Source organism: Bos taurus, chromosome 6, assembly GCF_002263795.3.
Source record: "Bos taurus isolate L1 Dominette 01449 registration number 42190680 breed Hereford chromosome 6, ARS-UCD2.0, whole genome shotgun sequence".
In the NCBI taxonomy this organism is placed as follows: Eukaryota; Metazoa; Chordata; class Mammalia; order Artiodactyla; family Bovidae; genus Bos; species Bos taurus.
The window spans coordinates 117,626,341-117,766,633 of NC_037333.1; the positions used below are offsets into that span (position 1 = coordinate 117,626,341).

The 140,293-nt window shown below is 52.2% G+C and overlaps 7 protein-coding genes and 1 non-coding gene across 22 annotated transcripts in view; 5 read left to right on the forward strand and 3 right to left on the reverse strand.

Annotated features, from left to right (window-relative positions):
* Positions 1-13,507: 13,507 nt before the first annotated feature.
* SLC49A3 (solute carrier family 49 member 3) lies at positions 13,508-22,032 on the forward strand. Of its 3 annotated transcripts, XM_024993772.2 has the most exons (10): positions 13,508-13,666; positions 16,350-16,508; positions 16,691-16,904; positions 17,048-17,124; positions 18,554-18,691; positions 18,811-18,927; positions 19,509-19,661; positions 19,929-20,086; positions 20,245-20,354; positions 20,836-22,032. In XM_024993772.2, the coding sequence occupies exons 1-10, from the start codon at positions 13,529-13,531 to the stop codon at positions 21,015-21,017; spliced, it is 1,446 nt and encodes a 481-aa protein (XP_024849540.1). In that variant the 5' UTR covers positions 13,508-13,528; the 3' UTR covers positions 21,018-22,032. The 3 variants fall into 3 exon arrangements, 2 of the variants coding, with proteins under 2 accessions (XP_024849540.1, XP_024849538.1); XM_024993770.1 differs by lacking the exon at positions 13,508-13,666 and having other exon boundaries at positions 13,928-16,508; XR_003035255.2 differs by lacking the exons at positions 13,508-13,666; positions 19,929-20,086; positions 20,245-20,354; positions 20,836-22,032 and having other exon boundaries at positions 13,928-16,508; positions 18,811-19,067; positions 19,509-19,592.
* On the forward strand, positions 18,055-18,108 carry MIR11993 (microRNA mir-11993). Its single transcript, NR_162303.1, has one exon. It is a non-coding gene; the product is annotated as a microRNA mir-11993 (primary transcript).
* MYL5 (myosin light chain 5) lies at positions 21,694-25,358 on the reverse strand. Of its 7 annotated transcripts, none has more exons than XM_059887880.1 (5): positions 24,149-24,294; positions 23,218-23,320; positions 22,751-22,829; positions 22,256-22,301; positions 21,694-21,930 (listed from the first exon to the last, which is right to left on the reverse strand). In XM_059887880.1, the coding sequence occupies exons 3-5, from the start codon at positions 22,789-22,791 to the stop codon at positions 21,694-21,696; spliced, it is 324 nt and encodes a 107-aa protein (XP_059743863.1). In that variant the 5' UTR covers positions 22,792-22,829; positions 23,218-23,320; positions 24,149-24,294. The 7 variants fall into 7 exon arrangements, 4 of the variants coding, with proteins under 4 accessions (XP_059743863.1, XP_015327215.2, XP_059743861.1 ...); XM_015471729.2 differs by having other exon boundaries at positions 22,256-22,304; XR_009495021.1 differs by lacking the exon at positions 22,256-22,301 and having other exon boundaries at positions 21,781-22,080.
* On the forward strand, positions 24,457-25,993 carry ATP5ME (ATP synthase membrane subunit e). Its single transcript, NM_176639.2, is given in 4 exon segments — positions 24,457-24,519; positions 24,916-24,970; positions 25,357-25,455; positions 25,915-25,993. Coding segments are annotated over 4 exon segments (216 nt in total). The 5' UTR covers positions 24,457-24,483; the 3' UTR covers positions 25,941-25,993.
* A 1,538-nt stretch (positions 25,994-27,531) lies between these two features.
* Positions 27,532-59,452, reverse strand: PDE6B (phosphodiesterase 6B). 2 transcript variants are annotated; one of them, NM_174418.1, is given in 22 exon segments: positions 27,532-27,980; positions 28,754-28,901; positions 29,997-30,080; positions 31,388-31,462; positions 31,781-31,844; positions 32,621-32,728; positions 32,964-33,064; positions 33,455-33,542; positions 33,658-33,767; positions 33,952-34,059; positions 35,076-35,222; positions 35,662-35,727; positions 36,046-36,189; positions 36,297-36,443; positions 37,164-37,211; positions 37,353-37,419; positions 38,188-38,252; positions 39,102-39,176; positions 39,264-39,404; positions 56,429-56,518; positions 56,757-56,909; positions 58,937-59,452. In NM_174418.1, coding segments are annotated over 22 exon segments (2,559 nt in total). In that variant the 5' UTR covers positions 59,405-59,452; the 3' UTR covers positions 27,532-27,918.
* An 11,641-nt stretch (positions 59,453-71,093) lies between these two features.
* On the forward strand, positions 71,094-71,717 carry LOC615694 (beclin-1-like). The gene has a single exon (XM_059887892.1). The coding sequence runs from the start codon at positions 71,336-71,338 to the stop codon at positions 71,663-71,665; it is 330 nt and encodes a 109-aa protein (XP_059743875.1). The 5' UTR covers positions 71,094-71,335; the 3' UTR covers positions 71,666-71,717.
* Positions 71,718-79,505: 7,788 nt separating this feature from the next.
* TMEM271 (transmembrane protein 271) lies at positions 79,506-84,909 on the forward strand. The gene has a single exon (XM_059887849.1). It carries the CDS (start codon positions 80,967-80,969, stop codon positions 82,101-82,103), a length of 1,137 nt encoding a protein of 378 aa, XP_059743832.1. The 5' UTR covers positions 79,506-80,966; the 3' UTR covers positions 82,104-84,909.
* Positions 84,910-105,009: 20,100 nt separating this feature from the next.
* PIGG (phosphatidylinositol glycan anchor biosynthesis class G) overlaps positions 105,010-140,293 on the reverse strand; it is a 40,465-nt gene continuing 5,181 nt past the window's right edge. Inside the window, exons 3-13 of one of the 6 annotated variants that reach the window (XM_024993158.2) lie at positions 137,304-137,513; positions 135,915-136,103; positions 134,602-134,743; positions 127,247-127,459; positions 119,178-119,395; positions 118,745-119,026; positions 117,076-117,533; positions 114,806-114,997; positions 111,000-111,309; positions 108,556-108,719; positions 105,010-105,549 (exon numbers count right to left, since the gene is read on the reverse strand). In XM_024993158.2, coding sequence (XP_024848926.1) covers positions 105,336-105,549; positions 108,556-108,719; positions 111,000-111,309; positions 114,806-114,997; positions 117,076-117,533; positions 118,745-119,026; positions 119,178-119,395; positions 127,247-127,459; positions 134,602-134,743; positions 135,915-136,103; positions 137,304-137,513 — 2,592 coding nt within the window. In that variant the 3' untranslated portion in view covers positions 105,010-105,335. Of the gene's footprint in view, positions 105,550-108,555; positions 108,720-110,999; positions 111,310-114,805; positions 114,998-116,968; positions 117,534-118,726; positions 119,027-119,177; positions 119,396-127,246; positions 127,460-131,983; positions 132,324-134,601; positions 134,744-135,914; positions 136,104-137,303; positions 137,514-140,293 lie in introns of those variants that run through there. The other 5 variants (XM_024993160.2, XM_024993157.2, XM_024993163.2 and 2 more) reach the window with 5 other exon arrangements.

A 140,293-nucleotide genomic window follows, 5' to 3' on the forward strand; every position in this document is an offset into this window, starting at 1 on the left:
GGCTTCCCTGTCCTCCACCATCTGGAGTTCACTCAAACTCATGTCCGTTGAGTTGACGATTCCAACCAACCATCTCTTCCTCTGTTGTCCCCTTCTCCTGCCCTCAATCTTTTCCAGCATCAGGGTCTTTGCCAATGAGTCAGTTCTTTGCATCAGGTGGCCATAGTATTGGAGCTTTGGCTTCAGCATCAGTCCTTCCAATAAGTACTCAGGGTTGATTTCCTTTAGGATGGGCTGGTTGGATCTCCTTACAGTCCAAGAGATCTTAAGAGTCTTCTCAGCACTACAGTTCAAAAGCATCAATTCTTTGGCACTCAGCTTTCTTTATGGTCCAGCTCTTACATCTATACATGACTACTGGAAAAAAATAGCTTTGACTAGACGGCCCTTTGTCAGCAGAGTGATGTCGCTGCTCTTTAATACGCTGTCTAGGTTGGTCATTGCTTTCCTTCCAAGAAGCAAGCATCCTTTAGTTTTGTGGCTGCAATCACCATCCACAGTCATTTTTGGAGCCAAAGAAAATATCTATCACTGTCTCCACTTTTCCTGCATCTATTTGCCATGAAGCAACGGGACCAGATGCCATGATCTTCGTTCTTTGAATGTTGAGCTGTAAGTCAGCGTTTTCACTCTCCTCTCTCACCCTCATCAAGAGGCTCTTTAGTTCCTCCTCACTTTCTGCCATTAGGGTGGTATCATCTGTATATCTGAAGTTGTTGACATTTCTCCTGGCAATCTGGATTCCAGTTTGTGATTCATCCAGCCTGGGGTATTTTGCATGATGTACCCTGAATGTAACTTAAATAAGCAGGGTGACAATATACAGCCTTGTCATACTTCCTTTCCGATTTTGAACCAGTCAGTTGTTACAAGTCTGGTTATAACTGTTGCTTCTTGACCTGAATACACGTTTCTCAGAAGGCAGGTAAGGTGGTCTGGTACTCTTATCTCTTTAAAGAATTTTCTACAGTTTGTTGTGATCCACACAGTCAAAAGCTTTAGCACAATCAATGAAGCAGAAATAGATGTTTTTCTGGAATTCCCTTGCTTTCTCTGTGACCCAACAAATGTTGGCAATTTGATTTCTGGTTCCTCTGCCTTTTCTAAATCCAGCTTGTATATCTGGAAGTTCTTGATTCAAGTACTGCTGAAGCCTAGCTTGAGAGATTTGGGGTATAACCTTGCTAGCATGTGAAATAAGCACAATTGGGCAGTAGTTTGAGCATCTTTGGCATTGACCTTCTTTGGGATTGTAATGAAAACTGACCTTTTCCAGTCCTGTGGCCACTGCTGAGTTCTGAAACTTTGTTGACATACTGAATGCAGCACTTTAACAGCATCATCTTTTAGAATTTGAAACAACTCAGCCAGAATTTCATTGCATCCTCTAGCTTTACTTGTAGTAATGCTTGCTAAGGCTCACTTGTCTTCGTATTCCAGGATGTCTGGCTCTAGACGAGTGACCACAGCATTGTGGTTATCCAGGTCATTGAGACTTTGCTTGTACAGTTTCTTCGTATTCCAGGATGTCTGGCTCTAGACGAGTGACCACAGCATTGTGGTCATCCAGGCCATTGAGACTTGGCTTGTGCAGTTTCTTCGTATTACAGGATGTCTGGCTCTAGACGAGTGACCACAGCATTGTGGTCATCCAGGTCATTGAGACTTGGCTTGTGCGGTTCTTCTGAGCACTCTTGCCACCTCGTCTTAATCTTTGCTGCTTCTCTTAGGCCCTTACCATTTCTGCCCTTTACTGTGCCCATCCTTGCTTGGAATGTTCCCTTGATATCTCCAATTTCCTTGAATAGCTCTCTAGTCTTTCCCATTCTATTATTTTCCTCTCTTTCTTTGCATTGTTCATTTAAGAAGGTCTTCTTATGTCTCCTTGCTGTTTTCTGGAACTCTGCATTCAGTTGGGTGTATCTTTCCCTTTCCCCCTTACCTTTCACTTCTCTTCTTTCCTCAACTATTTGTCAAACCTCCTAAGACAACCACTTTGTCTTCTTGCCTTCTTTCTCTTTGCGATGGTTTTGTTCACTGCCTCCTGTACAATGTTAACAAACCTCCATCCATAGTTCTTCCAGCACTTTGTCTGCTAGATCTAATCCCTTGGATCTATTCATCACCTCCACCATATAATCATAAGGGATTTGATTTAGGTCATACCTGAATGGCCTAGTGGTTCTCCCTACTTTCTTCAATTTAAGTCTGAGTTTTGCAATAAGGAGTTCATGATCTGAGCCACAGTCAGCTCCAGGTCTTGTTTCTGCTGACTGTATAGAGCCTCTCCAACTTCAGCTGCAAAAAATATAATATAATCAGTCTGATTTCAGCGTTGACCATCTGGTGACGTCTGTATGAGGCTTGTCTCTTGTGTTGTTGGAAGGTGTTTGCTGTGACCAGTGCGTTCTCTTGACAAAACTCTGTTAACCTTTGCCCTACTTTGTTTTGTACTCCAAGGATAAACTTGCCTGTTACTCCATGTATCTCTTGACTTCCTACTATTTGCATTCCAATCCCCTGTGATGAAAAGGACATCTTTTTTTGGTGTTAATTCTAGAAGGTGTTGTAGAGCTTCATAGAAGTGGTCAACTTCAGCTTCTTCGGCATTAGTGATTGGAGTGTAGACTTGGATTACTGTAATGTTGAATGGTTTGCCTTGGAAATGAATTGAGATCATTCTGTCATTTTTGATGTTGTACCAACTACTGCATTTCAGATTCTTTTGTTTACTATGAAGTGAAGAAGAACTAAAGAGCCTCTTCATGAAAGTGAAAGAAGAGAGTGAAAAAGTTGGCTTAAAGCTCAACATTCAGAAAACTAAGATCATGGCATCCGGTCCCATCACTTAATGGCAAATAGATGGGGAAACAGTGGAAACAGTGGCTGACTTTATTTTTCTGGCCTCCAAAATCACTGCAGATGGTGACTGCAGCCATGAAATTAAAAAATGCTTACTCCTTGGAAGGAAAGTTATGACCAACCTAGACAGCATATTAAAAAGCAGAGACATTACTTTGCCAACACAGGTCCGTCTAGTGAAGGCTATGGTTTTTCTAGTGGTCATGTATGGATGTGAGAGTTGGACTGTGAAGAAGGCTGAGCACCGAAGAATTGATGCTTTTGAACTGTGGTGTTGGAGAAGACTCTTGAGCGTCCCTTGGACTGCAAGGAGATCCAACCAGTCCATTCTGAAGGAGATCAGCCCTGGGATTTCTTTCGAAGGAATGATGCTAAAGCTGAAATTCCAGTACTTTGGCCACCTGATGCGAAGAGTTGACTCATTGGAAAAGACCCTGATGCTGGGAGGGATTGGGGGCAGGAGGAGAAGGGGACGACAGAGGATGAAACAGTTGGATAGCATCACCAACTCAATGGACATGATTTTGGGTAAACTCTGGGAGTTGGTGAGGGACAGGGAGGCCTGGCGTGCTGCAGTTCATGGGGTCACAAAGAGTCAGACATGACTGAGCGACTGAACTGAACTGAACTGTTGACTATGAGGGCTACTCCATTTCTTCTAAGGGATACTTGCCCACAGTAGTAGATATAATGGTCATCTGAATTAAATTAGCCTGTTCCCATCAGTTTTAGTTAACTGATTCCTAAGATGTCGGTGTTCACTTTGGCCTTTTCCTGGTTGACCCCGTCCAATTGACCTTATTTGATGGGCCTAACGTTCCAGGTTCCTATGCAATATTGTTCTTTACAGCACTGGACTGTCCTTTCACCACCAGACACATACACAGCTGAGCCTCATTTCCACTTTGGCCCAGCTTCTTCATTCTTTCTGAAGCTATTGGTGGTTGCCCTCCGCTCTTCTCCAGTAGCGTACTGGACAGCCTTCTGCCCTGGGCTGGTCATCTTCTCGTGTCGTATCCTTTTGCCTTTTCATGCGCTTCTTGGGTTTCTTGCGGCAAGAATACTGGGGCAATCCGTCATTCCCTCCTCCAGGGGACCGTGTTTTGTCAGAACTCTCCACCATGACCCGTCCGTCTCCGGTGGCCCTAGACAACATGGCTCAGAGCTTCATTCAGTTACACAAGCCCCCTCACCACGACAAGGCTGTGATCCATGACAGGAGAATTGACATGGGGATTATATCTCAATACAGCTGTTATTTTAAAAAAGAGGATTACAAAAGAAAGTACTAAATACTTAGAACTGATAGAAATTAAAGTGCTACATATTTATCTCCATGGTAAAAATATTAAATTAGATAACATGCCACAAATACGCACACAGATTTACATAAATGACCATCTCACACGATACACAAAACAGTTATATATCCATGTCAGAAACACATATGAAAGGTTAGATACCCTGTCCCACCATATGTATAAAAAATGAGATCTTTATTTCATGTGAGTGTGTGTTAGTCACTCAGTCATGTCCGACTCTTTGCGACCCCATGGACTGTAGCCTGCCAGGCTCCTCTGACCATGGGCTTGCCCAGGCAAGAATTCTAGAGTGGGTTGCCAGTTCGTTCTCCATCTTTATTTCATATCATATACAAAATATTAAATATTCAATTACAGCACACACTCAAAAAGATACCATTTCCAATGTATCAGAAAATTTGATAACTGTCTCATCCCATACACAAAACATCATGCCATACAATGGACAGAAATATGAGTATGAATTTCAGTCATATAGAGAAAAAAGTTAGACATCCACCTCACACTTTAAGCAAATAAATTAGTCACTCACACACACACATACACACCCCCCATACTTTTCCAACTCAGAACACCATGCTAAAATATTCATCACGCTATATCCACAGTAAGAAAATTAGATATCCATCTATAAGTATTAAAAAAAAAATAGATCCTAGCAGCTCTCCATGAAAATCTCATGTTTCTGTTTCTGTGTGGTCCAGGCACTCCGAGCAAGGCCATTTACAGCCAAGTCAGGAAGGTCCATCTCAGAGACATTCCAGGGTAGACAGGAATGTCCCCTCCAGGGGAAGATCTGCTTACATTCCAGAGTAAATGAACATTTCTCTCTGTCTGGAAGGCAGGATGGGAGGTCCCCAAGCCATCCCATGTGAGATTAGTCTTCCTAATTTCAAGGTCCTTCTGAAACACACACCTCTGCATGCCGGTGGGGAGGAGCTGGAGGAGCTGGTCTGGGCGTTACCACTGCTGCGAGGAAATAACACTCTTGACCTCTGACCCGGGTGTTGCTCCCAGAGATGGGAGACCTTGCTGGGCCACCTGTTAGCTGCAGGGAGAGCTGTCCCAGACCCTTCACCGTTGCTGATCTACCTGTTCATTTTACATCGAAGAATGAGATGCCCATTTTTCCCATTCAGGCAGAAAAATTAAGTGACCCTTTTACGTACTATATACACACAAAAGACAAAACCCGTCTCACATCTTGCATACCTTAGTAGCCGCTATCCATGCAGCCTTACATAACACAGCATGCACACACACTGGATACCATCTCAGACCAGACGCACGGAATAGATGGACATCGGCCACGCGTGGCATCACTTACCTACTTCCCTCTCTCCCTCTTCCTCTGCCCACTCCAACACGATACGACCTCACACCATGCATACACAAAATGTTTCCCATCTTGTACAGACACACACAAAAGTGAGAAAACCAGCTCTTATTTCTTCAACAGGCTGAATGTTTCTGAGAAGCACAGGTAGGGGGCCCCAGGGTCCTCTGTGGGAAGGGCTGGCAAGCTGGGTCCCAGATACTTTTGCCAGGACTTTGGGGTGTATGTGACCCTGTGCTGACCTCCCCCAGCTACACTGGAGAGAGACGGGGGTAGATGGGGGGTGGCCCCTTAGGGCTTCTTTCTGGGCAGTCAGAGCCTTTCTGCATTTAAGTAAATAAGCCCATGTTCCAGGGCAGTTTTGTAAAAAGTTCTCAGCAGACAGACCCCTGCTCGGCCTCCCACATGGAAGTCACTGTCCTTTTGAAGAGCTGGAGAATCCGGATTCTGATTTGCTTACTCAGTCCCTGCCAGGGTGGTATGTAGGTGTGTGGTATTAGGGTGTGTGTGCAGCCGGGGCTCAGATTCCAGGAGAGGGGGTGCTGTGCTTCAGGACCAGATGGTCTGGCGGGTGCTGCCCCATTGGTGAGCTTGTGGACCCCCTTGGAGAACCTGCCAGGCAGGCTAGGGCCTGGAGACGCAGGGGCTGCCGGTGGGGGACACAGGGAGAAAATGCACCGCCCCCTCAGGGTTCTCAGTCCCAGCCGCCTGCTGGCCCCATCCCCTCCAGGGCTTTGGGTGTGGACAGACTGGTTCTCGCCCTCATATAGCTGGCAGTCTCCTGAGGGGAGAAGGTAAGAACCAAGTAAATGCCCAACAAACAAGATGGGGAGCTCATCGAGTGACATGAGGCCTCTGCCCTGACTGATTACACGGCCTCTGCTCCAGGCTGGCAGAGACCCCCTTCAGTTGCCTAATTATGAGCAAGAGACAGTTTAAGAAAGACACGCTGGCCTGGAGAAGCCTCAGTGAATGGCTGTGTGGGATGCTGATAGGAGTCTGTCTTTGATTCAGAAAAAAAGAAATGGAAACTCAGTTTTGGTCATAATCCTGTGTGTTGAATGTTATTTTAAATAAGCATTTCTACGTAATTTTCAGAAGCAGCATGCAGGGTTGGGTTTGTGTGGAGATCAAAGGATGTGTGTTTCCAAGATGTGATGGCTCCAGCCCTGTGCACTGGGATTCCACGCACAGAGAGCCACGCGTTTGCATGCTGGTGCAGCGTGAGTCAAACCTGAACAGTGGAAGTGCTTACCCTAAGAAACTTGTCCAGAATTTAAACAAACTCTCTCATTAAATGTGAGTAGAAAAAGTCATTGTTTCCAAATGAATGTACTTTCCACATTATGGAAGTTTTAAAAGCTAAGCTGCTTATTTTGAGGTAATTATAGGTTCAGATGCAGTTGTGAGAAATAACACCAAGATTCCCGTACACTTTGCCCGGTTCCCCCAGTCTAACTCCTTGCAAAACACGATGTCCACAGTTACAGCCATGACACAGACATGCATGCAGTCTGCGATCTTTGCCTCCAGTCTCACTCGCGTTCACTATAAGTGTGTGCCTGACATGAGCGTATCCAGCCACAGCCAAGACGCACGTGTCCTTTTGTGTCTTCTGTCCATGTTCTAACTGCACTTTTTTTTCTGTTGAGTTTTGAAGCCTCTTTATATATTCTAGATACCAGTCCTTTGTTGGGTGCATGGCTTGCAAATATTTTCTCTCTATGTCTACAGAAATACCTTGGATGGGAATTGCATTAAGCCTACAGATCACTCTGAAAATATTTGACATATTTACTATGCTGAGTCCTCTGATCCACGAACATAGTATATGCTCCGTTTTTCCAGGACTTCACTGGTTTATTTCCTCACCGTTGCATCATGTGTTTAGTGCACAGATTCTCTGTACACTCTGCCAAGCTTACACCCAAGTATCTACTTTTCTTTGATGTAACTGCGGTGAGCAGCGGCTGCGTGGTGCTGGAGCAGCGAGCGGCTGAGAGGAGATACCCCACATCCAAGGTCAGGAGCAGTGGCTGTGAGGAGCTACCCCACGTCCAAGGTCAGGAGCGGCAGCTGTGAGGAGATACCCCACGTCCAAGGTCAGGAGAGGCGGCTGTGAGGAGATACCCCATGTCCAAGTTCAGGAACAGCGGCTGCACTGTGCTGGAGGACCCGTGAGGAGATACCCCATGTCCAAGGTAAGAGACACCCCAGTAAGACAGTAGGCGCTGAGAGAGAGCATCAGAGGGCAGACAGACTGAAACCACAATCACAGAGAACTAGCCAATCTGATCACAAGGACCACAGCCTTGTCTAACTCAATGAAACTAAGCCATGTGTGTAGGGCCACCCAAGACAGACTGGTCATGGAGAGTTCTGACAAAGCGTGGTCCACTGGAGAAGGCAATGGCAAACCACTTCAGCATTCTTGCCTTGAGAACCCCATGAACAATATGAAAAGGCAAAAATATAGGACACTGAGACATGACCTCCCCAGGTTGGTAGGTGCCCAATATGCTACTGGAGATCAGTGGAGAAGTAACCCCAGAAAGAATGAAGGGATGGAGCCAAAGCAAAAACAACACCCAGTTGTGGATGAGACTGGTGATAGAAGCAAGGTCCGATGCTGTAAAGAGCACTATTGTGTAGGAACCTGGAATGTTAGGTCCATGAATCAAGGACCTAACATCAAGGAATCTTAGGTCCAGCGAACTAAAATGGACTGGAATGGGTGAATTTATCTCAGATGACCATTACATATACTACTCTGGGCAAGAATCCCTCAGAAGAAATGAAGTAACCATCATAGTCAACAAAAGAATCTGAAATGCAGTACTTGGATGCAATCTCATAAACGACAGAATGATCTCTGTTCGGTTCCAAGGCAAACCATTCAATATCACAGTAATCCAAGTCTATACCCCAACCAGTAATGCTGAAGAAGCTGAAGTTGAACGGTTCTACAAAGACCTACAAGACCTTTTAGAACTAACACCCAAAAAAGATGTGCTTTTCATTATAGGGGACTGGAACGCAAAAGTAGGAAGTCAAGAAACACCTGGAGTAACAGGCAAATTTGGCCTTAGAGTACAGAATGAATAGGGCAAAGGCTAACAGAGTGTCACCAACAGAATGCACTGGTCATAGCAAACACCCTCTTCAAACAACACAAGAGAAGACTCTACACGTGGACATCACCAGATGGTCAACACCGAAATCAGATTGATTATATTCTTTGCAGCCAAAGATGGAGAAGCTCTATACAGTCAGCAAAAACAAGACCAGGAGCTGACTGGCTGGCTCAGATAATGAACTCCTTATTACCAAATTCAGATTTATATTGAAGAAAGGGGGAAAACCACTAGACCATTCAGGTATGACCTATATCAAATCCTTTATGATTATACAGTGGAAGTGAGAAATAGACTTAAGGGGCTAGATCTGATAGAGTGCCTGAGGAACTATGGACAGAGGTTCGTGACGTTGTACAGGAGGCAGGGATCAAGACCATCCCCAAGGAAAAGAAATGCAAAAAAGCAAAATGGCTGTCTGAGGAGGCCTTGCTGTGAAAAGAAGAGAAGCTAAAAGCAAAGGAGAAAAGGAATGATATACCAATTTGAATGCAGAGTTCCAAAGAATAGCAGGGAGAGATAAAAAAGCCTTCCTCAGTGATCAGTACAAAGAAATAGAGGAAAATAATAGAATGGGAAAGACTAGAGATCTCTTCAAGAAAATTAGAAATACCAAGGGAACATATCATGCAAAGATGGGCTCAATAAAGGACAGAAATGGTATGGATCTAACAGAAGCAGAAGATATTAAGAAGAGGTGGCAAGAATACACAGAAGAACTGTAAAAACATATCTTCATGACCCAGATAACCATGATGGTGTGATCGCTCACCTAGAGCCAGACATCCTGGAATATGAAGTCAAGTGGGCCTTAGGAAGCATCACTATGAACAAAGCTAGTGGGGGTGATGGAATTCCAGTTGAGGTATTTCAATTTCTAAAAGATGATGCTGTGAAAGTGCTGCACTCAATATGCCAGCAAATTTGGAACACTCGGCAGTGGCCATGGGACTGGAAAAGGTCAGTTTTCATTTTAATCCCAAAGAAAGGCAATGCCAAAAAATGCTCAAACTACCACACAATTGCACTTATCTCACACGCTAGTAAAGTAATGCTCAATATTCTCCAAGCCAGGCTTCAGCAATACATGAACCGTGAACTTCCTGATGTTCAAGCTGGTTTTAGAAAATGCAGAGGAACCAGAGATCAAATTGCCAACATCTGCTGGATCATCGAAAAAACAAGAGTTCCAGAAAAACATCTATTTCTGCTTTATTGACTATGCCAAAGCCTTTGACTGTGTGGATCACAATAAACTGTGGAAAATTCTTCAAAGATGGGAATACCAGACTACCTGACCTGCCTCTTGAGAAGCATATATGCAGGTCAGGAAGCAACAGTTAGAACTGGACATGGAACAACAGACTGGTTCCAAATAGGAAAAGGAGTTTGTCAAGGCTGCATATTGTCACCCTGTTTATTTAACTTATATGCAGAGTACATCATGCAAAATGCTGGGCTGGATGAAGCACAAGCTGGAATCAAGATTGCTGGGAGAAATATCAATAACTTAGATATGAAGATGATACCACCCTTATGGCAGAAAGTTAAGAAGAACTAAAGAGCCTCCTGATGAAAATGAAAGAGGGGAGTGAAAAGGTTGGTTTAAAGCCCCACATTCAGAAAACTAAGATCGTGGCATCCAGTCCCATCACTTCATGGTAAATAGATGGGGAAACAGTGGAAACAGTGGCTGACTTTTATATTTTTGGGGCTCCAAAATCACTGGAGATGGTGACTGCAGCCATGAAATTAAGAGACACTTAATCCTTGGAAGGAAAGTTATGACCAACCTAGATAGCATATTAAAAAGCAGAGACATTACTTTGCCAGCAAAGGTCTGTCTAGTCAAGGCTATGGTTTTTGCAGTGGTCACGTATGGATGTGAGAGTTGAACCGTAAAGAAGGCTGAGTGCTGAAAAACTGAAGCTTTCAAACTGTGGTGTTGGAGGAGATCTTGAGAGCCCCTTGGACTTCAAGGAGATCCAACCAGTCCATCCTAAAGGTGATCAGCCAGAGTGTTGATTGGAAGGACTGATGTGGAAGCGGAAACTCCAATACTTTGGCCACCTGATTCGATGAGCTGACTTACTGGAAAAGACTCTGATGCTGGGAAAGTTGAGGGCAGGTGGAGAAGGGGATGACAGAGGATGAGATGGTTGGATGGCATCATGGACTCAACGGACACAAGTTTGAGCAAACTCCGGGAGTGGTGATAGACAGGGAGGCCTGGCGTGCTGCAGTCCATGGTGTCGCAAAGAGCTGGACACGATCGAACGACTAAATTGAACTGATGTAACTGTAAAGCATGTGTCTTCAATTTTGGTTTCCACATGTTTAAAGTTGATGTATAGAAAGGTGATTGATGATTCTGTGCTGCCTACTCCACCAGAGCCCTCTGGAGAGGGAGGAGAGCCCTGCGGCAGTGCAGGGGGTCGAGAGGAGGCGAGGAGGGAGAGCACAAGCCAGCCTCCTGCCTGCAGGGGCCCTCAGGAGGAGGACTGCAGGGAGTCAGGAGAGGTGTGGCCCTCAGGGGAGGAAGGAAGCTGGACAGGAGACTGCCCGCCCACAGGAGAGCTCTTGTGGGAGAGAGGAGGTGGCCCTTCTCTCTTTCCGGCCTTCAGTTCAGTTCAGTTGCTCAGTTGTGTCTGACTCTTTGCGACCCCATGGGTTGTAGCACGCCAGGCCTCCCTGTCCATCACCAACTGCCGGAGTTTGCTCAAACTCATGTCCATTGAGTGGGTGATGCCATCCAACCATCTCATCCTCTGTTGTCCCCTTCTCCTCCTGCCTCCAATCTTTCCCAGCATCAGGGTCTTTTCAAATGAGTCAGCTCTTCACATCAGTTGGCCAAAGTATTAGCACTTCAGCTTCAGCACCAGTCCTTCTAATGATTATTCAGGGCTGATTTCCTTTAAGATTGACTTGTTTTCTCTCTTTGCAGTCCAAGGGACTCTCAAGAGTCTCCTCCAACACCACAGTTCAAAAGCTTCAATTTTTCAGCACTCAGCCTTCTTTATGGTCGAACTCTCACATCCATACATGGACTACTGGAAAAACCATAGCTTTGACTATACAGGCATTTGTCAGCAAAGTGATGACTCTGCTGTCTAGGTTGGTCATAGCTTTTCTTCCAAGGAGCAATTGTCTTTAAATTTCATGGCAGTCACCATCTGTAGTGATTTTGGAGTCCAAGAAAATAACATCTGTCACTGTTTCCATTGTTTCACCATGTATTCGTCATGAAGTAAGGGGACTGGATGCCATGATCTTAGTTTCTTGAGGGTTGAGTTTTAAGCCAGATTTTCACTCTCCTCTTTCACTTTCATCAAGAGGCTCTTTAGCTCTTCACTTTCTCCCATTAGGGTGGTGTCATCTGCGTATCTGAGGTTATTGATATTTCTCCCAGCAATCTTGATTCCAGCTTGTGTTTCATCTAGCCTGGCATTTTATATGATGTACTCTGCATAGAAGTTAAATAAGCAGGGTGACCATATACAGCCTTGACATAGCCCTTTCCCAATTTTGAACAATCAGTTGTTCCATGTCCAGTTTGATCTGAATACATGTTTCTCAGAAGGCAGGTAGTGTGGTGTGGTATTCCCATCTCTTTAAGAATTTTCTACAGTTTGTTTTTCTACAGTTTGATCCACACAGTCAACGGCTTTAGCACATTCAATGAAGCAGAAGTAGATGTTTTCCTGGAATTCCCTTGCTTTTTCTATGATCCAACAGATGTTGGCAATTTGATCTCTGGTTTCTCTACCTTTTCTAAATCCAGCTTGAACATCTGGAAGTTCATGGTTCACATACTGTTGAAGCCTGTGTTGAAGGATTTTGAGCATTACCTTGCTAGCATGTGAAATGAGTGCAATTGTTCAGTACTTTCAACATTCTTTGGCATTGCCTTTCTTTGGGATGGAATGAAAACTGACTTTTTCCAGTCCTGTGTCCACTGTTGAGTTTTCCAAATTTGCTGGCATACTGAGTGCAGCACTTTAACAGCATCATCTTTTAGGATTTGAAGTAGCTCAGCTGGAATTCCATTACCTCCACTAGCTTTGTTCATAGTAATGCTTCCTAAGGCGCACTTGACTTCACACTCCAGGATGTCTGGCTCTTAGGTGAGTGATCACACCATTATGTATATACAGATCATTAAGACATTTTCAATAGTTCCTCTGTGTATATCTGCCACTTCTCTGCATCTGCTAGGTTCTTAGCGTTTTTGCCCTTTATTTGCCCTTCTTTGCTTGAATTGTTCCCTTGGGATCCCTGTGTTCAAGCCCACAGAAATCTATATCTCGTGTTTTCTCAGCTGCAAACTGCAGATTCCCAGGTAGGGGGCGGTCACCTGCTCCTCCCTGGCCCACGGTCCCGTGCTCTGGCACAGCCCTTTTCCTGGGCATGAGGACAGGCTAGTCTCCACCTCCCCCTCTGCCCGTCCTCCCTCAGTCCTGCTTCTCTGCAGGGCAGACTCGAGTGGAGTCAAGAGCATCTAGTGCAGTCTAGAGCATTGATTGGAGGCGCTTTGCAAACTGACTCCAGCCTTCTCCTCGAGGTTGGCCTCCAGCCTACAGCTGTTACTTGTTTGGACCTCAGGAAATAGGTGGGTGGGGGTGGCGGAGGGGTTATTTCCACACCCCTTTCAGGAAGTGCGGCCTTTCCGCGAGGCAGTGGCTTCCTGGAGCCGCTCCTGACCCACGTGCGTGAGCGCATCCATCGCAGGGCCTCGCGAGGGCATTTTGGTCCCCTTTCAGCCTCACCAGTGGTAACCCCTGCCTGTGGGGCGGGTTCTGACCCGACCCCACCTCCGAGGGCGGTCCTGGCCCATCAGCGCGGCTCCAAAAGTCGGCGGCCCGGGTGCAGCGGCAATGGCGGGGCCGGCGGGAGACTGGCCAGAGGCCGGCGCGGCGACCTCGGTCCGGAGCGCGCTGGGGGGCTACCGCGCCTACGCCCGCCGGTGGGTCTTCCTGCTGGTGATCAGCCTGCTCAGCTGCTCCAACGCCACGGTAGGGGCTGGGCCGGGGCCGGGCCGGCGGGGCAGGGCTGCAGGACAGGCCGGGACCTTGCCGAGCCCGGCCCGTCGACGTCCGGTGCGCGCCGAGCGCCGCTTCCCGTTGGAGAATCGGCCGCTGAGAACTCGCTCGGCCAGTCCCGGGACGCAGCCCTCCAGTTTCGCGACGGCGGAACCGCGGGGGAGGGCCGCCCGCGAGCTCAGCGCAGGCCGGGGGCGGAGAGCCCCTTCCTTGGCGGAGGCTGCGCAGGTAGAGCGGGTGTCCTGTCTGTCCTCGGGGGCCTGAGACCCGCGGTGGTTTCGACAGGATGCCGCTCCTGCCTCCGAAAGGGTCACTGTCCACGGCCACGGAGGGATCCTCCCGCAGTCTCCCTTCTCTGCCAAGTGCGCACCCACTGCAGCCTGGGCACCTGCTCTGCCCCCCTACCTGCCTCTCTTCCCTGGGCCCTGACCCCCCTCCCACGGTTTATGGCTCACTTCCAAGGTCCCTCACCAGAGGTCTTTCTTGCCTGCCCACTCAGTCCCTTTCTTCACAGCCACCCCGCTGGGGTCAGCAGAGACCCTTCAGCTGTTCTAGAACTGACCCCACTGCTGGCAGGGACAGTGCTCATCATCACAGCCCCTGAGACCAGAGAAGCCCCCGCGAGAACCAGGTCTGCCGGTTCCAGGGCCCCAACTCTCCCAACCTGCTGCTCCCCGAGACTCGCCCCTTGAGGGCCGAGGCCCTCTGCCGGCCCAGCACGTGCCACGGCTCAGCCAGCAGACCTTTTTCTGCTCCTCCAGCCCCGGGCTGTGCCATCCTGCGTGCCCTGGACTGCATGCTCTTCCCAACCTGAGGCTAGTGGCTGCCTGTCGAGCGGTCAGGCTGCAGAGCTATGGGGCCCCTGGGTCTCCTCCTGTAGGCTGCTTGAAAGAACACCGTTCAGCCTCACACTGGACCTCAGGGAGTTGGGCAGTGAGGGGTGGCCACAATCATGAAATGCAAAATGGCCGGGGGGTGGGGAGTGGGGCCTGAAGCTCAGGGAAGCCCCGAGTGGCAGAGGTCAGATGTAGAGACTGTGACAAGGCGGGGCTGGCAGGTGAGGGCAGCCCTGAAAGGTACCACCTCGGAGAGGTTCTTGGGCGACAGCCCGTCTTGGACGTCACTGCAACCTGTTCGGGACCTCTTTCCTCCTCCTTGCGGGCCAGCCCTGTGCTGGGACAAGTGCCATGCCCAGCCTGGGACTTCAGAGATGGTTTCTCTGCAGCAGTCGGTGGTCTGCCTCTGAACACCGTGAAGCCAGGATGGGTTTGGGTGCAGTGGTTTGAGAGTGCAGAACGGGGGTCTCTCTCAGCCCCCTCCAGCTGCTTCAGTGTCTGGGGGTGGATGTTGGAGGCCGAGGCTGTGCTTCCGCACTTGTCTCGTCCGCAAGTCGTCATGGAGCAGACAGGAATCACACCAGGACTTGTCATGGTTCCCACGGGGGTCGCGGCAGGGAGCTCGGGTCAAGAGGTGCACCCTCGCTTACTCCTCCTGTGGCCAAGTGTGCAGGGCCCTCAGTCCTGGGCGGGGTGGGCAGCATGAAGGGCACGTGGGTGGCGGTTGCAATGAGGCCTCAGTGGCCCTGGAGTGGTCTGGGTGAGGGACAGCGTGGGGGACAGCCACCTACATTTTCAAAGGATGCACAGGGCCTCCCGGCAGGCTGGGAACACATGGAGGAAGTCCGCGTCCTGGGCACACAGTTCCCCCCACGTTGCTGTGTGTGTTTCAGACCTGTCTCCACCCTGCTGGCCACAGGTTCTGGGGGGGACCGAGGGGCGAGGCTGGTAAAGGTGGGCTGCGCTCAGAAGGCATAGCAGCCAGAGCCAGGCTTTCTCGCCGCTGGATCAGCTGGGCAGGAAGCAGGTGGTGGCAGCAAGCTCTTTCTGAACCTAGAAGCTCTGTCCTGAGAAAAGGGAAGAAAAGGCAGCTGTTGCCCAAGGTCGCTGTCATGTGGGGCTCTGTGGTCAGAGCTCTGTTCGGGTTAGGAAGGCTGGATCCTGCGGCCTCTGCCTTGGGGGCAGGGTGTGAGGCCTGGGTGAGCTGTGCCCTCTCAGAGGTGGAGTCCGTGGGCTTTGATTTGTGACACCTTCATTTCTGCACCAGGCCAGGACGCCTCCCCACTCCCTCCTACAGTAAGCCCTGGTGCACCGGCGTGTCCTCCATGGGCACCGAGTGTCCACGGAGTGGCCCCCACAATGTGCTCCTCGGCCTGTCCCATCCGGGCAAACTACACGCCCACGTGACAGGGAGCCGGGGGACCCTCTCCCACCCCCCGGCACTCCGGCTTTGGCCAGCACCCAGTCTAGGCTCCCCCCACCCCGGCATGGTGGCCATCTCTCTTCTGCCGTCAGCCCCAGGCCTTCTCTTCAGAGGGTCAGTCCTGGAGGCCTCGCTGTCCTGCAGGGTCCAGCCAGGTTGTCCGCCTCTGTCTGCCCCGGGAACATGCCTGCAAGGATGGTTCCGGTCCTCTGCCCCAACATGCTGTCTGAGCTCCCAGCTGGTGCCTCCTCTCTGGCCTGACCAAGTGAAGACCCCAGCCCTGACGGGACCCCTGGACCCTTTCTCTCCCTCAGACCAGCCAGCCGTGCCCAGGGCAGCCAGCAGCCGCAGTGTCTGCGGTGCCTGCCCCGGGCTGATGCCAGCCTGTGTCTCGCAGCTGTGGCTCAGCTTCGCGCCCGTGGCTGACACGATCGCCCGGCACTTCCTCCTCTCCACCGAGCAGATCAACTGGCTGTCGCTGGTCTACCTCGTGGTGTCCATCCCGTTCGGTATGGTGGCCATCTGGGTTCTGGACTCCGTTGGACTCCGCAGGGCGGTGAGTCAGACCACACACCAGGGCCTGCTCTGGGACAGGCGGGTCCCCAAGCATGGGATCGAGAGCCACCCCCTCCTCCCAAGATCCGAGTCCTCAGGCAGAGCCACTGGGTGGTGAGTGGAGGCTGGGGCGGTGGGGGGCATCCCAGCTGCTGGGCAGCTCTTATGACCCCACCCTTGCAGACCACCCTCGGCGCGTTCCTGAACTTCTGGGGGAGCATGATCCGCTCCATGCCCTGCATGGCCGTTGACATCCAGGACCCGTTTGTCTTCCTCCTGGGTGGGCAGACCTTCTGCGCCCTGGCCCAGACCCTGGTCATCTTCTCTCCAGCCAAGCTGGCCGCCTTGTGGTTCCCTGAGCACCAGCGAGCCACAGCCAACATGATCGGCACCATGTGTGAGTCTCAGTGAGGCCGGCGTCTCTGGTTCAGCGTGTGGCTGGGCGCTTCTGTGCACTCCCCGCTCTGGGGGCCGAGGGCTCCTCCGTGGATGGGGGCCCAGCCTACCTTCCTGAGCTGACGCACATCCCTGTCCATCTAGCAAATGCCCTGGGTATTCTGGTGGCCAACCTGCTGTCTCCCGCTCTGGTGAAGACGGAGGAGGACATCCCCTTGATGGTGAGGGAGCTCACAGGTGCACGCATGTGTGCACCTCTGCGTATGACGTAGGCTGTGTGTTTGCATGTGTGTGTGTGCATGTTCCTGGGCTGTGTGCGCTAGTGCATGTGTGCGGGGTGGTGGGCTCGTGCACCCACGCTGCCCGTGTGAGTGTGCACTTGCATCTTCTGTGGACACGGCTGAGTGCACCCCGTGTACATGGGGCTTCCTCTGTTGCAAGTACTGGGCACCTTCCGAGCGTCAGGCACAACCCCAGGCTGCTGGGTGTTTTCCTTGGAGGGGGGAGAGCACCAGGGCGGCAAGAGGCTGGCTGCAGGAGGATGAGGCATTGCGAGGGTGGGGAGGAGGACGTGGGACCAGAGAGAAAGGCGCTGAGGTGGAGGCGAGACTGAGGGGTGCGGCTGCAGCCAGAAGTGTGTGTCTGCTGAGCAAGGGGAGGGCAGAGGGAAGCGTCAATCCAGGTGGCATGCGGTTGGCTTGATGTGATGGACACCCTGGGGGGATGTGAAGGGAGAGTGATTCCATCTGGTCCAGAACAGCTCAGGGAACGAAAGGTGTGCCTGGAGTGTCCAGGGAGAGAGCCTGGGCTGTGATTCAGCTGGGGAGTGGGGTGCACTGAGGAGTGAGGGGCTTCTAGCTGGGGGATGGTTGGGGTCACTCACAGAGGTGGGAGAGGGGGTCCAGGTGACAGTTGGATAGAGCGCCCAGAGATGGTCGAGCTGAGGCCATCACTGTCGGAGTCACCCTTGGGTGAAATTTTCAAAGCCAGGTTTCTGAATGCAGCAAAGCAGAGGAGGCCCCGAACGGGCCCTGGGCTTGCTGGCGTCCACCTGGAACGACAGGCGAGGCGGGCAGTGAAGAGGCAGCAGCTCGTCTGGAGCCTAGGGAGCAGGCTTGAAGTGCCTGTGTGTGTGCGCGTGCATCCACGGGGACCTGTGCGTGTACACTCATGCCCACGTGCATGAGTGTGCATCCACGGGGACCTGTGTACGTGCATTCACGCCCGTGTGCATGCATCCACGGGGACCTGTGTGTGCGTGCACTCACGCCCATGTGCACGTGCGTGCATCCAAGGCCACCTGTGTGAGTGCAATCACGCCCGTGTGCATGTGTTTGCATACACAGGGACCTGTGCACGTGCACTCAACGCCTGTGTGCATGTATCCACGGGGACCTGTGTGAGTGCAATCACGCCCGTGTGCGTGTATCCACGGGGACCTGTGCGAGTGCAATCACGCCCGTGTGCGTGTATCCACGGGGACCTGTGTGAGTGCAATCACGCCAGTGTGCGTGTATCCATGGGGACCTGTGTGAGTGCAATCACGCTCGTGTGCGTGTATCCACGGGGACCTGTACGAGTGCAGTCATGCCCGGGTGCGTGCATCCATGGGGACCTGTGTGCGTGTACTCATGCACACTCTCCCCACAGCTAGGCACCTACATCCTCCCTGCTGGCCTCACGTTCCTGTTGGCCATTGCATGCCTCTGGGAGAGTGTGCCCCCCACCCCGCCCTCTGTGGGGGCTGCCCAGTCCACCTCGCTGTCGTTCCTAGCTGGGCTGAAGCTGGTTAGTGCTGCGCGTGCTGTGGGCCCGGGGGGTGGGGGCGAAGAGGGGGAGGGGCAGGCCACCCCTGGAGCCTCCGCCTGTGCTGCGAGGCTCTGGACTGAGCGGCCCCTCCCCTTTAGCTCACGAGGAACAAGGCCTACATGGTCCTGGCTGTGTGCTTTGGGGGCGGCATTGGCATCTTCTCCAACTTCTCAGCCCTCCTGGAGCAGGTCCTCTGCGTGAACGGCTACTCCAGCGTGAGTGCTGGCCCCGACCTGGGGGCCCCCCACCCGGACACAGCCTTGGGGGCCTGTTGACCTGCTGGTGGCTGTGGAGTGGCCCACGAACTTCCCAAGTGCTGTCTCCACACCTCCTGTTAGGGTGCTCCTGAGATGCTGTGAGTCTGGGTCTGCAGACGGTGGGTGGCAGCCATGGGCTGGGGTGCTGGCAGAGCCCGCCTGCTCCCACAGCCCTCCGCCAGCCCTGTGGGTCTGTCTGGTATCAGACTCACAGCATCTTGGCTGTGCCCGCTGTGGTCTGGCTTCAGCACTGGGCATGGGGTTCAAGCCCCGAGTGTTCCCAGTTTCTCAGAGGTGACAGGCGTCGAGGGCGTCTGCAGAAGCCAGGCCCTTTCTCTAGGACTTGTCCAGTTCCTGGGTGGAGGTGAGACAAGGCCGTGGCACACCCAGGGAGGACACCTCCCGTCCCCGAGCCTCCCACATGGTCCTCCTTGGGCCTCGGGTGCTGCTCGGTGACCCTGCCGTGGGTTCCCTGGTGGTGGGGTACACCTGGGAACAGATGGGTTCAGATAATGGACAAGGTGCCCCCTACCCTCCAGGAATTTGCGGGCCTCTGCGGGGCTCTCTTCATTGTGTTTGGAGTCTTGGGGGCAGTGGCTCTGGGCCTGTACGTGGACAGGACCAAGCACTTCACCGAGGCCATCAAGATCGGCCTCTGTCTGACGTCTCTGGCCTGCGTGGCCTTTGCTGTGGTAAGAGTCCTCTTGAGCTGAGACCACCTTGCAGAGGGTGAGAGTGGGGTGCCCCAGGGGTGGGGCAGCTGGCAGGTTGGCCATAACAGACACCCAGACCCACTCAGATCCAGGTGCCCCCACCGGGGTGTCCCTGGAGTGGTGTGGGCGCTGTGGCCTCTCCAGCCCTGGCACTGCCCTGCCCCCGACAGGGCTCGGCAGGGCCTGGGGTTCAGGCTGGGGCACTCCTGACTCCTGCGCTGCCGGTCTGTGCGGCTTGCTGTCCAGGTGTCTCAGCTGCAGGGACAGACCATCGTGCTGGCCGCCATCTGCTCGCTGCTGGGGTTCTTTGGCTTCTCGGTGGCGCCCGTTGCCATGGAGCTGGCGGTCGAGTGCTCCTTCCCCGTGGGTGAGGGCGCAGCCGCGGGCCTGGTCTTTGTGCTGGGGTGAGTGCCCATTCCCATGGCTTTCCAGGGACCCAGGGACCCTCCCCTTGCCCCCACCCCCAGGACACACCATGGACGACCTGAATGCCTACTGCGTGCTGCCCTTGGGGTCCCTGGGGCAGCACTGGGGTAGGGCTGAGGGCTTCGTGGCTGTGTAGGCAGGCCGAGGGCGTTCTCATCATGGTGCTGCTGACTTCCCTGACCGTGCGCCACGCGGAGCCGTCTGTCTCCACCTGCCAGGATGGCCAGGGCCCGCTGGACTGGAAGGGTGAGGCCCAGGCCAGGAGGCTGACCCCACCCAGCCCTGGAGTCTCCCTTCCACTGGCCTCTTTCTCTTGGCAACCTCCACTGTCCTGGCGGGTGGGTGCAGGGCGCCCACTGAGGGGTGAGGTGGGTTGGGGCGGACCGAGGGCAGCAGGCAGAACCTGGAGCGCAGCCTGGTGGGAGCAGCCCTCACGGGAGCCCACCTGTGACCCCACATGAGCGGTTTTGAAGTGAGATCACAGACAGGAGAGACACAGTAAGAGACGCAGAGAAAGACAGAGATGGAGACAGAAAGCCAGAGAGACAGGAGTGCGGTCATGCTGCACGCCCACGTCCTCAGACCTGGTGGGTGACCCTGGGGCTCACGGCCCCTGGGTCTGCAAACCTGCCTCTTGGGGCCAGGCGGGGATCTGTGCCCAAGGCTGCTCTGGGGTCCGTTGCACCTGGGCGAGTGCCTCAGGCAGCGCTGGGCCGTCTCTCCCTAGTGCCCATGCTGCTGATGGCCGGCCTCTGCGTCCTCTTCAGCTGCCTCTTTGTGCTCCTCTTCCACACACCGTACCGGCGCCTGCAGGCTGAGGCCGACGCCAGCCCCTCCATTCAGGAGGATGAACGCCCAGCAACCGCAGCAGCCCTGGGCCACGCGCCCTACCTGGCAGCCACGCCCTGAGGCTCCACCGTAGCACCCTGGACCCCAGCAGCCCCTTCCTGGAACTGGTGCTCCTGGCCCTGGCTCCTTCCTCCTGGGAGCCCTCCAAGACATCTCAGGGGCCCTGTAGAGGGCCAGAGGCTGGAGAGCAGTTGGCATGAGAAAAAGAGGACCTGGGGATGTGAAGGGGAGGCAGGGACGTGGGCTCTGGTCCCTTTGGCTGGACCTGTTACGACTGAGGCTGGGACAATGTTGGCATCCTGGGGGGACCCAGGGTTGTGGCAGGGGGCCCCAGGGGATTCTCTGTGGCCATAGCAAGAAGAGCTGCTGCTGTGCAGACAAGAGGCCACTGACCAGGGGTACCCCAGTGGCCACACCAGGCCCAGGGTGGCTACTGCAGGGGCTGGCCTGGCACTGGGGGGGCCAGGGCGAGGGGGAACTGAGTGGGTGTGGGACTCCGAAGGCCCCAGCGTGGCTGAGTGTGGGGTGGACAGGTGTGAGGAAGGCCCTCCTTGAAGGAGCCTGTGCTGGAGCCACCCGTGTCCACCTCTGCTGACCACTGAATGACCAGCCCTCCAGCCTGGTGCCGGCACAGATGGGCAGAGCAGGTGGGGCCAGGCTGGGCAGGAGGTGGAGGGTGGGCCGCAGGCAGACGCTGCTACTCCCTGAAGACCCTCCTGCCCCCAGGGGGTTACCCCTACCCCAGACCTTCTCCACCCCATGGACACTCCCACCCCCAGGAGGACACCTCCGCCCAACAGAGACACTGTTTGTGGGCAGGAAGGTTTGTGGGTTCACATTTATTCAACTGGCCACAGCCCCGTGGGGTGGGGTGCCTCTCGCTCCTCTTCCCAGGGGCGAACATGTGGCCCAGCGCCTTGTAGCCCAGGCTGCCTACAGTACCGCTGGTGGAGAACTGGAACATCTGGTCGACCTGCAAGTTTGGTGCGGGGGGTGTCAGGCCCAGGACGGCATGGAGGGAGTGGAGGGTCCCCAAGGCTGCAGCCAGCAGATGAATTACAGGAACTGGACTCCAGGCTCTGTCTTGTTTGTGTGTGGGGGTGGAAGGAAGCTGGGGGAGACCCTGCAGGGAAAGGGGTGGGGCTGGGGCTGGCGTCCCCCTTCCTGGACACTGGGCGTCCCACCCTCCTGATGCTGCAGCTACTAGGGGCTGAGGCACATCCCCCCGGAGCCCCGAGGGCCATGCTTGGGCCTCACAGAGGGCCTTGGGGAATGACGTAGGGCGCCAGGGGCCAAACCTCTTCAGCAGTCATGTTGTCGGCCTGGGATGCGAGCTGCCGCCTGCTGCTGAGGACAGCAGGGAGGGGCCAGGTTAGGCTGTTCTGGGGAAGGACTGGCCCTGAGCTGGAGCGCTGGCCCCAGAGGAGCCCTCTGATGGGTTCTCATGGGGGCAGGTCTGCCCCCTTCAATCCCACCTGCTCACAGGGCAGGTACCTCTTGGGAGCCTGTCCCTGGGTGAGTCCTGGGCACTAGGGGGGACTGCAGGGAGCCATCCCTGACTCCCACATCCCTGGGGCACCTGTTCATGAGGCTGAAGTAGCCCCTAGAAGGGCTAAAAACCCAGTGATGGTCTGAATGGCAGTGACTCCGGGCCCCACGAGGGTATGGGTGATCGTGCCCTGGGTTTCCCTGAGGGACTCAGGATCCTGGGCAGGCTGATCAAGACCTGAAAGCTGGGGCAGGTGGGGGTGGGCCTGGCTTCCTCCCGCCCTGGTGCCCATGGTCATGCTCACTAGTCCTTGTTGGCGCTGCCCTTGCCATCGGGGTCCAGCATCTTCAATGCGCTGAGGACAGTCTCCTCGGGGTCCGTGCCTGCCCACAGGAAGCCTCGAGCCTTGGGCGTCTCAGGTGCTAGTCCTGCCCCTCACCACCCAGGGCTCCACATCCTTGCCCACTTGATGCTCTCAGTGGCCTTCCCACTCTGAGCGCCTGAGAGACCCTCAGCTCCCACCCCAGGGTACTGTTCTTGGAGTCCCCTTGGTCCTGCCAGGCCCAGAGGTGAGCGATTTCTCAGTGAGGGACAGAGGCCCTACCAGCCGGTGGAGAGGTGGGCCTGGGCTGGGGGCCGTTCCCGGAATGCCAGGTCCTAGAGACTTTCAAGAGGTCTGCAAATTTGGGTTTTATGTGAGATATGCAGACATTAGGTGTCGAGTAAGTGCACACAGAGTGCTGGCAGGCCTGCAGCTGGCCTGGTGCTCACCCTCAGCTGCTCCCCAACACGTTCAGGAACACGGTGAAGTCGATGGGCCCCGAGGCCTCCTTGAACGTGGCATCCAGCTCGTCATCCTTGACTTTGATCTTGCCTGTTGCGGGAATGGGGGGTGGGGGTGGGGGTGTCATGGGGCAGGAGTATCAGCTGCCCTGGTGGCCTTGTGGTTGGTACAGGCACCCCGGGGCTGCCCCGCTCCGTCATTCTCCAGGTGTCCCCAACCCCCGTTGCCATGGGAACTGTGTGTAAGCACAGCAGGTTAAGTTGGGTGACTGGCCACCACTGCCCACCTCTGTGCAGCCTCTCTGCACACCTGGGCTGGGTGAGCTGTGTCTTCCCTTGCGCTGACCACAGAGCTGGGGGACAGAATACCCCACCAGCGTGACCCCTGCTTCTCATTTCCTCCCAGAAACGAGGGTGAGGGCCTCTCTGACGTGGACCTTGAAACGTGGGGCTGCAAGGTCCTGAGGGCTGGAGTCAGGATACCGAGGGAGCAGACTCTGCTAGGCCGGCCTTCTCGGGAGGACCTGTGCCCCTTTCTGCCGGGGAGGCTCCAGGGGTGAGGAAACCCTAGCTCTGCCGGGGGCTGGGAATGGGGCCGGTGGTGGGCAGAGGGGCACCCACGGCCGTGCCGCCCCAGGAAGGGGTTCGGGCCACACGGTAGACCTGGCCTGTGAGTCCAGAGGGGCCGGACATGGCCATCCCCTCCGCTGGGAGCCAGCCTGCACTCAGGCTACACTTTGTACCCGGACCCCGGATTCCCTGCCCAAGCCTCGGGCCCCTTCCCGGGCCGTCCCGGGGGCTGGTCTGGGGGGACCGCGGCCCGGACAGGCCTGGATGTGGCTGCGGCCGCACTGGAGCCGCGGGCGGGGCGGGACAGGTAGGAGGGAGCTCGGTTTTTCACTTTGTACAGTGGACTCACAGTTTTCAAATATTTGTACCCGAGGTGTGCGGGCCTCGATTTGTGCTCAACCTGGTTCGCAGGAGGGTCGCACCTGCTGCAGGGAACGCGAACTCGCTGCCCGGCCACTGCCCATGCGGAAGCCGCCGCGCGCCGCGCCTGATGACGTCACCCGGGCGTGCGCGCGGGCCATTTGCCCTCCAGCCGCCAGGGGTCGGCACTCGGCGCCCTCGCCCTGTGGGCGGCGCATGCGCACGCCCGGCCGCGCCTCTGCGTCTGCGTCTCCGCGGTGTTCAGGGCCTTGCGGCATCCTCTTCGGTCCGAATTGTGCTTCCGGCGCGAGGGTCACGGACAGTATGGTTCCGCCGGTGCAGGTCTCTCCGCTCATCAAGGTGAACCAGGCTTCGCAGCCGCCGCCGCTGATCCGCTCTGCGTGGGCAAAGCGCGTGAGCGCCTTGGCGGGGCTTAAGGCCCCGGCCCGGCGCCCCCGACTCTCAGCACCCCCTGCCCTGACCCGGAGGCTGCGACCCCCCATCGGGCCGCGACGCCGCGGGTGTGACCCCCGCTCCCCCTACCCGGCTCCGCGCCCCGGACCCCGTCCCCCTACCCCGCTCCGCGACCCGGACCCCGACCCTGTGGGCTGAGACCCCCCCCGCCCAATCGGGCCCCGACGCCGCGGGCGTGACCTCCACCCCGTCCCCTCTCTCAGTGTCCCGGACCCCGACCCTGTGGGCTGAGACCCCCCAGGGGCGGTCCCCCCTGCCGCCCCTGACCGCTTTTCCCCACAGCTCGGCCGTTACTCCGCCCTGTTCCTCGGCATGGCCTACGGCGCCAAGCGCTACAGTGAGTGTCCGCGGGCGTCTGCGGCCCCCCGGCCGGGGCGGGAGAGGGGCGGCGTGGGAGGCCCCTGACCTGAGACCCGAAAGGGCCGGACCCCCGCGCGCGGCCGGTTGGAGGTTGGCCGGGCAGCACCTTGCAGCAGAGGACTGAGTGCGGGGCGGCTGGGTGCCTGGGGTGGCCGCGGGCGTCCTGTAGCTGCCCTCCGGGTCGGGCTCTCCGTTAGGAGGTGGGTATCAGGCCTTTACCTACATCCAGGTAAAGGAGAGTGGGAATCGGGCGCCCCTGGCACTCAGTGTACCTGAGGATGGCTTTGCCTGTGAACTGAATTCCCTTTAGAGCTTCAGTGGAAGCGTTCACTGGACGCCCCGCCCCCGCCTTCCCTTTGACAGATTACCTGAAACCTCGGGCAGAAGAGGAGAGGAGGCTTGCAGCCGAGGAGAAGAAGAAGCGGGATGAGCAGAAGCGCATCGAGCGGGAGCTGGCGGAAGGTGGTCATGCGTTTGGCTCTCCTAGATTTTCCCCCGCCCCGCGGGGTTTTCAGAAACAGCTGCTGCTTCATACGGAGCAGCAAGTGGAGAGGAAAGGCTGCCTTCTCCATTTCCACTGGCCCCTGGGCCATCCTCTGCTGAGTGGGGTAGGGGTGGGGAAGGAGAGCCGTTGTTGGGGGCGGGTGCTAACCTGCCTTTAGTGAGGCTCGGCCCCTGGACCTTAGAGGTGAACTGTCTCAGCCTTAGAGGCCACACCACCGGAGCCAGGCTCCATCCTCCCTGACTGCGGCGACAGGTCCCAGTGAGGACCCGCAGGTCAAGGAAGGCTGAGGATATGGTGGAAACAGCATAGCCAGGCTCCATGAGATGAGACGCTGGATGGTTTAACCCCCAAAATCTAAGGTGGCCCTTTGGGGTGGTGGGCCTGTGTAATGGTGTGTTTTCCTTCTAACTTTCCAGCCCAAGAGGATACCATATTGAAGTGAGCCTGCCCTTCTCCTGAGCAGTGTGGCTGAATAAAGTTTTCTGTGCTCTGTGAGTCTCTGACTTTCCTTTATTGTCCCCAGTAGTTTGGTTTCTGGACTCAGACTCAGCTGTATGCCAGTCTTCTCAGATTATGTGCAGTGTGAGTGGAGAGGGATTCCAGAAAAACTAATCAATGATTCAGTGATGGGTGCATAAACACGGTGGAACACAGAGAAACTTGATCGTTTGCTCTGGGGGCTGGGGGTGGGAATGAGGTCGGGAGCCCCTAAGGATGCAGTTTGCAACAGAGGCGCAGCTCGCCCAAGCATCATGGGTGCTGCTGAGCTTCTCCGCTCATCCCTGGCTCAGACCCTTGGACGAGTAGGAAAAGGGGCAGGCTTCGCCACGTGGGAGGAGTGGGGGTGTCCTGATGCCCTTCGAGGTGGAACTTGGATTTCTCTTCTCCTTTTGCACATCCTCCTCCTGACCCCAGGTAGGGGATGTGGCCTCCTAAGGACTTTGCTGGGGTGCAGCTAGCTCTTCACTGGGCTTGGGCCTTTGTGCCTGAGAGGGCAGCAGACTCTGCCCCTGCCGGCTGTGCCTCTTCAAGCCCAGTGCGTGCGTGCCAAGTTGCTCCAGTCGTGTCCAACTCTGTGACACTAGGGACTGCAGCCTGCCAGGCTCCTCTGTCCATGGGATTCTCCAGGAAAAGAACACCAGGGTGGGTTGCTGTGCCCTCCCCCAAGGATCTTCCCGACCCCGGGAATGAACCCTTGTCTCTTAGACCTTCTGTGTTGGCAGGAGAGTTCTTTACCACTGACGCCACTTGGAAAGCCCACAAATGTTATGTATATAATAAGTGCGCGTGAGGCTTGGTGTCAAAAGTCGCTATTCCAGTTTTGTGCCTGGAGTGGACTTCCTAGGCTTCGAGCCCCAGTTCATTTGTTTTCCCTGTTTTCAGTAAAGGTGAGGCTGGAGTGCACACCCCCTAGGAGATCCTGAGGTTGGTGGGTGGCTGGCACTGGGTCTCTCTGGGAACTGGGGGGGACCCCAGTCCCATGCTCTTGTCCCCAGGTGTCATTGTGAGCTGAAGGTTGTGTGGGGCCTGTGGGTCCCCTGCACACTGCTGCCGGGAGCGCTGGGAGAACGCGGCATCTGAACCAGCCTTCACCCACGTGACCTTGCAGCACAGTTCGTGGCTGTAGCCAAGGGGAGTTTCCAGTGTCTGGAAACAATTGCTTTGAAGCTAACATTGCAAGTTAAAGTCCTTTATTTCTATCAGATATTTAGCACCCATTTCAAGTGTGAGCTGTGTTTTCTGTCTGGGTCTGACTTGGCTTTTCTTCCCGGCTGAGAACCATTTGGTTCTTGGAGGCGTGTGGTTGCTTCCATGAAGGAAACCTCAGGGGTGCAGGTGGACTTGGGCAGGCCACAGGTGCGGGTCCCCTCAGCAAGGTTCAGACCAGGTCCCGGCAGCATTTATTAACACATTATTTCTGCACAGATCACTGAGCTCTCATCACTGGTCTCACAACCTGGACCTTTCTGGCAGGATTTCTGGTTGGTCACAAATGAATGTCCTCTGCCACATAAAAAAGAGCAGCATGTTTTCTTTTGATTTTATTCTAAATTTCTATTCACATATTTGTTCCTAAACCAGATGAGAACTGGCATCCATGTATCCATTTCTCCACCTGTATACACATAAACACATGTGCAGTTGTGAACATATTCACCCAGTGCTCTCGGACACACAGCTCACAGATCTCCTGGTGGTGTGATTATGTATCCAAAAGTTGGATGAGGGTAAGGTAGGCTACACTGTTCAGATCATTCGTCATTGGCTTTAGTTCATAAAAACACAAGCCTTAAAAAAGTTCAAAGTATCCAAAATGGTCTTCAGTCATTTTCTCAGGCTCCCTAACCTCTTGTACCAGTGGTTAGAGGCGGGGTCCCAGGGTGGGGGTGGGGTGTGGGGCAGGGGGCCCGCGGACCGCCTCAGAGGATGCGGCAGGTAGAAGACCGGGGTGCCGGGCCGCCGTTGCAGATTTCTGTGCCCACTGCAAGAGAAGACAAGACGGTGAGCGAGGACCGTGAGTGGCCCAGCGCCTCCATCCTCCCTGCAGGGGGAAGGGCAGGGCAGGGGCTGGTCTGCCTAAGCCGATTAGCCCGGCTGATCCTAATTTAGTTCTGGTGACGCTCCAGCAGTGGCCTCGCAGCTGGCTGGTTTCTGTTGGTTCTCTCCCCTGCGGACGTTTCAGAGAATGGTGATGACAGCTGCAGAGCACAAGCAAGGCTCGAGGACTCTGATGTGGGGGCACCGGCTGGTGCCAATGGAGCCGTGCTCCCACAGTGCTGGGGGTGGGGTGGGGAACAAGCTCTGCGCCCGGGGCGGGAGCACCATGCGTGCTGACCCCTAGCTTGCTTCTTAGGTTCCATGGGTCTGCTGTTTCAGCTCTGAGGCTGGCATGGGAGCGTAGGTAGAGTTTATGAACTACTTAAGAGGGAACCGCTGATTGATGATGGGAACAGAGTTCCTGAGTTGGCTTTCCTCCCCTTTATAAAGGTGACGTCCCTCCAGAATCCCTTGACTCGGACCCCGAGCAGGCCCTTTCAGACTGGGCTCATCAGCCACCCTGAGTCAACCAGCCTGTTCCTAGGGGATGGGCCTCCCTCTGGAAGGGTGGCCGTCTGTGCAGCCCGGAGTCCAGGCACCCTGACCACAGGGCCACCCGAAGCCTGCCAGGGCCAGATGAGTGTCGCCTCACACCCGCCCCCTGCAGGCCAGGGCCAGGCTGCGTGGCCTTGGTTGAGGCTGGAGTGGAGCCCAGACCTTTCTTGGCCGTCGTCTCTTTCTTCTGGTCCTCCTCCAGGGCCTTCACCTTGGCTTCGTACTCATCGGCCAAGGCCTTCCACTCCTTCCTGTTGTTCTGCAGCCGGTCAAACATGGGCAGGATCTCCTCGTGGAAGCGGGAGAACTCCTGGAAAGGAAACAGAAGTCAGACCACATCCCTAGTGGCTCCTGGGTGGGCTGGGCCAGAGGTGGGGTGGTTAGAGATGCCACATCCCCAGCAAAGACCTAAAAAGGGAGAAGGCCTTGTGGTTTGTGTCCTTGAAGTTGGAACAGGAGCTACGGGGTGAGGTCCTGAAGAACAGAAAACATCCAAGCAGAAAGGACATTCCCTAGCAAGGGGGCTGAGAAGGCTGGGCAGATGTGCGGGTCCTGGGGCTCCTTCACCCTCATGCAGACATCGCATGTCACACAGAGCACATGCTCACACATGCACACGTGTGGACACACAAGCTGTGCGGGTAGATGGAGGCGGGGAAGGCACAGGGGGGCAGTGCCTGGTGGGCCCCGGCAGTGAACCTGAGGACCAGCACGTGCGTCCTGGTCCCGCCTTCCTCCCAGCACTGACTCCAGCCCCTGGTGGAGGCAGAAAAGGGAGCTGGTGCTTCAGTAAAGGGAAGCACAAGGCCTTGGGGGCTGAGGTGGGGAGTGGGACAACGTGGTCAGAACCCAACACCCTTCTTGGAGTATGGGGCTACCCCTGAGACTGCAGCCAACAGTCATGGCGGCTGACCTTTGGGAAGGCTCTGCCCCCACCCCTGGCCAGTCCCCAGAGCCGAGGTCCAGCGCCTGTGCCAGGTCCTTGGCTCGCATCCCACTGCCCCCGGCTCTGCTCAGCTGTTTGCGGGGCCGGGCGCACCCAGCTGGAGGCTGGACCACCCCCATCTTCCCAGAGCTCAGACCCTGAATGGATGCACCGCACATACCCTGCAGTCGGTGCCTTGACAACACTGTGCAGGCTCTGCATGGGGGTGCCTTTAGATGGGGTTCGGGAAGGGATGTTTGGGGTGTGACATCAGGGTGTGCAGGAGGACGTTCTGGGAGGGAGAGATTGGGGTGGGAAATTTCATGATCCTTCTGAGGAACTGACAGGGAGGGGACCCCCTTGGGGTGAGGCTGACGGTTTTGAGCTTCAGTGCGGATTTGAGCGGGAAGGAGCCCCACAGCAGCCCCCGTCTCACCCTTCCCCTGCAAACCCAGCCAGGCCCTGGGCTGCCCTACTCACCTTGTACACAAACGTGCACACGAAGTCGATGAAGCCGACCTGTAGCTTGGGGAGCTCAGCTGCCTTGTTCCGGTCCATCATTGGCTTAAGGGGGAGCAGGGACACCGTGAGGCCTCCGACACCTCCCTGAGCCTCAGGACTCAGCTCCACCCCAACGTGATGAGCCTGTCCATGTAGGGCTCACCTTGGAAGGGAAACCCAGGAGCCCCCACTCCCCTCCAAGACACTGTGCCATTCTGGGGAGCTGCCCTAGGTGGTGCTGGGCCCCTGCCGCGCCAGCCCTGGTGTGGCGCTTGGAGCCAAGTTCCTCCAGCTCCCCCATGAGCTATCCATGGTCCTGACCCGAGACCTGGCCCCCAGCTCCTAAGGGGCAAAGCCCAGATACTCTGAAGGAGCTGATTTAGTGTCCAGCCTCTGGACTATCCCTCTGAGCTGCCTCCTGGCAGTCTCTTCCTCAAAGCTGCCCGTTGTCTGGAGCTCAGCGTGCTGGAGTGAGTCATGCAGGACCCTAGCGGTCTAGCCCAGGGAGACAGGCTGCCTGTCCTCCCATCAAGATGCCGGGTTGGTCAGGGCACCCTTTCCTGCAGTCTGCACCTGGCCCCCGGTCTTCGCAGCCCCATGCTCAGAGAGCTCGTCAGAGGCTGGAGTTGGCCTGTGAGACCAAACCTCCCTCCGTCTCTTCTGGTCATTGTTGGGCAGTGCTCGTGTCCTTATCCCCATGCAGGTACCAGTTCGGTCTAGCAACAGATTCCTGACCCCCACACTGCTGACCCAAAGATCCTGGCATCCTGTGGGCCTGTGGGCAGATGGAGCTCCAGGTACACCAAGACTGCCTCCCTCTCTCACCTCCACTCCTGTGAGGCCTGGTGACTGTGGGCATGGGTCCAAGCCCCCGTGTCCTTCCAGTAGTGGGCAGTCCTGCTCTGCATACCACCCCAGCCCTGCTGCACACTCCCCACCTCGGCTACTCTCTCCACGGCCACAGCCATGTCCAGGTGAGCCCTGGACTCTGGCCACCACTCCCCCTCCCAGCACTCTTCCCATGGGCTAGGCCTGCCACACCCTGAGCCTCCCTGGAGCAGCTCGCAGCCACACAGGGGCTCACCCCAGAGCTGCCTGGGCCCACGGGGGCTTTCGGCCAGGAGCTGCAGCCTGGCTCTGCAGCTTTGGCAACAGCTTTCTGCCTCTGCGGGGGATCACATCTTTACCCAATCCTTGTATTTCCACAACTTTACCCAGATCCAGGCTCACGTCACATGACCCCACAAAGTGAGAGTTAGGCCCCAGGATTCCAGAACCCCTGGGGGTCCCCAGTCTGGGCCCAGCCCCAAGGGCCCTGGGAGCTCCCAAGGGCCGGGACAGGTGTGGAGGATACTGGAGGCGACACTCACGATGGGCTGCTGATCCAGAACCGTCCTCTCCAAGTCCCCTTGCTCCCAGAACTCAGCTGCCACCAGCAGAGCAACCTGAAAGGCGCACAGAAGGCAAGCACCGGTGGGCTCAGCGCTTGCTCAGATACTGTCCTGAGATCCTGCCAGGACGGCTGGGGCCCTCAGCCTTCTGTGTCCCAGACTCTGGTGGCCCAACTACTGAGGCTACACTGCTGTGGTGCCCAGGAGCGCAGCAGCCTCCTCTAGGGTGGCGGCTCTGGCTGGGCCCCAGAGCTGGGCAGCTGCCTTCGCCTCACCTTGCAGACAAGTGGGGCTGTTTCCCTCCCCCAGGCCCCACTTAGATGCAACCCCATGGGGACTGGCAAGACGTCTGGGGACCCACATGACTCTGACCTTGCTCTGGACTTCCCAGGGCTTGGTGATGGCAGACAGGTCACATGCCGTCATCATCATGGCCCTGCGGGCAGATGGAGCTCCAGGTGCGCCCAGCCTGGCCTCCCTCCCTGCCCCACCCTGCAAGGCCTGGTGTCCCTGGGGGCACAGAGCCACGCGCCAGCGTCTGCAGTAGTGGGCGCCCCACTCTGTGCACCACTCCAGCCCTCCCCTGTCACCCCAGGCTGCCAGGGATGAGTCAGCAAGCGTTTCCTGGGGGCTCATGATTTACACATAGCTCCTCATTGGGCCCGGAGAAGGCGAAGGCACCCCACTCCAGTACTCTTGCCTGGAAAATCCCATGGACGGAGGAGCCTGGTGGGCTGCAGTCCATGGGGTCACTAAGAGTTGGACACCGCTGAGCAACTTCACTTTTCACTTTCATGCATTGGAGAAGGAAATGGCAACCCACTCCAGTACTCTTGCCTGGAGAATCCCAGGGACGGGGGAGCCTGGTGGGCTGCCGTCTAGGGGGTCGCTCAGAGTCAGACACGACTGAAGCGACTTAGCAGCAGCAGCGGCGGCCACATTGGGCCACTGGGACAGGCCTGGGCCCGGACTAGTTCTGAATCTCCACTTTGCAGATGAAAGAGTGGAGGCTCATAACATGAGCAAATTATTTAACGGTGGACTCGGGCTGTCTGGTCCCAAATCCTGCAGCCTCCCCCGAAAGGAGAGCCGCTGGGGTGGGAGCATGGGTGCTGTCCGGAAGTGAGCTGCCCTGCTCTGGGCTCCCAGTCCCGCCCGCGGAGCTTTGCAGGAGGCGCTGCAATCGAGGGGCGGAGCCGCGCGCCTGCTCACATGACGATCTCCTTCCTCGTGGTCTCCAAGGACAGGTACTCCACCCAGCTCTTCCTGTCCTCGTAGTTCTTGGACTCATCCACAATCTTCTGGAACATTGTCCTTTTTCTGAACCCGAAGGACAAAGGGAGGGAGTCGACCCCTCCCCCCCACCCCCGCAGGACCCCGGCAACGTGTCCTCCTTGGTCTGAGCCCCACCCACCCTCCCAGAGAGGATCCGAGGCCAGAGTCCAGGCCTGGGGCGCCGGAGCGGGGCACGTCTGTCTGGGGCCCCAGGTACCCCTCTACCGGCTCCTTCCCAGCAGGGCCCTGGGGCGCCAGCGGGGCGGTGGGTGGCACCCACTTGAAGTAGAGCGCCAGGTCTGTGGCGATGATGGCGATGTCCATGAGGTGGATCACGTGCTCGTGCTGCCGCCGGTTCAGGTTCTGGTAGATGTTCAGGGTCTGCGGGAGTGCGGGGGGTGCTCCTGTCACAGCCGCGCCCCCTTCTGTGCCTGTCCCCGACTCCCTCCTGGAGGCCGTCCATTTGTCCCTCCCCATGTTGCTGGCCATCTTCTACCCAAGGGTCATGGGCCCCAGACACCGGTGGCCCCGTATTGCACTGGGGGGCATCTAACGCCCACCTTCCCTCAACACCCGGAATATGAGCCCCCGCCCTCAGGGGGCATTTCCAAACGGGAAACACCAGGGGTGCCATCACCCCCATCGCTTCAAAGCCTGCCTCCCTTCTCCAGCCCAGAGCGATGTGGTGTGGTTGCTGGCTGTGGAGGTTCAGGGGAGTGGGCGCAGGTCAGCAGGCCAGGGCCTACGGGAGAGTGAGGGGAGGACACGGACCTCCTCGGAGAGCAGGAACTTCCCGAACTCCAGGTGGTGTCGCTCCAAAATCGAGGAGCCGTGGAGCTTGGCTAAAGGGTTCTGGGACCTGTCACAGAGGTTTGGCTAAGAACAAGCAGCGGGCAGAGGCCCCAGGGCAGCCTGTGTGCCCAGCACCCCAGGGAAGGGGTGGCACCCTCAGAGGGCCCAGGACCCGCGCCTACTTCATCTGGTAGAGGTTGTTGGTGCCCCGATGGTCAATGTCATGGCACAGGCCGGCGGTCACCATGGCAAAGGCCTCCAGGTCCGTGTAGTAGCTCTTCAGCTTGCCTGTCTGCAGAGACAGGTGCCCAGATTCTTGCCCTGCCTGGCCCCCGGGGAGCTCAGTGGAGCCCGCCACCCCTCCCCAGCTTGGGTGCCTGCCACCCGCTTCCGGGCCCTTGAAGGCTGCACCTCCAGGCTCCTCCCAGCCCCGTCAAACAGGGTGCCCTCTCCCCACGCGTGCCCCGGCCACGCACCATGAGCAGCGTGAACATGGTCTGGGCCACGTTGAAGCCGTGGCGCCAGTTGTGGTAGGTGATTCTCCTGTAGCCCTTGCTCACGGAGAACAGGAACCGCACCAGGACCTGCGGGAGGTGAGACACGGGGTCCAGGCACCGCAGTGCCCGGTCCCAGCGACGCATTTCCAGCTGACGGCAGTGTGAAAGGCCCACGTCCCTGCCCGTCCCACGGCCCTCCTGTCCACTGGCCTCCAGCTGCCTTCCTGGGTGGCACCTCGGGGTGGACGAGGGGTGGAAGGGGTGTGGACTGGAGGCATGGAAGAGGGGCGGGCAGGGGGCCGGCGGGGGGTGGAGGAAGGGCGCGTGGGGGGCGGGCTGGGGGTGTGCGGACAACGGTGGACCCAGGGCCAATGAAGGGGGGACGAGGGGCGGATGTGGGTGGGCGAGGAGTGGACGGAAGCGGACGCCGGGCGGACGCCGGGGGCAGGGAGCCGGAGGAGCGGAGCTGAGGCCGAGAACACTTCCAACGTCCACAGGATGCCTGGGGCCTCCATCCTGTTGCCAAACCTCAGGTCGGGAAAGGACCCCAGGCGAGGGGCCTGGGATACTTTAGAAGAAAATGTCCATTTCAGCCGTGGGCGTCTGAGTGGGGCAGGATGTGTGGGCACCGGGGCACACAGTGGTGGAGAAAGAGGTGGTTGGTTGCTGAAGGCCCAGAGGCTTAGGGGCAGCAGGAGGGTGAGCCTTCTCCGGACGGGCAGTTGGGTTTGGGTGATAGAACCCGGGCCCAACCACCGCGTCCACAGCCGTTTTTAGGGCCAGAAGTTATCTGGGATCCCTGCATTCTCTTAGTGTTTTCTATAATGTGTTTATGTGTGTTTTCCCTTAGTTTTTACCCCTGCTGCTGCCCCGTGATGTGTGTGATCAGACTGCCTGCAGCCCCGTGGTATCACGCTCTCCGTCCGTCCGTCTGTCCAGCCACGTAGGCTCCACACACTTGCCGAGTGTGTTTTGCCAGCCCACACTGTCCATTCTGTGCGGACATGGCTTGCCCCCAGACTTCCTGCGGGAACTGGGATCCGGATCATCTCTCTGTGACCTCCTGGGAAAGCTGGGACCCTGGATCACAAATGAGCCCTCACCTCCTGGGGGATCTGGAACTTTCGAACCACACCCAGCTCATAGTACATCTGGATACCGCATTTGACCAGCTCCAGTTCCGTGCACTCCAGGTCCGAGAAGTGGAACTCATAGATGTCGAACTTGGCGGGCCCGGGCAGCACTTCCTTCTGTGGGAGGGACGGTGGGGCTGAGGGGCAGGCCCGCCGGAGCCCCGCCTGCTCCTCAGCTTCTCTCAGGGATCCTCTGTCCAGCCTCAGACACGCCAGGTGTCTCTTAACTTTGGCTGCAGCCTGAGGTGCTCTCAGCCCCTCCTGGTTCAACCCTTTCCTCTCCCCTTCTCCCGCCAGTGGCCCAGCAGCAAGAATTTGCCCGCTGGGCAAGTGAAGTTGTGAGGGAAATACAGATACACACATGCGTGGGCACACGCAGATATCGGCAAGGACCTGTGAATACACAGGCAGGTGGAAGGATACACGGACGCAAGCGATCACAGGGATGGGCGGGCGTATTCAGCACAGACACCGCAGGACCTCCCTCTGCCACCTGGGGTGGCACCTCCCCTCGCTCAGGGCTCCTTGGGCCCCCGGGGCGGGGCCAGACTCTGACCAGGATTTTCCCCAGCTCGTCCTCCTCGCAGTCGGCAGGCTCCTTCCCGAGGCGTTCTCTGGTTGGCTGGGAGAGAAGACGTGCTATGAGACGGTGATGGCGTCAACTGCACCTTTCGTGGCTGTGGGACTGAGTGATCCCTCGGGGAGCCCCAGCCGGAGCCTCTGGCCTCAGAAACGGTGGCGGCGGCCTCGGGCCGGCTCTTGTTCCCTCCACACCAGTCCAAGCTCTCTGCCTGGACGGTGATGGTGGAGCCCTCACACAGCACGACCAGAGGGGCTGGGGTCCCTGCTAGGGGCCTGCGGCCGGGCAGGGAGCCCCGGGCGGTGTGGTGTGTGCAGGTCTAGGCCACACCCCTGCTCCCCGTGGGAGAGCCGGACGCACCAGGATCAGCTGGATTTCCTCTCTGTCACATCTCACGTGGTACAGGACCATGTCTTGGGCGATGTCCTTGCGGTTCTCCAGCTTGTTCATCTTGTCGTAGGTGTCAGTGTTCAGCACCGACCAGCCCAGGAACTGTGTGAGAGACTGCAGGCGCACGTCACCCCCATGGGCGCCCTCGGGGCCAGCTCCCAGGCCTGGGTCCCACACCCCCCGGGGTCGTCTCCGGAACCCCGCCTGTGACAGGTGTTTACCTCCATCAGGACTTCATCCTGCTCATCGAAGGGCTTCCCGTCCTTCCTGTTGTAAAATGTCGCGACCCCCACGATCTCCTTCTTGTTGACGATGGGCATGGAGAGGACGTTCTTGACGATCCACCCAGAGTCGTCCAGAGGCCCCTCCTGGCGGGAGAGTTGTTCAGAGCTGACCGCTGCCCTGGGTCTGACCCTGGCCTGGGCCTGCTTGTCACCCAGGGAGCGTGAACCTCGCTTCTTCTGCCCTCAAAGGGCAGAGGCTGGGTCCCTGCTCCCATCTGGCGGCCCACCATGCCCGCGAGCCAGCGGTGACCTCTTCCTGGAAGAGGGAAGACGTCCGCCAAGGTGCCTCACCGTGCGAGCGCTGCAGTCACATCGGTTCCCGCTCTTGGAGGCCGCCCCCACCCCGCCTGTCCCTGCGCTCGACTGAATGCTCTGCTGCTAAGTTCCCAATAATTGCCAAACAAGGGGCCTGGCATTCCCCCGGGCCCCACAGACGGTGTGGTGAGTCCCCGCTCACATTCCACTCATGGTTGGCCAGTGAAATATGGACCCTGGCCAGTTCCTGGAGGGGGCCCTGAAAGATAAAGCGCAGTTCCACCCGTCCACGTGACCTGGGCCTCCTTTGGAAAAGAGCCCACCCCGGTAGTGCGTCCCCAGAGGGAGCAGACGTGAACCCTCGCCGGGTGCAGCCGCAACCACCCAAGCAGCAGACCTGTGTGCACGGAACATGCTGTGCTGCCCTTAGCCTGTGAGGTCTGAGGTTGTTTCTTAAGCAGCAAAAACGAATTCAGTCCATCATTTCTGAACCACAACATTTTTTTTCCTAAAGTACAGTACACATTCCATTAATGAATAGACAGATACCTGAAAATTGAACATTTCGTCGGCAGGGGCATTCATAATATTACAGATCTGAAAAAGGATCAGAAACACAATTTCACTTGAAGCGGCCAAATATAGAGTATGATTCTAAAATAGACTGTCCAGTCTGATGAGCTTCTACGTAGGCAAAGCTGGGGCACTTAGGCCTCTGGGAAGGGCTGGGGGACTCACAAAACCGCTTTCTGCCACGTAGGTTGGAAGGCCGCTGGCAAGGGCCCAGTGGTCAGCCGGGGGTGAGCTGTAGGGAGAGAAGCAAAGGGCGGTGGGCAGGCGCTCGGGTGTGTGTGCGCTGATTCCCTTCCCCGGGCTCTGGGTGGGTGTGGGAAGCTGGCAAAGAAGGGGAGGGCAGGCCAGGGCTGGGTCTGGGGACACCTGAGCTGTGTCGTGCCTCCTTCTCTGCCCGTGAAGAGGCCCCCTCTTCCTGGGAGCCACAGGCTTCCCCCAGGCAGGCCTGGCTCTGGGTCCTGCTTGCTGCATGGGCCCCGCGGGTGGGGTCCTGATGGGCTCTGGGGCTCGTACAGCTGTGCGGCTGTGGGGCTGGAAGTGGCCAGCTGCCGCCCCCTCTCTCCAGGCTGCCCTCAGCTCTGTTGGTTCTGCTGCCCGCTGGGCTGGTCCCTCCAGTCCCACCGCCTGCACCGCCCCCCGCACCCCCCGCCCCCGGCTGTGCAGTGTCAGGCCTCCCTGGAGACTCCGCCTGCGGGCTGGCCGGGTGAACCAAGATGAGACCCTAAGGGCCTCAAAGGCCAGTCGCTGATGAGAGGGCCACCCGGACAGCTCTGCTGAGCCTTGAGTCCACATCAGTGTTCGTGGGACGTCAGGCCTCCTCGTGACCCCATGCATTTCCTCCCAGACCATTGAGTCAGTCTCTGTCCTGCCTCACCCCGCGGCACAGGGAGCGTCAAAGGGTGTGGGGGCGAGCCAGGGGCTGCGGACTCTGCCGTGACGGGCCCTCAGCCCCGTCCAGCCCGGGCCCTCGGGTAACACTTCTCAGAACCCTGACACTTACGGGATGACCTTGATGTCTTCCTTGCCGTGGAGGATGTAGTCTATGACTTTGTAGAAGAGGATTTCCTGAGAAGCAGACCGCAGAAGGCATGAGGGGCTCCCCGATGGGAACCCCACCACACACACCACACCCACACACATGACACACCACATAAGCCCACATAACGACACGCAGGCACACGCGTGGACTGTGCACATGTGTGGACCATCACTGACTGTCCTGGGACACACGTTTGTCTTCCCTCCAGCCACGTCCCCCACACACAGACTGGCCCGTATCTGTCACACAAGTGCGTGCAGCTGAGCCAGGCCTGTGTGTCCATCTTTCACAAACACACACACACACACCTGTCTCTCTCATATAACTGGGACAAGTTGTGGTCACAGCCGGCCTCTGTGCAGAGATTCCCACATGTACTTGGCTCACAGAACCCTTGGAGTCCCTGAGACAGCCCGTTGCCACCCCACTTGACAAGAGGGGAGATTGGGTCAAGGCTCTGACGTGTGACCCCGGTTGGATGCACAACGTGTGGCTGAGGTATCTGCACACGTCCCTACCCGACTCGCACCCCTACGTGGCCCCGCTCGGGCAGATGTTAGAGCGATTTAAGACGAGGGCAGCAGGTCTGCTCAGCCAGAGCAGATGTTGCTCAGTAAACCAGGCTGACAGCCCTCTTGAGGACCAGGCCTGGCCCTTGGCCCCAGAGCACTGCAAGGGGCTGGCGCTGGGGAGACGTCCTCAGGGGCCTGCCCTCTGGAGCGGTCAGAGGGCCAGGCAGCCCTCCACCCTGTCCTCGCCTCGCCACAGCCTCCCGAGCCTTCCCTCCCACCCGGGTCAGCTGGGGCGACCCCTCCCCATGGTGGAGCTGGGCCAGGAAGCCGGGTGCAGGGCAGGCCTGTCACCCTGCGACTTACTCGGCCGTCAGGTGTGCGGGGGCCCGAGTACGCCTGGGCCTCTCCCATCAGCACGGGCCACACATCAAAGAATTCCTGGAAGAGAAGAGAAGGGAGCGGGGCACCAGCTCAGCGGCAGAGCAGGACGAGGCGGCCAGGGGCCTGTGGGCGCCAGGGCCTCACCTTCTCCTTGGTCATGTCCAGGAGGCCCACCGAGTACCGGTCACAGTTCAGATAGGCCCGTACAGTGTAGAAGGCCTTGTGAAACTGCCTCTCGATGTCTGTCAGCTCCTCAAACACCTTGTTGGCCGACCACAGCAGCACCTGGGGGGTGACACACCACTGCGTCCGTGGCCACACACCCCCGTCTGCACAGCAGCACCCGAGTGAGGTCTGCCACACCCGAGACACACACTTTCACACACGCACATGGAGCCCGGGACGCGGACAGGGGCGCCTCTCCTGGCGTCTCTGCAGGGTGCCAGCGCCCGAGATTTGATCCAGCATGTGGCCCTCGGCTCCCTGCCTCAGGGTCCCCGGAAGCTTCCTGGCAGGTAAGTTCTCCAGGCTTTGGCCACATCCCCGCCACTCACTCCTCGGTGTTGGCCTCAGGCTGTGGTGGTGAGTGAATGAAAATTTAGATCAATTGCCATGAGCTTGAAAGGCAGAGCTCTGACCAGCCAGCCTTCCATAACTAGCCTGTGAGAAGCTGGGGCTTGAGGACACGAATTTGTTGTTTTCGGGACGTCAGGCACTTTTGTGGTCTCTGCAAAGCAAGTTGAGAGCGAGAATGCACTGACACGCTCTAGGAGGGCCTAGCCAGACCCTGCCCGGGACATCAGCCCCCAACCAGGCCGGCTGCTGTGCAGGGTCAGCCTCCTGCCCCCCGCCCCCCACCCCCACCCCCGACCTCTTCAGCAGCGCCCCGGGCCGGACCCTCTAGGCCCCACCCCTTCACACACACTCACCGCCTCCCCGCCTTCTGATCTGTAAGGAGGGCGGCCTGGTGCCCGGTCCCTCCTCCTCCACCACAAGGAGCCAGCCTCCTTGCCTGGCTCCCTTCCTGCCAGTTTGTGAGCATGTGTGACAATGTGTGCATCTGAGAGTGAGTGTGTGCACGTCAGTCACCTGTGCCTCTACCCCAGAGGCCTTCTGAGCTCTTTGGTACCAGTCCTGGTGAGAGCAGAACCCATGTCACAAATGTTGAGGGGTGGGTGGTCGGGTGCCCAGGTATGTCATGGACAGCTGAGCTTGGGGGTGGGGGTGTCTGGGCTGCAAGCCTAATTTTTGAGCCATCTGAGTACTTCAGTCCCAAAACCTGTCCTCTAGGAGAGGGATGGAGTGAGGAGGAAAGGGCGCGGGCATCACAGTGCAGCCTCTAGGGGAGACCTCACTCCAACTCCACCTTGCCCCTCCAGTGCCACAGCTGGACCAAGGGCCAGTCCCCACACTGGATGCTGCTCTGAAGCAGGCTTTCTTGGCCCCAAGGAAATGGGTGCTCAGCGGATCAGGCAGCGTGTCCACAGTGGTTTGAAGCCAGGTGTGAGGCCCACCCCAGGCCTCTACCTTCCCCTTCTTCCTTTTTCTCTCTGACTTGAGTCTGGGGTACCGTCTGATGGGATGAAGGCATCTTAGGGGTTACCGGTAGCCACTGCCATACCAGGTTTTAGAGCGTTCCAGCCCCCAGCCAACACCCCGATCCCCCAGCCAGAAGGTCCTCAGCCCCCAGCCAACACCCTGATCCCTTCTGGAACTGCCCCACTGACTGCTGAGTGTTCTAGAACTTCATCTAAATGGATTCACGCAGTGCCTGTCCCACGCCCGCCCCCCTCTGCCTGTCCCACATCTGTCTGGGGGGGCTCTTCCCAGACCAGTCTGCCCTCCTGCCTCTGTGGGCCCTTGGACTGCTTGTCTCGACTGCTGCAAACTGTGCTGTCTTGGTGGTGCCCCTGGAGCCCCTTCTCTGTCTGAGTGACCAGGAGCCTGTGGTTGGCAGGAGCTGCAGTGTAGCCCTTCACAGATTCATCAGGGGCGCTCCTCTTTAATGTTCCAAGATGAAATCTGGGAGGGGCCACTTGGTGACCCTGGAAGTGAGGGGCATCCAGCTGCATCTGGGGACAGATAATGCAGAGGCCTGTGCTGCCCCTGGGGTGGGGAGGCTGGCCTGTGAGGCCTAAGCTCATGCTCATACTATGGGGGGGATATCAGGCCGCTGGGAGGGCAGGGGGCAGATGGGAAAGGTGACCCAGAGGCCCTGGGCAGCTTGAGCTCCCAAGGCCCTTATTTAGGGGCAAGTTCTTCAATCTTAAAGAATTTTGAGAATCACTTGTTAAACACAGCCATTATTCAAGTTAAATAATGTTAACTTAAAAATTAAGAAAATTAGGGAATTCCCTAGCTGCTCACTGGTTGGGACTCTGTACTGTCAGTGCTGAGGGTTTGGGTTTGATCCCTGATCAGGGAACTAAGATCCCACAGGCCACATGGCCAAAGAATGGAAAGAAAAAAAAAGAAATTACATTAAGGCAAAAATAATAAATATGCAAATACATGTTTCCCCGTTTCACTACAGGTGACTGTTATCCGTATGCTTATGGCTTCTGACAGTGGAAAGAAGGGTCACCCTATGATACTTCTCCCAGCCATGTGTCCAGCAACATCAGAGTGGGAGCTGCAGGGACAGGAATCAGCCTGCACTGCCCAGGGGGGGCGAGCCCGCCCCACCTTGCTGCTCCCACTCACATGTCCTGACTTCCAAACACTTCCGCATGTTCACAGATCAGGAATACGAGTAGCTTTGAGCCTGGGTGCTCTTTATGTAGCCTTGTGAGTTGGGCACCTCTCACCTCATCCTGGGAGCGGCAGTGCACGTGCTCTGTTTTTATACCAGCCAACGGGTTGTGGACAAAGCATGGTCTGGGCAGCGTGGAGCCAAAGTTCTGTACCCCTGGGGCCTCTCGTCCAGCTGGTGCTGCAACATGGGCCGTGGGAACCGAAGCTACAGCTGGCCAGTCAGCCTCACGCAGCAGATCTGAAATTCCCACATCCCAGGGCCAAGTCTATGGTTTCTTTGTTGTTTCTCTTGCCTCTGACTAAAGTGGCCAAGACACCTTCAAAAAGGGGTTGATGGGAGCCCCTGAGGCAGAGTCCATGGGAAGAATGACCAGGGCTGATCGACAGTGATTCTTGACCAGGGAGGGGGCCTAGGACCCTGGAGGATTGCTAAGATCTGTGCGAGGGAGGGGCAGGCCCTGTGCAGAGAAGCGCTTTAATTTGCAATTGGGGCTCCCCTACAGCGTGAGGAAGAAGTGGGCACCAGACTGAATCGCAGGCAATGTGGGAGCCAGGCTTTGTTCATTTCAGTCTTTTCTTTTCAAAGAGAGCTGTGAGGTAGAGCTGTGAAGTAATTAGAGTTCTTTAAAATGCTGTTCAGAGTGTAAGGTCTCAGAGGTGGCTTTCTACTGGGGTTAGGCGACATCTGAGTGGAAATCAAAGTATTTAATTGAGACATGAACACCCATTGTTGGAAGTCCCCTTTATAATTCTCACATCTGTACATGAATGTGGTCTGAAGAGCTGGAAACATCGGGTCTCTGGATGGTCGTGTTTCCTAAGTGTCAGGGATTCATTTGCTGGAATGATATTTATTGCCTGCCTTAGGACTGGTATAACTGGATGATAGAACAGACAAAAATCCTTGACTCTTAGATTCATTTTCTAATGCGGGGAGTGTAGGCTAGAACATAAACAAACAAAGCAACCAGATGGCTTGTCACGGGGAAATGAGCAAATGCAGGGGGTCCAGCAGGTGGAGGTCGACGGAGTGGGGAGATGCAGGGCTAGAGTGAGGAGGTGCTCAGGTCAGGGGCGACCTGTCTACAAAGGAGCCATGGGATGTGTGGGGCAGTGTTCTTGGCAGAGGGACCAGCAAGTCCATAAGCCCTTGAGAGGAGCATGGCTGGGGCAGGATGGTGGAGTATGGAGAGGTGGGCAGGGGCTGCAGGAGAGGCCCTGAGGGCCCCCCCAGTGATAGGACCTAAGTTTTCAAAGTGTGGCTCTGACTGAGTTGAGTTGGGGTGGCTAATGAGAGAGGCAGAAGGAGAGGGACCCTGAGACAGTATGCAGGAAGAGGAGCTGAAAAGTGAGGGTATCCAAAGCAAGGGCTAGGGGCTCAGAACATGACAGGCAGAAAATTAGAAACTTGGCTTCTCCAGAGATCCAACTTCCCTGGAAGGAACACAGCCCCTGGGTGAGATCTGCTGGGGGAAGGTATGTGTGGTGGGGCAGAGTCAGAAGATGCTCCCAGGCTTGCCTCCCACACCCACACCTGGGCTGTGTGGGGTGGGTTTGAATCTTGGCCTGAGGCCACTGCTTGAAGCTGCAGATAAGAATCTGGGGAAATGTCCTCACAGCAGTTAGGTTAAGGGGCCTGGTTGAGAGGAAGCTGAGAGAAAGGCAGCCTCAAAGCCAGGGTAGGATGAAAGCCACTCAGAACCCCTCCCAGGGGGATGGCCAGGCCTCACCAAGGGCAGAGGAGCATGCGGTGAGCATATGGGAAGAAATAAGGGCTGGAATTTAATGAAATACTTGAATACTACCATCCAGGAGGTTCAACACACACCAGATAGGATGAATTCAAAGACACCCAGACTATAATCAAGCTGTTGAAAGATGGAGAGACTCTTGAAAACAATGAGAGAAGAGAATCATCACACACAGGGGATCCTCACTAAGTGTATCAGCAGATTTCTCATCTGCTCTCATTTCAGCACAGAATCTGCTGAAACTTTGGGGACTAGAAGGCAGTGACCTGGTGTATGGTGGTTTAGTTGCTAAGTCATGTCCGACTCTTGCAACCCCATGGACTGTAGCCTGCCAGTCTCCTCTGTCCACGGGATTCTCCAGGCAACTCCACTCCACTGGAGTGGGTTGCCATTTCCTTCTCCAGGGGATCTTCCCGTCCCAGAAATCGAGCCTGGGTCTCCTGCATTGCAGGCAGATTATTTACTGATTGAGCTAGTCTTCCCAATCCAGGCATCAAACCCAGCTCTCCCATGTTGCAGGAGGATTCTTTACCAACTGGGCCACCAGGGAAGCCCAGTCTGGTGTATTCAAAGTGCTAAAATTAAAAAAACCAAAAACCTGTCAATTAAGAATCTTGTATCTGGGAAAACTGCCCTTTAAGAGTGAGGGAGGAATTAAGACATCTCCAGAAAAACAAAAGTTGAGGGAATAAATGACCACTACAATTTCGCAGCAAGAAATGCCCTCCAGGTAAAATGAAAGGACCTCAGAACTAGAATTATTATAACAATGAAAACTAAAATATTGCTGAAATAAATTAGAGAAGACACAAATAGTTAGAAAGACATTCTTTGCTCATGAAATAGAAGACCCAATGTTGTTACCATGTCAGTACTACCCAAAGTAACCTACAAGTTCAATTAATCCCTATCAAAATCTCAATGGTGCTTTTGCAGAAGTATAAAAACACATTCTGGAGTTATATAGCAGCTCAAGGGATCGTGAATAGTTAAAACAATCTTGAGAACAACTAAAGCTGGAGGACTCATATTACCTGATTTGAAAACATAGTACAAACCTACGTTAATCAAAACATGATACTGGCATAAAGACAGCCATATAGACCAATGGAAAGCTTACAGAGTCCAAAAATAAACCCTGGCATATATTATTTTGACAAAAAAATCCAAGACCATTCAATGGGGAAAGAGTTCAGTTCAGTTCAGTTCAGTCACTCAGTTGTGTCTGACTCTTTGCAACCCCATGAACTGCAGCACGCCAGGCCTCCCTGTCCATCACCAACTCCCGGAGTTCACTCAAACTCATGTCCATCGAGTCGGTGATGCCATCCAGCCATCTCATCCTCTGTCATCCCCTTTTCCTCCTGCCCCCAATCCCTCCCAGCATCAGAGTCTTTTCCAATGAGTCAACTCTTCGCATGAGGTGGCCAAAGTACTGGAGTTTCAGCTTTAGCATCATTCCTTCCAAAGAACACCCAGGGCTGATCTCCTTCAGAATGGACTGGTTGGATCTTCTTGCGAAAGAGTAGTCTTTTCAACAAATGGTGCCAGGAAAACTGGATATCCATAAGCAAAATGATGAAGTTGGACCCTTACCTCACATCATAAGCAAAAATAAACTCAAAATGGATCAAGACCTAAAAGTAAGATCTAAAACTATGAACTTAGAAGAAAATACAGAAAAAAAGCTTCCTGATATTGGATTTGGCAATGATTGCTTCAATTCAGTCACTCATTCGTGTCCAACTCTTTGCGACCGCATGAACCACAGCACGCCAGGCCTCCCTGTCCATCACCAACTCCCAGAGTCCACCCAAACCCATGTCCATTGAGTCGGTGATGCCATTGAACCATTTCATCCTCTGTCATCCCCTTCTCCTCCTGCCCTCAATCTTTCCCAGCATCAGGGTCTTTTCAAATGAGTCAACTCTTCACATTTGGTGGCCAAAGTATTGGGGTTTCAGCTTCAACATCAGTCCTTCCAATGAACACCCAGGACTGATCTCCTTTAGGGTGGACTGGTTGGATCTCCTTGCAGTCCAAGGGACTCTCAAGAGTCTTCTTGCTTATAACTGATTGCTTAGACATAACATTATGACTGACAACAAAAGAAAAAATAGGCAAACTGGACTTCCTGAAAATTAAAAACTTTTGTGCATTGAAAGACACCATTAACAGAGTCAAAAGGGAGGGAGAAAATATCTCCACAGCAGGAGAAAATATTTGCAAATCACACATCTGGTAAGAGATTAATACAAAGATTATGTAGAGAACTACTAAAATTCAACAACAAAAACAAACAGCCAGATTAAAAAATGGGCAAAGAACCTGAATAGACATTTCTCCAAAGAAGAAATACAAATGGCCAATAAACATGAAAAGATGATCAATATCAGTAATCATTAGTTAGTTCAGTCGCTCAGTCTTCTCCGACTCTTTGCGACCCCATGAACTGCAGCACGCCAGGCCTCCCTGTCCATCACCAACTCCTAGAGTTCATTCAGACTCACGTCCATCGAGTCGGTGATGCCATCCAGCCATCTCATCCTCTGCTGTCCCCTTCTCCTCCTGCCCCCAATCCCTCCCAGCATCAGAGTCTTTTCCAATGAGTCAACTCTTCGCTTGAGGTGGCCAAAGTACTGGAGTTTCAGCTTTAGCATCATTCCTTCCAAAGAAATCCCAGGGCTGATCTCCTTCAGAATGGACTGGTTGGATCTCCTTGCAGTCCAAGGGACACTCAAGAGTCTTCTCCAACACCACAGTTCAAAAGCATCAATTCTTTGGTGCTCAGCTTTCTTCACAGTCCAACTCTCACATCCATACATGACTACTGGAAAAACCATAGCCTTGACTAGACGGACCTTTGTTGGCAAAGTAATGTCTCTGCTTTTGAATATGCTGTCTAGGTTGGTCATAACTTTCCTTCCAAGGAGTAAGCATCTTTTAATTTCATGGCTGCAGTCACCATCTCCAGTGATTTTGGAGTCCCCCAAAAATAAAGTCAGCCACTGTTTCCACTGTTTCCCCATCTATTTCCCATGAAGTGATGGGACCAGATGCCATGATCTTCGTTTTCTGATTGTTGAACTTTAAGCCAACTTTTTCACTCTCCTCTTTCACTTTCATCAAGAGGCTTTTTAGTTCCTCTTCCCTTTCTGCCATAAGGGTGGTGTCATCTGCATGTCTGAGGTTACTGATATTTCTTCTGGCAATCTTGATTCCAGCTTGTGCTTCTTCCAGCCCAGCATTTTGCATGATGTACTCTGCATATAAGTTAAATAAGCAGGGTGACAATATACAGCCTTGACGTACTCCTTTTCCTATTTGGAACCAGTCTGTTGTTCCATGTCCAGTTGTAACTGTTGTTTCCTGACCTGCATACAAATTTCTCAAGAGGCAGGTCAGGTGGTCTGGTATTCCCATCTCTTTCAGAATTTTCCACAGTTTATTGTGATCCACACAGTCAAAGGCTTTGGCATAGTCAATAAAGCAGAAATTGATGTTTTTCTGGAACTCTCTTGTTTTTTCCATGTTCCAGCAGATGTTGGCAATTTGATCTCTGGTTCCTCTGCCTTTTCTAAAACCAGCTTGAACATCTGGAAGTTCATGGTTCACGTATTGCTGAAGCCTGGCTTGGAGAATTTTGAGCATTACTTTACTAGCGTGTGAGATGAGTGCAGTTGTGCGGTAGTTTGAGCATTCTTTGGCATTGCCTTTCTTTGGGATTGGAATGAAAACTGACCTTTTCCAGTCCTGTGGCCACTGCTGAGTTTTCCAAATTTGCTGGCATATTGAGTGCAGCACTTTCACAGCATCATCTTTCAGGATTTGAAATAGCTCGACTGGAATTCCATCACCTCCACTAGCTTTGCTCGTAGTGATGCTGTCTAAGGCCCACTTGACTTCACATTCCAGGATGTCTGGCTCTAGGTCAGTGATCACACCATCGTGATTATCTTGGTTGTGAAGATCTTTTTTGTTCAGTTCTTCTGTCTATTCCTGCCACCTCTTCTTAATATCTACTGCTTCTGTTAGGTCCATACCATTTCTGTCCTTTATCGAACCCATCTTTGCATGAAATGTTCCCTTGGTATCTCTAATTTTCTTGAAGAGATCTCCAGTCTTTCCCATTCTGTGGTTTTCCTCTATTTCTTTGCATTGGTCGCTGAGGAAGGCTTTCTTATCTCTTCTTGCTATTTTTTGGAACTCTGCATTCAGATGCTTCTATCTTTCCTTTTCTCCTTTGCTTTTCGCTTCTCTTTTCACAGCTATTTGTAAGGCCTCCCCAGACAGCCATTTTGCTTTTCTGCATTTGGGGAATGCGGATCAGAACCACAATCACAACTAACACCTGTGAGGATGACTACTGTTCAAACCAAAACAGAAAATGAGTATTGGCAAGGAAGTGGAGAGACTGGGACCCTGTGCACTGTTGGTGGGAACGGAAAATGGCACCGACACTTTGGAAAACAATACGGAGGTTTTTAAAAAAATTTATACGGAATTACCATAGGATCCAACGTTTCCACTTCTGGTCGTATACTTAAAAGCATCGGAAGCTGGATTTCAAAGAGGTACCTGTGCAGCCATGTTCACAGCAGCATTATTCATAATAGCTAAAGTGCCGGAGCAACAGAAGTGTCCATCAACAGATGGATAGAGAAGCAAAATTGTGGTATATACACACAATGGTATACTGCTGCTGCTAAGTCGCTTCAGTCGTGTCTGACTCTGTGCGACCCCATGGACCCCTGGTGGGCTCACCAGGCTCCCCCGTCCCTGGGATTCTCCAGGCAAGAACACTGGAGTGGGTTGCCATTGCCTTCTCCAATGCGTGAAAGTGAAAAGTGAAAGGGAAGTCGCTCAGTCGTGTCCGACTCTTAGCAACCCCACGGACTGCAGCCTACCAGGCTCCTCCATCCATGGGATTTTCCAGGCAAGAGTACTGGAGCGGGGTGCCATTGCCTTCTCCGACAATGGTATACTATTCAGCCCTAAAAAGGAATAAAAGTCTGAACATGCTCCACCATGGATGAACCTTGAGGACATTATGCTCGGTGCAATAAGCTAATCACAGAAAGACAAATACTATAGGATCCCACTTATATGAGCTAAAATCATAGAAACAGAGAACAGAATGTGGTTTCCAGGGGCTGGGATGGGGGATCTGGGGAGTTGGTGTTTAAAGAGGATAGAGTTCCAATTTGGGAATCTGTACAGAGTTCTGAAGATGGATGGTGGTGGTGGTTGCCTGATATGAATGTACTTAATGCCGCTGAACTGTCAATTAAAAATGATTAAGATAGTCGCACACACACCCTGCAGCCCTCACCCCAAATTTTGTCTTCCTTTTCTGGGGACTGGCGATGACTATTCTGTTAGGCCTCCTGTTTGGCCCCTGTTTCATCTCTGACAGGGTCGAGTAGTTTCAGATTAAATTGCTGTTACTACAAGGATACAGCATACACAATTCTGATACAGAATTCAGATACAGAAACCTGTATACAGATACAGAATACCTCATCAAGTTAGATCGGGTAGAGAGAGACTTCTGCTCTGCTAGGCAGGACTATGCCCACACACAGCAGGAAGTCGTTACAGAAGGAAGAGACCTCCGCCCCAGTTCCCAAAAAGTATCTTGAGTATGAAGTCTCTCAGGGGGAACTGTTGAGGGAAGCACACTGACTGAAACCGCCCACCCTGGCCAAGCACCACAGTCACCATGCACATGAGTTATTTTATGACAGGAGGTCCTGGTAATGAACACAGAACTAACAGGCCACAACTGGAAGAGATGGGGAAAGGTCGGAAAGAGACACCATGTGTCTGAGCCCCTCTCAGAACCCTTCCTGCTGGCATCCGTCCTGGCTGAGCAATGCACGCACCAGCAGGGAGAACTCTAAGTCACAGTGATTGGCCAAAGACAACCTGGAAACTACCCCTCCCCACAGAACCCGAGACTGAGAGCCACGTGGTGGAGCAGTCCTCCTGCTTTCCCTTACCCTGCTGCTCTCTGCGGGTGCCCTTTCCCAACAAATTCTCTTGCTTTGTCAAAAAAAACGTGTAACAAATTGGCCCCATGCTGTCTTTACACGTAAAGTCCAAACATTCAAGAAGAGCATAACATTACTATGGGCATCCCGTCTGTTACCAAAACCAGTAATGTGATTGTAGAGAAATAATAATGTAATCCACTGTCACTCAAAAAACAGAACAAAACAAACAAACAAACAAACTATGATTGAGGTAGTAATTTTTTTATGTGTATTTTATCACAAGGAAAATAATTGCGAAAAAAGTAAAAGAATGGAAAAATATATACCATGCTAACACCAATCAAAAGAAAACTGAGGGAGCTATGTTAAGTTTCTACAAAGCAGAAGAAAAGATTTTTCTTCTGCAGAAGAAAAATTATCAGGAGTAAAGAGGGACAGTACAAGCTGGAATCAAGATTGCCTGAAGAAATATCAGTAACCTCAGACATGCAGATGACACCACCCTTATGGCAGAAAGGGAAGAGGAATTAAAAAGCCTCTTGATGAAAGTGAAAGAGGAGAGTGAAAAAGTTGGCTTAAAGCTCAACATTCAGAAAACGAAGATCATGGCATCTGGTCCCATCACTTCATGGGAAATAGATGGGGAAACAGTGTCAGACTTTATTTTTGGGGGACTCCAAAATCACTGGAGATGGTGACTGCAGCCATGAAATTAAAAGATGCTTACTCCTTGGAAGGAAAGTTATGACCAACCTAGACAGCATATTCAAAAGCAGAGACATTGCCAACAAAGGTCCGTCTAGTCAAGGCTATGGTTTTTCCGGTGGTCATGTATGGATGTGAGAGTTGGACTGTGAAGAAAGCTGAGTGCCAAAGAATTGATGCTTTTGAACTGTGGTTTGGAGGAGACTCTTGAGAGTCCCTTGGACTGCAAGGAGATCCAACCAGTCCATTCTGAAGGAGATCAGCCCTGGGATTTCTTTGGAAGGAATGATGCTAAAGCTGAAACTCCAGTACTTTGGCCACCTCAAGGGAAGTGTTGACTCATTGGAAAAGACTCTGATGCTGGGAGGGATTGGGGGCAGGAGGGGAAGGAGACGGCAGAGGATGAGATGGCTGGATGGCATCACTGACTGGATGGACATGAGTTTGAGTGAACTCCGGGAGTTGGTGATGGACAGGGAGGCCTGGCGTGCTGCGATTCATGGGGTCGCAAAGAGTCGGACACGACTGAGCGACTGAACTGAACTGAACTGAAAGAGGGGCATTACATAATGATAAAGCGGTCATTTCTCCAAGGAGTCATTAATCCTTAATGTGTATACACCTAACAGCAGGGCATCAGATTGCATAAAGTAAAAACTAATGGAACTGCAAGACACATAGATAAGTCCACTATTGTAGTTGGAGACTTCAGTGTTCTTTTTTCAGTTAATTGATAGATCCTGCAGGCAGAAACTCAGTAAGAAAATAGTTGAACTAAACAGCAATGGCTACAATGAATGTCTGCAGACAACTTCATCCGACAGGAGCAGAACACACATTTCTCTCAAGGTCACACGGAACAGTCACCAACATAAACCACATTCTGGGCCACAAAACACGTCTTAACACATTTAAGAGAATTAAAAATCATAAGAATACATTGTCATACCACAGGCGATAAACTAGAAATCATTAAGAGAAAGATAGTTGGAAAATTCCAAAACAGATTAAACAATACACTTCTAATTAATATATGGATAGAAAAAGAAGTCTCAAGAGAAATTTTGAAAGATTTTAAACTAAGTGAAGATACAACTTAACAAAGTTCGTGGGATACCATGAAAGCAGGGCTTGGAGTGAAATCTATAGCATTGATCGCATGTATTAGAGAAGAAAAACAGTCTAAAATCAGTAACTTAATCCTAGGAAACTAGAAAAAAAGATTATTTTAAGCCTAAAGCAAGCAGAAGGAAATGACTAATCAGTAACAAATATTAAAAACCACTGTATGCCCCCAAGTTTGATAATCTCGATTAAGCAGTTTAGATCAAATGAACGTTTCGGTGCCTCGAAAGGCACAAAGCACCACCACCAACGGAAGGAGAACAGAATGATCTGAATGGACCTGTAAGTACTAAAGATACTGGATCAATAATTAATGATCTTCCAAAAGAAAGCACCAGTCTCTGACAGCTTCACTGGTGAATCGTACAAAACATTTAGGGATGAAATTATGCCAATTCACAGCAACCTTTTCCTGAATATAGAAGCAGAAGGAAAACCTCTAAAACTATTCTTTGAGGCCAGCATTACCCTAATATACAAACCAAATAAAGACATTACAAGAAAGAAAACTATAGGCCAAAATTTCTCAAGAACATAGGTACAAAAATTCTTAATAAAATATTAGCGAAACCAACTCAATAGCACATGAAAATAACCATGCCCCAGAACTGAGTGACGGCATGCCTCCCAGGTGTGTGCAGCTGGTCCAGCATTGGACAATCAGTTAATGTAGACCACCATATTACTGGGCGAGAGAGGAAAACATTAACATGACCATATCAAGTGGTGGAGAAAAGTACTGACAAAATCCAACCCTCATTCAGAATAAAATCTCTAAGCAAAGTGTAAATAGAGGGGAAATTTGTCAACTAGAAAAAATTCTACAAAAACCCTTCAGCGAACGTCATATCTGACGGTGAGAAACTGGTTCTTTCCCTAACATCAGGAGCAAGGCAAGGATGGCCGTGTCACCACTCACGGCAGCATCGTACTGAAAGCCCTAGCAGGTGCGCTAGGACAGAAAGAAAGAACAACGGAGAGAGATGGGGAAGGAAGGAATAAAACTGTCTTTACTTGCAGATGACATGATCATTCATGGGAAAATACCAAGGGATCAATTTTTAAAACTTCCTGGAACTAATTATTGTCTTAAGGTTATAAGATAATAAAGTTGACATGTAATGAAAGTCGGTTGCTTCCCTTTATATGAGCAGTGAACTGCTGGCACTTGAAATTAAAAACACAATACCACTTACATCAGCATAAAATTAAATACTTAGGCACAAAGTAACTCAATATGTACTGAATCCATATGCAACTTTGAGAAAACTCTGAAGAAATCAAGGACAATCTAAGTAAACAGATATTCTTCATTCATGAACTGGAAACTCCTTATTGTTAAGACGCCACTTCTCAACCTAATGTGCAGATCTAATCCAGAACCAGTTAAAATGTCAGCGAGCTATTTTGTGCATATGGACAAACTGATTTTAAAATTTATATGGAAAGGCAAAAACCACAAAATAGCCAGTACAATACTGCAAGAAAAAAAAGTTGATATTCCCATCTTCAAGACTATGAAGCTATAGTGATCAGTACAGCATGGTATTGGTGAAAAGTAGGAACACAGATCAATGGAACTGAAAAGAAAGCCCAGAAATAGATGCACACGAACCAGTCAACTGCAGCCTGACAAAGAAACAAGGAAATTCAGTGGGAAAAGGCTGGCCTTTTCACTGACTGTTGTTGGAACAACTGGATAGCATATGCAAAAAATGGTATGTAGACACAAACCTTGCAGCCTTCTTGAGATTAACTCATAGACCTGAGTGTGAAGTGCAGAGTATAAAGCTGCTAGAAGGTGGCATAGGACAGAAGCCAGATGACTCTGAGTTTGCTGAGGAGTTTTAAGGTGTAACGCTCAACTACAATCCATCCTAGTAAAGTTATTTAATATATTATGTTTATTAATACAATTAATTATATTGTAATTAACATTATATTTAAATTAATATTATGATTATTAATATTTTACCATATATTATACTTAATATATCAGTTTATATTAAATAAATTTATTAAAATTAAAAACATGTTTTCAGACTCATGGACAGTGGTTACCAAGGGGAAGGGGGTTGCAGAGGGGTGGAGTGGGAGGGTGGGGTTAGCAGATGTAAGTCACTGTGTATAGGGTGGATAAACAGCAAGGTCCTCCTGTGTAGCACAGGGAACTATGGTCAATACCCTGCTGCTGCTGCTGCTAAGGCGCTTCAGTCGTGTCCGACTCTGTGCGACCCCATAGACCGCAGCCCACCAGGCTCCTCCGTCCCTGGGATTCTCTAGGCAAGACCATTGGAGTGGGCTGCCATTTCCTTCTCCAATGCAGGAAAATGAAGAGTGAAAGTGAAGTCACTCAGTAGTGTCCTACTCTGAGCGACCCCATGGACTGCAGCCTACCAGGCTCCTCCGTCCATGGGATTTTCCAGGCAAGAGTACTGGAGTGGGGTGCCATTGCCTTCTCTGAGTCAATACCCTATGGTAAACTATAATGGGGAAGAGTATTTGAAAAAGAATGTATACATATATATAACTGAATAACTTGGTTATATAGCAGAAATTAACATAACATTGTAAATCAACTATACTTCAATTTAAAAAAAGAGAATATAAAACTTTTTTTCCAAATGTACTGGTAAGAGAATGAAAAGACAAGCTATACCACTGGAGAAAATATTTGCAAAATACATATCTGATAAAGGACTTAAAACCCAATGTTACAAAAAACTCTTGAAACTAAACAATAAGAAAAAAACAATCTGATTTCAAACAGGCAAAAGCTCTGAACAGACACCTCACCAAAGAGTAGGAAATACAGTTGACAAATAAGTACATGAAAAGATGTCCAAAGTCACTTGTCATGAGAGCTGTGAATCAAAGCAGCGGTAAGAATGAGCAAAATCTGAAACACTGGCAGAGATGCAGACAGAGCCACAGGGACTTTCGTTCATTGTTGGTGGGGATGTAAAGCAGGACAGCCACTTTGGGACAGTTTCTCACAAACTCATACACAATTATATACCATATTATCCAGCAATCACACTCTTTGGTATTTACTCAATCGAATTGAAAATTCATGCCCACGCAAAAACCTGTCTACAAATGTTTATAGCAGTTTTATTCATGATTGCCCCAAACTGGAAGCAATCAAGATGTCCTTCTATGGGTGAATCGATAAATAAATTGTGATGCATCCAGTCTTTGGTATATTATTCAACAATGAAAAGAACTGGGCTACCAAGCCATGAAAAGACATGCAGGAACCCTAAATGCATATTACCAAGTGAAAGCAGCCAGTCCTGACACCCTCCATACTGTACGACTGCAAGTATATGACAGTCAGCAAAAGGCAAAACTAAGGAGACAGTGAAAATATTAGTTGTCAGGGCTTTGGTGGAGGTGGGGGTTTTTAGGGTGGTGAAATGATTCTTTATGACACTGTATGGGTAGATACATGCCATGATGCACTTGTCGAGATCTATAAAAAGCTACAGCACAAAGAATGAACTGTAATGTTTGCAAATAAAAAATCATTTAGTAGATTGGAGGATTCCAGGAAAGAATGCAGACTGTGACAAGGGAATGCAAGAGACCTCCTCACGGAAGGGGCAGGGAGAGGCGCCGCCCTCAGCATTTTGGAAATGATGGCGTCTGCAAGAGCAAAGACAGAGTGCACACGCTCTGGGCTCTGGTGATGGACTTGCCTTCTGTGGGTCCCAGGTTACAGCTGTGACCCTGCCGCACACGCGCACCGAGAAGGGACAGCCCAAACCAAGAGCAGAGCCGGGAGCCGGGGGAGGGGCCTGAATGACTCGCGAGGGGCGGCGGGAGACATCAGCAGGAGTGAAGACGCAGGTGGCGACGGCAGAAACCGGCTCAGCTGTGCGCACGCGCCCAGGCCTTTGTGCTCCGCCGACGGAGGGCCTGGAAGCCACGCCAAGGTCACACCTGGTGCTCTGGACGTTGTTTCTAAGACTGTCTCCAACAAAAGGAGCCAGTCCCCTTGAGGAATGGGTAATTCCAGGACTGGGCAGAAAAATGCAAAGGAGACAGGAGCATTTTGTAGAGAGTAAGGATGCGCGAGAGTAAGGAAGTTACGTGGGAAGCACTAAGATGCACAGAAGCCCGAAACGAAAAGCCCACCCAGCCGCCTACCAGCTGAACAAAAGCCACGCAGAGTGATGGGTCGGTGGGCATGCAGAGGGCACAGGAGCCACTGGGAAGAGGAGTTGAACAACATAATCAGTCTAGTCATGCTGGGTTACACTAAAGCATAAAGAATACCCCTGTGTCCAGACTAATGGACAAATGATAACAGAAAGAAGGAAGTAGGCATCAGCCTCTGGTACAGCCCCGTCCCCACAGTGTGGAGCCCCCGTCCACCCAGTGGCCCTTCTAAGAGCACTTTGCAGCTGTCCGTGGGCTCTGCCGGCCCCACGCCCGGCCTTGCTCTCAGCCCCACACTGCAGTCCAGCCCTGCTGGCTGCCAGCCCTGCCGGGCCCCCTCTCACCCCCTCCCTCCCCCGAGCGTCCCCCCACCTCCCCCTCTGCACAGAGGAAGGTGGGCCGGACCCCGCTGAGGCCCCGAGGCCTCCTCGCTCAGGGACAAAGCAGACTCCAGTCCTGGAGGCAATTTCTTTCCTGTGTGGCTGGGGCAGAGTCCACCTACAGGCTTGGCTAAAGAGTGCCGGGCCTCTCTGACCCTGCTGTACCTTCATGATCCGCCCCTGCTCCTTCTGGAGAAGGCTGGAGGTGGCTTCTAAGGCGCAGTGGTGACGCCAGGTTTGCAGGTGGTCACAGCCCTGGGCCCGAGGGCAAGGCCACCGGCCTCCCACAGGGTCCTGGCTTCCGTGCCCTCAGCTCCGCATACTCACAGCTCTGACCCACAAGCACAAATCCCTGGGCCCTCTCCCTCAAGGTACCCAGGTGCCTATGGCACCTCGTGCCTCTGTCCTGAGAGACGCCTGGGCGCGTGCGGTACCTGGCCACGGCGAGTCTCGCAGTTGTGCAGGTAGCTCAAGTGGTAGATCTTCAGGTTTAATGTCCCGAAGTTCAGGTATTTCAGGAAAACCTGAAACAGAGGTTGTGGCAGCAGCAGTGAAAAACCCCAGCTTTCAGACGCTCGCCCAGGTATGTGTTTGCAGAGGAGACACCCAGCGGCTGAGAGCGGGGACCACACGCCCTGCAGCGACCTCGCCTGTGGGCTGACTTGCAGCAGGTGAGCCCCCGGGGCCATGCGAGGAGAGCGGCCACGCAGATACCGCCCCCAGGCACAGGCGTGCGCACCTGGAGGGTCCCCAGACACTCACGTCTTCATCTTCACTTGTGAAACATGGGCCATCCAGCTTGTTCACAGCCATGATCACAGCCACGACATCTTTGCCGTTCATGATGGGTGTGGCCAGGATGTTCCTCGTCACATAGTCGGTCAGCTCATCCGCGAAGGAGCTGAAGTGGGGGCACTACAAGATGAGAGGAGAGAAGGGAGAGGCCATCGCTCTGTGGACCCGGAGTCCTGGTCCCCCTTGTCCCTGGGGGTCACGGCTAAGCTGCCCAGGCCAGTGCTAAGACCCAGGGGGCCACGCCCTGGGTATCAGGAGCCTGGGAAGCATACGCAGACACAGCCCATGGCCTGTGCTGGAGGTTCCAGCTTGGCTCAGTCCTTATCACCCCATCTCAGAGCCAGCGACCCCCAGCTCTCGAACCTCAGACTGCAGAGCTTGGCTATGAGCAGGCCCAGCACCTCCGCATCTGCTGCCGTCCGGCTAACTGGCCTTCCAGATGCCTCCTGAGTCTGTCTAGTCCATGTGTCCCCAAGCTCCTCCTGGTCCAGGCTGCAGTCTCCTCCTGCCCTCAGCCGCCCTGAGCCCGCTTCCATGCTCAGGACCTGTCTGCCAGCCCCGCGGACCTCCTGGGCCCCTGCTCCAGCAGGCATCTGCTCCACGGGGTTTCATGCCCCAACGATGAGACCTCTGTCCATGTCTGGCCCCCAGGGCAGGTTCCCCTGGTCTCAGAGTTGCTCTTCAGGGCCTCTCCCTGGTCAGGGGCCAGTTGAAGAAAATAGCTCATCTGAGCTTTGTCCTGGTCCAGTTGCCCCTTGCAACCTGGACCTCATGCCCAGAAACACCTGCCCGCCTATACCCTTTCCAAGGATTGGCATCCACACACCACCCCAGAGAGGGAACCTGGGCCTTGTCTCCCTGTCCCTCAGACCCAGGCAAGCCCTGTGACTTCTTTAAAGTGCCCCCAACCCTGTGCCTACTGCCCAGGCCTGGGCCTGCCTGCCTCCTGGTCCACCTGCACACAGCAACTGCTCCCCATGACAGTCTACATGCCTCAGTGACGCGGGTTCAGAGACCCTGGCCTTGCCGGGCACCACCACTCTCCTCTGCGTTCGACCTCCGCCCGCTGTCTCCCCACGAGCCCTCGGTTCTCAGCGGCCACCTGGCGGCACCCCCTCCAGCCCCTTGGACCAGAACCTCAGAACCAACAGCACAGGTTTGGGTCAGGGGGTGGGGGGTGGAGGCTCACAGAGGGGAGGGGTGGGATGAAGTGGGGGAGGGGGAGGGAGGGCCGGGGGGCTCTCGGTGCAGCCCCCCAACTTCTGCAGGATGTTTTCCTGGTAATTTACGCTCTGGACCCTCCGATTCTTGGGTGACCCATTTCCTAAAAAGGAAGTGAAGATGAAGCTAATCCCAGAGATTAGCATATTCAGGTCGCTGGACCGAGGCTTGTTTGAGGAGATAAGTTTAAGAGGATTGCAGTCAGGAGTCAGGGGCCTGGGGGTCTGTCCAAAAGTCTGTTTTTGTCTCGAGGGACAAGGGGTTGCGGCTGCTGTGGCAGCGGCCTGTCCCTGTGGGTGCCTCCCTCTGGACCCGTTGCAGCAGGGAGGGGGCGGAGCCGCTCTCAGGCGAGACCTGTGACTCTCCCGAGGGGTTGGGGAGGACGGAAGAGGTGGCCAGCCCTGCCTGTGCCCATCGTGGGGCCCTACCCACATGCCCCGCAGATGTTGACCCCAGTCCCGCCCCTCGGCCCCTGGGCGCCCTGGGCCAGCTTCTTTATTTTTTATATATTTATTTTTTTTCTGGCGGGGACACTTTTGGATCTCCTCCCCTACCAGGGACTGAATCTCAGGCCACGGCAGAGAAAGCGCAGCATTCTAACCACTAGGCCAGCAGGGAACCTGGACCAACTTCTGAACCTCCAAGCTTGCCCAGCCCGGCAGGCGGTGCGGTCTCTGACGAGGCTGTGAGCTCAGGGCTCTGGGGTGCAGCGGCCCCGCCTTTCTGGGCCTCTGCACTGGTCTCTGCCCAGAGATCTTCCTGCCCTAACCCTGCCCCGGGGGTCGTGCCTCAAGGGGCAGCAGGAGTCCTCCCTGCCACCTCAGGCCTCCCCCGGCAAGCTCTGAGCTGGCTCTGCTCCGCTCGCTGCCCCCGCTCCGCTCGCTACCCCCTAAAACCTGAGCACCCCTGGGGCCTGTGGACCCCACCTCCATCACGTCCTGGACATTCACCATCTTCTTGGTCTGAGCCACGTGGCCCACGACCCCGATGTCCAGCGGGAAGACGATCTCGGAGTCAGGAGGCACCAGGCAGTCCTCCAGGACGCTGTCGGGCTGCACGCTGAAGAGGCGGGTGGCGAGCTCGGCCACACCGTTGCGCTGGCGGTACATGAAGAGGCTGCAGCGGTCGGCGTGCAGGATGGAGCAGAGGCGCCGCAGGATCTTGAAGACCACGCGCTCCATGTTCACGTTCTCCTGCATGTCCTGCACCAGCTCGAACAGGGCCGCGCTCTCCTCCACCTGGCACAGCTCTCGGAAGCTGGTGCAGCCCTCGGGGCACCCGTCCTCGCAGGCATTGGCCACATCCTCCGGGCTCAGCTTCCTCCCAAAGTACTGGTCCGCGAAGCCGGGGTTCTGGTCCAGGAACCTGTGCACCTGCCCCTCACTGAGGCTCATGGTGTCCGGCTGCCCGTCCGAGAGCAGCACCCGCCCCTGCGCACAGGGCCCTCCAGCAAACACTGCCATCAGCAAAGCCTGTCTTAGTGGTGATTACCACGCCAGCTGACCCGCCCACGCCTGCCCTCCCTCCCCGTGGGGCCCGGACCGCCTGCTTCCTGGGAACATCAGACCACCTGGGCTGGGGGCTGCGGGGTAATAGCTCAGGGCCTTCTGCCTGTGGCAGAGGTCCTGGCATGGGGGCAGGCCCTCCCACCCACCCCCAGGGAGAGGTGATGGCACAAATGCCATGAGGGGCCACCCAAGGATCGGGGATGGTCCAGCAGCAGCCCCAGGTCTCCTGGGCCCCCAGACCCGGGCTCAGGTGTGCTGGGCGGCGGGGCAGAGCTCTGCTCGGGGGTGGGGGTGGACCCCTGACTGCGCTGCCCACCTTGGGGAGGGAAGCGGGGAGAGGGGAGGAGGGGTGGAGGCGGGGCCCCAGTAGGGGGCTATTCTCTGTCAAGAGCCTGCATCTCTAGTTAGGAGTGGTCTCCACGAGTGCCCACCACACTCCTCTCTTCTCGGCCCAGCCCCTACTTGTTGGGACCCTTACTCAGGCTGCCAGGCCCTCTGCTCACACAGAGCCCAGGGTGGCTCTGCCAGCAGTACCCAGTGTTACGGACAAGATCACACCTGAGCGAGCATCTGGGCCTCACACAGGGACCCGTGGGCCCAGACAGCAGCGGGGGCCTCCGGCTGAGCGCCTTGCCACCCTCCCTCCTCAAGGTCTGATCCCAACCTCCTTGTGAGCTGAGATGAGATGAAAAAGCTTGGGTTACAGCTGGAGGACTCACCCCAGGTCTGCCTGACTCTCCAGTTGCAGGAGTTCCTTTCACTTCCCTTCACACAAGAAACCATGTGCAGATATGTGTACATGCCTGTGAGTGCACATACTGGGTGTGCACGAGGATGCATGCATGTGAGTGTGCATGTGTGCTCGGGGACCACAGCGCAGTTAAGGGTAGGAGCTCTGCCCACCAGCGTGCGCATCACTCAGCAAGGTCGGGGGGCTGGTGTTCTGGGCTCGCCTTCTGCAGCAGCCAGAGGGGTGCTGAGCACCCTGGCCAGAGGCGGAAGCTGAGAGGTTTAGCTAGAGACCAAGTCATGGAGGGCCGGGAGGAGAAGGGCCTCGTCTCTTTGTCTTTCTTATGCTACCGTGTCTATGTCGTCATCATGCTCATAACTAGGAGGCAGGGCTGTGTGACTGAGCTGGTGGAAATGTGTGGACGTGACATGCATGTGTGGGCGTCCATCTGTGCGCATGCGTGTGGGAGTGTGGCGCTAGCACCTCCACGGTTGCACAAGCTTGCTCAGCACCAGTCTCCATTCGGGGGGCCTTCCGTGTGGGCCCTGGGCGGGTGCCCGGCAGCTGCATCAGCCACAAAGGCCCAGCTGGCCGAGCTTAGGGTGCTGGCCTGGAGCCGCTCTGTCCCGCCTCCGCTTCTTCACGCAGCAGAGGCCTTTCAGGGCTGCACTGAGGGCCCCACTCTCCCAGATTAGGGAGCGTGGCCACGGCCGGGGGCAGCGAGAGGTGGGGCGGGGGCACAGGTGCCGTGGGCCAGAGCTGCAGAGCTTGGACTGGGGCCCAGGCTGAGGGTCACCTCGCTCTAAATCCAGCCCTGGGAAGCTTCCAGGGCCCCCTCCCACCATGAGCCGGAGTCCAGCCCGCGCTGGATGTGAGGGCCGTGCCCGTGACGAGGTGGCCATCTGGCCAAACGGCCCAGAAGAGCCGGATTTCTGGGGGTGCGTTTCCCAGGCCCTGTGCTCACCCTGCCAGGGGCCACCTTCCCTGTTTCTGCTTTTCCTCTCTCTGCCTCTGCAGGGCTGAGGGAAGGAGGAGTGATTCTCCCCTGTGTGGGGGCAGAGGGCCTGGCCCTGGGCTCGGGGCAGAGCACCCATGCAAGACCCGTGGTGGCCGTGGGTGGGCGTGAAGGGGGCCCACAGTGACTTGCTGGTGGGTTTTGCTGCCCCCTGAAGTGCTCATAGGTATGGGAACTGAGGTGTTAGTGCCCTGAGGAGCCCTGGGCACATGGTGTAAACGCCTGGCCACCTCATCTGCAGGGGGGCTCCTCCCCGGTCACTTCTCAACGTGCCCACTGGTGGGTCCCAGGCTCTTGAGCAGCCCCAGGGGTGGGCTCGATGCAATTAGATGTTCCATTTAGGGGTGCCTTTAAGGTGTGCAGAGAGGGGTGTCCGAGAGGCTCCTGTGGGGTGCACCCGTGAGCTTCACCTTTGAGAGGCAGCTGTGCAGTGCACACGTTGCTGTTCAGTCGCTCAGTCGTGTCCGACTCTGCGACCCCATGGACTGCAGCATGCCAGGCCTCCCTGTCCTCCACCATCTCCTGGAGCTTGCTCAGACTCATGTCCATTGAGTCAACGATGCCATCCAACCACCTCATCCTCTGTTGTCCCCTTCTCCTCCCACTTTCAGTCTTTCCCATCATCAGGGTTTTTTCAAATGAGTCTGTTTTTCACATCAGGTGGCCAAAGTATTGGAGCTTCAGCTTCAGCATCAGTCCTTCCAATGGATACTCAGGACTGATTTCCTTTAGGATGGACTGGTTGGATCTCCTTGTTGTCTAAGGGACTCTTGAGAATCTTCTCCAACAGCACAGTTCAAAACCACCAGTTCTTTGGTGCTCAGCCTCCTTTACGGTCCACCTCTCACATCCGTACATGACCACTGGAAAAACCAGAGCTTTGACTAGATGGACCTCTGTCAGCAAAGTGATGTCTCTGCTTTTTAATATGCTGTCTGGGCTGGTCATGGCTTTTCTTCCAAGGAGCGAGCGTCTTTTAGTTTCATGGCTGCAGCCACCACCTGCGGTGACTTTGGAGCCAAGAAAAGAAGTCCCTCACTGTTTGCCTTTTCCATCTATTTTCCAAGAAGTGACGGGACTTGATGCCATGATCTTCAATTTTTTTGGTGTTCAAGCGTCCATCAGGCACAGCAGGTAACTTCTCCAGGTGAACTTGGAAAGTGTTTGAGGAAATGTGAGGTTCCTGCTAATTTTACCTCATCACAGTGTGGGATTTTATCAGCAAGTCCGCCCGGGGAGCTGTTGACAAGGCGTGTCTGGATAGCTATCGCATGGAGAGAGTTCTAGGTCCTTGTCCCAAACTGTGGAGAGGATGCAGTTTCATAAGGAGCAAGTGCCCTGAAATTAAAATGAACCAGGCAAGAGGCTGGAAAGGGTGAGGAAATCGGAGTTCGCGTTCCGAAATATCATTTACTCTGTGGTGCAGAAAACGGACACGTCCATTAGGACCTTGTCCTTCCACAAGATGTGTCACTGGAGGGATGAGGGGCAGGTGGTAATGTGGGGGGCAGAGGGGAGCTTCAGGGGCTCGGACCCAGGCTGGGGTGGACATGCACCCCTGCCCCCACCCACTGCCCGACACCAGGGCAGACTCTGGCCAGCAAGCCTCTTGGAAATGGAACCAGGAGGTGTGTGGCTCAGCTGTGGTGCACAGGGCAGGGGAGGTGGGGACATGGAGAGAACAGAGGTCACCCTCGGGGGCCTGGAGGGAGCGGATGCGGAGCTGGAAGAGTGGGCCGGGTGAGGGAGCCCCTCTGAGTCTGTGCTGGTCTGGGCAGTGGTGTCAGGAGCTGAAACCTCTTCCCTCTCTGCTGCCATAATCTTCAGAGTAGCATAGACTTGGGTCTCGATGCCTGGAGCCTGCAGCATGGAGTGAGGACCTACACCCTTCCACGGGGGTGGCTGCAGGGCAGTAGCATGAGCTGCGGGGTGCGCAGAGGGCAGGCACAGCAGCAGGAGGCAGGATTGCTTCCTCCGAAGACGATCGGAACACCCCGGGCCCCGCCCTGCAGGGTCTGCAGAGGCCCCAGGGAGACTAAGGATGACTGCGGTCCTTTGTGAGCCCACCCGCAGCGGCAGGGGCAGTGGTGGTGCCCATGGAGTGGCTGAGTCTCCCGGCTGGGCCAGGGGCTGGCCTTCCAGCCTCAGTCACCTGCCAGCTGACCATGGCTGCAATGTGACCATGGGCAAGACTGGCAGAAGTGCCCAGCTCAGCCCAGCCCAAATGACTGACCCACAGACTATGAGACACGAAGCTGTTTAGGGCACCAAGATCTGGGGCACCTGGTCCTGTCCTGTGTGGCTGATCGCTGAGGAGAGCCCGGGGCAAACACCTCACAGGAGAGTCGCAGTCCTGGGTCAGCATGCTGGGCAGAGAGCACACCCTCATTCACCAGGAGCCAGAGACGCAGCTAGTCAGGCAGCAGGTGCGACCACTTGGCCCCGGGCCCTGGCACAGCTGAGGAAGGAGGGAGGAGAGGAACGGAGATGCAGTTGTGGCCTCCCCTCCAACCTCCCCTCCCCACTGGCTATGGATTGCCCCACGGGGCATGGGCGCCCCAGCCTGCAGGCGTGTCCCAGCCTGCAGGGGCGGCCACTCAGAAACCTGGGTGGCCTCCCGCCCACCAGGGTGGCAGAAGTGGCAGGGGAAGCAGCCAAGGGGGACTGTGCCTGCCCCCAGCACCAGGCGGGTGGTTGGGGGGCTGAGGTGGACGGGAGGCAGGGCCTGGGGAACAACCCTGGGGCCACAGCGGGGTCTGAGGCAATGATCCCATGGGTCAGCACCGAACAGGAGGCAGCTCTCCAACTGACACTGAGCATGTAAGAAGTGACATCGTTGGAGAGCCAGCAACGCCGAGAATCATGCCGCCACCTCCCTGGAGGGGCTGGTGGGTCTTGTGGAGATGCGGCTGCACTCGCTAGAGCCATACTGTGCCAGGAGCTTTGCCCTTGCTGGCGATGTCGCTCCCTCCAGACTGCCTCCTCTCTGCACTCATGTCCAAGGCAGCGATTCTGTACCCAGACCCAGGGCATGGGTCATCTCTGGCTTTCCATCACTTTTTAGGGGCTGCACACAATTCCATTTTGTGGAGCTTCCCTGATTTACTTACTTAGTCTCCTGTTCATGGACACTTAGGATGTTTCTGTTTGGGTTTTGAGGGGAGGTAAATGCTGCAGACGGTGATTGCAGCCATGAACCTAAAAGATGCTTGCTCCTTGGAAGAAGAGCTATAACCAACCTAGACAGCATATTAAAAAGCAGAGACATTACTTTGCCAACAAAGGTCCGTCAAGTCAAAGCTATGGTTTTTCCAGTACTCATGTATGGATGTGAGAGTTGGACTATAAAGACAGCTGAGCACCGAAGAATTGATGCTTCTGAACTGTGGTATTGGAGAAGACTCTTGAGAGTCCCTTGGACTGCAAGGAGATCAAACCAGTTCATCCTAAAGGAAATCAATCCTGAATATTCATTGGAAGGACTGATGCTGAAGCTGAAACTCCAATACTTTGACCACCTGATGTGAAGAACTGGCTCATTTGAAAAGACCCTGATGCTGGGAAAGATTGAGGGCAGGAAGAGAAGGGACAACAGAGGATGAGATGGTTGGATGGCATCACCAACTCTATGGACATGAGTTTGAGTAAACTCTAGAAGCGACAGGGAGGCCTGGCGTGCTGCGGTCCATGGGGTCACAGAGTAGGACACGACTGAGTGAACTGAACTGATCGAAACACTGTCAGTTCTCCACCCCAGTCCTGGAACAGCAGAGAGCTCAGATAGAGGGAGCGTCACCTTTGCTGCCAGCCCTACAGAGAAGGCGTGACTTCGGGTGCTGGCAGGAGGCCTTGCTAACACTGCCTGCCTCCCTGGCCAGAGCTGGGAACAGCCCACACTCACTCAGGCCGTTACCTACATGGATCCAGGGCAGAGGGCAGAAGAGATGGAATCCTTCAAGCTTGCAGAATTTTAATAGCTTCGCTTAACTCAATCAGAAAAGGACCTGTGGCTATGACTGCAACCAAGTGGCATTCCGCCTCCATGGGGTGGGTTGGGGGGTCATAGGAGAGCTTTGGGGGCAGGGAAGTAGGGGCAGGCATCCCCATGGCACCACGGGGCTTGATCTTTTTTAAAACTGTAAAGAAGGTCCTGGTGGATCAACTTCTGCCTTTTGTTTTTTTAGCCTGGAATCTGTGAAAGGGAATCTATTTGGAAATAGTCTTCACAGTGGTAATTGCTCAGTTGTGTCTGACTCTTTGTGACCCCATGAACTGTGGCCTGCCAGGCTCCTGTGTCCATAGAATTCTCCAGGCAAGAATACTGGAGTGGGTTGCCATTTCCTCCTCCAGGGGATCTTCCCAACCTAGGGACTGAACCTGGGTCTCTTGCATTGGCAGAAAATTCTTTACTGTCTGAGTCATCAGCGAAGCCCCCTACAGTCTTTGCAGATGTAACCCAGTTAAGATGAGCTCTACTGGATTCAGTTCAGTTCAGTTCAGTCGCTCAGTCATGTCTGACTCTTTGTGACCCCATGGACTGCAGCACGCCAGGCCTCCCTGTCCATCACCAACTCCTGGAATTCACTCAAACTCATGTCCATTGAGTCAGTGATGCCATCTAACCATCTCATCATCTGTCATCTGCTTCTCCTCCCACCCTTGATCTTTCCCAGCATCAGGATCTTTTCAAATGAGTCAGCTCTTTGCATCAGGTGGCCAAAGTATTGGAGTTTCAGCTTCAACATCAGTCCTTCCAATGAATATTCAGGACTTATTTCCTTTAGGATGGATGGTTGGATCTCCTTGCCATCCAAGGGTCTCTCAAGAGTCTTCTCCAACACCACAGTTCAAAAGCATCCATTCTTTGGTGCTCAGCTTTCTTTATAGTCCACCTCTCATATCCATACCTGACTACTGGAGAAACCATAGCCTTGACTAGATGGACCTTTGTTGGCAAAATGATGTCTCTGCTTTTTAATATGCTGTCTAGGTTGGTCATCGGAGAAGGCAATGGCACCCCACTCCAGTACTCTTGCTTGGAAAACCCCATGGACGGAGGAGCCTATTAGGCTGCAATCCATGGGGTCGCTAAGAGTCGGACAGGACTGAGCGACTTCACTTTTCACTTTTCACTTTCATGCATTGGAGAAGGAAATGGCAGCCCACTCCAGTGTTCTTGCCTGGAGAATCCCAGGGACGGGGGAGCCTGGTGGGCTGCCGTCTATGGGGTCGCAGAGTCAGACACGACTGAAGTGACTTAGCATAGTATAGGTTGGTCATAGCTTTTCTTCCAAGGAGCAAGCAACTTTTAATTTCATGGCTGCAGTCACCATCTGCAGCAATTTTTGAGCCCCCCAAAAACATAAAGTCTGCCATTCTTTCCTCATCTATTTGCCATAAAGTGATGGGACCAGATGCCATGATCTTAGTTTCCTGAATGTTGAGCTTTAAGCCAACTTTTTCTCTCTCCTCTTTCACGTTCATCAAAAGGCTCTTTAATTCCTCTTCACTTTCTGCCATAAGGGTGGTGTCATCTACATATCTGAGGTTATTGATATTTCTCCTGGCAATCTTGATTCCAGCTTTTGCTTCGTCCGGCCCAGCATTTCTCATGATGTACTCTGCATAGAAGTTAAATAAGCAGGGTGACAATATACAGCCTTGCTGTACTCCTTTTCTACTGGATTAGGTGTTGTCTTTATAAGAAAAGGTACAGAGGAGAAGGACATTCATGGATGGAGCTGGTCTAAACCAGCCACAGCCTCATCCTAGGGCCAGAGGCTGGCAAGGATCAGCTTGGAGCCACTGACGGCTGCTGCTGGTGAGAGGGAGGCAGCCGGGCCATGCCGGTCAGTCGCGACTCCCTCCTCTAGGGCATGTACAGTGGCTGCCCGGACCTGGCTGTCCTGGGACAGGCAAGTGTGAGGGCAGGGTCAAGGCCGCAGGAGGAAAGAGCCGAGAATGTGAAGGGAAGCTGGAGCCCACCCTCCTCAACAGGTGTTGGCGCAGCCCTTTGACAGCTTTTCTGAGCCTATAGGGGATGTTCAACTGTTATTGTATGAACCAGGGCTCCCCAGAGAAACAGACCAGTGGGTTCTGGGGCCGGAGTGTGACTCTCAGAGTGGGGCCACCATGGGCAGTGTCCGCATGAACAGAGAACAAGCTAAAAGGATGGGCCCTAACTTCAGAGGGGATATAAGACTGACTGAGACAGAAAACTCAGGCGATGACCACAGACACAAGGGCCAAGAGGATACTGAAAAGTCCTGTGACCAAATATTCTGGTTCAAAGGATTTGTCTGCCCAGAAGAAACTGTGACTGCAAGTTAGATAACAAGTACGAAGTTGGGATAAAACACCACTGCCAGCGGGGGTCATAAAGCAGTGGCTGACGGTCTGGTAAGAGGGTTAAACTTCATCAGCTCCATCCCTGCAATTGACCTCAGGCAACTGACCTGTGGCTTTGGCTAATGGAATGTGGGAGTGATACCAGGGTGCTTGGCCTTCTCCTATCAACAGAGGCCAGACAAGAAATTCAGGCAAGGCTTTATTGGGGTCCTTGCTGCAGCAGAGGGCAGTGAAGACAAATAAGTTCCCAAGAAAAAGAAGTGCAAAAAAGAAAAATGGCTGTCTGAGGACACCTTACAAATAGCTGAGAAAAGAAGAAACGCTAAAGGCAAAGGAGAGAAGGAAAGATAAACCCATCCGAATGCAGAGCTCCAAAGAATAGTAAGGGGACATAAGAAGGCCTTCCTCAGTGATCAATGCAAAGAAATAGAGGAAGACAATAGAAAGGGAAAGACTAGAGATCTCTTCAGGAAAATTAGAGATGCCAAGGGAACATTTTATGCAAAGATGGGCACAATAAAGGACAGAAATGGTATGGACCTAACAGAAGCAGAAGATATGAAGAAGAGGTGGCAAGAATACACAGAAGAACTGTACAAAAAAGATTTTAATGACCCAGATAACCATGATGGTATGATCACTCACCTAGAGCCAGACATTCTGGATTCTGAGGATAAGTGGGCCTTAGGAAGTATCACTATGAACAAAGCTAGTGGAGGTGATGGAATTCCAGTTGAGCTATTTCAAATCCTGAAAGATGATGCTGTTAAAGTGCTGCACTCAATATGCCAGCAAATTTGGAAAACTCAGCAGTGGCCACAGGACTGGAAAAGGTCCGTTTTCATTCCAATCCCAAAGAAAGGCAATGCCAGAGAATGCTCAAACTACCACATAATTGCACTCATCTCAAATGTTAGCAAAGTAATGATCAAAATTCTCCAAGTGAGGCTTCAACAGTACATGAACTGAGAACTTCCAGATGTTCAAGTTGGATTTAGAAAAGGCAGAGGAACCAGAGTTCAAATTGCCAACATCCGTTGGATCATTCAAAAAGTGAGAGAGTTTCAGAAAAACATTTACTTCTGTTTTATTGACTATGCCAAAGCTTTTGGCTGTGTGGATCACAACAAACTGGAAAATTCTTAAAGAGATGGGAATACCAGACCACCTTACCTACCTCTTGAAAAATCTGTATGCAGGTCAAGAGCAACAGTTAGAACCGGACATGGAACAATGGACTTGTTCCAAATTGGGAAAAGAGTACGACAAGGCTGTATATTGTTTCCTTTCTATGTAGAATACATCACGTGAAATGCCTGGCTGGATGAAGTAGAAGCTGGAATCAAGATTGCTGGGAGAAATATCAATAACCTCAGATATGCAGATGATACCACCCTTATGGCAGAAAGTGAAGAGGAATTAAAGAGCCTCTTGATGAATGTGAAAGAGGAGAGCGAAAAATCTGGCTTAAAACTCAACATTCAGAAAACTAAGATCATGGCATCTGGTCCCATCACTTCATGGCAAATAGATGGGGAAACAGTGGAAACAGTGGCTGCCTTTATTTTTTTGAGCTCCAAAATCACCGCAGATGGTGACTGCAGCCATGAAAGTAAAAGATGCTGTTTCTTGGAAGAAAAGCTATGACCAACCTAGACAGCATATTAGAAAGCAGAGATATCACTTTGTTGACAAACATCCATCTAGTCAAAGCTGTGGTTTTTCCAGTGGTCATGTATGGATGTGAGAGTTGGACCACAAAAAAGGCTGAGCACCAAAGAATTGATGCTTTTGAACTGTGGTGTTGGAGAAGACTCTTGAGAGTCTCTTGGACAGCAAGGAGATCCAACCAGTCCATCCTAAAGGAAATCAGTCCTGAATATTCATTGGAAGGACTGTTGCTGAAGCTGAAGCTCTACTACTTTGGCCACATGATGTGAATAACTGACTTATTGGGAAAGCCCCTGATGCTGGGAAAGATTGAGGGCAGAAGGAGAAGGGGATGACAGAGGATGAGATGGCTGGATGGCATCACCGACTCGATGGACATGAGTTTGGGTAAAATCCGGGAGTTGGTGATGGACAGGGAGGCCTGGCGTGCTGCAATTCATGGGGTCGCAGAGTCGGACGCCACTGGGCGACTGAACTGACTGACTGACTGCTCAGAATTTGGCCCAATTGAGCAGGTACGCGGTTATTTTTGGTCCTATGAGTTTGTTTGTATTTTGTTGCTGGAGGAGAGGTGTGCACGTGCGGAAGCGAAGGGGCCCAGGTCCCAGCCTGTCTCAGGAGGAAGCAAGAAAGGCCCTTCTAAACAGCCATGGGGCTCCACTGCCTTTTATCCCTCTTTGCTGAACACATCACATCCCCAAAGGGGCTGTTTGGGTCCTAGAATGAAGAAGACAGACCTGCGACGGGTGAAGTATGAATGAAGGATACTTTGACTGTTGTAAGCCACACTCATCTGAATCTGATTATTATCGCAGCACAGCACAGGAAGTTAACTTCTTTTTTAACCACAGATCAGAGTTGGGTTAATCTTGTTCCCCAGTTCATGACACACTATCACCATTGGTCTAATCCCTCTTGTATTTTATCTTATCCACATGTCCTATTTATCCACCTATCTACCCACCCACCACCCATCTGCTCCCTCAGCTCCTGTCTTCCAGTTTGAGTACTATCTTCTAGTATCTTCCATCAGGTAGCACCTTAAAAAGTTATGGGGGCATATAAAGAAAAAATGAATTTTTTTAATGAATTCAAGTTCAAATTAAGGGAATCAATTCACTCATTGTCAATGTAAGGCACTTATCAATGTTTAAAGGGAAATTAATGCATTAAAAGATTGTATAAGGGCTCCCCCGTCCCTGGGAGTCTCCAGGCAAGAACACTGGAGTGGGTTGCCATTTCCTTCTCCAATGCATGAAAGTGAAAAGTGAAAGTGAAGTCGCTCAGTCATGTCCAAGTCTTCGCAACCCCATGGACTGCAGCCTCCTCCGTCCATGGGATTTTCCAGGCAAGAGTACTGGAGTGGGTTGCCATTGCTTTCTCTGATAAGAAAATAAGAAAGGTCTCAAATCAGAACTAGAAAAGAAAGAGCAAACTAAAGCCAAAGTAAGCAGAAAAAAGAGGGGAAAATAAAAGAGCAGAATCAATGAATATAAAACCAAAAATAAAGAAAATAAATTAGAATGTAGTTTCTGGAAATGACCAAAAACTGACAAACCTCTAGCCAAACTGATCAAGAAAAAAAAAATGCAGTGAAGGCTGGGCGATGGCAGTCTTGGAAGGCCCGCTTGCAGAAAGACCTGAGCCCGCGGTATCCCCGTGGTAGACTGGATCGGGGTGGTGGGCTCCGGGTCCTGAGGGATGGAGCACCATGCAGGTGACCCTCATGTGTCAGTGCTGCAGTCAGCCTCTGAAACTGGACACGAGCTTCAAGATCCTGGACCATGTCACCATCCAGGAGCTCCTGCCACAGCCCAGCTGAAACCAGGAGAGACCCAGGAGGAAGAGGCTAACTCAGGAGAAGAGCCATTTATTGAAACTCGCCAGGATGGTGTCTCTTGCAGATTCATCCCCCCGGCTAGGATGATGTCCACAGAAAGTGCCAAAAGCTTCAGTCTGATTGGGGAGGCATCCGATGGCGGCACCATGGAGAACCTCAGCTGAAGACTAAAGGTCACTGGGGACCTTTTTGACATTATGTCAGGCCAGACGGATGTGGATCACCCCCTGTGTGAGGAACGCACAGACACTCTTAGACCAGCTGGACACTCAGCTCGACGTCACTGAAAATGAGTGTCAGAACTACAAACGCTGTTTGGAGATCTTAGAGCAAGTGAATGAAGATGACAGCGAACAGCTTGGGTTGGAGCTAAAGGAGTTGGCATTAGAGGAGGCGAGGCTGATCCAAGAGCTGGAAGATGTGGAAAAGAACCGGAAGATAGTGGCGGAAAATCTCAAGAAGGTCCAGGCTGAGGCTGAGAGATTGGATCAGGAGGAAGCTCAGTATCAAAGGGAATACAGTGAATTAAAAGACAACAGCTAGAACTGGATAATGAGCTGAAGAGTGTAGAAAACCAGATGTGTTACACCCAGATGCAGCTGGACAAGCTGAAGAGAACTAATGTCTTTAATGCAACCTTCCACATTTGGCATAGTGGACAGTTTGGTACAATCAATAACTTCAGACTGGGTCGGTGGCCCAGTGTTCCTGTGGAATGGAATGAGATTAATGCTGCTTGGGGCCAGACAGTGTTGCTGCTCCACGCCCTGGCCAATAAGGTGGGGCTGAAATCTCAGAGGTGTCGACTTGTTCCCTCTGGAAACCATTCATATCTGGAGTCTCTGACAGACAAATCTGAGGTCAGTATTCCCCAGTGCTGAATGAACCTGAAGTAGGACCAAAGTGAGCAGAATGGAAGGGATGGGAAGAATGGAAGCAAAACTAGTGTGCAGGTGGGAAAGCTGAACATGGAGCAAGACCCACGACACTGATGGGCAGGGTGGACCCAGCACTGCAAGCAAGACAGAGGGACCACCTGCTCCCTGGAGAAAACGCTGACTCTGATGGTGTGGGGGACTTTCTTGGTGCACAACTCAAGCCTGCTCTCCAGTCTCAGGGAGGTTTTCCCTTATGTCCTTGGAAAGAAATAGGAATGCTTTCTTTGATCAAATTTTGTAGGAGCCCAGAGACAGATGGGCACCTTACTTAAGAGAGTAAGGCTGAGCTGCTTCCATCACCCCAAAACAAAGCGTTTCCTTTCTTCTGCCTGCCTCCCCTCCCCACGAGTGAGGCGTGCCTAGGAAAACAGTGCAGAGTGCTGCCGCCCTCACTTACCCTCTGCTCCAGGCTTCTCATCTGTTAGGGTGTGTCTCCTGTCCCTGTACTCCGCAATGACAATGAGGCTCTTGTGACAGCCTTCTTGATGCTGGGCTTTCAAGCACATCCAAAATACACTGCTGTCCCTTGCCAAGAGTTAATAGATAAAATGACGTGAATGGTCCCATGATCAAGTCCCTGCCCATTTGCCTGAACTGACTTAACTTAGATCTCAGTTACTAATGAGTTCTGGTGTGTTCACCTGCAGGACAGATGTGGAGAAAGGCAAAATTGAAGATATAGGAGGCAGTGGTGGCTCCTATTACATCAAAACTCAGTTTAACTCTGAGGAACAGTAAAGCTCTCAAGTTCATGCTGATGAATTTTAAGTAGGATCTTGCTTGGGTATTCTCACAGTTTTATAACAAATGACTTTCTTTTTTCCTTAGGAGTTCATTTGCCTTAAAGGCTTTCAATTTTATTTTGTTTGCAAAAAAAGAAACTTTTAAATTCAGGTACTATTAAACAGCATATGTTTACAATACCAAAAGAGAAAAAAAATCCACAAAAGCCACTTTATTTAAAAATATCATATAACAGGTAGTTTCCAGAACCACGACATGCCATGTGTAGCGTCTGGTCTTTGTCACAGTTTTTACTGTTAGCCCCATGCCTTCCTTTCCCTTTGTCTCCTCAAAACAAATAATTTAAGTTTGCCTTTTTTTTTTTTTTTTAACTGAGTTGAATTGAGATTGATGTGTTTTCACTGGAGTTTGTCTCTCTCAACTTCCTGCACTTAGAACATGAACTAGAAACTTTTGTCTCCACTCAGAGGATAAACAGTGTGAGATACACAGTTGGATAGCATGAGAAAATGACCCAGGCTTTGGTCACCATGTGATGTGATCAGAAGCTTGAAATTGAACACTTCTTACTTGGTTCCAGTACTGAATGCCTGGTCTGCTCTGTGTTAAGAGATATGAAATGGTGTTTGATACTGTTTAAGACCTTGTGGGGAGATTTAATTATTTGTAATAAAAGATCGACTGCAGTCTGGTAACTGCCTAGAGAAAAAAAATGCAGAGTATCAATATTAGGAATGAAAGAGGGAATTTCACTACAGATCCTACAGACATAAAAAAAAAAACTTAAAAAAATTTAAAACTTTTACTCTTTCAGCTTTATTGAGATATATTTTACATACAATAAAAATCACAACTTTTAAGGGAATATTGTGGACAACTTTATGCCAACAAATCTGAAAATTTTATTGTAATAGACAAAAGACACAAATTACTAATGCTTATTCAAGAAAATTATATAACCTGAATAGCCCTACAACCGCTTTTAAAAATTGAACTTACAGTTAAAATCATCCCAGAAAGAAAACCTTAACCCCACATGGCTTCACAAGTGAATTCTACCAAACACACTGGAGCTCCAGCACTGGTGCGGCTGCCACCTTGCACTGTCACGCCCTGTGTGAGTAAAGCTTGTTCCACCCGGTGCTTGACTGCTTCACGTTTTCCCTGCTGCTGCTGCTGCATCGCCTCAGTCGTGTCTGACTCTGTGCGACCCCATAGACGGCAGCCCACCAGGCCCCGCAGTCACTGGGGTTCTCTAGGCAAGAACACTGGAGTGGGTTGCCATTTCCTCCTCCAATGCATGAAAGTGAAAAGTGAAAGTGAAGTCGCTCAGTCGTGCCCGACTCTTAGCGACCCCATGGACTGCAGCCTACCAGGCTCCTCCATCCATGGGATTTTCCTGGCAAGAGAACTGGAGTGGGGTGCCATCATGTTTTCCCTGGTGATGCCTAAACCAAGATATAGTGAGCAAAAGTATTTGTATTCCTGATAATAGGTACCAGATGCTACTTGCGTGAGAAAAGCCAAGTGGAATTTAGCTCAGGAATACAATGAATGTAATTTACCATACTAACAGACTGAAAAGGAAAAACCATATAATAATCTCAGCAAATACAACAGCAGCAACAACAAAAAGTTGAGAAAACTCATCACTTGTTCATGATTAAAAAAAAACTCTCAGAAAGCTAGAAATAGATTTCAACCCAGTGAAAATTTTCTCCTCAGAAGCTAGAGCATACATCATACTTAAGGATGAAAGATAAAAATGATTTCCCACTGAAATCAGGAACAATAGGAACTTCCCTGGCTGTCTAGTGATTAGGACCCCAAGCTGCCCCTGGTCAGAGAACTAAGACCCCACATGCCATGGCGCAGCTAAAAAAATCAGGAATAAGGCAAGGATTTTTACTCCTGTAACTTCTATTTGCTACTATGCATAGGAAATAGGGTCTAGCCCATATAATAAAGTAAGAAATAGAAATAAAAGGCATGCAGGTGGGGAAGGAAACATTAAAATTGTTTCTACTTACCTGTGATATGATTGTTTATATAGAAAATGTTAAGAAATCTAAAATAGCTGGTAGTATAAGTCAATCTAGCAAGGTTGCAGGTTTAAAAGGCAACTTAAAAGTCAAATATATCTCCATATCCTTGTAACAAACAATTGGACAACAAAAGGTTATTTAAAGTAATAATTAAAGAAGGATTAAGTATATAAAATACTTAAAGGTAGATTTAACAAAACGTGTGCAAGTCCTTTATACTGAAAACTATAAAATATTGAGAGAAATTAATGAAGATCTAAGTAAATGTAGAGATAAACTGTGTTCCTGGAGCAGAAGATTCAATATTGCTAACATATCAGTTATGCTCAAATTAATCTACAGGTTGAATATGATTCCAATCAAAATCATACGGTTAACATTACTAAGAAGACTGCTGGTAACACCAAGGTTTGGTGAAGGGATGGCGTGTGGGAAACTTTCATACACAGCGCAGGGGAATGCAGGACGGCACAGCCACTGTGGAAAACAACTGGTCAGTTTCTTATAAAATTAATATAAACTTAAGACAAAACCTAGAAATTCCACTCCAAGAAAAATTAAAACACACCTTCACAAAAGACTTGTGCATGAAGGTTATTAATTAACGTGTTGATTAACTTGTGATTAACATGTTGATTAACATGTTGATTTGTTAATTAATGTTATTAACTTGTGCATGCACGTTATTAATTAACATGCATTAACATATTAATTCATAATAACTCCATATGGACAAAGTCCATCATTTTATGAATTATAAACAAATTTTGGTGGAAACCAAACATGAAAGACAATATATTTTATGACTGCAAGTATCTGAAATTTTATACCAAAACTATAGCACGAGAAAGCAGATGAGCAGTTCTGTAGGGCCTTGAGTGGAGCAGAGCATTGCCAGAAAGGGGAACTTTGGGGGTGTTTGGACTATTCCTGTGTCGTGCTGTGGTGGAGACTCACACCAACGTGTACAGTTGTCTAAAGTCACTGAGTCAAACACTTAAAATCAGTGATTGTTATTGCACATAAATTGTATCTCAATAAAAATGGGCACAAAAAGCTGAGCATATACATTATATTACTCATGATCAAATAAAATCCACCCTCAAGTGCATCAGTGCACAAGCATAAGAAAGTTCACAACAGCTTTATTCATAATCTCCCAAACTAGAAACAATCAAATGCTCATCAACAGTAACGTGGATAAACTCTGGCACATTTACACAATGGCTTAGTACCAGCTTTGACAGAGATAAACTAGAGACACAACAGGAGGCATCAAGTTGGATGAAAGAAACAAGATGTGCAACAGTCAGGCTCTATCATTTCACTTGTATAATAAAAAAAAAACGGGCAAAGCCAAACTAAAATGTTCAGGGATGTATACTTAGGTGATTAAAGTACAAATAAACAGAAGGAAGCGGTTCGATGAGGTCAGCAGGACCTCTGGGGGAGGCTGAGGTGAGCTGCACCCTTGAGTCTGCAGTGTTCTGTTTCCTGATTTGGTGGCAAGGACACAGATGCTGGTTTATGTCAGTAAACTGTTACATGCATGTTTTATGGGTTTTTCTGTGGCTCTATTATAAGACAAAAACTTATAAAATAATAAGGTAGATTCTGTGTCTCCAGAATTCACAGGCTCTGATTTGTGAGACTGAGGTCTTCAGATTAACCATCACCTGTGCAGAGGTGGCCGCACTTGTACAGGAAGATCTATACTGACCATTCCCTAAAAAAGGGGCTTAGAATTAATAATGAAAGAAAAATCTGAGCACTTAGCCAGTTAAAAAGATAAAGGAGGAAATACTGAAAAGTAAAATGAAAAACAAATTAGAAAAAATAATTAGAATCAGCCAAATTAATTGAAGTAAACACTGTAGGAAATTGGATTTTACATGCTAATAAATATGTAAATATTGAAATTTAACGTTAATAGGAAAAACATTCTTCACTTGATGCATGATTACTGCTATAATAAAAAAAAAACACACGTGACATTTTAAACCTGTTGTCCTCTCTGGTTCTCTGTTCTTAGACTGCGACAGTTATGTGTCCCGCACAGAGATGCCACGAGGGTCCCTGCGAGCTCGCTTGGTATGTGGTAGGCTTTGTGATTCTTAAAATCACTCCTTGCCACCCACCCCTCCCCATGTAGAGTCATTTCTCATGAGGGTGCTGCTTCTTTCTGGCATGAGCTCCCTGCCTCAGAGTTCACCACGGCCCTCAAGTCACCCCCTGGACCCCACTGTGCCAGGGGCTGTCAGGGGGACAAGCTTCACAGGTGAGCCTGTTGGGGCCTGGGGGAAAGGACTCTGCCAGAAAGCAGGGGAGGGCCTCCCTGGTGGCTCAGCGGTAAAGAATCCACCTGCCAATGCAGGGGACGTGGGTTCGAGTCCTGGTCTGGGAAGATCCTACACACCTCGGGACAACACAGCCCATGAGCCACAACTACCAAGCCTGAGCCGCAACTGCTGAAGCCTGTGAGCGCTAGGGCCCGTGCTCTGCACCCTGAAAACCATGGCAGTGAGCCCCGAACACCACACCTAGAGAGTAGGCCCCACTTGCCACAACTGGAGAAAGCCCATGAGCAGCAACAAAGATCCAGCACAGCCATTAAAAAAAAAGCAGTGGAATTAACATCCAAACTATGCATGGGTTGCAGAGCTGAGAGTGGCGCGGTGACAGGGTCCCTGGGAGCTTTGTGTGGCAGGGCCTGCAGACTGCTGTCCCTTCCTCCTGCAGACACAGAGGGGAGACAGACACATTCATCAAGATAGCTGACCACTGTCCGCGTTCCAGAGGAGCAGCCAAAAGAGATGGCCAGTCGGCCATCTGCCAGGCTGTGGGGCAGGAGCCTGAGAGTATGTTCTATGAGCACCGTGATGGGGCACCCCGACCCCTACATGCTTCCAGCCCCCAGCCCAGTTTTCTCACAGCAGTGCGTCTAGAACACCCCACAGTACCGGGCCCTTCTAAGGTCTCCTCACCCTCAGGACAAAGTCCGAACTTGCACAGCTCAAGGCCCTTCATGACAGGACACCTGCTGGTCACTGCCTGCAGGGCTCCACACGCTCTGCTTCTGGCTCCTGGCCCGAGTGCCCTCCCTCACTGCAGCAGGGAGGTGGGTCCTCGCCGTCCTGCGGGCCTGGTCTGCGTTACTTGGCCCTGTTCTCCTCGTGAGCAAAACTGGACTGACATGAGATGCGTCACAGGACAGCAACCCCAGGTTGGCAGCAGCTTACCCATTCATTCATCTGCTCACTTGTCCACTCCACACGGCCAGGACGGGGCCTGATGGGGAGTCCTGATGGAGAGGGGGTGGGGACAAGCTGGACATGGACCCTGCTTGCACTGAGCCCCCAATATGGTTGGGAAGACAGACATTTAGACCACTGGGAGATCCTGCCTGTGATGGGGAACTTTGGCCAGGAGCTGAGGGGCAGGGAGGCAGGGGTGCAGGGAGGAGGGGTGCAGGAAGGAGGGGGTGCAGGGAGGTGGGGACCAGGGAGGTGGGCAGAGTCTGGGTTTGGGATGGAACACCTCTGTGAGGAGAGCAGAGCCACCTGCCTCAGGGTTCGTTGCCAGGACTAAACTAGAAAGTCTTTGGGAGCACTCTTTTCACTGTTCAAAGGACAGTGGGCACCCAACATAAGAGAGGGCAATTAAGGGAGCTGAAGCTAAGGTCTAAGAAAGGGGACAGCAGAAGCTAGGTGAGGATGTGGCCCGGGGAACATAAAGCAGAAACGGGAACAGCATATGCCAAGGGCTTGCTTTGGTAAGAGGCACCACTCATTTAAGGAACAGTGGTCAGGGGTCGAGTGAAGGGCTGGCAGAAGCAGGCTCTGGAGGAGAGAGGAGGCCAGATCCTGGAGAAATCCTAAACCACGAGCCAGCCTGGGTCCTCGGACTTGAGAGGCTGCTGCACGGCAGCCCCCAGCGTGCGCAGGCCGACTCAGGTCTCCATCCAGGCCGGGCTCAGGACCAGGCAAGGCAGCTCACTTCCTCCAGCAAAGCCTCATCAATCTGGTTGCCGCAGCACAGCATAGGGAATGGAGAAGCTGCTCCATCCTCCACGGAGGTGGCTGCAAACCTCGTCTCCCTGGAAACAGAAATAATCATTGGAAGTCAGCTCATGGCAACTCCGCTCACACGCGTGGGTGCCACGATTATTATACAAGCTGATTTACACACTGTCCTTTAAAACCTATACCCCATAAATGTGAAAGAAAGCTCACTATCCCTACTTTTCTGGCAAGTCGTCCTGCATGAGGAGAGGACTGAACGAGAAGGTTCAGCTGACGCTCTAAAATCTGCACTCCCTGCTAAAAATACAGCGAAACCTGCTCCTTCTCCGCGCAGCCACCGCCGTTCACGTCCGTCCCACGCAAATGTCCAGAGAGACGCACGAAAGGCCTTCACATATATTCACTGGGCAGATGGTTTCCGTGAAACGTGGGCGAGGGTCCCCTTGCGCAGGCTGCCTGGCGAATGTGGATGAGGCTTCCTCCAGACGGGAGGGCCCTCTGGGGGCTGGTGCCCCTGCCCACCGGCCACCGCCGGACATTGTGTAGGAAAGGGCCCGACGCTGTGAGCTCTGGGGGAGCCTCCACGGGCCAGAACTTGCCGAGCGGGCGGCAGGAACGGGGGTGTGTTCTCAAAGCACCCCTGCATCTCCCCCGGCCCCTCCTCCCGCATCGCGTTCCCTAGCTGCTGCGCCGCCCGCTTCCCCGGGATCCAGCGCGAAGTTATTTAACGCTGTAATTAGCCGGTAGGGTGAGTCATCGGTCCCCGGGCCTCGCTGCAGAAGCGGCAGAGCCGGTGTAGAAAGAACCGAGGGCGCTCGGCGCGGTGGGACCTCAGAGGGCTTGCAGGAGACGCGTTCCCAGGCCTCGTTTCAGCAGGCTGGGTGCCCGAGAGGCCCGGGCAAGGCCATCTCCACGCTGTGCTGGGCCCCACGCCTTCCTCTCCCACCGAGAGCGCCGCGTCGGTCGGAAGGAGGCGATTTACCCTCCCCCCCGCGGCACGCCCCCCCACCCCCCACCCCGCCCAGTCTCCCGCGTTGCTCTCAGGCCGTGAGCCGCCTTCCGATGAATTAACTCACTCGCACCCGCATCTGCGGGCAAGTCCCGCATGATCCCTGAGAATCCCTGAGGGCTCGGACGAGACTCCTCCAGGGCTCCCCGAGGCCTCACTCCCCCGCCCCCGCACTGGGCCCCGCGCTCCCCGGCGGCGCCCTAGGGTCCCGGCACCCAAGCGCCTCCTCCGAGCCCTCCCCTCCACCCCGCAGCCGAACTCCCGCCCTCCTCCCGCGAGTAGCCGGCTCACCCCTGCCCGGGCTCCTCTCTTCCCTTCCGTCCCGCCCGCCACCCCCGCACGCAAACCCCTGCTCCGGGGTCTTCTTTCTTCCCTTCGCCCCGGACTCGCCCCTCCCCGCCCACACTCAGGCGTTCCCCGTAGCCCTCAGCGCGAGGGTCCTCTGTTCCCGCACTCCAAGCCAACTTCCTCAGGCTTCCTGATCTCTGACAGGCGGGGGGCGAGGAGTGAGACCCCAGCCCTGTGGCCTGCGGAGCGCGCCCGCGGGGGCCCGAGAGGTGGGAGGTGCAGGGGGTGGGGCCTGGGGGCGTCAGGGGCGGGCGCCCAGGGGTGGGGAGCGGCGTGCCCAGAGAGGCCGGGGCGCTACTCGGGGGAAGAAGGCGGAGAGACGCGGCGCGGGGGGCTTCTCCTTGCGGGGGTGTCCGAGGGGTGTCCTACCGGCGACGCGGGTTGGGGGGGCGGGGGAGGGCGGTGCCTGGGCCGGGCGCGCCGGGCCGCGGGCGGTGGGGGGAGCTGAGCGTCCTGGGAGGGGCGCCGCGGGCTGGGGAGGGGGCGCGCGCGCCCTGCGGTCCTCCGCGCCGCATCGGTTCCCTGCGCGGGGCCGCGGCGGCGGCGGCGGCGGGAGGCGGAGGATGCGGGCTCCGACTGCGGCGGCGGCGGCGGCGGCGGCGCGGGCCCGGGAGGACGCGGGAGGATGAGGAGGAGGCCGGCGGTCCGGCCGCGCGGCGCCGGGAGGAGGCGCAGGCGGCGGGGGCGGCGGCGGGCGGCGGCGGGCGCGCGGGGTGCGGGCCGGCTCGGGCGCGGAGGATGAAGTGGAGCGTCCGCGGGGCCTGCGCCGCGCTCTCCTCCTGCCTCCTGCTCGCCTGCGCGCTCAGCGCCGCCGCCGTCGGCCTCAAGTGCTTCTCGCTGGGCTCGGAGCTGCGCGGGGAGCCGTTCCGGCTAGGGGCGGCCGCCGGCGCCTTCTATTCGGGGCTACTGCTGGCCGCCGGCCTCTCGCTGCTCGGCGCCGCCCTGCTCTGCTGCGGGCCCCGGGACGCGCCCCTCGCGGGGCCGGGCCCGGGCCCGGGCCCGGGGCTAGGGGTCGCCGCCGGCTCCGCGGGGAGTGCGGAGGCCGCGCCGGGCGACCCGGGGGGCGCCGCTGGGCCCTCGGGGCCGGTGAGCAGCCAGAACCTGCTCCTGCTCGGCGTCCTCGTCTTCATGCTCGGGGTCCTCAGCGCCTTCGCGGGCGCCGTGATCGACGGCGACACCGTGTCCCTGGTGGAGCGCAAGTATTCCCACTACTGCCTGCCGCCGCGCGCGCCGGCCGCGGCCCCCGGCCCGGCCCCGGGCCCTGCAGCCGCCGGCCCCGGCCCGGCACCCGGCGCGCCGCGCACCCGCGGCACCCTGGACAGCGCCACCTCCGCCAAGTGCCGCCAGCTGAAGGACTACCAGCGCGGCCTGGTGCTCTCCACCGTCTTCAACTCGCTCGAGTGCCTCCTGGGCCTGCTCAGCCTCCTGCTGGTCAAGAACTACAAGTCGTCGCAGGCCCGGCGAGGCCGGCGCGGCCGGCGGAAGGGAGGACGGGCCCTGGCGCGGCCCCGCGGCGGCCCGGGGCTCCGCGCGCAGCCGCCCGCCTCCCGGGCGCGGCGGGGCCGGCGGGGCCGGCGGGGGCGGAGGCTGCAGCCGCGGCCCAGCGAGGCTTCCATCCTGTCTCCGGAGGAGTCGGACTTCGCCGCCCCGGGGGACTGCGCGGGCTTCGCGACGCACCACGCGGTCTCCTACATCAACGTGGGCGTCTTCCACGCGTTTGACGAGGCGGGCGTGGAGGTGTGCTGCGGGGGGCACCCGTCTGTGGAGCTGCCGGGGTACGCGCCCTCGGACCCCGACCTCAACGCCTCCTACCCCTACTGCTGCCGCCCGCCCTGCGAGGCGGCGCGCCCCTGGGAGCCGGGCCGGGCCTGCTGAGCCCCTGGGCCTGTGCGGACGGCCGTGCCCGTCTCCCTGCCCTGCCGCGGCGGCGAGGGAGGTGGGGGGCTGGCGGGGCGCAAAGCCAAGCCTCTCCGTGGCGCCGCAGCTTCAGGGCGGTCTGGCCCAGCGCCTCTGGGGGCTCCCCGCCGCGAGACTGGCCCTCCAGTACTATTATTTCTGTGTTTGGGAGGTTTCTCTTCTTTTCTGTGTCTGCTCGTATCCGGACTCCATTTTAAAGTTTACAACAAATGTTTTGGGGTTGGCTCGCCCCCACCGCACTTCTCTTTGGCAAGTCCGTTCCCTGGGCGCCCCCGAGGCCCAGGCCCGGGTGAAAGCTCACCCAGCGAGCGGGAAGAACGCTGACTGAGAGGACAGAAAGACGGAGCGGCTGATACTGTCGGAATGGAAGACGTGAAGAAGCACCCACAGCAACACTTTGTACACGGATGTGCCTGCTTTTGTTGATAACTTTCTTACTGTAAAGCTCTCCATAAACAGTGAAAATGTTTGGTAAATTTATTGCAATTTAAAATTGGTGAGTTCCTTTATTAAATTAATTGCTATGTTATTGGAGATATTCATCAAATTGGGGTTAGAGAATGTCAACACACAAATCAATTTGGGGGGAAAATGATTGAATTTGGTTGACAGATATGAGTTTGAACAGTTGTATTATGCTAGATGGTTGGCTAAGTCCAACCTCTTTCTGAGGCTAAATTTCTGTCTGTATATCAGGTCCCATACATTTCTTTTTCTGGAAACTGGAGATTGGGTTTTTACGGCAAAACTGAGCTTATTTTGGTTAATACATATGAACAATCCAATCCTATTTTGGAAATCACAGTCATAGTTTTTCTGGCAAAGATTATTATCCTGTTGGTTAATTCAGTAATCTGGTAATTTTGGACATTATAGCATTTCATTTGAAATATACCCCTTAAATAGCCTTAATTGATGTGAAGGTCATACTTTTAAATCATTAGGATAAACTTGTGTGTGCCTATTTAAACACAACGTGAAACGTGTTCCGAACAGTGGTGAAATGTGTTTCTGCCCAGTCCTGTGGTTCTGACTGGGATCCAGGTAGGCTCTGGGTCTTGGGGAAAGGTGATCCAACTACCGTGTGCTGGAATTGTGGTGCCAGGCAGGTGTGCTGCTAATTCTGAACATGCTGTAAGCAGAGTCCCACTTTGGCCCAAATGGTGTGACCCTCCTGCAAAAGGAGTTGAGGATTCACCCTGTGCTCTGCTAGGGTGAGCACAGCACAGGACACTTGAAGTGAGAAAAGCTAAGGAAATAATGTGTAATCTCTCTAAAGTGTATAGGGGTCCACTTCTAATTGTGGAAAAACAGCCAGACTTGGTGTTGGAGATGTGGTTTCCAGGTGTGGGCTCTGGGATGAGACCAGCTGCCCTGCCCAAGGCCAGAGTTCCTCTGTACCCCAGGTGACCGAGTCCAGCATCTAACCATGACCGGCAGGGCTGCCCAGCTGCAGCAGAGGCTGCTAGAGAGGAGAGGCCCGCTATCCACGCAGAGAAGTGGAGACCTGCCACTGTTCAGTGGAGGTGGCAAAGCTGTTATGCTGATGCTTGGACAATTACTTAGAAACTTGGGGATTCTGATCAAAGGGGCCTTGGGCAGTGACTTCTCCTTGTTATGTTGATGCCATCCGAGAAAAAAGAATCATTCCCGGCCAATCTCCCAGGTCCTCATACCCAGACCTCTTCACATAGTGTCCATACTAGGCCTTGAGATTCAGCCAGGCTGAGGGCTCAGCCCAACTAGTTCCCCTGAGGGTCCTTATCACCTGATCCCCCGCCCCGGCCCCCACACCACCAGCCCACTGGCCATCAACCTAAGCAGAAAAAGTGATAAGTGGCAGCAAAAGAGACTTTTGAAAAGCTTTCCCCCATCTACCTAGATCAAATCAATAAGGCAGGGCTGCTCGCCACTCATGGAGCACAGACCTCAGGGGCAGCTGCAAGGCTGACTTCCCAGAACCAGATGAGGAGGCAGCCAAGCCAGGGTGTGCCCAGTGAGTGGGCACATGGTGAGCTCTTGCGGAAGGCTGCTGGGCAGGGACCACTGGAACAGAGCAAACTCTTGAACAGCGCGGACATCTGATGTCAGACCTTCCTGTATCCTTCCTGTTTCCTGAGGTTCTGTCTCACACGATTTGTCTTTCAAACATGCAGGCAAAATCAATGACCTCTCTCAAGTTTCAGACTTTCATTGGGATGGGACAGAAGGCAGAATGGGATGGGGCAACTGAGGGCATCTAGGGGTACAGACAGTGGCTTCCCCCTGTCAAATGTACGTGTGACCAAGAAGCTAGATGGGATTTTTAAAGATGTGTTTCTAACTCCAGAATATGGTTAAGTCCGCTTTATAGAGGCTGATATAATGATATGGGATCCCAGCGTTTTATTTTTTAAAGTTTGCTAAAGAAATAAAACCTTCAATATCCCTTCACTCAAATTGTTCTGAAGACTAGCACTCAGGGAGGCAGTGGAGAGTCACCACCTTGCTTCCTTCTAATTGCTTGTGATGGCTCCAGAGTCCTGGGAGGTTAGCCAGCTCATTCATGCTTTTTCTCCTTTTTGAAAATTTATATTAGTTGTTTAGAATTGATTCTTATGCTCCTTGGAAAATAATGCCAGCTCTTGGAGCGTTTTTGAAATATGGGTCTTATTCTACTTTTCAGAATAATAATAAACTCTTGGCCTGGTGGAAGCCAAACCAAGAGTTTATATCATGGTGAAATACCAAACTTAAATAAACACATTTTTGTGTTTTTACTTTGTTTAATGCTCTTTGTAAGTTATTTTAAACATAAAGTTTGTTTACATTTAAAAGAATGACTTAATTAACAGCACATGACACAGTCACCAGACAAACCTGTGTTTTCTTAGTGTTGATGAACAAGTGTCCTAGGGTGCCCGGGCTCACGTGCCTTCCTCAGGCAGAGGAGGTGCTCATGGCCACACAAATCTAGACTTCAAAACTGAATTTTTGACTGATATAATTAAGCAATCATTTCATTTAAAAAGTTAGTAAATGATGCTTGTGGTGAAGATCAAACTGCTGGTTATCAATGTTTTTACTCTTGGCTAGTGTCATGATGCCATACAGGTGGGAACCTCAAATATGTGCAAATGCACACACATGCACACACGTGTGCATGCATACATGTGCATGCAGTGTACACAAAACCACACGTGCACAGGTGTGCATATGCGTGGGTATGAGTATATGCACATACATATGATTGTACATGCAGGAATACATTTGTGACAGATGCATGCACATATGATCATGTGCACATATTACATGAGTGTGCCAGCACATAGGAATGCACACATGCATCTGTGCACACATATACCTGTGTTTACACTCCCAGACATAACATTTGCAAACACATGCACCAGTGCATGAACACACACACACACACACACACACACACACACACACACACACACACAGACTCCTGGTGTCTGAGGGCCAGGCCAGTGGCCTGCCTGGGACACCAGGAGCTCTAGGTGCCGTGTGTCGGTGGAGTGGCCTGGCTGTGGGCTGGTACCCCTGGCTGAGGCATCGTGGAGCATGCTCGTGGGGAGCACTCCTTGGAGGATTCTGTGGGTGCTGAGCTGCATGTCAGCCTGCACACTCTGTCATATCCAGGTGGGATACGCTGGTGGGATGGCTCCTCACCCAGATGCCAGCACAGCACAGCCAGCCACACCAGGGCAGCGTTGAGGTTGGGGCCAGTGTTGGTGGGAGTGTGCAGGTCAAGTTCCCAGGCTCCAGGGCAGCAGTGTTGCAGAGACCTCTGAGTGACCTCCAGGGAGCCCTGCTCTGGGCACAGGCCCCTTGCAAGCCCTCAATGTTATTGCCTCAAAGCACCATTTTCTCACCAAAATATGAATGAAAATAAATAAGAGACTCTAAGCAAAATGAATTCTGGCACATAAATAAGTAGAAATTCTTTATATACCTGTGAACTTCTTTTTATAGGAGAGGGAGCCAGCAGCCTAATGTTAGGTGGTTCATTTTCTGGATGATATGATATCTTTGTTTAATTTGCCACTTTTCAGCACAGTAATTACAGTAAAAACTCACCAAAATGGAAAATAAAAATCTAACTTTGAAAAGTAGTGCCCATACATCCTTACATCCCCAGTTTGAATTCTAAGGACTTCCTGGGGATGGTGGGAGAAAGCCTGGGGGTTCCTGTCACTGTTTTTAATGGTTTTCTCAAAATCTCCACATCTGGAGGGTCATCCTCACACAGGTGAGTTTCATCTAGAGAAATTCTGTCTCTGCCTTTTCATCTACCGTCGCTCCTCTGCAGAATGCCAACAGAAATCCTGTTCCTTTTGAATTGATGAAGTCTGCGTTAGAGCAAAACACTTTCCACACAACGGTCACTTCCTCTCTGTCTCTGGGTGACTCTGGTCCTGGTCCAGCAGACTGTGTGGTCAAGCCACCTGGGCTACATCAAGGGCAGGAGCGCCAAACAGGCCGGTCAGGGATGGAGGCCACTGTGGCCCTTCCCTGTGCCACCTGTGGCTGCAGGAGGGGGCCCTGCTCCCGACACCCAGGCCCAGCTTTGACCTGTGCACCTGCTGTGTGCTCACACTATTCCTACAACACCAGCCTGGGTCCTTTATCAGCTCCACTCCTGATAAAACTTTCTTCTAAAACATGTGTCAGATTGTTGTCCTTCCCAGGAACTTTCAAGAACTACCTTTTCTGAAGAAAAAGTAAAACCTCATGGACCTGACCCAGTCTGACCTTTCAGCCTTCTCTGTGGGGCACAGGGGGCTCTTGTCTGGGGCCCAGAGAATAAGTAGGTGTGGAGACTGAAGCTGGTGTGCACTATGGACATGTCAGGAGGAGGGTGTACAGTGGGGAGGCAAACCCACTGGTGTCGCTGAGCAGGGAAGATGATATGGAGTACCAGGATGTAGGCCAGGAACATTTCAGAGGCCTGGACCATCGCAGAAGCCTGGACCACCTCAGGGGCCTGGATCGTCTCAGGGGCTGGGACCATCGCATGGACCTGGACCATCTCAGGGTCTGGATCAATTCAGGGGCCTGGACCATATCAGGGCATAGACCATCTCAGGTGCCTGGACCATCTCAATGACGGAACCATCTCAGGGACGTGGACCATCTCAGTAACCTGGACCATCTCAGGGCCTCGACCATCTCAGGGACCTGGGACATCTCAGGGAACTGGACCATCTCAGGGGATGGGACCATCTCAGAGGCCTGGACCATCTCTGGGGCGTGGACCATCTCAGAGTCCAGGACCATCTCAGGGGCCTGGATCATCTCAGGGACCAGGACCATCTCAGGGGCCTGGACCATCTCAGGGCCTGGATGATCTCAGGGACATGGACCATCTCAGGGCATGTAACATCTCAGGGGCCTGGACCATCTCAGAGGCTGGGACCGTCTCAGGGCCTGGACCATCTCGGTGACCTGGACCATCTCAGGGACCTGGATCATCTCAGAGGCTGGGACCATCTCAGGGGCCTGGACCATCTTAGTGACCTGGACCATCCAGGGACCTGGACCATCTCAGGGGCCTGAACCATCTCAGGGACTGGACTATCTCAGGGACCTGGACCATCTCAGTGACCTGGACCATCTCAGGGGCATGGACCATCTCAGGGCAAGGGCCATCTCAGGGGCCTGGACCATCTCAGAGGTCGGGACCATCTCAGAGGCTGGGACCATCTCAGGGGCCTGGACCATCTTGGTGACCTGGACCATCTCAGAGGCTGTGACCATGTCAGGGGCCTGGACCATCTCAGGAACTGGACCATCTCAGGGACCTGGACCATCTCAGGGCAAGGACCATCTCATGGGCCAGGACCATCTCAGGGGCCTGGACCATCTCAGGGGCCTGGACATCTCAGGGGCCTGGACCATCTCAGAGGCCAGGGCCATCTCAGGAGCCTGGACCATCTCAGCACCTGGACCATCTCAGGACCTGGATCATCTCAGGACCTGGACCATCTCAGGGGTCTGGACCATCTCGGTGACCTGGACCATCTCAGGGGCCTGGTCCATCTCAGAGGCTGGGAACATGTCAGAGGCCGGGACCATCTCAGGGGCCGGGATCATCTCAGAGGCTGGGACCATCTCAGGGGCCTGGACCATCTTAGTGACCTGGACCATCCAGGGACCTGGACCATCTCAGGGGCCTGAACCATCTCAGGGACTGGACTATCTCAGGGACCTGGACCATCTCAGTGACCTGGACCATCTCAGGGGCATGGACCATCTCAGGGCAAGGGCCATCTCAGGGGCCTGGACCATCTCAGAGGTCGGGACCATCTCAGAGGCTGGGACCATCTCAGGGGCCTGGACCATCTTGGTGACCTGGACCATCTCAGGGGCCTGGTCCATCTCAGAGGCTGGGAACATGTCAGAGGCCGGGACCATCTCAGGGGCCGGGATCATCTCAGGGGCTGGGACCATCTCAAGAGCCTGGACCATGTCAGAACCTGGAGCATCTCAGGGACCTGGAGCATCTCAGAGATCTGGACTATCTCAGGGCGTGGACCATCTCAGGCAGCTGGACCATCTCAGAGGGCTGGAACATCTCAGGGGCCTGGACCATACAGGGGCCTAGACCATCTTGGTGACCTGGACGATCTCATGGGCCTGGACCATCAGGGACCTGGACCATCTCAGGGGCCAGGACCATCTCAGTGACCTGGACCATCTCAGGGGCATGGATCATCGCAAGGCATGGATCATCTCAGGGGCCAGGACCATCTCAGAGATTTGGACCATATCAGAGACCTGGACCATATCAGGGACCTGGACCATCTAGGGACCTGGATCATCTTGGTGACCTGGACCATCTCAGGGACCTCGACCATTTCAGGGGTCTGGACGATCTCAGGGACCTGGACGATCTCAGGGGCATGGAAAATCTCAGAGGCTGGGACCATCACAGGGGCCTGAACCATCTCAGGGCATGGACCATCTCAGGGGCCTGGACCATCTCAGAGGCCTGTATTATCTCAGGGGCCTGGACCATCTCAGGGGCCTGGACCATCTCAGAGGCCTGGACATATCAGGGACCTGGACCATCTCAGAGGCCTGGACATATCAGGGACCTGGACCATCTCAGGGGCCTGGACCATCTCAGGGCCTGGACCATCTCAGTGGCATGGACCATCTCAGGGGCATGTACCATCTCAGAGGCTGGGACCTCTAAGGGGCCTGGACCATCTCTGGGCGTGGACCTTTTCAGGGACCTGGAACAGCGCAGGCACCTGGATCATCTAGGTGACCTGGACTATATCAGGGACCTGGACCATCTCAGGGGCCTGAACCATCTCAGGGCCTGGACCATCTCAGGGATATGGACAATCTCAGGGCAAGGAGCATCTCACGGGCCAGGACCATCTCAGAGGCCTGGACATCTCAGGGACCTGGACCATCTCAGAGGCCTGGACCATCTAAGGGGCCTGGATCGTCTCAGGGGCCTAGACCATCTCAGAGGCCTGGACATCTCAGGGACCTGGACCATCTCAGAGGCCAGGACCATCTCAGGAGCCTGGACCATCTCAGGACCTGGACCGTCTCAGGACCTGGATCATCTCAGGACCTGGACCACCTCAGGGGCTTGGACCATCTCGGTGACCTGGACCATCTCAGGGTCCTCGACCATCTCAGAAGCCAGAGGCATGTCAGAGGCCGGAACCATCGCAGGGTTGGGACCATCTCTGGCGCCTGGACCATCTCAGGGACCTGGCCATCTCAGGGTCTGAACCATCTCAGGGGCCTGGACCATCTCAAGCGGCCGGGACCATCTCAGAGGCTGGGCCCATCTCAGGAGTGTGGACCATCTCAGGGACCTGGACCATCTCAGGGACCTGGACCATCTCAGGGTCTGGACCATCTCTGGCGCCTGGACCATCTCAGGGACCTGGCCATCTCAAGGTCTGAACCATCTCAGGGGCCTGGACCATCTCAAGCGGCCGGGACCATCTCAGAGGCTGGGCCCATCTCAGGAGTGTGGACCATCTCAGTTACCTGGACCATCTCAGTCTGGAACAATCTCAGAGGCTGGGACCATCTCAGGAGCATGGACCATCTCAGAGGCCTGGACCATTTCAGGGGCCTGGACCATCTCAGGGACCTGGACCATCTCAGGGCGTGGACCATCTCAGGGGGCTGGACCATCTCAGAGGCTGTGACCATCTCAGGGGCCTGGACCATCTTGGTGACCTGGACCATCTCAGGGACCTGGACCATCTCAGGGCCTGGACCATCTCAGGGGCATGAACCATCATCAGGGCATGGACCAATCAGGGGCATGGGCCATCTCAGAGGCTGGGACCATCTCAGGGGTCTGGACCATCTCAGGGCGTGGACCATCTCAGGGGCCTGGACCATCTCAGCGACCTAGACCATCGCAAGGGCCTGGAACATCTCAGGGACCTGGACCATCTCAGGGTCTGGACCATCTCAGAGGCCTGGACCATCTCAGGAACCTGGACCATCTCAGGACCTGGACCATCTCAGGGACCTGGACCATCTCAGGGCGTGGACCATCTCAGAGGCCTGGACCATCTCAGGGACCTGGACCATCTCAGGGCCTGAACCATCTCAGGAGCATGGACCATCTCAGGAGCATGGACCATCTCATGGCATGGACCATCTCAGGGACCTGGACCATCTCAGGGACCTGGGCCATCTCAGGGCGTGGACCTTTTTAGAGGCGTGGACCATCTCAGAGGCCTGGCCCATCTCAGAGGCTGGGATCATCTCTGAGGCTTGGACCATCTCAGAGGCCAGGATCATCTCAGAGGCCTAGAAAATCTCAGTGACCTGGACCAACTCAGGGACCTGGACCATCTCAGTGACCTGGACCATCTCAGGGCGTGGACAATCTCAGGGACATGGACCATCTCATGGCATGGACCATCTCAGGGGCTGGGACCATCTCAGAGGCCTGGACCATCTCAGAGGCCTGGATCATCTCAGGGTCCTGGACCATCTCAGGGGCCTGGACCATCTCAGGGGCCTGGACCATCTCAGAGGCTGTGACCATCTCAGTGGCCTGGACCATCTTTGTGACCTGGACCATCTCAGGGAACTGGACCATCTCAGGGACCTAGACCATCTCAGTGACCTGGACCATCTCAGGGGCATTGACCATCTCAGGGCATGGAGCATCTCAGGGGCCAGGACCATCTCAGAAGCTGGGACCATATCAGGGACCTGGACCATCTTGGTGACCTGGACCATCTCAGGGGCCTGACCATCTCAGGGTCTGGACCATCTCAGGGACCTGGACCATCTCAGGGCGTGGACCTTTTCAGAGGCGTGGACCATCTCAGAGGCAGGGATCATCTCAGAGGCCTGGATCATCTCAGGGACCTGGACCATCTCAGGGCGTGGACCTTTTCAGAGGCGTGGACCATCTCAGAGGCAGGGATCATCTCAGAGGCCTGGATCATCTCAGGGACCTGGACCGTCTCAGGGCGTGGACCATCTCAGAGGCCTGGACCATCTCAGAGGCCAGGATAATCTCAGAGGCCTAGACCATCAGGTACCTGGACCATCTCAGGTACCTGGACCATCTCAGGGCCTAGACCATCTCAGAGGCCTGGACCATCTCAGAGGCCGGGATAATCTCAGAGGCCTGGACCATCAGGTACCTGGACCATCTCAGTGACCTGGACCATCTCAGGGCCTAGACCATCTCAGAGGCATGGACCATCTCATGGCATGGACCATCTCATGGGCTGGGACCATCTCAGAGGCTTGGACCATCTCAGGGGCCTGGACCATCTCAGGGGCCTGGAGCATCTCAGGGCGTGGACCATCTCAGGGGCCTGGACCATCTCAGCGACCTAGACCATCACAAGGGCCTGGAACGTATCAGGGACCTGGACCATCTCAGGGCCTGGACCATCTCAGAGGCCTGGACCATCTCAGGGGCCTGGACCATCTTGGTGACCTGGACCATCCAGGGACCTGGACCATCTCAGGGGCCTGAACCATCTCAGGGACTGGACTATTTCAGGGAACTGGACCATCTCAGTGACCTGGACCATCTCAGGGCCTGGACCATCTCAGGGATATGGACAATCTCAGGGCAAGGAGCATCTCACGGGCCAGGACCATCTCAGGGGCCTGGACCATCTCAGAGGCCTGGACATCTCAGGGACCTGGACCATCTCAGAGGCCTGGACCATCTAAGGGGCCTGGATCGTCTCAGGGGCCTAGACCATCTCAGAGGCCTGGACATCTCAGGGACCTGGACCATCTTAGAGGCCAGGACCATCTCAGGAGCCTGGACCATCTCAGGACCTGGACCACCTCAGGGGCTTGGACCATCTCAGTGACCTGGACCATCTCAGGGGCCTCGACCATCTCAGAAGCCAGAGGCATGTCAGAGGCCGGAACCATCGCAGGGTTGGGACCATCTCATGGACCTGGACCATCTCAGGGACCTGGACCATCTCAGGGTCTGGACCATCTCTGGCACCTGGACCATCTCAGGGACCTGGCCATCTCAGGGTCTGGACCATCTCAGGGGCCTGGACCATCTCAGCGGCCGGGACCATCTCAGAGGCTGGGCCCATCTCAGGAGTGTGGACCATCTCAGTGACCTGGACCATCTCAGAGTCTGGAACAATCTCAGAGGCTGGGACCATCTCAGGAGCATGGACCATCTCAGAGGCCTGGACCATTTCAGGGGCCTGGACCATCTCAGGGACCTGGACCATCTCAGGGGCCTGGACCATCTCAGGGCGTGGACCATCTCAGGGGGCTGGACCATCTCAGAGGCTGTGACCATCTCAGGGGCCTGGACCATCTTGGTGACCTGGACCATCTCAGGGACCTGGACCATCTCAGGGCCTGGACCATCTCAGGGGCATGAACCATCATCAGGGCATGGACCAATCAGGGGCATGGGCCATCTCAGAGGCTGGGACCATCTCAGGGGTCTGGACCATCTCAGGGTCTGGACCATCTCAGGGGCCTGGACCATCTCAGGGACCTGAACCATGGCAGGGTCTGGACCATCAGGCGACTGGACCATCTCAGAGGCCTGGATCATCTCAGGGGCCTGGACCATCTCAGAGGCCTGGACCATCTCAGGGGCCGGGACCTTCTCAGAGGCCTGGACCATCTCAAGGGCCGGGACCTTCTCAGAGGCCGGGATAATCTCAGAGGCCAGGACCATCTCAGGAACCTGGACCATCTCAGGACCTGGACCATCTCAGGGACCTGGACCATCTCAGAGGCCTGGACCATCTAAGGGACCTGGACCATCTCAGGGCCTGAACCATCTCAGGGGCCAGGACCATCTCAGAAGCTGGGACCATATCAGGGACCTGGACCATCTCAGGGCTTGGACCATCTCAGGGGCATGGTCCATCTTATGGCATGGACCATGTCAGGGGCTGGGACCATCTCCGAGGCCTGGACCATCTCAGGGGCCTGGATGATCTCAGGGCGTGGACCATCTCAGTGCGTGGACCATCTCAGAGGCCGGGATCATCTCAGAGGCCGGGATCATCTCTGAGGCCTGGACCATCTCAGGAACCTGGACCATCTCAGGGCCTGGACCATCTCAGGAGCATGGACCATCTCATGGCATGGACCATCTCGGGGGCCGGGACCATCTCAGAGGCCTGGACCATCTCAGAGGCCTGGACCATCTCAGGGGCCTGGACCATCCCAGGGCATGGACCATCTCAGAGGCCTGGAACATTTCAGAGGCCGGGATCATCTCAGAGGCCTGGATCATCTCAGGGACCTGGACCATCTCAGGGCGTGGACCATCTCAGAGGCCTGGCGCATCTCAGAGGCTGGGATCATCTCTGAGGCTTGGACCATCTCAGAGGCCAGGATCATCTCAGAGGCCTGGATCATCTCAGCGACCTGGACCAACTCAGGGACCTGGACCATCTCAGTGACCTGGACCATCTCAGGGCCTGGACAATCTCAGGGACATGGACCATCTCATGGCATGGACCATCTCAGGGGCCGGGACCATCTCAGAGGCCTGGACCATCTCAGAGGCCTGGATCATCTCAGGGTCCTGGACCATCTCAGGGGCCTGGACCATCTCAGGGCGTGGACCATCTGAGAGGCTGTGACCATCTCAGTGGCCTGGACCATCTCAGGGACCTGGACCATCTCAGGGACCTAGACCATCTCAGTGACCTGGACCATCTCAGGGGCATTGACCATCTCAGGGCATGGAGCATCTCAGGGGCCAGGACCATCTCAGAAGCTGGGACCATATCAGGGACCTGGACCATCTTGGTGACCTGGACCATCTCAGGGGCCTGACCATCTCAGGGTCTGGACCATCTCAGGGACCTGGACCATCTCAGGGCGTGGACCTTTTCAGAGGCGTGGACCATCTCAGAGGCAGGGATCATCTCAGAGGCCTGGATCATCTCAGGGACCTGGACCATCTCAGGGCGTGGACCTTTTCAGAGGCGTGGACCATCTCAGAGGCAGGGATCATCTCAGAGGCCTGGATCATCTCAGGGACCTGGACCGTCTCAGGGCGTGGACCATCTCAGAGGCCTGGACCATCTCAGAGGCCAGGATAATCTCAGAGGCCTAGACCATCAGGTACCTGGACCATCTCAGGTACCTGGACCATCTCAGGGCCTAGACCATCTCAGAGGCATGGACCATCTCATGGGCTGGGACCATCTCAGAGGCCTGGACCATCTCAGGGGCCTGGACCATCTCAGGGTCTGGACCATCTCAGGCGCCTGGACCATCTCAGGGGCCTGGACCATCTTGGTGACCTGGCCATATCAGGGGCCTGGACCATCTCAGAGGCTGGGACCATCTCAGGAGCCTGGACCATCTCAGGACCTGGACCATCTCAGGGACCTGGACCATCTCCTAGGTCTGCACCATCTCAGGGTCTTGGACCATCTCAGGGGCCTGGATCATGTCATAGGCCTGGACATATCAGGGTCCTGGAACATTTCAGGGTCTGGACCATACAGGGGCCTGGACCATCTTAGGGCGTGGACCATCTCAGGAGCCTGGACCATCTAAGAGGCTGGGAACATCTCAGGGGCCGGACCATCTCAGGGCCTGGGACCATCTTAGGAGCCTGGACCATCTAATTGACCTGGACATTGTAGGAGCTTGTCTTAGTTCCCTGGACTGCTGTCACACTTCATGGATTAAAACAACAAATATATATTATCTCATAGTCTGGAGGCCAGAAGTCTAAGGTCAGGTAGTTGGCAGGGTTGGCTCCTTCTTGAAGCCCTAAAGAACTCATTCTCTTCCTCCCTCTAGGCTCTGGGAGCCAGCAGTCCCAGGCATACCTGGGCCCATGCACATACATATCACGTTATACCTGACCCCACTTTTGGTGTCCTCCGGCTCTCTCTGTGTGCCCTCTCTGCTTCTTATAAGGACTTTGTTGGCTTTAGGTCCCTCTCTAGTCCAGAGTGATCTGCAAAGACCCTATTTGCAGATAAGGTCATGTTCTAGGTGAATAAGAATTTGGGGGACTGAATTGAACACTTTTGAACCTGGTACAGAACTCTGGTGCTTGGTCTGTGCCCTCCTTCCTGCCTGGGGCCAGCTGCTGAGAATACCCAGGGAGGGCACCCCTTCTCTGAGCCAGGGTACAGGGGTGAAGCTGGTGGTGCCCTTGCCATCTGTCAGATGAACATTAAAAAAAAGCTGCAACAGTGAGATTAATCACCCAAGGGAGGAAAATTTCTGGACATTTGGCATATTTGCAAACGTTTGCATATAAGAGCACCAGTGACTGTGTTATTTCATAAATCCCGCCTGGCACGTTACTTCCTCTTCTCAGCAGCTTGGGGAGGTGGGGGTAGGCGTGGTCTCTGTGTCAGAGGCTGGAATCCTGCTGGAGACTCCACTCTCATCCAGTGAAAGGCCAAAGACTATGTTCTCTGAAGGGGTCTCTCTGCCTGGGGCAGCGTAGACTCAGCAGTGGCCTCAACTTTGCTCATTTTAAGGACTTTTTATCCACCTGCTCCTTCTCCTCCCAGCCTTGGCTCACACAGTCCCCTCAACACCTGTGTCCATCCCTGGACCCTCACCCCCCATCTCGTGTCCTGGCCCTGCTGGGACATTGTCTTTGCTGGGAGCCTCTTCCAAGTGCACCTGCAGAGCCGTCTGAACCATCGGCCCTGGAGGCAGTGCCCCCTGCTCCTGTGCAGCAGGCTGGCCCCAGGAGCCCCTTCTGCCTTTGAGCATAGCTCAGGTTATTTTTCCTTAAATGCAAGACTTCAGTTCTCCTTCGTCTACCACCGTGGAGCCGCCCAGAGCTGTAAGCTCTGCCACCTCCTGCCTCCTTCACCTCTTGCCATCGCCAACCCTTCCTGGAGGCAGGGAAAAGCTCCAGGAGTTTCCTGAAACCCCACCCTCACCTGAGCAACCAATTAGCCTTGCCCGAGCCCACACCAGCCTGAATCCTATGCCCACCACCATCTCTGTCAGTGTGGTGTCATCTGACCAATGGCTAGTTTGTGTTGCGAGCTCTTTATGGGCCAGGCCCTGTGTGACAAGCACTTTAAGATTGCTGCCTCCCTTAATCTTGGAAACAGCATTTCAAAGGTAGGAAAACCTAAGCTTAGGGAACGGGCTGTGTGCCTGGGATGGAGCTGGTGTGAGAACAGGGGTCTGAACTCAGTTCTTCACTGTGCTTCGACCCCTTGCCTTGTTCTAGCCACAAGTGGGACCAAGGCTCTTTTTTCAAGTGGCATTTGTGGGAGTTTTGTGAGCCCAGGTTTGGCAGTGTAGCAACCTCCAGTTCTCTGCAGACCTCTGTGCTTTCAGCGAACGGCCTGCTCACTGCCCTCCTCAGGGTCCCTTAGGACCCTAAACTCAGACTTTTGCCAAAACTCAGCCTCTTCTTGTTCTCCATTGAGGGGCCCCGCCCCTATGCCGGTCACCAGGGCTGTCAATTCAGCCTCTGCTAATTCATCTCTGTGTTCATTCAGTGGCCACCCCGGGGACTGGATGTCAGGAATTTCAGAGGGTGCCCCATGCTCCATCCTGTCACTTGCCCTGATGCAAATGCAAGTGCCACTCTTGGGAGACTGGAGGGTAAAGAGATTTTTGTGTATCTTTTCCATACTAAGTGCAGAAATCTGGTTGTATATTATACATAAGGCACATCTCAAAGTAGATCGGCCGCCATTCAAAGACTTGATAGCTGCGGTGGTGAGTTGCTGCAGACTGGTCTAACTTAGTGTCATGGCAGTCCAAGCTCAGGTTGGAAAAGAGTTTACAGACACAGAGCATTTAATACAGGAGTGAGTTTATTGAGAGCAGACAGCAGAGACAATGAGGGCCCTGAGAGCACAGCAGCCCACCTCCTGACAGGCCAAGGGAGAGCTGATGCTTTTCATGGGTTGTGAAGTGAAAGGTGCTCAGTTGTGTCTGACTCTTTGCGACCCCATGGACTCTACAGTCCATGGAATTCTCCAGGCCAGAATACTGGAGTGGGTAGCCTTTCCCTTCTCTAGGGGGTCTTCCCAACCCAGGGATGGAAGCCAGGTCTCCCGCCTCACAGGCGAATTCTTTACTAGCTGAGCCACAAGGAAAGCCCAAGAATACTGGAGTGGGTAGCCTAGCCCTTCTCCAGTGGATCTTCCTGACCCAGGAATCGAACTGGGGTCTCCTCCACTGCAGTCAGATTCTTTACCAATGGAGTTATGAGGGAAGCCCTTTTCATGGGTTAGTAACCAATTTTTATTACCTCAAGACAAAAAAAATTCCTGCTGGAAGGGTGGCATTAAGTGGTGGGTTAGGGCGTTATATGGTGACTACTGGATTGGGCCTCTTTGCCTATTTTGGAGTTAGGAAGCCTGTTAAGTGATGATCGAGGGTACTTTTGGCAATGGTTACAAAGTTTCACTAAGTTCTGGAAATGGCCTTGGTTCTGGGCCCCGCTTCTGTGGCCTTGGTGCAAGGTGACACCCCCTCACCATCTGGGTTACCCTCACCTCTTGCTCGTCGTGGGTCACACCTGCAGTGCTTTTGTGCTTCCACAACAAAAGTGTGTGTCTGTGCACATTATATAGTGTTGCCTGCATGTTTTGTAAAAATTGAAATGTTGACTTACAACATTGTGTTAATTTCTGCTGTACAGCAAAGTGATTCCATTATACATATTCTTTTTTTATATGCTTTTCCACTAAGGTTTATCATAGGATATCGAATACACTTCCCTGTGTTCTACAGTAGGACCTTGTTGTTTCTTCATCCTATATATGGGAGTTTGAATCTGCTAATCTCAAACACCCAGTCCATCCCTCCTCCGCCCGCCTGCCCGCACTTGGCAACCACACGTCCGTTCTCTATGCCTGTGGGTCGGTTTCTGTTTCGTGAGTACGTTCACTTGTGTCATAGTTTAGATTCCACATGTAAGTGACGTCGTGTGCTGTTTGTCTTTGTCTGACTTACCTCAGCACGATAATCTCTAGTTTCATCCATGTTGCTGCAAATGACATCATTTCATTCTTTTTAAAACAATGTCTGTTGTTTTAAATATTTAAAATGTTGTGTTGGTTTCTGCTGTATAACAACTTGAATCAGCCATAATTATATATATATATGTGTATGTGTATATATATATATATCAGTTTAATTCAGTTGCTCAGTTGTGTCTGACTTAGTTGGTTGAAACCCCATGGACTGCAGCACGCCAGGCCTCCCTGTCCATCACCAACTCCCAGAGTTTACTCAAACTCATGTCCATTGAGTCGGTGATGCCATCCAACCATCTCATCCTCTGTCATCCCCTTCTCCTCCTGCCTTCAATCTTTCCCAGCATCAGGGTCTTTTCCAATGAGTCAGCTCTTCACATCAGGTGGCCAAAGTATTGGAGCTTCAGCTTCAGCATCAGTCCTTCCAATGAATATTCAGGACTGATTTCTTTTATGATGGACTGGTTGGATCTCCTTGCAGTCCAAGGGACTCTGAAGAGTCTTCTCCAACACCACAGTTTAAAAGCATCAATTCTTTGGCACTCAGCTTTCTTTATAGTCCAACTCTCACATCCATATGTGACTACTGGAAAAACCATAGCCTTGACTAGATGGACCTTTGTTGTAATGTCTCTGCTTTTTAATATGCTGTCTAGGTTGGTCATAACTTTACTTCCAAGGAGTACCGTCTTTTAATGTCATTGCTGCAATCACCATCTGCAGTGATTTTGGAGTCCCCCAAAATACAGTCAGCCACTGTTTCCACTGTTTCCCCATATATTTGCCATGAAGTGATGGGACTGGATGCCATAATCTTAGTTTTCTGAATGTTGAGCTTTAAGCCAACTTTTTCACTCTCCACTTTCACTTTCATCAAGAGGCTCTTTAGTTCTTCTTCACTTTAGTTCTTCTTCACTTATGACATTTTGTCATAAGGTGTCACGCTTATGACACCGCCATAAGGGTGGTGTCATCTGCATATCTGAAGTTGCTGATATTTCTTCTGGCAATCGTGATTCCCGCTTGTGCTTCATCCAGCCCAGTGTTTCTCATGATGTACTCTGCATATAAGTTAAATAAGCAGGGTGACAATATACAGTCTTGATGTATTCCTTTTCCTATTTGGATCGTCTGTTGTTCCATGTCCAGTTCTAACTGTTGCTTCCTGACGTGCAAACAGATTTCTCAAGAGGCAGGTCAGGTGGTCTGGCATTCCCATCTCTTTCAGAATTTTCCAAAGTTTATTGTGATCCACACAGTCAAAGGCTTTGGCATAGTCAATAAAGCAGATGTTTTTCTGGAACTCTTGCTTTTTCAATGATCCAGCAGATGTTGGCAATTTGATCTCTGGTTCCTCTGCCTTTTCAAAAATCAGCTTGAACATCTGGAAGTTCATGGTTCACATATTGCTGAAGACTGGCTTGGAGAATTACTTTACTAATGTGTGAGATGAGTGCAATTGTGCACTAGTTTGAGCATTCTTTGGCATTGCCTTTCTTTGGGGCTGGAATGAAAGCTGACCTTTTCCAGTCCTGTGGCCACTGCTGAGTGTTCCAAATTTGCTGGCATATTGAGTGCGGTGCTTTCACAGCATCATCTTTCAGGATTTGAAATAGCTCAATTGGAATTCCATCACCTCCACTAGCTTTGTTCATAGTGATGCTGTCTAAGGCCCACTTGACTTCACATTCCAGGATGTCTGGCTCTAGGTGAGTAATCACACCATCCTGATTATCTGGGTCATGAAGATCTGTTTCGTACAGTTCTTCTGTGTATTCTTGCCACCTCTTCTTAATATCTTCTGCTTCTGTTAGGTACATGCCATTTCTGTCCTTTATCGAGCCCATCTTTGCATGAAATGTTCCCTTGGTATCTCAAATTTTCTTGAAGAGATCTCTAGTCTTTCCCATTCTGTTGTTTTCCTCTATTTCTTTGCATTGATCAATGAGGAAGGCTTTCTTATCTCTTTTTGCTATTCTTTGGAACTCTGCATTCAGATGCTTATATCTTTCCTTTTCTCCTTTGCTTTTCATTTCTCTTCTTTTCACAGCTATTTGTAAGGCCTCCCCAGACAGCCATTTTGCTTTTTCGCATTTCTTTTCCATGGGGATGGTCTTGATCCCTGTCTCCTGTACAATGTCACAAACCTCATTCCATAGTTAATCAGGGACTCTATCTATCAGATCTAGGCCCTTAAATCTATTTCTCACTTCCACTGTATAATCATAAGGGATTTGATTTAGGTCATACCTGAATGGTCTAGTGGTTTTCCCTACTTTCTTCAATTTAAGTCTGAATTTGGCAATAAGGAGTTCATGGTCTGAGCCACAGTCAGCTCCCGGTCTTGTTTTTGCTGACTGTATAGAGCTTCTCCATCTTTGGCTGCAAAGAATATAATCAATCTGATTTCGGTGTTGACCATCTGGTGATGTCCATGTATAGAGTCTTCTCGTGTTGTTGGAAGAGGGTGTTTGTTATGACCAGTGCATTTTCTTGGCAAAACTCTATTAGTCTTTGCCCTGCTTCATTCCCTATTCCAAGGCCAAATTTGCCTGTTACTCCAGGTGTTTCTTAACTTCCTACTTTTGCATTCCAGTCCCCTATAATGAAAAGGACATCTTTCTTGGGTGTTAGTTCTAAAAGGTCTTGTAGGTCTTCATAGAATCGTTCAGCTTCTTCAGCATTACTGGTTGGGACATAGCTTTGGATTATCATGATACTGAATGGTTTGCCATGGAAACGAAGAGATCATTCTGTCGTTTTTGAAACTGCATCTAAGTACTGCATTTTGGACTCTTGTTAACTATGATGGCTACTCCATTTCTTCTAACGGATTCTTGCTCACAGTAGTAGATATAATGGTCATCTGCATTAAATTCACCCATTCCAGTCCATTTTAGTTTGCTGACTCCTAAAATGTCGACATTCAATCTTGCCATCTCCTGTTTGATCACTTCCAATTTGCCTTGATTCATGGACTTAACATTCCAGGTTCCTATGCAATATTGCTCTTTATAGCATCAGACCTTGCTTCCATCACCAGTCACATCCACAGCTGTGTGTTGTTTTTGCTTTGGCTCCATCTATTCATTCTTTCTGGAGTTACTTCTCCACTGATCTCCAGTAGCATATTGGGCACCTACTGACCTGAGGAGTTCATCTTTCAGTGTCCTATCTTTTTGCCTTTTCATACTGTTTTCAAGGCAAGAATGCTGAAGTTGTTTGCCATTCCCTTCTCCAGTGATATATATATATCTCACCTCCCTGTTGAGTCTCCCTCCCCTCCCCCATCCCACCCCTCTAGGTCATCAGAGTGCAGACCGGGCTCCCCGTGTTACACAGCAGCTTCTCAGCAATGCTCGTGGTGTATATGCTCATGTGTGTATGTTGGTGCCACTTCCTCCATCCGTCCCACCCTCTCCTCCCCCACCACATCCATAAGTCCCTCTACATTTGCGTTTCCATCCTTCCCTGCAAATAGGTTCACCAGTACCATTTCTCTAGATTCTGTATACATGCATTAATATACAATATTTGTTTTATTTTTCTGATTTACTTCACTCTGTATTTTAGGTTCTTTCCACCTCACTAGAATGGAGTCAAATTCATTTCTTTTTATGGCTGAGTAATATTCCATTGTGTATATGTGCCACATCCTCTTGATTCATTCATCTCTTGGTGGACATTCAGATTGCTTCTGTGTCTTGGCTATTGTGAACAGTGCTGCTACTAACATAGGGGTACATTTTTAACCTTACTCCATGGTCTCATACTGAGAAGAGTTGCTGGACCCAGTTCCAATGACTGCATGTGGAGGCTTCTCCTGACCAAGCAGCTCTCTGTGGCAGTATGGAATCCATGAATTCCACTCAGTCCTGATGCTATCAACCCAGAGATAGAATCAGATCCCACCCTCCACTTTCGACAACACCAAACCCAGGGCCAGGTTGCTGCCTGTGCCTCTGACTGACTGTCAATTAGAGGCATCTAAGAGCCTCTCCTCTGGTCATTCCCTTAATTGGATAGAATGGCTAGCAGAGTTCAGGGAAACTTTATGTTTACTCACTAGTTTAGTGATTTACTATTAAAAAAAATTAACGGATATGAATTAAGAAGCAGATGAACAGACATGCAGGGCAAAGTCCTGAACAAAGGCCTTCTTTTTTTTTGTGGAGCTGGGGGCCCAGCACGCTGGCACATAGAACCTTCCTGGTTCCCTGACTTGGGAATTCTCAAAAAGGGTAAGAAAGCACTTTTTTTTTTTTTTGCAAGTAACACTTTGCTTTATTTTTAAATTTTTTTTGATAGTAAACTATGTCTGGATTTTATTATTTTTTTAAATTTTATTTTATTTTTAAACTTTACATAATTGTATTAGTTTTGCCAAATATCAAAATGAATCCGCCACAGGTATACATGTGTTCCCCATCCTGAACCCTCCTCCCTCCCCATACCATCCCTCTGGGTCGTCCCAGTGCACTAGCCCCAAGCATCCAGTATCGTGCATTGAACTTGGACTGGCATCTCGTTTCATACATGATATTTTACATGTTTCAATGCCATTCTCCCAAATCTTCCCACCCTCTCCCTCTCCCATAGAGTCCATAAGACTGTTCTATACATCAGTGTCTCTTCTGCTGTCTCGTACACAGGGTTATTGTTACCATCTTTCTAAATTCCATATATATGCGTTATTATACTGTATTGGTGTTTTTCCTTCTGGCTTACTTCACTCTGTATAATAGGCTCCAGTTTCATCTACCACATACATCACAGCAGGATCCTCTATGACCCACCTCCCAGAATATTGGAAATAAAAGCAAAAATAAACAAATGGGACCTAATTAAACTTAAAAGCTTCTGCACATCAAAGGAAACTATTAGCAAGGTGAAAAGGCAGCCTTCAGAATGGGAGAAAATAATAGCAAATGAAGCAACTGACAAACAACTAATCTCAAAAATATACAAGCAACTCCTACAGCTCAACTCCAGAAAAATAAATGACCCAATCAAAAAATGGGCCAAAGAACTAAATAGACATTTCTCCAAAGAAGACATACAGATGGCTAACAAACACATGAAAAGATGCTCAACATCACTCATTATCAGAGAAATGCAAATCAAAACCACTATGAGGTACCATTTCACGCCAGTCAGAATGGCTGCGATCCAAAAGTCTACAAGCAATAAATGCTGGAGAGGGTGTGGAGAAAAGGGAACCCTCTTACACTGTTGGTGGGAATGCAAACTAGTACAGCCACTATGGAGAACAGTGTGGAGATTCCTTAAAAAACTGGAAATAGAACTGCCTTATGATCCAGCAATCCCACTGCTGGGCATACACACTGAGGAAACCAGAAGGGAAAGAGACACGTGTACCCCAATGTTCATCGCAGCACTGTTTATAATAGCCAGGACATGGAAGCAACCTAGATGTCCATCAGCAGATGAATGGATAAGAAAGCTATGGTACATATACTCAATGGAGTATTACTCAGCCATTAAAAAGAAAACATTTGAATCAGCACTTTTTTTTTTAATGGGAGGATTCATTATATAGTCATGATTGACTAAGTCACTGGCCAATAGTGATTGACTCACCAGGAATCAGGGGGCAGGCCTGAAAGTTCCAGCTCTCTAATAACCGGGCTGGTTCTCCTTGTAACAAGCCTCCATCCTGGTTGTTGTTCAGTTGCTCAGTCATGTCTGACTCTTGTGACCTCATGGATTGCAGCCCGCCAGGCTTCCCTGTCCTTTACTATCTCCTGGAGTTTGCTCAAACTCAAGTCCATTGAGTCGGTAATGCCAACCAAGCCTCTCATCTTCTGTTGCCCCCTTCTCCTCCTGTCTTCAACATTTCCCAGCATCAGGGTCTTTTCCAATGAGTCAGCAATTCAAGTCAGGTGGCCAAAGTATTGGAGCTTCAGCTTCAGCATCAGTCCTTCCAATGGATATTCAGCACTGGTTCCTTTACTTTTCTTTAAAATGGTATATTAACATGCAATAGGGGCTTCCCTGGTGGTTCAGATGGTAAACAATCTGCCTGCAATGTGAGAGACCCAGGTTCGATCCCTGGGTCGGGAAGATCCCCTGGAGAAGGGAATGGCAACCCACTCCAGTATTCTTGCCTGGAGAATCCCATGGACAGAGGAGCCTGGTGGGCTATAGTACTTGGGTGTTGCAAATGATTTATATCTTTATTTTTAATTGAATATATTTATTTTAAATGTCTTAGTTTTAATTTTAAATGCCATAAATGCTGACAGATATAGCCCACATAAACCCAAGCTTCTGGGACCCCTGGTGGTTCCTGGATCGTAAAGGCCCTGAGCTTTGCAAGGGGACCCTGACAGCATGTGAGCCTCGTCCCACAGAGTCCCTGGACACTAACAAATCTGGAAACTGTATTCTTCAATTTAAACACATATATTTGGGTAACTTATCCAGAGGAAATTAAAAGCTCAGAAGTTCCCAGAGTGATTGTCAACAGGGAAATATGATGCATATCCAAACCAAGTATTTTAAAATGAGCTTTTTAAACTACTTACTACTCAATCTAAATTCAAGTATAGTAATCAAAGAAATTGAAGCTATTCATCAACCTTATAGAATTAACATCTTTTTTTTAAAGAATAATCTTGCATTTAAACAGATATCCTTCATGACACAAACCCATGAAGTAAACAAAAGAGTTTAAAAATATATATTTTTTCCAGTGTCTTAATAGCTCCATCTAAGACTTTGTGTTGGTTTGGTCCATGGCTGTGAAGAATATACAGACAGCAGCTGTGATGAGTAGATGCATTCCCTCATAGAGAAGTTTTGGAGAAAACACACTCCATATAAATAAATGATAACGCAGGGACGTCACCAAAATGATATAGACAGAAACTGGAATAGAACAAATGAGCGCGTAGCAGAAGCAAGCATGACTCAGTGCCGAGCCGCTGTCAACAAAAAGGGAAACATGCATTAGAGCATGCCACTCTGGATCGTGTAAGTCATGAACACACATGTAACCACCAGAGCACGAGCCCTGGAGTGAGTCCTCAAGCCCAGCCTTGTGTTCCACTTGGGATCCAGTCCCTCAGGCAGGGGTTCTGGGAGAGCTGGGCCTGAGGCATCGCCTTCTCCCCTCCTGGGGCCTCAGCCCCAACACCCAGCACAGGAAACCCCTGGAGATGGGCCTGGTGGACAGGCCTCGGCTCCGCTGCCCTCCTGGGGTGCCAGGGCATCTGTGCTCAGAGGGAGCCTGCCGACCCCATGGCCCTCTCGACCCGACAGGGAGGTAGGAAAACTCAGGACACTGCCTTGCTTGGGTTTCAACATCATGGATAGGGAACGTGACCCATTTGGAAGACTCTGACTGGGTTCCTTCCATAGTGACAGCCCCAGTGAGGAGGCAGTTCCTGTAACCTCAGCATAAGATAATTTGCAATTGAGGGGATGAACGGAGGCCCTGCAGCTAGGCTGTCTGTCCCCACTGCTAAGCTCCAGAACAGATGCCAGCTCCTTAGTAGAGGGGCATGGTCTACCCATGGCCTAGTTTTTGAGCCATTAGAAATACATTTTCAGAGCTTCCTTGGTGGCCCAGTGGTTGAGAATGTAGACTTCCAATGTAGGGGACATGGCTTAGATCCCTGGTTGGGGAACTAAAATCCTACATGCTGCAGGGCAGGAAGACCCCGCGCCTCAACTGGAGAGCCTGCCTGCAGAAAACTATAGAGCCCATGTGCCACAGTCAGAGAGAAGCCCGCATGCTGCAGTAAAGAGCTCATGTACCTCAACTAAGACCAGACACAGCCAAAAATACAAAAAAATAAAAAATTTAGAAAAATCATCTCCCTCTTAAAAAAAAAAAAAGGGGTTAGCTGCTCAGTTGTGTCCAACTCTTTGCGACCCTATGGACAGCAGCCCCCCAGGATCCTCTGTCCATGCGATTCTCCAGGCAAGAATACTGGAGTGGGCTGCCATTCCTTCTCCAGGGGATCTTCCTGACCCAGGAATCAAAAAAGAAAAGACATTTTCTTTTTCTACCCCTTTAGTCTGATTATAGTTTTCTGATTTTACTGGAAAAATAAAGACAGAAACAATGCATGAAACTTGACTGAAAATGAAAGAGAAAAACCTTTTCTAAAATAAAAGAGAAACATTCCTTAATTAGGGAAAACATATACAACACTCCCCAACTGACTAAAATGCTTTCAACTCACTTAAAAAACATGCTAACATCTTTTTTTTCTCCCCAATACAAGTGTAACAGATGTCAAGTGCCAGGAAAATCAAGCCGTGATTTTAGCTCCAGGGAAGCTGCTCTTCACAGAAAACTGGGCTCTCGTGGCCTGGCCTTCACCTGCCCTGTCCACCTGCTTGGCTGGCCTGCAGTCACAGACGTGGTGCGTGCCGAGCCGGTACCACAGCAGGCAGCCCTCCAGGGCAGGGAGCGCACACCTCACCTGCTCACGGTCCAGATGTGTGAAGGGACTTGCCAGCTTCCTTTCCCAACCAAACCCACAGCTCAGGGGCGATCTCATAGCCAGGGAGGGTTCACGTGCAGTATGAATAATGGAAGGGCATCCCAGGCCACACACCCACTCCATGTCCTTCCACGGCCGCCAGCATGCACCCGCTCTCAGGCGTGGACGACCAGACCAGCAGTGGCTGCGAATTGGGGGAAGTCTGTCCACAGACGTCCCAAAGGCCACCTGAAGGGACTTCCCGTCCTCGGGAAGCCTGCGACCTCAGAGCAGGAGCTCTCTCCTCAGCAGGAGCTCTCTCCTCAGCAGGAGCCTCCCCAAAGTCTGACTCGAGTCCCGCCAGCCTCACACTGATGCTCACCTCCACCTTTAATGTCCACAGGGACACGAGTGTGGGGGTGGAGGGCAAGGCTCCCTGAGGCCTGTGTCTCAGGACCTGGTCTGGGGGTGAACCTATGGGACTGAGAAGAACACGTGACGGAGGCCAAAGAAGTGGGGTTCGGACGTCGGGTCAGCAGTCACCCCAGTAAGGCGCTACTCTCTGGGGTAGAGAAGTGGAGGCTCTGAGGCAGGAGGAGACAGGAAGCTCACCCTCCCCGGGGCTGGAAGGGTCCTCCTGGGGCTTTCCTGACCAGCACAACCGCCCAGTGTGTGAAGGGGAGCATGTGAGGGGTTCAGAGGCGCTGAGGGAACCCTGACATACAGACACTGCACTCCTCCCACTCCAGCACCTCACAGGGGTCCACAGCCCCGGGCAGCAACACCAGCACCCTGTCTGACTGATGAGGGCGGCCCAGCGGCAGGCTGCCACACACCACTCAGGCCGCACACTGCCAAGTGGCCTGGGCACCCAGGTGAGCATGTGGACGGAAGCTGGAGGCCCTTCCTCACGAAGACCCTTTCCGAGGGGAGTGGTGTAGAAACAAGGAAGGAAGCATGGAATGTGAGGCGGTGGGAACTCTGTGGAGTAAACGGGGAGGGGAAGGATGGACAGCATGGTGGGCTGGCCAGTCTGATAGGAAGGAGCCTTTGGGGCTGGTGACCGCCGGCTTCCATGGGGGCAGGACAGGCTGACAGAGTCACAGCCCCATGGGGAGCCCCTTGGGACCGTCCAGGTTCCCCTCTCCAGCAGGGATCCTGGAGGTGAGAACTAGCTCCTGTGAGAACGAGAGAACTCCTACTTTCTTATCCCCAGTGGACACCCCCTCCCTGGGCCCCAACCAGGTCCCCAACAGCTAGATGAGATGAGAAGGGGCTTTCCATCCTGTCCATCTGGAGACCCAACTTGGTATGATCTAGAAGAAGCCAGCAGGGAGGTCTGAGCTGTCCCTTCACAGACCTGCCCCACACCCCACGCTGGCCACGCACTGTGGACTGTTCATTCTTATTTAAGGAAAAGAAAACTGATGAAAAAGACCTCTGAGTTACTGGGAGCAGGAGTCAACCTGCTATCAGATTAAAGATGAGGAGCCTCACCTGCTGGCTTCTGAGGTCAGGAAGTTCACCAGGTGGCTGGCCCACAGCACAGGCCCCGAGTATGTCGCAAATGCCGTCAGGAACATGGCTGGGATCTCCATGTAGGCATCCAGGCCCACGAAGCCCGCTGAGATGTCCACGGTGGCGATGCTGTTGGAGTTTCCCTGGACGAGGGCAGAAGCAGTGCTGACGCGGCTGGTCCTGTACCATGGCCGTGAGGGCCCACGAGAGCCGGTTGTGGGGACATGGCCCCAGGAGCCCGCTGCCCGTTCACTCCCGGCTCCGGGGCTGACCCTGGATGATGGCCCTCTACCTGCCTGCCTCACTCCCAGGCTTGGGGAGCAAGTGGAATGTTTTTTACCTTTGAGAAACTATACAATGTAAGTCTGCTGATGGAGTGTGAAAAGCCCCAAACTTTTATCTGTCAACTTCAGGCAGACATACCAACCTCCCTCCTCCCTCCTTGGGGACCCTGTCTGAGGGGCTAAGGGTGGTGTTGCCACATGGCTTACAGGAGCAGCAGGACACTGTCGTCAGGGAGTCTCAGGCCCAAGATCCTGGCCACTAACAGGACAGCTCGTCCCACCAGGGAGGGCGGGGACTTGAATCCAAGCGAGGCTCTCCCGAAGTTTGGTCCCCCACCTTTCAGTCTTCACTGACGCTGGTGGCCTTTTCTAAGACACTCGCGCTGTTTACAGGCCTGACAGCACAAATGTCTGTCCTAGCACAGTGAAGGCCCTTCCCAGGAACTTTTTACCCGATGGCCCAAGGACATGGGTCCAAGCTAGGTGAAGCCCACCGCCTCCTCCCCTGGCTGTATGCCATCCTGGGCCATCACTGGGTGGTGGCGCCGACCCCCAAACATCTCAGGCCATGCCTACTCCCCGTGCATTCACTGTCCACCGCTGGCCCATCCCTTGACAACAACCTCCTTTCTGCAGCTTCCCCATGACCCCCTCTGCTCACGTCCGTCTGGGCTCTCCCTGACTGTATGATTCCCTCCCTAGAGACTGAGGAGACCTCGGAGCTGCTGAGAGGAGGAGAAGGAAGAACAAGAATCTCAAACACCATGGCGAAGGGAGGCAGGCTGACGACAGAAAAGTGGCTCTGACCCCAGGCGGTCGCTGGAGGTGCTGCCAAAGCCGACTCCGCGGTCAGGGAGGGCTGGCCTAAGGTGTGGCCCGCACGCTCTGGGGCTTCCCTTGCGTTAGGTCACTAGGTCCTCAACAGTCTGATGCTGTGTGTGTGGGTTGGGGGAGAAGGGGTGGTCTAGAGGCAGAGAGAGACTGAGGGGCCCATGGAGGGCTGTGGATACTAACTGGGCACCATGCTCCTGACCTTGTACCATGAGGAGTCGGTGAGCTGAGGGCTGGGGAAAGGGTCAGTGAGCCTGTGAGCCTCCTGCCAGGAAACCCAACAGTGAGAAAAAGACATCCCAAGGGAAGGGCTGTGGGAGGGGAGATGAGAGAGGCCCCGGGGGCCCACTGTGCTCCTAAGGCCACACAGCTGCCCACTCGTCTGACATGTCGTAGGGCCTGCCGTGTGAGGGCTGACCTGCGTTGGTTTTGCTCCTTGGGGACCTGAAGCTTGTCTGACGGTGCCTGCTGCAGGTGCACCCGTGGCTGTCAGACACATGTGCTTTGGCTGCCTCTGGGCAGTGCCTGAGATGTGCCAATATCATAAACTGTCATGGAAGCTTTGTGTCCTGCTGTGGGATGAGGCCACATGCGGCAGAGAAGCAAACAGAACGTCAGAGACTGTCTCCTTGCTTGGGGGCGTGACTGCAGTCAGTCTTCCTGACACTGAGGCCTCAGCGTTGGGCAGAACTGTTCAGTTCACAGGGAGCCTATGGGCACCTTCCTGATCAGGCGGCAGGGTCTGCTGTGCCACCGGGGGCAAGTGGGAGACTCTGGTGAGCTGAAGGCTGAGGTGGAACTTGGTCCCTCCAGGGCCAGGAGCTGGATGCTCTGTCCACCTGTCCACTGCAGTCCCGAGTACACGGTTGCACCCTGAGGTCCACCCTGGAGGTGGCTGGGTCTGCCTCTATGGGCTCCTCAACACTGAAGAGGAGATGCGACAAGCACGGGTCCCAGGAGAGTAACAGCCAAGTGGGAGCCCCAGCAGTGCCCACTGCTGAGAGCCAGGGAGCAGGGAGAGCAGCCACCAGCCAAGCTGACAGAGCCAAGCACTTCACTCCCCTGACCGCCCGTAGGAAGCAGACCCGCAGAGCAGCTGCATGCTGGCACCAAGCGTGCCTGTCTTAAATAACTAACTGTACTTTTTCTTATAAATATATGCATGATTTAAGCATAAGTCACCTTGCCATGCCAATAGTTCTTTTACTAAACTTCCTGGCTTATGGTAAAATTTTCTTAAAGAAAAACTAAAAGATAAACAACATAAAAATTAATAGTCTTCTACCCATGCTAATGATGAAAACCTACCTGAAAATAGAAGAATGCTTGACCAAACCAGTAATGCATCACAGTGACCTCAGCTACGTCATGCCTCAGGGGCCTCCAGATGAACTGAGCCATGATGGTCTGGATTGCGAGGCTCAGCACCAAGACGGGGAGATTGTGGGGTCTGAGGAGCAGTGTTGCCAGGAGAACTAAGCCGCTGTGTATCTCCCAGAGGCCCACAGTCCTGGCCGTGAAGTCTGCAGCAATGATTTGAGATTTAAGCAAGTCTTTGGCGCCCGTGAACAGAATGCCAAGGACAAAGACATAAACAAAACGAGCCTCGGTAATGCCCCTAAAGAAAGCAAAACAAGTCAGATTCATTAGCACCAGCTACAAAAAAATCAAATATGTATTTTCCCAAGTATGCGTCTACTGAGCTGAGCTGACAACACAAGCTTCAGGACCCACTCACTGTGGGGGGCTCTGTGGAAGTAGGGGTGTCTGCCTGTGCACATCAGACCCCCAGGACCCCCAGAGGCCGGCAGGCCTGTCCTTTACGTGTGCACTTCTCTGACGGAGCTGGCTGACAGGAAATTGTGCTCACGTGGCCAAGGATCACCTGGGTGAAAGATCAGAACCGTCACTTGTGGCCAAAAGATCTGTCCACCTGCTTTGCATAGTTAATTGGAAAAACTGCTGGAGTAAGATAAGGTCAAAGAGGGAGAAATCCGCAAAGGCCCAAGTAAGCAGAGACATTTCAAGAAGAAAGGGGCTGGGACCTGTAGCAAGGAGGACACTGGGCAGGCTGACAGTGAATAGGAAGGGGAGCACCACTGATGTCTTGAAGGGGCCCCTCTTGCCCTGACCACCCAGCTGTGCCTGGACATCCAGAACCACTGAAACCAGGCCTTCCACCCCAGCCAGGTCCGGGCTTCAGAGTGGAGAAGAAAGTCAGGAGTTAAATGTAGAGGGTTCCAGAACACCGATGGACAGCAGCACCTGCAGGCACTGAAAGGAGAGAAACAGCTTTTAGGGAGATCTAGAATCGGGGCAGCTTTAGAATCAGGGCAGATGTAGAGCCAGGAGGGAGTCTAGAATCAGGATGGACCTGGAACCAGGATGCATCGAGAAGAAGGATAAATGGGGTGGGGAGTGGAAGCATTTCACAGAAACAATGGGAGCCAGGCAGTGCAGGCTGACGAAAGGGTGCGCTGGTCTATGTTTTGGACACCAACAAAGTACATACTGTCGTCACCATGAAAGGTAAGGAAGAGATCCGTATCTTGACGTGAGTGATGCTGAAATAAGGTGCATCCAAGAGGAAGAGGAATTTACTCATGTATCACCCTTTGATTTTAAGTAAGTTCATTTGTATCATTTTTTAGATCCTACATATAAGCAACATACACTTTGAGATTTAAACAAACAGCTCTGAATTGCATGCCCTCACATGTGACATTCAGTCTTGACATCTTTGAGGTAAACGGCCTTTAAGGTGTCTCCCCACCACGCCCACCCCACCTGACCTTCCTTCCACAGGTTAAGATCTGCCACTGGGCTGTCACCTCAGCCAGGCCCTCAGCACCATCTCAATCCCCCACACCAGGTGACAGGCCCTGTTCCCAGGAGTGCCCCCTGTGCCTCTCGGCCACCCAGACAATCTGGCCACAGCTCTCAGAACTTGCCCTGACACGCTTTCAGAGAGGGCAACACTTGTTTTTCTTTCTTTGACTAGCAAAGCAACATCAAACATTTAGAGAAAACCTACCCTTCTCAAACTATTCCAAAAAAATTGCAGAGGAAGGAATGCTTCCCAAGTCACATTATGAGGCCAGCATAACCCTGATATCAAAACCAGACAAAGATATTGCACACAAAAAATTATAAGCCAACATCAATGATGAACGCAGATAATAAATCGTTAACAAAATAGTAGCAAAACAAATTCAACAAAACATTAAAAGGATCATACACTGTGATGAAGTGGGATTTATCCCAGGGATGCAAAGATGGTTCAACATCCAAAAATCAATCAAAGTTATATACCAAGTTAACAAACTGAAGAATAAAAACCACATGATCCTCCTCAACAGACGGTGGAAAAAGCTTCTGATAAAATTCAACATCCATTTATGATTTAAAAAATTCTCCAGAAAGTGGGTATAGAGGGAGCACACCTCAACAGAATAAAGGCCATGTGTGATAAGCCCACAGCCAACATCACACTCAGTGGTGGAAGGATCTAGACTAAGAACAAGACAAGGATGTCCACTCACCACTTTTATTCAGCATAAAATTGGAAGTCCTAGCCATAGCAGTCAGATAAGAAAAAGAAATAAAAGGACTCCAAACTGGAAAGGAAGAAATACAACTGTCACTGTTTGCAGATGCCGTGATATAATACACAGAAAATCCAAACTGCCACGCGGGCCATCAGTGAGTTCAGTACAGCTGAAAAATACAAAATTAATATACAGAAATATCCTACATTTCTATAACTAACAACAAATTATCACAAATAAAAAGTAGGAAAACAATCCCACTGACAACCACATCAAAGTAATAAAACACTTAGAAATAAATCTAAGAAGGAGATAAAAGAACTATACTCAGAAAACTTAAGATACTCATGAAAGAAACTGAAGACAGCACAAACTGATGTAAAGACATGTTTAGACATACCATGTTCCTGGATTGGAAAAATTAATATTGTTAAAACAATCATCTACTCAAGGCAATCTACATATTCATGTAATCCTTATCAAAATACAAACGGCATTTTTCACAGAACTAAAACAGGTAATTCTAAAATTTTAAAACTTGTAAGGAAACACAAAAGATTTCAACTAGCCAAAACAATCTTGAGAAAGAACAAAGCTGGAGGTATCACAGGCCTTAACTTTAAACCATACTCCATAGCTGCACTAATCTAAACCGTATGGAACAGGCACAAACACACACATCACACACACACAGACTGAGGGAATGGACTGGAGAACCAAGACGAACCCACACTTACGTGGGGAATGAACTGACGACATAGGAAGCAACAATATACAATGGAGGAGAGACAGTCTGTTCAGTAAGTGGTGCTGGGAAAACTAGAAAGCTACACACAAATGAATCAAACCGGACAACTCTCTCATGCCACACACAAACATAAATTCAAAACGGATTAAAGACCTGAAACCAGAGACCTCAGAGACTCATCCAAAACTGCTGGCCAAGCACCTCATTTTTTACTATGTGCAACTGTAAGTAATGCTTCAGAGAACACACCCATATCCCAGTCTCTTGCTTCATGTCTGGTTGTATTTTGAGATGAATTCTGTAAGAGTACACCCAAGTCAGAGGGTTGGACAAAATCAAGATTCTTAACACATTTTATGAACAGCCTTCCAAAATAGGGTCTGCTCACCCCAACCCTGTGACTGTTAAAAACAGAGAAAGCCCTGTGATGTGCAGAAAGTGGTATTGACAATTTGCAGGAGCCAGCTGCAGGAGCTCATGTAAATTATGGGAAAGTTGGGCTTTCTGACATGCTTCACCCCCAACTGCTAGGAGTATCCACTCCTTATTATCCTCATTACTAGTTACTTCTTAGTGAGGATCCCTTATTAAAAAAAAACAAAACACCCCAGTGACCTTACTTCCAAGTTATTTGTCTCTCTCCTACCAAAAAAAGAGGCTAACAGAACTGGCTCACTGAAATGTTCTCAGTAACTATTGACAAAATCACAATTCACAAAAGCCCAACTCTAATGATCTCAAGACTGCATGGCATTTTTAGTACATAAAACATTACAACAGGTCTAAAAACAAGTGCTTGTGTCTGCTAGTACACTTACTTTGAAATGTCTTTGTTGTCTTGTTGCCATGGGAACAGCACATTTCCAATGGCCGCCCGGTAGCAATAGATGCCCAGCAGGCCAAACGCCATGGCCACTTTTGATGTGAGGGAGCACCTCTTCTGAACCAACACAAAAATCATGGTGAGGGAAAGTGCGGCCAGAACAGAGAGTTCAGCCTTATGATCAGAGCTGGAATGAAATGTAAGATGCCAGAAATTACCACCAAGGACAACTAGTGATGCTATGGGCCTACACACGTGGCTAAGAACGCAACACATAAAGGGCCGTTAGCCCAGACTCTCACTGCTCACTCCCAACTGGTCCCCATCATCAGCTCTGCACGGGTCAGGGCAACACTGCCTGCTGGCTCTCCTTTCTGGGGCTGCCTCGCTTTCCCCAACCACAGGTGAGGAGGTTCTGGGCAAAGGAGACATGTCCTGGCACCATCCTCTTCCATTCACTTGTCAGTGCAGAGGGAATCACTTGGGAGTGTCTGCCCCCTCGCAGGTGCCCCAGCAGAGAGGCTGGGCACACGGCTGTCACAGCTGTCTCTCTGCCTGGCCTTTGCCCATGCCCCCTGCTACCTTGGTGAGCTGTCCTGGGCGGCAGGGCTTTCCCGTTTTGTTCACTGCAGGTCATGGTCATGAAGCTCAAACACTCAATACCTCTGAAGTGAGTGAGTCAAGATACACACACCCCACATGGAGAAACTACTAGGAAAGATGCAGGGGAGAGGAGGCCAGTGCCAGGTGGGTCCTGGGGGCGGTGACAGGGTTACATTGGGGCCGCCACTGCTGCTCTGCAAGCTGTGCTTTATGCAGACCCTGGATCATTGTCACAGATGGAAAGCAGAGCATAGAGGCAATTTCGGGTGTCTCTGGGTGCTTCTTGAAGGCTCTGTCCTGGAGCAGGAATCACCAAAACTGCAGCCTCCTCACAAATGGACTGGGAGAGTCATGCCCCGATGGAAAGGCACAGGAGGCCAGTGTGCTGAGGGAGGGTCCAGACTGAGGCGTGGGCACAGCCTGGAGAGGGGGCAGGGGCAGTGGGGGTGCCCTTGCATGCACGCCTGCTAGTGCATCTGGGGGTGGAAACCACCAAGCCCTCCTGCAGTGCTGTCATGTCCCAGGAGAATTAGAAGGTCATTGTGCTACTCCGGCGCTCTCGCCCTCACATGCTCTGGCTCTGCCTGCCACCCCTCAGCTCCCCTCTGCTTTTGCACCCCAAACGGGGACAGGCCAGGACACTCTTTTCAAAGCTGCTGTGAAAATGGAATGAGTGGGCACACAGCAGGCACCTGAAAATTGCTACCTGGGGTTACTGTGGTTGCCAAAGATTTGCTAGTACTGTTATCACTGGGGAGAAATTTACCATAGGAATTATTTGGCCAGAGGAATAAATAATCTTACAGCCTTTGGCGTACAGTTCCAGAAGGACTTATCCAAAAGGACTGTGCCACTATGTGGTCCCAGGATGCACTGACGCTCACCAAGCCCTCACCAGGTGTAAAACTGCACTTTGTGATTTGACGCTCCCGAATCACCAGTGGGAGCGCGCCTTTCTCTGCTCTTTCCTCTGGGACTCCCTCCCTTAGGAGTGTGTCTACCACAGTTGTGAGTCTTGCGTTCTGCCAACAGTTCTCAAGAGGCTCTCCCCAGTGACACGACGGTGACCTTTGTTGGTCTCTCTTGGAAATATTTTTTCATCTTGCTGTGCTCTTACTTTAGTTGTTTTTTAAGACCTCGTTGACAGTAAAATTGATGATACAGCCAAATCTTGGTCTTTTCTACCCTAGTTTCTTCTCTTCACTTCAGTCCTCTGTATTTGCCATACTTTCCACTGGGTCACCTGGCCACCCGTGAGAGGCCGCAGAAGCAGCTGAAGACACGCCTCCAGGCTCCAGCCAAGGCAGCTGCCCCTCTGGGGGTGGGGTGTGGGGGAGGCAGGGGGACAGAGAGGGGTGGGGGCACAGGGCTCCTGGTCAGCCTGTCACCCCAGCCCCACACCATGGGGCACAGGGCAGCGAGTGAAGAACTATATCCTGCTGCAGTGATCATTATAAAACTCACTGGTTTTCAAACAGGAACACTTACAGTGATTCAGCAATGAAAAACCAAACTACCAGGCTAGCCTCAAATAAATTCACCTTTCAACTCAATTCATGGGTCAGTCTTCTATTTCTTCAGATTTCAAATACCACTTCTATCCTGAGTAGGAAAAACAGGTCTTTGGAGCGTCTGGCCCAAGGCCACAACTCATGCCCTCACCTGGTGAGCCAGTGCCCCAGGTCGGGCCGGTGGGCCCACTGCACACCGGTCTGGTTCAGGGACCGCAGCAGCCGGCAGCAGGCCAGAACCAGCCAGGGGCTCGCCAGCACCATCCACCGCTCAGAGCCTCTGAGGGCTTCCAGGGAGGAGGGGTCTGCGGGCGCTCGGCTGAGCTCCCACCCCTCAGGGCCAGCACGCTTGCCCTGCAGGGCCACCGCGACCCCGTCAAACTCCTCTCCCGTGTGTGGGCAATGCTGAGGGGCACAGTCGTCGCCCAGAAGGCACTTTCTGTAGATCTGGTGGCACAGAGCTAAACACAGTGTGTTGACGAGGAAGTACCAGGTCTGGTGCTCCTCTTCGATGAAGCTGCTTGCGCCCAGACTCAACACATGGCCCACGGTTCCCAAGAAGCTGAGAAGATCTAACTCTGACCACCTTGAGGTGGACTGAGGTGGATTCTGTGAAAAGGAAAATGCATTTTGTAAGGAAGAATCTGAACAGTTCACCTTCTTGCTGCACGAGCGTACAGTGCTCACTCACAGAAGATAACCTGCTGCTCCTCACGCCCCGCACCCACTTCACCCCATCCCCCTGGGTGAACCAGAGGACCTGGGGACAGCAAGGCGACCCTGCCCCAGACGGCAAGCCTGCAGCTGAGGGACAAGGAGACTGAAGAGGTCTGGACCCCCCTTCTCGACAGTGCCAGAGCTCTCAGCCCGTCCTTCACACCCCATCCTTGCCTCTCACAGCCACGGCCCACCACTCGACCACTCGAGACCAAAGAACCCCAAGGGCATACTCCACCAAACCAGACGTCTAGCTTTTCCATGAACTTGCTGGAAATCCAGAGAGTTTCCGTTACAATGGTAGGGTATCATAGTACTAGCCCTTAAATACACTAATATAAAGCATTTTAAGTTAAGATGAGGACTCAATGGCTCTCACTCAATACTGCTGGCATTCATTCCGTTACCTGCGTGCACCTAGCACATGATGGCGATGCGGTGAACCTGGTCAAGCCCTGGAGAATTAACTCCTCTGGGAAACCCCACGCTTGAGCAGGTATGGAAATGTGTGGGAAATGACAACATACGCGTTCCCTCAGCCACCAGCACATGAGGAGGGGTGGGTGTCTATGGCCCCATGACCAGGAGCTGCCCTCTGGGGCCTAGAGTCATTGCCCTGGGTCCCTCAGGCCCTGGGCACTGTGAACCAACCAGGACTGCCCGTGTCTCTCTCACCAGCCCGCCACCACAACCAGCTGATGAAAGAAGGCGTCAGAGGCCAAAAGCTGCAAGAAGTCTAGAACAGGAAACTGCATTTTCTGAGGCAGAATGAGGATGAGGTCTGAGTTTCTTCTTGATCTCTGTCAGTCAGCTGCTTGCTCCTCTGTGCAGCCACTCTAGAGAGGCCCCCGGTCACAGTCCCAGGGACCCTGTCCTTCCAGCTCAGAAAGAAGGCATGAGGCCTGACAACACAGGTGAGTGCGTGAAGTTGGGATGGTCAGGGCCTGGGAGGCTCGCCATTGAGAGTGTGTCCCGTCAGCTCCCATGAAGCGTGGGCCCTTTCCTCAGCTCCCACCAGCACCGTGCCTGCTACACGCTAGGGGTCTAACCCACATCTCATCAGTGCAGCAACAAGAGCAGCCCACCTGGAAAGCCAGTTCTACCTGACTCAGACACTTCCCACCGGCAAAAACCCTGGTGAGAGCAGACATGCCCGCGCAGAGCAGTGCGGCGATCAGCGTCATCACTCCGCCCGCAGCCAGCCACGGGAGGCTGCACAGGTAGCACGAGCTGTCAGCGGCGGTGCACACGACGACGTGGAGCGCTGCGAGCGCCAGGAGCAGCAGGTAGAAGAGCAGAGAGCACACGGGCGACAGCAGGGGGACGTCCAGTTCAGCCCTGCTGCTCAGCGCCTGCGGGACACTGAGCAGGAGCAGGACGAGGGCCTGGAACAGGAAAAGCGGGTGTCCACGACTGCGCAAATAGGGCGCGTGCCTGTCCCCTTCCAGAAACACCGAATCTCCACGTCCTTTGACTACCAAACGTTGGCGGAGCTGTCCGCCCAGCGACGCAGTGACCCTGCCCGGGGACCCGTACCTCCAGGACCAGGACGGTCCCCACCGCCATGGAGTAGACGTCATACTGGGCCGCTCGTCTGCTCAGCGACAGCTTCAGCGTCCTCAGTGCGTCCAGGTACTGCCTGCGAACCTTGGCTCCCAGGTTGAAAACGACTTCTGAGTTATTTTCCTCCAAGTACAATCTGATCCAGTTTCTGTGCGATCTTTCCGACACTTTAAACTGCTCAAATCCAGGCTCTAAGAAGAAAGGGCCACACACACAAATCACCGACACGCACACACACGTGTAATCTGTGAGTCCTGCTACTGATGGCACGTGGCAGAGCCTGACACTCATCAAGACGAACTCCCGGGAGGGTTGGCCGCCCCTCAGGAAAACCCTGACTGCGGTGACGCCGGCCTGTGCCCACCCCGTCCTTCCTCCCACTGCCCCACTCGCACGGACAGAAGCCCCTCCTTCTCAGCCTCCTGCTTGCCGCCTTCTCCCTCTCCTCTCTCTCCACTCTTCTTCCTCATGGTGCAAGAGTGTGACAGCCATAACAGTAGAGTACTAAGAGGCCCTCAGTTCTACAGAATTCCCAACCCTCAGGCTCTGTGTGATGACGGGACAGGAAGTGCCTGATGCCTGCGCCACTGCGGCCCTTTCCCCAAGGCTGGTGGGCACCCCTGCTTTTCACTGTCAGCGCCCCTTTTACTTGCTCCCCTTCTTCACAGACCCTCTCTGGGAAGGGATGCAGTCTCCCAGCCCCTCCTGCCACAAGGCTGACGTGCCCCACCTGCTAGATGATCCATGGCTGATGCAAAGCCAGGGCGGCGAAACAGCCCATCAGTGGGCCCCAGCCCTGGCTGCAGTGGGTTCCCACTGGGACGGTGGTGGCAGGCTGCCCAAAGCCGGGAGCTGCCCGCTTCCTTTCAGGGCTGAACCAGACTCAGTCGTGACTCGATTGGCCGGCAGAGCAAGAACTTCTTTTCTAAGGCTCCCTGGTACTTAACGTGCTTTTCCAACTTAAAGAACTGTTTCAAGGTGGTCTGCACCATGCCTTTCAGGGGCCTTGGCCCAAACCACCAGCAGTGTGCCCACTCCAGCCTTCCCCAATCACAGGCTGGCATCCTTGCTGCACAACCGAGTGTGGGCTCAGATGTCTGCAGCCCCACCACTGCCACTGGAGCCAGGGGACCTGCACCAAGTGCTGGGGGCAGGCGTGACCCCAAGCCCACTCGGTCCTCTCCCCAGGACCAGTGGGACTGGGATGACTACATGCCCATTTCAGAGAGGAGGCGACTCAGACACCAGCTCATGGGCTGGCAGTGAGAGCTGGGCTAAGTCTGGATCCAAGCTGTCTCCCTTACTTGCTACCCTCTACCACCCCGAAGTCACAGACATGGGTGCATCCGTGTTGAGACCCTACTGCCTGGAGTCACAGAGAAATGGGGGACCTATGCACGCACCCAAACAAAACCTGAGTGCTGACTACATGCTAGGTGCATCAGGTTCAGGTCCTGCCAGTGGGGCCTGTGGTCCAGCTGGGTTGTCACACACGTGCAAAACCACACACAGTGAGAAATGCTGTGGAGGGAAAGTAGAGGGAATAGCGAGAGACTCTGGTAACACAAAGGGAACTGACATAAGACTGAGGTTAAGTGTGGGGGACAAGGGCGGTCTGACAGTGAACTGAAAACATGACGGACACCCAGGAACCACCAGGTGAGCAGGGAGAGCAGCATCCACAGGAACAGCACATGCAAAGGCCCTGAGGCGAGCAGAGCCCCCACTATGACCGAATGACAGTCAGGTGAGTGCGCTGCTTCAGACTTGGCTGGACGTCACAGCAGGCCTCGAGACCTGTGTCACCGTCAGACACGTGCCCAGCTCTGTTTCAGGAAACGCTGTCACCGACAGTGCAGATGACGGGCACCCTGGAGGTGCGAGGCCCTGTGCGGCCTTCTCACCCCGGGGACTGGCCTCAGTTCGTCTTGCAGGCTCATTATGGCCACATCCACTGCAGCGCTCAGTTCACTATCCCGTTTTTGGTTTCCTCTTTATTAGTTCTTGTTATATGAGAAGGGACGCATGGTGCCAGCAACTGATTTGCAAGTTATTTGCTTCTGGTCCAGACTGAAACATGCACGCAGCCGGGCCACACCTCTGACAGAGCTACCCACAGGGGGGTCTCATGATCTAAGAGCTGACGCTCCCCAAGTCCTCTTGCCATTCAGGATGTCTGGTTCCCAACCACTCTCTGCTGGAAGGATGTGTCTTCCACACCCAACCCAAGGTCAGATTATATCTCAGCACAAACTCAAGGCATTCACTCTACTTGGCAGTACCCCACTATATCAAGTAGGATAACACGCCCACATCCCATTGAATGTTGCCTCAAACCGGGAAGTGACCTTCTTGGCATCCAAACAAGCCCAGCCCCAGCGTTAAACACCAGCCTTGACATACCTGGATGGGCCAAAATGAAATCTCTAAAGCCATGACCCTTCTGTTCTGTGTCATCCCTCAGTTCAGGTCAGTAGCTCAGTCGTGTCCGACTCTTCGCGACCCCATGGGCTGCAGCACCAGGCCTCCCTGTCCATCACCAACTCCCGGAGCTTGTGCAAACTCATGTCCATTCAGTCGGTGTCATCCCTACCAAGCTATAAATATCGTGTTCTTCCTCCCAGCTCAAAAACAAGAATACCCCGCTCTTGGCACCCATTCAGCTCAGACGACAGCCTGTATCTGCACCCACGCCAGCCAGGCATGTGACCTCCTCTGTCAACAAAGCTGCTGAGATTTCACCTGCCACTTGAGAACTGACCACTTCTCAATTCCTCATTTTACTTTTGCCCACGCCCTGCGGCTTGCAAGATCTTAGTTCCCCGATAAGGGATTCAACCTGTGCTCCTGCAGTGGAAGTGAGGGGTCCTAGCCACTGGAATGCCGGGGAATTCTCCTCAGTTCCTCACTTTATTTTACCTTGAACCCTATTCAACACATCCACTCACTCCCTCCTTCTTGAAGTTCTTTCTTTACTTGGCTTTGTCAACACCAGTCCCACCCTGGCCCTCCGGCACATACACAAGCGCCCTGCCTTACAAACTCGCTCTTTACACAGCCTTGGCCACCTCAGTGATGGTCACTGCTTCCTTACAGTGTTCAGCTGAAAACCAAAGTTGCTTTTTATGCCACTGGCTAGTCTTCTTTGCACTGCCTTCAAAGCAGACCCAGAAGCACCCCTCTGTCCTGGATTCTGCTGCCTGGGCCCTCGCCCTCCACCTGCACTGAGCACCTCGCCCTCCTACAGAGGAGGGTCTCACACCATCCACCTCACCCTCCTACAGTGCAGCAGAGAGCCCTCCTCACGGGCACCTGAGACGGGCTCTGAAAACGCAAGGGGAAGATTCTAGGCTCTGCACGACACCCTGCAGGAGCTCTCCACTTACTCAGAATGGAAGCAAGAGCCACTGGAATGCCTACAAGGCCCTCGGCCCTCATCTCCTTCTGGCTCCCCTCGGTTCACTGCTCCAGCCACGCTGGCCCCTGGTCACTCCCTGACTGTGTGGGCACGTCCTCACCACAGGACCCTGCCTGGCACAAGGCTCCCCTACAGGCCACGTGCCCCACGGCCCTCACTCACCCGCATGCCCACCCTTCCCTGGTTCAGCCTTTTCCTAAGGTGCCCATCACCACCTGGCACCCTTTCCTGGCCATCCTTCTCTTTTTCCCTCTCTGGATGAGAAGCTCTATGAGGACAGAGCTCTCCTGCTGTGCCTCTAGTGCTCTCAACAGCCCCTGGCTGAAGAGGAACATAGTGAGAAAATTCAGCATTTGCTAAATAAATAAATTTATGACTTTTTCATACTGTTCATGGGGTTCTCAAGGCAAGAATACTGAAGTGGTTTGACATTCCGTTCTCCACTGGACTGTTTTGTCAGAACTCTCCACTACAACCCATCTGTTTTGGCTGGCCTACATGGCGTGGCTCATAGTTTTATTGAGTTAGACAAGGCTATGGTCCACGTGATCAGTTTGGTTCAGTTCAGTCATTCAGTCGTGTCCGACTCTTTGTGACCCCATGGACTGCAGCATGCCAGGCCTCCCTGTCCATCACCAACTCTTGGAGCTTGCTCAAACTCATGTCCATCAAGTCAGTGATGCCATCCATCCATCTCATCCTCTGTCGTCCCCTTCTCCTCCTGCCTTCAATCTTTCCCAGCATCACGGTCTTTTCCAATGAGTCAGGTCTTTGCATTAGGTGGCCAAAATACTGGAGCTTCAGCTTCAGCATCAGTCCTTTCAATGAATATTCAGGACTGATTTCCATTACAATGGACTGGTTGGGTCTCCTTGTAGTCCAAGGGACTCTCAAGAGTCTTCTCCAATACCACAGTTCAAAAGCATCAATTCTTTGGCGCTCAGCTTTCTTTATAGTCCAACTCTCACATCCATACATGACTACTGGAAAAACAATAGCTTTGACTAGATGGACCTTTGTCATGGCAAAGTAACGTTTGGTTAGTTTTCTGTGATTGTGGTTCTCATTCGTCTGCCCTCTGATAGATAATAATAAGAGGCTTATGGAAGCTTCCTGACAGGAGACACTGACTTTGGGGAAAACTGGGTCTTGTTCTGATGGGTGGGGCCACGCTCAGTAAATCTTTAATCCAATTTTCTGTTGATGGGCGGGGCTGTGTTCCCTCCCTATTGTTTGGCCTGAGGCCAGACTACTGTAGGAGTAATGAAGATTGGCAGACTTTATTATTTTGGGATGGGAATGAAAACTGACCTTTTCTAGTCCTCTGGCCACTGCTGAGTTTTCCAAATTTGCTGGCATATTGAGTGCAGCACTTTCACAGCATCGTCTTTCAGGATTTGAAATAGCTCAACTGGAATTCCATCACCTCCACTAGCTTTGTTCGTAGTGATGCTTTCTAAGGCCCACTTGACTTCATATTCCAGGATGTCTGGCTCTAGGTCAGTGATCACACCGTCGTGATTATCTGGGTCATGAAGATCTTTTTTGTACAGTTCTTCTGTGTATTCTTGCCATCTCTTCTTAATATCTTCTGCTTCTGTTAGATCCATACCAATTCTGTCCTTTATTGAGCTCATCTTTGCATGAAATGTTCCTTTGGTATCTCTGATTTTCCTGAAGAGATCCCTAGTCTTTCCCATTCTGTTGTTTTCCTCTATTTCTCTGCATTGATCGCTGAAGGCTTTCTTATCTCTTTTTGCTATTCTTTGGAACTCTGCATTCAGATGTTTATATCTTTCCTTTTCACTTCTCTTCTTTTCACAGCTATTTGTAAGGCCTCCCCAGACAGTCCTTTTGCTTTTTTGCATTTCTCTTCTATGGGAGTGGTTTTGATCCCTGTCTCCTGTACAATGTCATGAACCTCATTCCATAGTTCATCAGGCACTCTATCTATTACATGTAGGCCCTTAAATCTATTTCTCACTTCCACTGTATAATCATAAGGGATTTGATTTAGGTCATACCTGAATGGTCTAGTGGTTTTCCCTACTTTCTTCAATTTAAGTCTGAATTTGGCAATAAGGAGTTCATGGTCTGAGCCACAGTCAGCTCCCGGTCTTGTTTTTGCTGACTATATAGAGCTTCTCCATCTTTGGCTGCAAAGAATATAATCAATCTGATTTCGGTGTTGACCATCTGGTGATGTCCATGTATAAAGTCTTCTCTTGTGTTGTTGGAAGAGGGTGTTTGTTATGACCAATGCGTTTTCTTGGCAAAACTCTATTAGTCTTTGCCCTGCTTCATTCCGTATTCCAAGGCCAAATTTGCCTGTTACTCCAGGTGGTTTTAGAAAAGGCAGAGGAACTGGAGATCAAATTGCCAACATCTGCTGGATCATGGAAAAAGCAAGAGAGTTCCAGAAAAGCATCTATTTCTGCTTCATTGACTATGCCAAAGCCTTTGACTGTGTGGATCACAACAAACTGTGGAAAATTCTGAAAGAGATGGGAATACCAGACCACCTGATCTGCCTCTTGAGAAATTTGTATGCAGGTCAGGAAGCAACAGTTAGAACTGGACATGGAACAGCAGACTGGTTCCAAATAGGAAAAGGAGTTCGTCAAGGCTGTATATTGTCACCCTGTTTATTTAACTTCTATGCAGAGTACATCATGAGAAATGCTGGACTGGAAGAAACACGAACTCGAATCAAGATTGCCGGGAGAAATATCAATAAACTCAGATATGCAGATGACACCACCCTTATGGCAGAAAGTGAAGAGGAACTCAAAAGCCTCTTGATGAAAGTGAAAGTGGAGAGTGAAAAAGTTGGCTTAAAGCTCAACATTCAGAAAACAAAGATCATGGCATCTGGTCCCACCACTTCTTGGGAAATAGATGGGGAAACAGTGGAAACAGTGTCAGACTTTATTTTTCTGGGCTCAAAAATCACTACAGATGGTGACTGCAGCCATGAAATTAAAAGATGCTTACTCCTTGGAAGGAAAGTTATGACCAACCTAGACAGCATATTCAAAAGCAGAGACATTACTTTGCCAACAAAGTTTCGTCTAGTCAAGGCTATGGTTTTTCCGGTGGTCATGTATGGATGTGAGAGTTGGACTGTGAAGAAGGCTGAGCACTGAAGAATTGATGCTTTTGAACCGTGGTGTTGGAGAAGACTCTTGAGAGTCCCTTGGACTGCAAGGAGATCCAACCAGTCCATCCTGAAGGAGATCGGCCCTGGGATTTCTTTGGAAGGACTGATGCTCAAGCTGAAACTCCAGTACTTTGGCCACCTCATGCAAAGAGTTGACTCATTGGAAAAGACTCTGATGCTGGGAAAGATTGAAGGCAAGAGGAGCAGGGGACGATAGAGGATGAGATGGCTGGATGGCATCACCGACTCGATGGACATGAGTTTGAGTAAACTCTGGGAGTTGGTGATGGACAGAGAGGCCTGGCATGCTGCAGTCCATGGGGTCACAAAGAGTCGAACACAACTGAGCGACTGAACTGAACTGAACTGACTGAATGAAGATAATGAAGACCTCCTTCAAAAGGATTTGTGTACCACTGTTGTATTCAGTGCCCTGACCCTGCAGCAGACCAGGCCTCTGCCGGAGACTCCTGCACACTCACAGATAGGGCTGGCTCAGTCTCTTGTGGGGCCATTGTTCCTTCGTCCTTGCTCCTGGTACACACAAGGTTTTGTTTGTGCCAAGAGTCTGTTTTCCCAGTCCTGTGCAAGTTCTGTAATCAAATTGTACTGGCCTCCAAAGTCAAATTCCCTGGATGTTCTCAGTCCCTTTGCTAGATCCCCAGGTTGGGAAACCTGTCGTAGGTCCTAGAACTTTCTTAACAGTGCGAGCATTTCTTTGGTATAATTGTTCTGCAGCTGTGGGTCGTCTGCTAGGCAGCTCTATAGTGGGGCCAATGGCAACCTCCTCCAACAGGGCTTATGCCACATGCTCCATGACCCACATCTGCTGTGGTCAGAGCCCCTGCCCCTGCGGCAGGCCACTGCTGATCCATGCCTCCACAGGAGACGCACTCAAAAGAAGGTCTGGCTCAGTCTCTGTGGGGTCTCTCGGTCCTGGTGCACCCAAGGTTTTGTCTGAGCCCTCCAAGCGCCTCTGGCAGATATGGGGTTTGATTCTAAATGCGATTTTTGCCCCTTGCTCCTTGGAAGAAAATCTATGACCAACCTAGACAGCATATTAAAAAGCAGAAACATAACTTTGCCAACAAAGGTCTGTCTAGTCAAAGCTACTGTTTTGCCAGTGGTCATGTATGGATGACAGAGTTGGACCATAAAGAAAGCTGAGCACCGAAGAACTGATGCTTGTGAACTGTGGTGTTGGAGAAGACTCTTGAGAGTCCCTTGGACTGCAAGGAGACCCAACCAGTCAATCCTAAAGGAAATCAGTCCTGAATATTCACTGGAAGGAATGATGCTGAAGCTGAAGCTCCAATACTTTGGCCACCTGATGCGAAGAACTGACTAATAAGAAGTAACGCACAAGGACCACTGCAGTGCCCATCACGGGAGCAGCAGGACAACACCCAGCACCATGAAAGCATACAGCAGGACGCACATACTGGCAGCTGCTAACTGGCTTACCTTTGTTGTATGATGGAACATTCTCCTGCAACAACTTGCTAAGCTGTACTGTATTTAAATGTAAGAACCTCAGCTGTTCCCGCATTGGTCTTCCTTCTACAACTGGGAACATAAGACCGCCAGTGTTGCTCTTCGGAATCGGCAGACCCAGGCCTATTGAGAGTGTTGCAGCCAAATCAGTCTGTTGAACGCGTGTTGGATGTCTGACATCACCTAGAAAAAAGAAAACGGTTTAGGTGACAGGCTCTAGGACATGTGTGATGGTAGTCATTCTTAAATCTGACCTTCTACAAGTAATGTTAATCAAATCACCCTGTGTGCTTCCTACTAACCACAACCTGGCCTAAAACAATCAAAACCACAGGATCTGAATCTACTCATGCCTCCAGGTCAGGTGGGATTTACCAGGTGAACAGAGGACATGTTAACAGACAATGCAGAAAGAGACTCCACAGGACAACTAACCAAATTCTTCAACAAATAATCACGATAAAACAGGATGGGGATGGAGACTTGTAAGTCAGAGGAGACCTAGAGACATGTCAACAACAACTGAAATTATTTTAAGAAGAATGTGAGCAATTCAAGCCTAAGGGTGCTCTTGAAAACTATGGAGGTTTTGGAGGTAAGTAACTAAGAGGAAGCTGGCAGCTTCCTGAGAGCAACAAGCTGAACCACAGGCCAGCTGCAAGTATCAGCCAAGAAGGGCTCCCCTGGTATCAGAACAACCTTAAAGACTGGCCTTGAGAAAGACTCTTGCAAAGTTGCCCAAATGTGATGAGATCGGACTGCGGAGAACACTGATTATCAACTGTCAAAAACGAGGGTGCAGTCAGCCTGCAGTAAGTGGAGCCAGCAGCTGGGTGGGTCTGACAGCAAGAGAGGCAACATTTCAGGGTCACCATGGAAAGTGACCATCATAGAGCTCTGCTGGCTCCGCCAATTCCCAGGCTGCAGTGCCCTCACAGGGATGATGGCAGAGATTGCATGTGTGGGGGTCAAGGTTTCACTGGAGCGGTCTAGTCAAAGTACTCAATAAATCAACCAAGCTAGGCTTCAACAGTACATGAACCAAGAACTTCCAGATATTCAAGCTGGATTTGGAAAAGGTAGAGGAACCAGAGATCAAATTGCCAACATCTGCTGGATCATAGAAAAAGCAAGAGAATTCCAGAAAAAAACAGCTGCTTCATTGATTATGCCAAAGTCCTTGACTGCGTGGATCACAACAAACTGTGGAAAATTCTTAGAGATGAGAATACCAGACCACCTTACCTGCCTCCTGAGAAACCTGTATGCAAGTCAAGAAACAACAGTTAGGACCAGACATGGAACAGCAGACTGGTTCCAAATTGGGAAAGGAGTACATCAAGGCTATATATTGTCACCTTGCTTATTTAACTTATATGCTGGGCTGATTAAGTACAAGCTGGAATCGAGATTGTCGGGAGAAATGTCAATAATCTCAGATATGCAGATGACACTACCCTTATGGCAGAAAGCAAAAGTGAAAGTGAAGTCGCTCAGTCGTGTCCGACTCTTTGCGACCCTGTGGACTGTAGCCTACCAGCATTCTCCATCCATGGGATTCTCCAGGTGAGAATGCTGGAGTGGGTTGCCATTTCCTTCCCCAAGGGATCTTCCTGACCCAGGGATCGAACCTGTGTCAATTGAACCTGCCTTGCAGGCAGATACTTTAACCCCTGAGCCACCAGGCAAGCCCTAACAACCTCTTGATGAGTGTGAAAGAGAAGCGTGAAAAAGCTGGTTTAAAACTCAACATTCACAAAACTAAGATCATGGCATCTGGTCCCATCACTTCGTGGCAAATAGATGGGGAAACAATGGAAACAGTGAGAGACTTTATTTTTTTGGGCTTCAAAATCACTGCAGATGGTAATTGCAGCCACGAAATTAAAAGATGCTTGCTCCTTGGAAGAAAAGCTATGACAAACCTAGACAGCATATTAAAAAACAGAGACATTACTATGCTGACAAAGGTCCGCCTAGTCAAAGCTATGGTTTTTCCAGTAGTCATGTATGGATATGAGAGTTGGACTACAAAGAAAGCTGAGTGCAGAAGAATTGATGCTTTTGAACTGTGGTGTTGGAGAAGACTCTTGAGAGCCTCTTGGACTACAAGGAGATCAAACCAGTCAATCCTAAAGGAAATCAGCCCTGTATGTTCATTGGACAGGCTGATACTAAAGCTAAAGCTCCAATACTTTGGCCACCTGATGCAAAGAGCCGACTCATTAGAAAAGACCCTGAAGTTGAGAGTTTGAAGGCAGGAGGTGAAGGGGACGACAGAGGATGAGATGGTGGGATGGCATCATTGACTCAATGGACATGAGTTTGAGCAAGCTCCAGAAGATGGTGAAGGACAGGGAAGCCTGGCGTGCTGCAGTCCATGGGGTCACAAAGACTCAGACACGACTGAGCAACTGAACAACAAAAATAAAACAATGACAACAGGCCCTGTGAGGAGGGCTAGAGTTACTGCAATATAGCATTTAATGTTTGGTTTTCATCAAAAACTACATGCAATTATGCAAAGAAACAGGAAAGTATAGCTGAAAGAGAGAGAAAAAAAAAGCAGGCTGTACAAGCATCTTGGGAAGGGTCCATATGTCAGAGTTAACAGACAAAGTCTTCCAAGCAGTCACTGCAAATGTGGTCAAAGAACTACAGGGAACAGGCAGATCTCCTTGCCTAGGGAGGTAGTAAAGGCAGGTATGATGGCAGGGTCCCATCCTTCAGAGGTTATCAATAAACGGTTAGGAATTAGATGGAAACTTTGAAGGTGAGAAGTATAACTGAAATGAAAAATTTACTATGAAGGCTCAATAGCAGATTTTCAACTGGCAGAAGAATCAGCAAAGACAGACTGATAAAAATTAAATAATTATACAATAGACAATTATCCAATCTGAGAAACAGAAAATCTCCCAAATTTGACAAGAAACATTAATTTATACATCCAAGAAGCTCAATGAACTCCAAGTTGGACAAATACAAACTACAAGGAGTGAAGTGAAACTAATTAGATTAATGGTTGATTTCTCATCAGAACCACAGAGGCCAGAAGGCAGGAGGACAGCATGTGCAAAGAGCTGAAAGAACCAGAATGCTATACCCAGCAAAACTGCCTTTCAGAAAGCAAGGGGAAATGAAGACATCCTGAGATGAAAAAAGCAAAACAGACAACTCATTATTAACAAACTCAGGACTCAAAAAACTAAGATCATGGCCTATGGTCCCATCAGTTCATGGTAAACAGATGAGGAAAAAGTGGATTTTATTTTCTTGGGCTCTAAAATCACTGTGGATGGTGACTGCAGCCACGAAATTAAAAAGGTGCTTACTCCTTGGAAGGAAAGCTATGACAAACCTAGACAGTGTATTAAAAAGCAAAGACATCACTTTGCCTACAAAGACCCACATAGTCAAAGCTACAGTTTTTCCAGTAGTCATATACGTATGTGAGAGGTGGACCATAAAGGCTGAGTGCCAAAGAATTGATGCTTTTGAACTGTGGTGCTGGAGATGACTCTTGAGAGTTCCTTGGACCGTAAGGAGATCAAATCAGTCAATCCTAAAAGAAATCAACCTTGAACATTCATTGGAAGGACTGATGCTGAAGCTCCAACACTTTGGCTACCTGATGCAAAGAGCCAACTCATTAGAAAAGACCCTAATGTTTGGAAAGATTGAAGGCAAAAGGAGAAGAGGGTAGCAGAGGATTAGAAAGTTGCATGGCATCACCAAATCAATGGACATGAGTTTCAGCAAACTTGGGGAGATACTGAACAACAGGGAAGCCTGGTGTACTGCAGTCTGCCGCTGCTGTAAAGTCGCTTCAGTCGTGTCCGACTCTGTGCGACCCTGTAGACGGCAGCCCACCAGGCTCCTCTGTCCCTGGGATTCTCAAGGCAAGAATACTGGAGTGGGTTGCCATTTCCTTCTCCGTACTGCAGTCTATGGGGTCACAAAGAGTGGGACACGACTTAGCCACTGAACAACAATAAACCTGCCTTACAAGAAATACTAAAGGAAGTTCTTCACACTGAAAGCTATTGACTCCAGATGGTAACCTGGATCCACTTAAAAAAAAAAGGTAAAGAGTATCAGTAAAGGTAACTATGTAGTTATGCTGCTGCTAAGTCGCTTCAGTCGTGTCCGACTCTGTGCGACCCCGTACATGGCAGCCCACCAGGCTCCCCCGTCCCTGGGATTCTCCAGGCAAGAACACTGGAGTGGGTTGCCATTTTCTTCTCCAATGCATGAAAGTGAAAAGTGAAAGTAAAGTCGCTCAGTCATGTCTGACTCTTAGCGACCCCATGGACTGCATAAAAGATAGCATAAAATGTATTTTTCTCTTAAATTCCAAAACAATTACATAAAACTGTATGTATGTATGTATCAAACCATATATATACATTGTCAGCCTACAACATATAGAAATGGCATGCCATGTTTCCAAAAAGTGGAAACAACCCAAACATCTATCAGTTGATGGGTGGATAAACAAATGTAGAACATATATACAATGGAATACTATTCAGCAAAAGAAAGGAATGAAGTCCTGACACCTGCTACAGGATGAATGAACCCGGAAAACATTACCCCAGTAAAAGAAGTTGGTCACACAAGACCATTTATTGTTGTTGTTTTGTTCAGTTGCCAAGTAGTGTCCGATTCTTTGTGACCCCATGGACTGCAGCACACCAGGCTTACCTGTCCCTCACCATTTCCCGGAGTTTGCCCAAGTTCATGTCCATTGAATTGGTGATGCCATCAAACCATCTCATCCTCTGTTGCACCTTTCTCCTGCCCTCAATCCTTCCCAGCATCGGGGTCTTTTCCAGTGAGCTGGCTCTTCCCATCAGGTGACCAAAGTATTGGAGCTTCAGCATCAGTCCTTCCAATGAATATTCAGGGTTGATTTCCTTTAAGATTGACTGGTTTGATCTTCTTGCAGTCCAAGGGACTCTCAAGAGTCTTCTGCAGCACCACAGTCACATAAGACCATTTATTACAGGGCTCTATTTGTATGGAACGTCCAGAAAAGGCAAATCTGTAGAGACAGGAAGATTAGTGTTTGGTGGTGGCTGAGGATGGGGATGATAGTGGGTTGGAGGAAGTGGAGATGACCAGTAAAGAGGTGACGCTATATCCCAAAATTGACACTAACGATGGCTAACCAACTCTGAATGAACTAAACGGCAGGTGTGGAGTCCTGGCTCAAAAAATAAGCTTGATAAGAACACAGACTATAACTACTCTCAAAGCAAACAAACAAGTCAACAAAACAAGGAAGAGCTTACTGTGGGCACTGAGGTCAGCCATGTGAGCAGCCCACGCAGGCAGTCCCTGGGCACAGCCACCCTGGCCCTTCCTAAAGACGTGTCAGACCTCCCAGGGAGGATATCCTTAAATGCCCATCTGAGCCATGAAACATCAGCAGTTAAGTTAAAAATAACCCTAAGATTCCTATAATATTAATGACAACAGGCCAGCCTCCCTGTCCCTGCTCTTCCTCAGACTATAAGCTCCCTGTCTACAGTGCCAGCACAGCGCCCAGCTGACTGCGGGTGCTCAGTGTCGTCTGCAGGATGGGTGGACAGACGGATGCAGAGGGTGCATCTGGCCCGGGGCTCTCACTGAGGTAGACAAGCCCCACGGGACCCTGCTCTGGGTGTGCATGTGTCGGAGGCCAGTGCTCCCGTGGGTGCTGTGCACACTCACTGGAAGGCAGGCTCCAGCTGGGCACCCAGTAAAGGCTCAGGGGAGCCAATACCTGATGCCTTTGGAGTCAGACGTCTAACAGGAGGTAGTGCTGTAAACAGACAAAAGGAAACGGGTGGCGCTTCTTCCCCAGCCGGTCCCGGCTCAAGTGGAAGATTCATTCATTCAATATTTTCAGTACCCATTAAACACCAGGCAATGCTGAGGCCCAAGGCATACAGTGATGCATAAAACAGACCTGGCCCTGCCCCACTCTAGCTCACAGCGAGAAGGCGGATGTTCACGAGTCACACAGTTCATTCTGTGATTATAAACCATGATAAGGATGATGGTGGAGTGGACGAGTGCTGTGAGAGACGACCTCAGGGCAGGTGACCAAGGACGAGCGTATGAGCAGGCTGAGGGGCTGAGGAGGACGGGTCAGGGCATGTGAGGAAGAGCTTAACACCTGGAGGACGTGTGGGAGAGGCCAGGATACGATGAGGAATGGGGATGTGCCTCCAGACAAGGCTGTGAGGGAGGCAAGAAGCCTCACGTGGGGTTTTTACTTTATCCGAGGTTCAGCTTCTAAAAGGTGGTATGTCTGGGAGCCTGGGACAGACTGGCACAAGTGAGGAGCAGGGAGAGGGCAGACCAAGGCAGACATCCAGGTTTCCAACCTGAAGAACGGTGTGAATGGCACCATCCGCTGATGGGGACACAGGGAGGGCCGAGTGCAGGTGCGGGGGTCTCATCTGCTCTCCCTGTGGGAGATCCAAGAGGGTGTCAGTAGGAAGTAGGGCTGACAGTTTGGAGGGCGAGAAAGAGGCACAGCTGGAGGATAAATCCAACAGGTGTGAGCCCATTCATGGCTCTTAAAACCATGGAAGAGCATGCGATCATCTCAGGGGTAAACGCAGAATCAAACAGAGGCAGTCCAGAAAAAAGGCTAGGGCAAGGTTGCTGAGCCAGCCAAGAGGACTGGACAGCAGAGTGAGAGGTGGAGGGGACCCAAACAGGTGGGAAGTTCCAGGACCAGGGGTCAGCAGGGCCAATGGTGCTGAAAAGTACCAGTGTCCAGCGTGGAAACAGCCGTGAGCTGATGGCCTGCATGTCCTAAAGGGAGGCGGCAGGGGTCTTGTGCAGGCCTGTGCTGAGTGAGGGGCCGGTGTGCCTGGGTTGGAGAGCTGAGGTGTGTTGCAATGCTGACAATGGGCTCTCAGACAGTTCTACTCTGACTGGCCCTACGACTCTAGCTGACATTGCTATCTATTCAAGATAGTCTCAAATAATAGATTCTTTTTCTTAAGTTTAATTTTTTATGTTTCTCTCAATTCATACATGCAGTTCAGATGTCCCTAAGCCTCTGGCACTTTTTATTATTTAGATTTCCAGGCAGTGACATTCATACCACACAATTCACAAAAGGAACATCTGTATTTTAGGAATCAGGGCAGGAAACATAAACTCCAAATCCTGACTGGTCCTGCCCCATTAATTTTCATTCTCATTATGCAGGGTTTTTCAAACTTACACAGGTTCTAAAAATGATTTTTAAAATTAAAATCGAAGTATAGAAAACAAAGAAATAAAGAACAGGTTTAAACTGTTAAACACCCAAATCTCACCAGGCTTCCTTTCGAATGCAGAGCTAACCAAGACCAGAGCAGTGTTTACTTCCTCCATGGAAGAGGCTCCATGGCCTCCAGCTTCAGACATGCCATGATCACCACAGAGAACCAGCAGACTGGGCAACAGAGGATCTCTCTCCTGTGAGGCAAAGGGAAGGCATTTCAACTGTACCCAGACTGGGGAGAACACACGATCTTGTTAAGAAAACTACTTCAGATTTCAGCTTTGCTTTGTAAATAGTAGCTCTTTCTAAATGAGTTACTGTTATTATTTTTTCTAACCTATGAACTTACAGATTAAAGGGTCAAGGTCAAGTAATGTCATAAACAGGGACTCCACTGGCAGTCCAGGGGCTTCCCTGGGGGCTCAGCTGGTAAAGAATCTGCCTGCAATGTGGAGACCTGGGTTCGATCCCTGGGTTGGGAAGATCCCCTGGAGAAGGGAAAGGCTGCCCACTCCAGTATTCTGGCCTGGAGAATTCTGTGGACTGAATAGTCCATGGGGTCACAAAGAGTCGGACACGACTAGGTGACCTTCACTTTCACTTTCTGGCAGTCCAGTGGTTAGGACTCTGCCCTTCCACTGCAGGGGGCTTGGGTATGATCCGTGGTCAGGTAACTAAGATGCCACACACGGCCAAAAAAACCCCCAAAACTAACAACAGTACTGTCTTAAGTAAGACAAACGGGATTAAATGGAGGTCACAGAGCACAGGGCAGTCTTCTTATCTGTCACACACAGCTGCCCTCTGCCCCTAGGGCTCTGGCCGGTGGCTCCTGCTGCCCCTGGGATGGACCTGACAGGCTCCAAATTGCCCGTGCTGCTTCTCTGCCTGGAACATACCTTCATACATGGCTTACTGGCACTCCCACCTGCTTCAAGCCTCCGCTCACCACTCACATGTCCTCAAAGACTGCTCTGATCATGCAGTTTAAACTTTTGGCCTTTCTCTCACATGTACACTCCTCCCGCCCTATGTTCTGCTACAGTATCAACTTCTGTCTGGGACACCTCTGACTCACTGATTACGCTCCCTGTGTTCCCTCCTGGCTAGAGGCTAAGCTCCTCAAGTGTCTGTACAGGCACAGTGACACAAGGCATTCAGGAGAAATTATCTGGATGAACAGGCGGAGATACTAAGAGCCACTCTTCGGCAGGGCTGCTGGGTACAGCGCCCAGCACATGGCAGGTGCTACTGTAGGTGAAGGTTGCCTGAGTGCTGGTGGGCATGAAGCTCATGCAAGGTCGCCTGAGTTCACTTCGGAAGCTCCACTTCCCCCAGGAAACACTGGCACCTTGACAGGCTCACCTCTGCCAGCAGTGCGGTGTGGATCTTCATCAGGATGCTGTCCATCTCACTGAGCTTGTGCCCAACCAGGGGGCTGCTGGGCCCAGAAATGTGGCCGATGTGGTCCAGCCCGAGGTAGTGCAGGATTAACATATCCCAATCCTGCCTTTTTAGTACTTTATCCAAATGCCTTGTAACATTATTATCCACCTTTAAAGGGAAAAAAGCACATATCAATAGCTTCCCTAATTTCCTTTGTGTTTACTCTTCAATGAAAAGTGACATGGCTATTTTCAAATCTAGTGGTTTTTTTTAGGTACTCAGAATCGTGGGAGTTTGCAAAGACCACAAAACAAAACAAACCTCCAAAATAAAAACTGTCTTAAAAAATGTTTGCATTAGATCAAGCTTTCATTAATATTTCTATGTCTCTAAGTTATGAACACAACATATTATAATGTAAATGCACAAGGGTTGTTCTGACAGAACAATTCTGTAAGATCACTACTGGAGCATAAACTAAAGCTGACCAGATGACCAAGTTCAACAGGTACCAGGTCATTACGAGGCAACTAAAGGCTAAGGGCAGTTGGGTAAGACAGAACAATGCCCAGGGTTCAAGAAACCAGCGGAGTGAAGCCGAGGGCATGTGTGTCCTGTAAGAACGCTATTCAGGGAGGAAAGAGACACACACTCAGTGGTTCCCACTCAAACAGCCCCCGACAGACCCATTAGCCTGGAGAGCCCTGACTCCTCAGATGGCCTTTCTCCCTTCCACTGAAGAATCTACCATGAAGAGAAGTACTTTTGAGAGGTCATACGCAGGAAGGGCAGTAACTGCTGTGTCTATACAGGTCACCTTCAGTGAAGCAGACACTCCATAAGGCCAAGCAAATGGACCCATCCAACGCCAGCTCAGACTTGTGGTGCCTCTGCCCCAAGGGCCAGCTTTCTCACCGTGGGTCTAATCATGCCCTTTTCCTCTTTGGAGGCTGCACACCCAGCCCAGGGTCGATGCCTCTTGGGACCAGGCTCACCCAGCACACTCATGCTGCCAACCCCATAAAACAGCTGTGAGGCATGATCCCTGGCAGACCATGGAGACCTCGGGCTCTGCCATGCACAGATGCTGTCAAACTCAGGCTGAGGGACTCCTCCTGGGAAGCCCTTCCTGACGGTTGGTACCCATTGACAGGTATCCATCTGGGCTTTAGGGTCAGAGAACTAAGCTCACACCTCTGTCAGGGTTTATATTTCTGGCTTGGAGCTGATAATGGGAAGGAACAAGTTTTTCAATCTCTCCATACTATTCTTGTTGTATTAATAAAAGCCACATCCAACGCAACGTTGCCCCTGCTAAGAACAGGGTGCCAGGCTGTCTCATCGGGTATATTTTTCTTAAAAACTGACCTCTGTATAATCTGATACAAAAAAAGAGGTTGTTCCATCATATTCCACAAAATGCTTTGGAAATAATTTCACCCATGTTTCATCTCCATAAAAGATGATTCTTTTCCCAGCAGCTTTGGCTCGTGTGATCACATTGTCTTCCATCAACGTAGGAGAATTGAGGTTCCTGACGACATCGATGAAGCCAGGGAGGCTCCCTGTCAGCAACGCCTGTAGGAGGGAGCACTCAGGAGTCAGTCCATGGAATCTGCCCATGGTGTCCAAGTGTGGTGTGGTGATCAGGGACAGAAATGACTTGATGACTAAAGGAGGCAAGCATAAAGCTAAAGTGACCCCAGTACTGAAGGCTGGGTCAGTGTTAAGACAAAGCAGGGCACAGATTCTGAGAAAAACCAGCAAACTAAGTAGTGAAGAACTGACCATATTTCAGTTAATGAGAGGATAAAGGAGGCGGCTGTGAGGTAGCCAGATGATAGCTGTGGTCAAAAAGGCAGTGATGGATTTTAAGAACTGAAGCAGATGGCAAAGGGCGGGAAGAACTCTGTATATCCAAACCCACTGACTGGTCCTCACCTAAGCTTCAGATCTGCTTCATGCAACAAGCAAACTCCTGACCCTAAAATCCAGCAATTCTATTGTTCACCCCTGAGAAAGAATAGCTTCCCACTCACCCAGGGAGGAAAGCAGCCTCTAAACAAGAATTATCTCACAGTAAACTGGCCCAGGGATGCTGGTAGGACACATTCCCCCCCGCCCCCCCCCCACCAACCCACCGCCAACACACCATAATTATTGAAAAAGTGGGTGGGTGTAACATGTCCTCACAACTTTCTGATACAGAATTAAGTCAATCACTCCCCCACCCCACCCCTGCAGTTGAGCAGAGTCTAAATGGGTCACGGGTCTTTGGGATCCGGAGTGAGCTTGCAACCCACAACACTGGCATCCAGGGACCTGTGTGATAAAAAATAAATGGGAATCTGGACAATGTGAACAGTGTAACAATTCTGCCAAGACCTCTCTATCAGCAAATTAACAAAAATGAATTAATCTTGGACTTGGAGAGTGAGGAACTTGGCAAATCCTCTCCCCCAAGAGCAACGATAAATCTGGATATAACTGTCAAAAACAACCACTACAGGACTTTAAAAACTCAGTAAGGATATACACACTGAAACGTTCTTGTTCAAAACAAACTTTCAAATTCCAGTAGAAGCTGTGAGTACTTGTGGTGTTTTATCATGGGCTGAGGTGACAGAATTCCAGCTGAGCTATTTAAAATCCTAAAAGATGATGTTGTTGAAGTGCTGCACTCAATATGCCTGCAAATTTGGAAAACTCAGCAGTGGCCATAGGACTAGAAAGGGTCAGTTTTCATCCCAATCCCAAAGAAGGGCAATGCCAAAGAATGTTCAAACTACTGCACAATTGTGTTCATTTCACATGCTAGCAAGGTTATACTCACAATCCTTCAAGCTAGCCTTCAGCAGTACATGAACTGAGAACTTCCAGATGTACAGGCTGGGTTTAAAGAAGGCAGAGGAACCAGAGATCAAATTGCCAACAATCACTGGATCATGGAGAAAAGCAAGAGAATTCTGAAAACAAACAAACAAACCAAAAAACAAAAACAAACACAAAAAAACCCCATCTCCTCCTTTACTGAGTACACGAAAGACTTTGACTGTGTGGATCACAAAAAACTGTTGAAAATTCTTAAAGAGATGAGAGTACCACCTTACCAGCCTTCAAGGAGTACGCCAAGGCTATATATTGTCACCTGCTTATTTAACTTCTATGTAGAGTACCTCATGTGAAATGCCTGACTGGATGAATCACAAGCTGGAATCAAGACTGCCAGGAAAAATATCAGTAACCTCAAATATGCAGATGATATCACTCTAATGGCAGAAAGTGAAGAGGAACTAAAGAGCCTCTTGATGAAGGAGAAAGAGAGTGAAAAAGCTGGCTTGAAATTCAACATTAAAAAAACTAAGATCATGGCATCTGGTCCCATCACTTTATGGCAAATAGAAGGGGAAAAACTGTACATAGTGGTAGATTTTATTTTCTTGGGCTCCAAAATCACTGCAGACAGTGACTTTGCCAACAAAGGCCCATATAGTCAGAGCTATGGTTTTTCCAGTAGTCCTGTATGGATATGAGAGTTGGACCATAAAGAAGACTGAGAGCCGAAGAATGCTTTTGAACTGTGGTGCTGGAGAAGACTTCTGAGAGTCCCTTGGACTGCAAGGAGATCAGACCAGTCTAAAGGAAATCAACCTGAATATTTGCTGGAAGGACTGATGCTGAAGCTCCAACACTTTGGCCACCTGATGCAAAGAGCCAACTCATTAGAAAAGACTGATGCTGGGAAAGATTGAAGGCAAAAGGAGAAGGGGGCAGCAGAGGATGAGATGGTTAGATAGCATCACTGACTCAACAGACATGCATCTGAGCAAACCCTGGGAAATAGTCATGGACAGATGAGCCTGGTGTGTTCCAGTCCACGGGGTTGAAAAGTCAGGCATGACTTAGTGACTGAAAAACAAGTTCCCCTCTCGCACACTTAGCCATGAGTACCAGGAGGGGCCCACCCAATTCGGCGCTCCATCGAAAAGTCCCATGCCAGGGACAAACTGAAAACGGGGAAGGCCGTCATGGCTCTCTGAGGTGTCAATGCTGGTTGTAGAAACACAGAACAGAAAACGCAGAAATGGAGTCTGGGGTATGGGATGATTGCTGCAGACCTCTGTGAGCTCCCACACAATCCTGGAATCTGGAAGGCTGCGTGCATACATGGGGTGAGGGTACACCCAGGAGAGAACAGAGAGCACTGTTCGGATAACTGAGAGAGCTATCTGTTCCTTCCAGCTGTTTGAGACTTGCTCAGACAGATAGTAAGTTAGGGAGATGCATAAACTGACTGAAGATGAGTGTGTGGCCCAAACCATACACCGGTCCCTTTGCCGAGGGCAGAGGCCACATCA

Coding starts and splice junctions, on each gene's coding strand:
- PDE6B (XM_059887319.1), bottom strand. CDS start 39,587: ATGCTGGATCAAATCTCGGGCGCTGGCACCCTGCAGAGACGCCAGGAG. Junction 37,212..37,352: donor ACGTGGCAGAAAGCGGTTTT/GTGAGTCCCCCA, acceptor ATCCTTTTTCAG/ATCTGTAATATTATGAATGC. Junction 33,543..33,657: donor AACAACCTCTACCAGATGAA/GTAGGCGCGGGT, acceptor CCTCTGTGACAG/GTCCCAGAACCCTTTAGCCA.
- SLC49A3 (XM_024993770.1), top strand. CDS start 15,855: ATGGGCACCGAGTGTCCACGGAGTGGCCCCCACAATGTGCTCCTCGGC. Junction 16,509..16,690: donor CCGTTGGACTCCGCAGGGCG/GTGAGTCAGACC, acceptor CCACCCTTGCAG/ACCACCCTCGGCGCGTTCCT. Junction 18,928..19,508: donor GCGTGAACGGCTACTCCAGC/GTGAGTGCTGGC, acceptor CCTACCCTCCAG/GAATTTGCGGGCCTCTGCGG.
- TMEM271 (XM_059887849.1), top strand. CDS start 80,967: ATGAAGTGGAGCGTCCGCGGGGCCTGCGCCGCGCTCTCCTCCTGCCTC.
- MYL5 (XM_059887878.1), bottom strand. CDS start 24,662: ATGGGGGGTCGCAGCCTCCGGGTCAGGGCAGGGGGTGCTGAGAGTCGG. Junction 23,321..24,221: donor GTTCGCGTTCCCTGCAGCAG/GTGCGACCCTCC, acceptor TTCCCGCAACAG/GCAAGATCAAAGTCAAGGAT.
- LOC615694 (XM_059887892.1), top strand. CDS start 71,336: ATGTGGATCACCCCCTGTGTGAGGAACGCACAGACACTCTTAGACCAG.